Source organism: Lissotriton helveticus, chromosome 4_1 (assembly GCF_964261635.1).
Source record: "Lissotriton helveticus chromosome 4_1, aLisHel1.1, whole genome shotgun sequence".
In the NCBI taxonomy this organism is placed as follows: domain Eukaryota; kingdom Metazoa; phylum Chordata; class Amphibia; order Caudata; family Salamandridae; genus Lissotriton; species Lissotriton helveticus.
In genome coordinates, this window is record NC_136063.1 from 2,122,411,081 (window position 1) to 2,122,555,259 (window position 144,179).

Consider the following 144,179-nt stretch of genomic DNA (forward strand, 5'->3'; position numbering starts at 1 on the left):
AGGTAGGCTCAAGGTAGCCCCGAGGGCATGGTCCAGTCTATTTAAAAGGTAGGACATCTACTGCTGTGTTTTACATGTCCTGGTATAGAAATACTGCACATTTTTCTCTACAGCAAGGCCTATCTCTCCTATAGGTTAGTAATGGAGCTGCCTTGTAACATCTTAAAAGTGTATCTTTCAAATGGGACCTGATAGAAAACTGGAGTTTGGGGTCTCTGGGCTCACAATTTAGATAAACATATTTTAATAAAGTTGTTTTTAGGTCTCGCCCTGCGATTGCAGGCCAAAGGCCTGCTGTCGCAGAGCGAGACTATTGTTATCATTCCGGCTTTCAAGGACTGAAAGGGAGCCGGAGAGGACAACAGACTGTCACGCGCACGCAGCAGCAGCAGCAGCAGCCTGCCGGGATCAGGTCGCGCGCATCAACAGGCTCTTCACAACACATGCACAACACACATACAGCCCCCCCCCCGCATACACACACACATACATACATACAGAACCCCCCCATACACACACACACACACGCACACACACACACACACATACACAGAGAACCCCAGGCGCTTACACGCACATCCCCTACCTCGTCTCGGCGTCTTCGCGCTCCCTTGCCCCCGCTCCTCTGGTGCGCGCGCACCACAGGTTTCGATTCCCGCGTCGGCTCCTCTACAGCCAATCAGGATTCCCGCGTCGGCTCCTCTACAGCCAATCAGGAGGCAGAACTCCTTTTAGAGATGCTCCCTCTCTGGTCCGCTACCATTTTTTTCTTTAGGTCGAGCTCTCTCTCTCGGGCTCTTTCCACGTGTCCTCGCAGCAGGTCCGTCTCGGCAGCAGGCAGACTCGGAGGTCGGCTGTCTTCGGCGATCTTCAGCTTGTGCCGATGCACGGCCCCTCCCTCTCTGCACGGTGGATCCGCAGGGGAACTTGCAGGTTGTTGCTCCCTCCGCAGGGCGGGGTGTACAGGGACAGCGCTCAGGCTGTTGCTCCCGTGCCGCTCGGCCCCTGTGGCGCTGCAGCTCCCCCCACCATGTGAGAGCGCCCTCCTGCCATGGGCAAGGCCCAGCGCAAGAGGAGCCCTGGGGCCCGAACCTCTGGTTCTTCGGGAGGAGAAAGCCAGGTAAGGAGGGGGTGGGGTTGTGAAAGGCTGGTCTCTCCTCTTCGTGCACGTCCTTAAATCCTCGAACAGCACGGCCCATCGCCCCCCACCCCACGGAGAAACTAGCTGCCCCAGACTGCATTCCCACACCTTCAGCATTGAGCCCTACCCTTGTTCTCCAATACACCTGCACCCCTTGGAGATGCGAAGACCCCGGAGCGTAAATAATAGTTAACTTGGAGCAGATCGGTCGGAACTCTCTCCTGCTCTGTGAAGGGTGGGGTTGAGTTTACCCGGCCGACATACAGCACAGGTGGGTGCTCTCTTGCCCTTCTCCATCCTCCCCTCCCCTCCCCCATCCTCCCTTCCCCCCTTGCAGCCGGGGTTGTGGGGTAGTCATTCACCGCTCAAATGCGCAGTAAAGAGTTAATAAGTGATCTTGGAGCTGTGTGACCTTCAGGGAGTCCTGAAACTCCTACAGAAACAGAGCGCTAGGCCCTGTGGAGAGGACGGAGTCTAATAGAGGGGCAGCCAGCGGTCTAAAGCTGACACCTGTACAGGGCAGGGGGCGCCTCGCGCTCTCGGAGATATTGTCCTTGCTGGTGACTGGCTGGCAAAATGTTCATTCTCTCCCAAGGATGTGCTTGGCCCAACATTGGAGCCCCCTCTCATGCGATCTCTGCTATTATCCATGCTATCAAGGCTGCGGGGGCTGACTGGCAGGATTGTGGGTGGCATAAGTAGCGGGCATTTACTCCTCTCATGGAGGCAGGTGCGCAGGCTAACGTTGTCCTTTCTTACACAGAGGAGGGTTGAAGGTGCATTTTGCGTGCACTTTCTAACGGGGCACACATTACAGAAGAATGTGAGGAGAAGAGGAGGGTATCTTTTAATGCAGTACAGATTGCAAAGGTGGCTGCAGAAAGTAGCTTTAGACGTGTAGTGCTAACAGGCTATCTTGCGGTAATGGCACTCACATAGTGTTGACAAACGCATATATGGGGAGGCACTAGTAGTCGCTACGAGGTATAGACAGGGATACATGACTTCAGTATTTAAGTTGTGTAGTGCCTTTTAGTACGATGCAAGAGGCAGCGTCTGTCGGCTCTGCTCGTTCAGGCAGCTGTCTTTGAGTGTCCTGAACTCCACATAGTTTTTTTGGGTCCTTAGGCTGTGGTGCGGCAGTTGTTTAGCCAAGGGCGTCTTACCTGTTATGATCTGTCGGGTACCGTCCTATTTTGATTGGCTGGCTCCTACCGACTTGCCTGACCTGTGAGTGGGGTTCTATGGCTGTGCAGAGCCAGGGAGGGAGGGGCCTTTTACCAGGAGTGACCCAGCTATGTCTTGTCCTGTTGGATGTTTTTTGACGGACTGCTGATTTGACATCCAGATTCCAAGTTTGGTTGCAGCATGGCACAGACTTTTTTGGGGTTGTTTTGGTTTAAGGTTATTTGGCTCCTCTGTGGAAATGCTTTCTGCATATTGTGGATGGTTTTGAACTCGAGGTTTCCCTGCTGGGGGCCAAAGAAGCTAATTCCAGGCTGTTTCCATGTGTTATTGAGGCGAAAGCACTGTCTTGCAGCTCTGATCTGTTCCAAGTATCGTTTATTTATTTGTTCTTGGGATCATTGTTGAGGAGTGGTCCGGCCCTACCTACACTGTGTTGTGTGCACACAGCGCTAAAAAGACAGCTCTTACCTTTTTGGAGCATATCCAGTTGATTGTTCGTTCCCTTTGTTGCTGTATTATGTTGGATTACAAAGAAAAGTGAAATCAAAGATTACCTAGATGTTTCCCACTCTGCAGACAGGTGTTGGTGTTGCCCTTATCCTACAGATTGAGGGTCTAGGTAGGTTCCTTTTGAGATACCTGGCTGTAATTAAAAGGTTTTTGTGCTCCTTGGCGCAGACAAGCTATTTCTTCATGCACTACTTACTGTACGTGGTTTACAGCAGCCTGTGATCTTTGTTTTTGCTCCCGTTGTTTTCTCCATTTGAATTTTGATGTTTGTCATCAGCATGCTATTTGAAATGGACAATGTTGTTGGACTGCAATACACGTAAATATTGAACAGTGGGTGTCAAGGATGTTCTCTTAGTCACTACATTATTCTGGAAAGTGGCTTATATTTTATTTTGACTTCAGAGCTAGCATACTTTTGTTTCAGTGAGACATTTAGTTAGGAAGTTGTAGCAGAAACATGCTGTTATCCGCTAATTCAACAGCTGCCAGAAGTTTTAAATAATGCTGCCAATTTTTTTTCAAGACTTGCATCAATGTGATTTCTTTTATGCCCACCCATAGGCCTTTCTGTCTGTTACTGGAGCAGCAGAGTTTTTCACTTGTGATTTCATTTATATAGTGCTTACTATTCTTTACGAGGTGTTAAAGTGCTTTACACTGGTCAACACACTAGTCCAGACCCAAAATGTAATGATGAATGCAGTGTTTATTATTTGGATTTGTCTTGTGCTCTGAAGGAGACAATTCTGTGTGTTTATTTCAGTGTCTCTGCAGTGGATTAAATTAGTAGCGATTAGGTGTGATCATTAGTGGGGGGGGGGGTATGTGAGGTAATGCAAATGGTTGGTGGGATTAGTAGGTCAGTTAGAAGAAAGTGGGTATTGCTCGATTGCAAGGTTTAACCTTCAAAGAAAGACAGGTTATGATCTTTGAAATGAGATGTTAGAAATTTGCTGAAAATACAATAGCAGAGATTCAGACAGACATGGCCCTAAAGTAGGCTGTTCTCATAGAGAGGAGGCATGCAGAATGAAAAGAAAGCAGAAAAGGCAACAATCAGAAGTTTTGAGTCGTGGTCAAAATTTTCATGCAGAATTTTAGAAACTTAGAGTTGAGATTGCCTCCACTCCTCAGGATGCAAAAATGTAGAAAGAAACTCCATTATTTGCATGAGTGGTACTGCTATATTAATCACCTTTGGTAGGCCCTAAAATCAGACGAACAGCCTGTTCATGGGCCAGGCTATTGCTAGGTCCCTCCTTCAACAAGGGCTGCTGATCAACTCTAAGCTTAAAGTAAGTAATAACGGGCACATATACAGGAAAATATGAAAAGCTTTAGGCTGCGCTTGTACAAAGCAGTGACCTCATGATCAAAGCAAATTGGGAGAATATACTGGGTAAGTAATGCAAACATCATAATGGGTTTTTTTGCAAATGCTGTTGCGTATATCTTTTGATGGTAAAGGTCTTAAAGAACCTTAAAGTATGCCTTTCAGCATTAACGGCAAAGCAAAGTGGGATCCTTTTTTAGGTCGAGCTGAATTGCGTCCAGCTCGACAACTAATGTTGCCCGCCTCCTGGGAATCTGAGACAGGGGTCGGACAAGCGCGGGGATTGGTATCTGTGGACGCGCACGTCCAGGCCAGCGCCGTGCACATCTCCTGCCTCAGATTCCCTGAAGCGCGCAAACACACGCCGGCAGGCACACACACAGGCACACACATGCAGGCACATACAAGCGCACACACACATCCCCCCCCCCCCCCCCACGGGCTCACGCGCGTGCACACACACAGCCACGCACGCACCCCCCACCACTCATGGGCTCACGCGCGCACACACACACACACGCACATACATGCGCACACACACACACACACCTATCCCCCCCCTCCACTCACCGTGTTCTTTTGTCGCGTCGCCTCGCTGCGCTCTACAGGCTCCGCACTCCCCTGGTGTTTTCTCCGCCGCATCACCACATGCGGGGCTTCCCTCATGCTTGGGAGCCCCGCGCCACCGCTGCTCTCCGTGGGCCGGGCTTTCCGCAAAAAGCGGACGTCCCGCCCCACGACGTGACGCTCCGGAACTTCCGTTATTTATACTTTGCCTGATGACGTGCCAGGAGTCCAGCCAGAGACGGCAGGAGGAGCCCTGCCGAAGGGGCCGGCGGGCGCTGGACATTGGATGGGGCCCCGCACTGCTGGCCACCCTCCTGGGGGGTCAATCCAGGTCAGGTGGCCTGTGGCGGCCGCTGAAGCTGCTGGCCTGCGCCGAGCTGCACCCTCTGCTGCGTAAACCCAGCCGCTCGGAGGAGCAAAATGAGTGTGCGATGAGCCACAAGGCGCATCATTTTCAGGTAGGCGCTTTGCACGTTGTCCCAAACCGTCCCGATGGACCATTGATTGCGTGGCACCTCCACTAGACTTGTTACAAAGGCTTTTGAAAGGGGACTTGGCCAGCGTTGCGCGATGGCTTGCGGGGAGGTGTCCAAAACTGTGTTTTATGTCCTGAAAGAACCATTGCAGCCACATCATGAAGGACACGCTGTACATTCGTAGACTGTGATTGTGTCATGTCACAACATAAAACGGACATCTTCTTCCCCTTGCTAAACCTTAAAGGCTCATAACATTTTACGGGTTCTGTTCTTAAGCACAGGCAGAATTGAGTCACAATACAGAATGTCCGGTTCTGGTACACTCCTAAAGCGCCTTAACCGTTTGGTATTGAGCGTTTGAGGTTCTCATGTGGCGTCCCCACTGTGAAATATGTTTTCATTTTTTTGGGTGATGTTCTTGCACAATATTGTACTAGTCGCAGTTAATTTTTGTATCATCGTATTTCATAATGGGTTGGGACTTGTCAGTGAATGGCACATGTTTAAAGCCCTGGAAACTGAACAGTACATATATTTAAAAAAAAACCTGCTTTTGTATAACTCTTCTACATGGGTATTGAAAGACGTCAAGTACATGTACTTCCGATCACTGTGATGGGGTGCTTCTGGTGATGTTCTTGCACAATATATCCAGTTGTCTCTCAGCCAAAGTAACCAAAATGGTTGTATGTCTCATGCGTACACATTTAAATGCCATTTGTATATTACACGATGATTAAGCTGTGTGACTTGCTTAATGTGGAGATTTTTTAATTTTGAGGTGAATGGCGTTCTTGGCAGTGTTCGTGTCTATTAGTTTATTTTGTGGGTTTACGTGAAGGGAGCTAAAATATCCACAGACTTGGGTGAGATGTCTTTAGTGAGTACCATTAAGTAGCAGCAGCTGCGTAATGTGGGTGTAGTTCCTCACCCACCTGCAATGCTGGGAACTGGAGCGGTGCATAAACACGCACTTTGTACGTATAAGCCTTGCTTACGATACGCAAGGCTGTCAGTAACAGAGACTGCCAGCTTTGCTTCTCATAAGAAAGGGCTATAAGTACAAAGTGCTTGTTTACGCACACCTTGTTTGAAGTGCCACAGAACCGGTTTCTAAACCCAAACAACCCTTGACAACAACTGGCAGAGCAACCAGCAGCTCTGTTGTGTAAACACAACTATTGCTGGGTGAAGGGGCCAGTCCCCTCTGAAAATTGGGCACCACCGCATCCACCACCACTGCGTCCACTATGTCCACCACCACCACGTCCACCACCACATCCTCCACCACCACTGCATCCACCACATCCACCACCACGTCCACAAACACCGGATCCACCCCATCCACCACCACCATGTCCACCACCACCATGTCCACCACCACCATGTCCACCACCACCACCACGCCCACCTCCACCACACCCACCTCCACCCCCCCCAACCTCCACCACCCCTACCTCCACCACCCCTACCTCCACCACCCCTACCTCCACCACCCCTACCTCCACCACCCCTACCTCCACCACCCCTACCTCCACCACCACGTCCACCACCACGTCCACCACCACGTCCTCCACCACGTCCTCCACCAACACATCCACCACCACGTCCTCCACCACTACCATGTTCACCACCACCACGTCCACCACGAGGCCACCTCACTCTATCTATCGCCCTCACTCTATCTATCGCCTTCACACTCTCTGTCTATCTATCGCCCTCACTCTATCTATCGCCATCATTCTATCTATCGATCGCCCTCACTCTGTCTATCTTTCTATCGCCGTCACTCTATCGATCACACCACCACAGCATCACTCAGGGGCACCACAGCATCACTCAGGGGCCATTCAGGGGCACCACAGCATCACTCAGGGGCACCACAACATCACTATGCGCTACCACAGTATCACTGAACGCCACAGCATCACTTGTCGCCACCACATCAATCCGCGCCACCACAGCATCAATCTGTGCAACCATTCAACAACAACTGGTTCAAATATGTTCTCTCAATGTTTCAAGCTTTATTACAAATGTCACAAAAAGATGTTAATATTTCACTTCTGTTCTTGGATTTTCGTCACTATAAAATACACTGAACATAATCTTCGCAAAAGTTATTTACAAAAGTTTAAGCTATTGCCATTATTAAATTACAATAACTTTTATTTAAGTATTAATTATAAAAAAATTAACAGCCATTCTTGTTTGTAATATCAATACATCTAAGTCACGTAAATACAAAACATGTTGCATTACAAATGCTATAGGTGTCACATTTGCAAAAGTTAAAAGTATTGACATTGTAAATGACAAAGCTATTAATTTCGCTATTTTCAAAACCAACACATAAATAAAGATGGTGTCATTTACAAGACCAATAGCTCAAACTTTCCAAATGCGAGACCTATTGCATTGCAAATGCTTGTTTAAATTGCAGGTCTGAAAATGTCTCTTTTAGAAAGTTGCCATTTTCTTACTGTAACCATTCTGTGCCTCTGCCTGTTTCTGCTGAATACATGTCTGGGTTAGGATGACAGTTGGGTTGTTTGTGCATTCACTCTAGACCGTCACACAAAGGGATTTGAGGTGTGCTCTGCATATCCTGATGGCCCACTACCAGGGTGAGGAGCCTTCCTGAGCTAGAGTGGTGGGAGGAGTTGTCACTGTAAACTGAATAGGGCTGAGCCTGTCCTTGCACAAAGAAGTCTCCAACCCCTGTAGTGTGTCTGGCGCAAGGTCAGGGAAAAGCAGGGTCTTATGCAATACAAAGGCTTTCCTTTGAAGTTTTCCCACTTCTGGGTTAAGGACATTCTGCCAGAAGAAGAGCTGGTTAGCTGTCAAGAGGGACTGCTACTCTGCTGTGTACTTTGCTGTGTTCCCCTGCTACTTTGCTGTTTCTGTCCTGATAGTGAAAGGATAGGACTTTGCTTTCTGTAATCTTCTTCCAAGATTCTCCAAGGGCTTAAGTTGAGCTTGCATCTGATTAAGAAGTCTCAGGGCCATCAGAGAGAGTTCTGATTTGCCAGGTGGTGCCAAATCCAGTTCCTGGCCCTTGGAAGTGAATTCTGGTGATTTTAAACGAGTCAATCCATGCATCGATTCACAGTGTTATTCCAAACTGAGACATTGCTGCAAACCTAGATGCATCGCTGGTGCCAGCACTGGAGCGTGGTCCCCACTTCACACAACGGCTGCGGCTTACCGGCTTACAGTGGAGGCCCCAGCTTTCTGTCGCAGGGTGTCAGAAGAACTGCTGCTGTGTGAATTTCAAGCACCACATCACCAATGTCCGTGGCACACCACCCAGCGCCTGCTTCATCGCTCCGATGCAGCACCTGCTTCATTGCTGTGGGACCGATGCATCGCAACTGGATTTTCAATGCATCATCCCTGGGTGGCAATATCTTCATCAACACCGCTCAGCAGTAAGGAACCAATGCATCGTGTCCGCAAACAATGCATCACCTCCCCTGCTACAGTAAGGAACTGAAGCATTGCCTCCTCTGCCTAGCAGAAAGGAACTGACACCTCACCTTGCCTGTAGCAGTAAAGAACTGCTGCATCACCTGCTTTTTCGATTCTATCATCTCCTTTGCACCTCATTTTTTGAAGTATCTAAGGTACTTTGTCTTAAACAAGCGAATCCATTGATGTCTATGGACTTAACTTGCTTAATCTTTTCATAATGATATTTTGACTTGTGTATGTTGGATATTTGTCATTTTGGTCTTGTTTTATTCAGAGTAATATTGGCTATTATTCTAAACTGCTGTGGACTCCTTTTGTAGTGTTTTCATTGTGTTATTGCGTGTGTGTCTGTGTGTGTACACATACTTTACACGCTGCCTCTGGAATAAGCCTGACTGCTCTGTGCCAGGCTCCCAGGGGGGTGAGCAGGGCTTATCTTAGTTGTGTAACTCCCTTACCCTGACTAGAGTAAGGGTCCCTACTTGAACAGGGTGCAAGCCACTGCCAACTACAGACCCCATTTCTAACAGTCTATGTGAAGAAGGTAGTGTCTATTTCTGCTTTGTAGCTAAAGAGGCCTAGCAAGCTGATAATGGCAAGCTGACTCCGAAATACCTCCCCATGGCCTTCATGAAGATAGTTTACAGCTTCCACTTGCTTGTTCTGGGAGTCCCCAACAAGCTGAAGATTACGTCTTTGCCTTCTATTTGTCTGCTCCCAGGTGAAATATACTTTTCTCATTATTTTGAAAAGGCCAGGCCTTGAATCGAATGATGTCAAATGCAAGATTAATCTTCTTGCACTTTCATTTAAATCTATAAAGCTTTATAAACCATGTGAATAGATACATGAATTATTGCTGAACCATCAATCTATAATAAAGAAAATGTTACATAGTATCTACGTGCAAACGATGCTAAAGGCAACATGTGTTTATAAATGAGAAAATATGCATTCAAATAACTGAATATATTGAATATATGAAATGGTATATAAGAAGAAATTGCAAAGATTACATCAGCATTTTATTACTGATTCATAGTGATGAAATAGTGTATCAGCTATTGAAGACATCATGCACAATTTGCAAAACGGCTTCAAGTGACGAATATTTACTCCTCTGAGATTCCTCAAACATTTGGAGCTCATTTCCATTTTTTATGAGGCTCTCAAATGATCCCACAGGCAAAAAAGGAAATGTACTACAGTCTTATATTAGACGAGCTCATACAAGTTATGCATGCAAAGTTTCCACCAGGTAGAAAATTCTGCATCTGTATATGTTTCACTATGGCAAATAGGCTTATACACGTTTTTTGTTTCTCGGTGACAAATATGTTTGCCTCATGGATAAACCCCTTCCCTTATTCCCTCATTAAACATCCCCCTTTCAAAAGTAATTGGCTCTGCACTTGACTGGAGTAAATCTCGCATGTTCCCATGGAGGTAAACAAGTATCTTAAATGACTTGGTGAATACCCACAAACTTATGCACTTTTCGTATTCATCTTAATTTACTGTGATCCCTCCAAGGAACTTTAATAAACCCAACTCACACCCTAAATTTGTTAGCACCGAAACATCCAGCCATACTTGTGGAAATTAATAACAAGCGCCATTTGTGAGTACAAAGATCTTTATTCAGTGAATCTGGATTGGGCAGTTAAAGGCAAATTGATTTTTTTGCATCTCATAAGTATTTACAAATCAAGGTTTTTTTACTGGTCCCTTGAAGAGCACTCAACACACTAAACTCTGCAGATCGCTCAGTGATTGCCAAGCTACCAGAGGGTTAAGCACAGCTTAATTTGGAGACTGTTGTGGTTTTATACTAGCCACAAAGAAGCTACAATTTAATCAAAAGGTAAAAATAAGTATTTTGCAGAAGAACAGCATTCTCCTGCTGCGATTTGCACTTGTGGCATATGCTTTACGCAAGCTGTCACTTTCACTACTATTCTGAGTTATTCTTGTTACCAAGGGCCATATGTTGTCAAAGGACCTATTCCAGATGCCTACACTTCCCATCAATGGGAAATGAATCGTCTTTGAGGGAGAAGATTGAAAATACAGGTCTCGTATGCAACACCGGGCTCAGAGAAGGTCGCCACGCTGGTAAACACAACAGCAAGGCTTATTAAATCCAACCATATGCTCTACAAACAGCATAAATAAACGTGTCGCTCCTATCGCATCAGAAGCGAATGTCCTCGCTGATATCAAATTAAACGCCATTCAGTATGGGGAAAATGCAACATGGATTGGACTGCTGAGAGGCCAGCGACAAGTCCGAGAACGACATAGGCAGGCCCAGAGAGAAAGCGAGAGAGATAGAGAGAGTGTGTGTGTGAGAGAGAGAGAGAGAGTGTGTATGTGAGAGAGAGAGAGTAAGAGGGAAGCTGTCACAAGGCATCTAGGAAAACTGCAATCAACTCATTTTGTTTCCCACAGACTTTAAATATTTATTGCAAAAAAATCACATGAACTGGAAAAAATGCGCTGCATATGTATGAAATCATTTTCAAGGTTGCATCCAGCAGGTAAAATATACTTTTTCAAGGATCCATTGTTCTTTTCGTTTGCCATATTTTCATGATCATCTCTTTATTTACTTAGTACGCATCAGTGGACCCCTAGAAACATTTAATGAAATGACGTTAACCATAATTATTATATGTTACGAGGTTACTGCTAGAGCATTCCGGTGCTAGCAATCTCACCATACAATTAAAGTTTTGGAAAAAGTCAGAGTTTTCCTCATATGACAAAGCTGCTGTAAGAAATTGGTCTTGTAGTGTAGTTCCTATCATCCCAATAGGCTCTGCGCATTGGAATAATACCTACAGCAGTAAAGGCCTAGGCCAGACGTTAACTAGGTCTACTACTGTCGATACTAGACTTAAAGTTTTGGGTTTGCCAGCTTAGCTCAGAGTTCACTAGAAACTTTCTCGAATGTTCAAGGAGGACTTAACTTCCCTGATTAGACAAGAAGGGATTTAGTTTCTGACAACCATAGAACATGACAACTTTGCTCTCCCCTAATCAAGAGTAAATCTCGAGAGTCGTGTGAACAAAAGGCAATTTATTTTACTCAGTCAGTACGTGCATTCTTAGTCTCATCAGAATGTAGAGAAAAGGAAGAGACGGGCGTGTTCAATAAAAAGGTGTTATTTATTGATCAGTCTCTTTTCTCATACAAGAGAAATGGATCGATATTATTGCAATACTTATAGCTAAGTAAAGTGCATACATTAAAAGCAATAGTATAAAATACTATGCACGCCTACCCCGTGTACCTGACCTAAGTCTAATACGTGGGCGGGAATAGAAAGTTACAGTTTAAGTTAAGTTTGTTTTTGCCAAGTGAATAACTAAAGAATTCTCTGTGAGGGGTCATTCAGTTCTGTACCTGGAAGTTAGGATGAATGAGGAATGGTATCTCTCTCTCTGGTCTCGATATTCCAGGCTGCCTGCGAGGGCTACCCAGAAACGCCGGTGCTGGATTCTCGGCAGGAGAAAGCAGCGCGTCTCTCAGCGCGTCAGGAAGGCGGGGCTGCTGCCAGCGGGGTCTGCTCTGCTCTTGGCTTCGGCAAGTATGGCTGCTCCGTCTCGTCACCACGCGTGTGTTTGCATAGGGCAAGATCGGTAATATTTATACCTTTAAGGTGCCGAGATTGACGTAAGGATGGACATAGATACGTCAATAAGGATGTCATACGACTTGCTCGTTAGCACATTCTTTTACTGAAGTTCTCTGTGAAATCAAAACAATGGCCGCAGGGTTTTGCCCAGGTTGTCATAGGTTTGATTTGTTATGAGAACTCCGTATGCCTTATCAGGGGCTGGAGGAATATCGCTTGTCTAATTAGATCGCAAGCGTTATGACCTAATCAGATAACACGTTCCTGTGCCGTAGAGTGACTGTGTCAGATAACGGTATCTGCATCATGGGGGTTTTCTGCCTCATGGGCTGACTGCTAGTTAACTTGTTGGTTTGTTTAACTAGAATAGGGTCAGGAATAGGGGGATCGATTCAGAACCTATAGGAATACATGACACCCACTCCACGCTAACTATGGACATATTTACTAATCTAGGCATAGTATAACATAGTACAACATACTATAGAGTAGTGTGTATACCTTACCACCCCAAAATACATAAATGCATTTTGAAATTCTTCAAATATACGGAAAATTTGCAGACATATATATTGTATGCACTCAAGCTATGGAATAATGCTAAAGTAATCACGCATTTGTATACATTATTGCTTATTTGGTATATGAGAATTACACATGAAATGGTTTCTTAAATACAGAAAAAAGTTTCGAGACCATTCCATCACAGAATAAAATATTTGTGAACATACCAGCGGGCAGCTAAAGTCTATAAAGTATCTAAAATTAGAAATCTTAGTTCTTTAGGAATAGTTTCTTACTTTAAGCAGAAGATAAGTGTCCCGAAAAACCGAAAAAATGAATTGGGGCTTCTGAAAGAGTTGCTGTCCGTGGACTGGAGTGAAAAATAGTTCATGTGACTTTATTATTTAAAGTTGAAGGCCGAATTCAGGGAACGCCGTGTGCGAGCTTGCTCAAAAGTCTCTATTTCTGTTCGGGTGAGAACATCATATCATTTAGGCTTTCGAAAAAACTGTCAACAGCTTCCTGGGAAAGTTCCACTAACTCGGAAATAGGTGTAATCATGCATTCTTGTGCATGATTGTCTCCATTGACATTCTGATTCGCATTGCTGACAGAAGGTCGTACCTGTTCGATGCTGCTTTCATCTTGAACTTCACTACCCATCAATCGTAGTGGTGAAGCTTCCACGAATGCCGTCATCAGGATTGGTAGCCTTTGAGGGCAGCACAAAGCATGAACCTTGATCGGGCTCAACAATGTTTCTGCATCCATCGGCGCATCCGATTGTAGCGTCAGACAGGTGTCTAACACGCATTCTTCTCCGCATAGCAGACACCTTAATACAGGTAAAACACATCTTTGCCACATTGGTCGAAATGATAGAAACCAAGTCATGTTCAGGTCTCTAAGCCGGGAGAGTCCCAGGATTTTTGATATCCGGTCCCGGTATCCAATGGCTAGGATTGTTTCTTCCCTTGTCGCAAGAGTTTTGTCTGTGACATGGGTTGCCATAACGAAAAATAAGGACTAAGAATAGGATTCCTGCAATTAGTCCCAAGATCAGGGGAAGTCCGCCAAAAATCGAATGGACGAAATCTGGAAAAATACCCAGTATGGCTTTGAATGGTGTTAATGCCATCGAAAATACTGTCTTAAATACCTTTGAGACCCCATTGGTATCAGAAATATTTAAGATTTCATTCAGGATTTCCGCGAAATGTACGGGGGAATTAGTTGATAATAATGTATGTATCTCTGCAGTCGTCCTTGCGACTTGTAGATCATACGTTTCTTTTGATGACGAGAGCCTGGTAGGCGTCTGAAGAAGCACTGTTTTCATTCTGCTTAAAGTATCTATTCGAACAGAAGAAATTTTCAAATCGGGCCATGCCCTTGCCTCCCTGTCTGGGAAGGAGCTGGGGAACAATGAGCGTCCACAGCACTTGACCTTCGCAGTAGTAGTTACTAGATAAGGAGTCCCGGGCATAAGACTACAACATCTGCGGTCTACAATAAGAATGTAACTCCCATTATAGAGTCATTGAAAGAATGGTTCTATTTCTGTTGCAGGTGCGCCTTGCTGGTGACATGAAAGGTTGTATGAATTCCCTTCACAGGCTCCATGCAAACTAATTCCGTTACACAGAAGTGTGCCACTTAGTGACATCGCACAATTGTTGCCACTAAGAAACACTTTCTGTCCTTTATTACTGACACATGCATGTGAATAGGGCAGGTTCCATGTTGTTTTAAGGTACCCCTTTCCCAATTTCTCGTACATGCCAGCCTGTATATATTTTTGGCAGTATTGAAACCTGAAGGTTGAGATTGGAATATTTATTATCCCATGTATTATCCATTCACTGACAGGTCGTTCTGACATTGTCACTGGTAATCTTTCGAGTTTTTCAATGCTCAAGATTGTATAATCAGCACCCTTTTGTGCCATACTGATTTGTCTATCAGTAAGGTTAAAGATTTGGAATAATGACGTTGTGTTGATTAGACGCCAAGGCACATAGCCTGAACGCAGATTTTGTAACGTCCAGCCAAGCTGTACAATAGAACGCAATTGTGACTGACCGTGTTGTAATAACAGTAAGTCTTGCGATAATATATCGATTGCTGAAGACACAATGCTGTCCAAAGAAAAAATTCTGGAGGACAGAGTCATTAACCCATTGTCCACTACAGAAAGTGATTTTTCCAAATTAATACGGTCAATTTCCCGTATTCTCTCTGCTGTTTCAATTTGAGTAACCTTCCAGGCCTCATTGTATGCTGCATATACAGAGGCTGCTATGAAACGCTTTTGACGCTGTTTGCGTGGTCCCAAAGTGAAATCACGCAAGTCAGCACCATCAGTAAGTAAAGTTAGGTGTTGCTTAATTTCTGCCAGTGTGGAAGTTTGTAGCCACTGAAGGCATAATTTGCCCACACTGTAGGTGGTTATTATCCCTGGGTGATGTCTTTGGGGATATCTAGGGTCTGGCCTGGTCATTTTGAACCCCTGCGTTTTGTTCAGGAATCTGTCTTGACAGTTATTAGTATCTGTGGGCCAGATCAACCACTGTTTTCAATCAGGATGTGTTCTGTTTTGGTTTAATATATGGTTTACGTCTATCTCTTCATCTGTATCAGAGTTATTGCTAAACATTGTTGGCTTTGGAATAGACGGTTTAATTAAATCTTTGATTTTGGCTAAGCCAAGACAGGTGGTCTGTTGAACAGTGTCATTTAAAAATATCATTTGTTCTGGGATCATGCAGGCTCTAAACAAAGCTTCTATACCCTGTACTTGCCATTCTTTTGTACCCCAAACACTTTTCAATTCAACATTTTTGTCCCAATAATCAAATCCAAAGGTATGCATTTTTTCAAAGAATGAGTCTGAATATAACAATTTTGTGTTGGTTATCATGGTCTTGGTCCCTGTCTTATTTGACAATTTAAAATAAAATGCTTCAGCATTACTTGTGTTAAAACCTGAAAAATATGAATATTTGTCGTAAACGGTTCTTGAGCTCCCTTTTGGAGGTGTTGCACAATGTTCCCATTGATTATAATTTAAAACATTTCTAGGTTGTGCAGATCTAGGTTGTGCAGATCTATGTAAAAAATGGTTACCATAGTGGTTATAACAGTACATACTATCATAATTGGTAGAACCCTGCAAATAATCATGTTTGGTAAATTTAGCAGACATTACTAAATCAGACATCATATTATTAATGCTTTCGAAGTCCCAATCATCAGCAAATGAGTTTGGTTTTACAAAGTCACTCAAGGAGATCTTAATTTGGTGTGGATATTTCAGGATCTCGACCGGACCATAAATTTCATAGTCAGTGTTGTCCCAGGCTACCCCACCAGGTATTGGATTGGCTGTGAAGTTGGCTGAAGAAAGTTCTCTTTTCTCGACGTGTGAAGATGTGTGTGGTTTGAGGATCAAGTTGATTTTCTGACTTGCTGTGTCCATTTTAGCATATTTTCCCTCAATGAAGCGTCCCAAAGTAAGTACCATGATGAGCCAAAGTATGAGGATAAATGCACCAAAACCCACCCAAAATTCAATCCATGGAGAAATCAGATATGTTTCTTTCAGTTGTTTCAAAAGTTCTTTAGCTTTATCTTTAAAGGTTTTTGATGATGGCTGTGTCTTTGATTCAGTGAAGCCTTCAGAGGAATCATCGAAGTTTATGAAGTAGCCGGAAGCAGTTCTGTCAATTGTTCCAATTGGTTCATTGGTTGCATTTTCACTTGGTACTTCACTATAGATTGGTGTGTCTCTGCTAAATGTTTTTATTTGGGTTTTCAGAGGTCTGAGTTCTATTGCATTGCTGCATAGTCCTTGTTGTTCTTCTGTAGGCGTTTCGAATGTGATGAGCCTCTTCGTAAGAACCTCTGTACTGGTAGCAAACCTTGGTGTTCTGCTACTTATTGGGAGTCCACTTGGCCTACTGTTTGTTATCGGCCACATGTTGTGGTTTTACCAGGTCGATGGATACAACTCGGTTCTCCTTTTTACCAGCAAGTGGCGGTAGTACAACTGATCTTGTCCCGTTGACAGACAAGACAGGAACTGCTTTTCTGTAAGAAGGCCCAAATTCCTTCTTTACCGCGATCTTTTCCCTGACTAGATCCCCGACTTTAGGAATCCAGACAGGTCTTGCTGGGACAGGTGGTGGTTCTTCAGTGGTTGTTGGCTGTTGTTTCAACTTTATGTTGCTCAGGTCTTTTCTTGTTTTGTTTAAGTCCTGCAAAATAGCCAAACGGTCTTTGATATCAAAGCTTTTTTCTTTCACCACTGAAGTCTGACTATCAATGTCAGAGATCATCATCCTAGTTCCAAATAATAATTCGTACGCACTGAATCCCTTCAGAGAATTTCTTGGCAAGTTATTGAGACTACGTTGGATACTTATTAGATGTTTGACCCACCCAGCTCCCGAACCTAATATCCTTTCCGCTATAGATTGCTTTATGCCTTGGTTTTTTCTTTACACCATCCCGTACCCTCAGGAAGGAAGTGAGAAGATTCCCGCTGGGCTATGCTCATTTGGTCATGTTTCCCCTCAGGCTTGAGGGCTAGAGTGGAGACAATGGTCAAACGTAGCATGCTCTTAGCGTATATGCCATTTAGACTCGCAAATCTTTGTATAACAGTCCGGACGTCAGCCGAGTGCTGGTGATCTACATTATAAGTGGAACTAGCCTGTATATGTTAATCGCAACCCTTCCTTTTTACTCCTGATTTTTCCTGGAGTAAACCGACGAGGTATTAAACTGTTTCTCTCCCCACTGCGATCTCTGTTGCAGTTTGGGCAATTTTTTACAAACATGGTATGACGCAGGCTCATGCCTGGCCACCAGTACCGCGATTGTAATTCTTCCAGAGAATCTTTTAGTTTGAGGTGTCTGAGACCCTCGCCCATATGTGCGTCTGCGATTAACAAGTTTCTCCTGTCCATGTTTGGAATCACTCTATCCCCCACTCCAGGGATTCGAGCAAAAGGGACGGAGTTTGCATCGATTATGTATGTATAATTGAGTGGATAGTTGATCGGTAACGCTGAGCAGTCGCCTTTTGATGACGTTTTCACTGCCAGCACTGTTTCACCGTCAATGTATTTTAATGTACGCTTTTTTCGATCTACGGGAGCCGATTTAGTGGCTGCCGCTGTGGCTGTCTCAGCCAATGAATTCCCTGCAACGTGAACGCCATCACGCTGATGACTCAGTGAGTGTGTCACGTGAGTCTTTGGTAGTTCTTTTTGTAAAAGAGCTATTTGTTCCCAGAGCAGTTTCTGCTTTATTGGTGCATCTGTGTCATCTTTGTAACCGTTTTGAATCCATGTCTGCAAATCCTTGTTATATGATTTGACGCAGTAATATGAATCTGACACTATAAGTGTCGGGAATTCGCGATCCGCATTATCTAGCGCCATTTTCAATGCTATTATTTCAGTTTGTTTTTCTGAATTAGTTTCTACTGAGTGTGATTTTGTTAATAGAGGTTTTAGTTTACCTCCGCGCCACACTTCTTTTGTAATCTCACATGTGGGGTTGTATGCCTGTTCTCCCCAAACGGGGGGTTGAGCATGTCCGTCTGTATAGATTACACAGGCGTAATGTCGTAAAGGCAGAATGTCGATTGGCAGAGGGAATGTTTTTTCATATTCTAAATTTTCCATTTCTTCTAGTTCTTAGAAAATTGTCAGCCAGGCTATACTTGATAATTCATATCCTACGTACAAGACTGTTAGATGGGCAATTCTGGATTTTTTAAAGTTGAATTTGTAACCCTCTGCTGCGAACCCAAGTATTATGGTGTTCACTCTCTTCAAGTGAGTCTCCAAGTCATCATCTGTTAAGTAAATGTCATCGACATAAGATAATGCTTCATCATCATATAGTTGTAGTAATTCTGTTACTCTCGCTGAGAATACCCCCGGGCTGTTCTTGTACCCCTGGGCTAACCGACAGAATTGTTTTTGAGTGCCATTTATTGAGAATGCAGTTAAATATCTGCTCTCTGGTGCTATGTTTTGACAAAAGAATCCATTAGAGATGTCCAAGGTTGTTTTGTATTTTTTGCGCACTATGTTATTCATTAGTGCAGCACTGTGTGAGTTTTGCACTGCAAAAGTTTTGCAACATGTGTTAAGGTGTCGGTAATCCAAAACTAGACGATATGAATTGTCTGGTTTGGAGACCGGAAACAAAGGGTTGTTCATTTGTGAGGTGCAAGTTTCAATCACCCCCTGGTATTCTAGCTGATCTAGTATTTCATTTACCTGTTTTTTAGCTTCTTGCTTAATTGGGTACTGCCTTTGTGCAGTTGGTTGTGATTTTAACTGGATTTTGTGAGGAGGAGAGTCCTCATCCCATCCTACATGATTTTTATATAAGGCAGGCGCTAAAGCTACTGCCCATTTTCTGGCAAGTGTGTATTTTTTATGAATCGGGATATGATTCGAGAAGGCAGGCATAATTATTTCTTCGCCATGAGGGCACTCCCTAACAAACTCTGGTGGCCAGTCTTTTTCAGCTAGAAGGATGTCATAGCCCTCGGATAGGTTATCCCAAATAGTCCCCTTATTTTCCTAGTCTTATCTCCCTCTATACGTAATGTTATCTCGTATATCTTGTGAGGTTTGCTAACTCTGGTGTCCGCAGTTTCCACTTGAAGATATTCATTCGTGTCCACTGTCTCCAGATGATTCATAAGGACTTTGCGAGCTATGCTCACTTCTGCTGCACTGTCTAGCATTGTCTGAGCCCACTCTCCGTTTTTCAGTTGTGTCCTCAGTATTCTCGGCATTGTTAACTACCTTGATACTAGCTACCTTCTTTTTTGGAAATTGTAATTTCTTTTTTAGCTGAGCAGGTTCCTTGTCTTTGGACTTGGTGTGCTCTTCTCTTTGTTCTGATCGTCCTCTTCTTTCCGATTTCTGCGAGGAAGTATGAAAAGATTGAGAGGGACGTGTATCAATGTCTTGATATCTATCAGGCTTTTTTATATTATCCCTATTTCTAAGGTTATATCTTTTCTCAGAAGGGTCACTCTGGGGTGACCTGTGTCTTTGGTTCGGAGATTTCTCTCTTCGCCTAGGAGACCTTCCTCTGGACTGGAATTTCTTTTCTTTAGGATTGGATTGTTTGTTTCCATCCCAGTTCTTTTTTGGTGAATTATTATTAAAAAATATTTTTTCTGGACTTTCAGTCAGTTGTGGTTTTACTGGTATTCCACCTAAACTATCTCTACCTAGTTCCTCATAGGATTTTTCTATGATTCTGGCAATTTCAGCTGGTTGGTCTGCTATATCTGTCTCTTTTAACCTCTGGCGGATCGCCACGTTTGCTGCTTCTCCCTTTATGTTGGCTAATAATATAGCCGAGACCTGCTTGAAGTCTTTTAGTAATTTCATACCAAGAGTTAAAGCGGGTTCAGGACCATATTCATCTTGAATTTGTTTTAGCACATCTGGTATTACCGAAATGGATGGAACACAGTGCATTTTTGTGTAGATGGAAGCAAAGACTGTACCCCAAGTGTCACAGTCCTCTATGTGTGGTGCGATTCCCATTGGGAGACAGATAGTCAGAATCCTGTGCTTTTCTAGCGGGGTGGTGTCAGGAAACACCGCCTCTATTTGGGTAATTTTCTGTGCCAACCAGAATGGTATTTGTTCCCGTTTAGCCGGTACTTTACCTAGGCAGGATTGGATGTTCTGTGGTGTAATTTTATTTGTGTTCCCCTGGTGAGGGGTCAGCTGTGGAAGTTTAATCGCTGGCTGAATTGTTGATGTCCGCATCACATACTGAACTAATTGTCTATGAATTTTTATTAATTGTTTTAGCTGTGTTAACAGCTCTGCTATAGACATCCCATTGATGTCTGGATGTGGTGTGTATCCGGCTAGGACCGGCCACGTTGCTCCTGGTCTACCTAAAGGACCGAGCCTGGTGATGTGATTGTTATGTTTTAGGGCGCCATCAAATAAGAGCAAATGCTCTTGAAATTTGAGTGGTACTTCCACCTCCTCGAAAGGAGTGTACTCATTAGGAGGTTCCTCTATTTTGTAATAGTGGAAGTACTTTGTTACAGCATTTGCTGCTGGAAAATGTATCCATGAATAGTATACCTCTGTTTGCCGATATTCGTGTGCCTCAATTACGAATATGACTGTGCCACCTCTAGGTGTCAGTCCATTTTCTATAAGTTTCAGGGTTATAGATCTCCTTTTGATGACCGGGATGAGTATTATATCCCCGTCCGCATCTAGTGCTGCAGCATCAGCCGCTGCGAGTTCAGCTGCTAATCTAACTGCCTCTCTTTCTTCTTCATTGTCTGACATTTTACTGTCCTGAAGGTTATTTCTTTTGTTTGCAGATCAGGTTTCTTATGGAAACAAAGATTAGATGCACAATATTTTGGAACAGTGTATCCTTCAACGTTGACTATACCAAGAACCATACATAGGAGTTCCCTCCTGCGAGGTCTGGCGGATATAACCTTTCACCCACTCCAGACGTCTTTGGAGTATTTGGGAAAAGGGGTCTGAGTGAGAAAGCACGACTGAGTTACTCTAAATGTCTTACGTTAGTTTTATCGCCCTTTCCAAACGCGTTGGGCGCCATGTAGTGTAGTTCCTATCATCCAAATAGGCTCTGCGCATTGGAATAATACCTACAGCAGTAAAGGCCTAGGCCAGACGTTAACTAGGTCTACTACTGTCGATACTAGACTTAAAGTTTTGGGTTTGCCAGCTTAGCTCAGAGTTCACTAGAAACTTTCTCGAATGTTCAAGGAGGACTTAACTTCCCTGATTAGACAAGAAGGGATTTAGTTTCTGACAACCATAGAACATGACAACTTTGCTCTCCCCTAATCAAGAGTAAATCTCGAGAGTCGTGTGAACAAAAGGCAATTTATTTTACTCAGTCAGTACGTGCATTCTTAGTCTCATCAGAATGTAGAGAAAAGGAAGAGACGGGCGTGTTCAATAAAAAGGTGTTATTTATTGATCAGTCTCTTTTCTCATACAAGAGAAATGGATCGATATTATTGCAATACTTATAGCTAAGTAAAGTGCATACATTAAAAGCAATAGTATAAAATAATACTGTAAAAACATTGATATGGTTTCTAAGCCATAAGATGTTTTAAAATGAATAAAATATATTACATACACATATACATTTGACTAAACGTACTCAACTGGTGTTTCTAGATACGCCTACCCCGTATACCTGACCTAAGTCTAATACGTGGGCGGGAATAAAAAGTTACAGTTTAAGTTAAGTTTGTTTTTGCCAAGTGAATAACTAAAGAATTCTCTGTGAGGGGTCATTCAGTTCTGTACCTGGAAGTTAGGATGAATGAGGAATGGTATCTCTCTCTCTGGTCTCGATATTCCAGGCTGCCTGCGAGGGCTACCCAGAAACGCCGGTGCTGGATTCTCGGCAGGAGAAAGCAGCGCGTCTCTCAGCGCGTCAGGAAGGCGGGGCTGCTGCCAGCGGGGTCTGCTCTGCTCTTGGCTTCGGCAAGTATGGCTGCTCCGTCTCGTCACCACGCGTGTGTTTGCATAGGGCAAGATCGGTAATATTTATACCTTTAAGGTGCCGAGATTGACGTAAGGATGAACATAGATACGTCAATAAGGATGTCATACGACTTGCTCGTTAGCACATTCTTTTACTGAAGTTCTCTGTGAAATCAAAACAATGGCCGCAGGGTTTTGCCCAGGTTGTCATAGGTTTGATTTGTTATGAGAACTCCGTATGCCTTATCAGGGGCTGGAGGAATATCGCTTGTCTAATTAGATCGCAAGCGTTATGACCTAATCAGATAACACGTTCCTGTGCCGTAGTGTGACTGCGTCAGATAACGGTATCTGCATCATGGGGGTTTTCTGCCTCATGGGCTGACTGCTAGTTAACTTGTTGGTTTGTTTAACTAGAATAGGGTCAGGAATAGGGGGATCGATTCAGAACCTATAGGAATACATGACAGTCTATTGGTTAAGGGGGTTGAAGCCCCACTCAGGCAACTTCCACAGTCTTTGTCAGGGTGAACGACAAAAGTGTCTAAATTACCCTGTACTTAACCCTCTGGTAGTTGTGCACAAAGCAGTCTGGCTTAACTTAGAGGCAACGTGTAAGGTATTTATGCAGCACACAAACAGTAATAAAGTGAAAACACAGCACAAGACGAATCCCATACAGTGCACATTTTATTAAATAAAATGATACCTGAGCAAAAAAAATTCCAATCAGTAGAACCGGATATAATACATTTGTAGTAATTACGCTGGTCATAAGATGATTAATGTAGTTTATTAAGGCTACATGGTGAGTGGAGGCGGACAAGACCGACTCCAACAGTAGCTCCAACTCAACTCAATAATTCTACCACAGTTGCTAGGAGAACTATGAACATTCTAAGAACAGTGATCTTTAAAGCAAAACACAACATTAGCAAAACATATACAACATAAGATATTACAATTAATTTTAGTTTTGTTTTTTCAGTGAAAATATCACCTAAATGCATGATGCGCCACTCACAGTTATCTGGTCATGCTAGATCGAGGGAAATTGCAAGTTCAAGCTGACCATGATGAAGCATGGGATGGATACAACTAAAGGCCTGTAGTGTGAGAAGCAGGTCGAGAGTTGTAGATGGTGCTCGCTGTAGTGTGCAGAGCTGGTTGAACATCGTGGATGGTAGCTTTAAGTTGGTAGTCGTCACGGGCTGTCATTGCTGTAGCGAGAAGTGTGTTGTAAAGAAGCAAAAATCCAATTCCAGGGTAACTTAAGATGGTGTTTATTCAGATAGTAGGTTCAAGATAAAAGTTACAGAGAGTCCCACCAGGAGCAGCCTTCCTGCTGCTCAGCCCATCCCCCAACTACCAACTTCACACACCAACATTCCGCAGCATTATCCACATCAACGTTCCACATCACACTCACACTGGCTGAGCAGCAGGTACATCACTTCTCCCTTCCTCATAGTGAACAAAACACAAATGCAATGGTCCAAGGAAAAAGCACACATTGGTAACAATAACATGCACATAAACGTGAAAGGATCCTTTGCAACGACTTGAAGATGGTTAAGGGCAAACCAGATAGGATGAAAAGCAAGAAAAACACCGTACAATGGGCTTGTAAGTTAACATCCAAAAATGCATGAAATCACAAGAGAAAAATGGCAATTTGCATGAATGTCAACATAAGGCAAAGCAACAGTAAAACAACAATGCCCACCCACGTACCTACAAAGAAGAAAATAACAAACTGGAAAGGTAAATCAATCTTTAGGCAGAAAGACAACCTTTACACACATCCACTCCCTTTCCACACAAAACTCCCACCTTACCACACAATACCAAACAAACCTGCAAACGTATGCACCACGCACAACCAACCAACAACTGAGCCACAAACATACCAGCTGGCCAGGCCGAAAAAGAACGTGAACACTGAGGGGAACAAACCACAATGGTGCAGAAGAAAACACACCACAGAACACACATGCTCAACTAGGACAAAAAACCCTTGAGCTTAAAGGGAGGAAGGAAAGAGAAGACAAGCACACAGAAAATGGTCAGCGAAAACACAGCGACAAGGGGATAAAACAGAGTGAAATTGTGCAAAAGTCAACTCACACACATACACTCAGTAGGAGATGAAACTAAGTCTCCCACACCCACACAGGGTGGTAACCAAGAGTGACTTAAAAATAAAAGGCATCACAGACACTGCGCCAAGATCCCCCCCTTCCTTGAAGTTTAAAATATGTTGCAAGAGTTCCCAGGGTGAAATCACACCCAGCACCTGCATTGAAGCGGTTACCAAACAAAATGAAGACAGTGTTGGTTGATGCAACACCTACGATGGTGATCAAATACCGCTGAGAAACAAAGTTGAAACATACTCAAGGCTTGAAAGTCAAGTCAAGTCAAGTCAAGTCAAAAAGGCTTTATTTCGATAAAAACTTATCATAAAAGCTTCACAGTAAAAACACACAATTTCATTTTTTTTAAATAAAAGGAGAATACAGAAATCCGATTACATTTTGCCTTTAAAATCCTAATTTTCAGATAAAAGAAGCATATCATAAATAATTGATTAAAAGAGAATTAAACATTTCCTTTAAGCCTTTTGCTTCTAATGAACCAGGCCCATGATAAGGATTTGGAAAGGGTTCAGACATACAATGGTCGAGAGTCCGACATTAAAATGCGTAGTGCCTCAATGTGATGCCTAGTCCCTAACAAGCGGCACAGTTGCATAAGCCATCTTCTTCTTGGTTGGGCATACTCCTGGCACTCAAAAAGAAAATGTGCCACTGACTCTTGTCTGGATACACAAGTGGGGCAAAACTCTGTAGTCTGTGCAGGCGGTTTCCACCGAGATGTAAAAGCATGCAGAGGGAGGGTCCCAGTCCTGAATTTAAAATAAAGGGTCCTATCAAGTGGTCTCTCAATGATATCTAAGTAGAGTTCCCGAATGGGCAAGTCCTTGAATTTCAAGAAGTTCTCCGTAAGTCTGCCCAATGTACGGTTAGTGCTCCGTTGAGTCAAAATCCAATTCCAGTATAGACTCTTGAGTGTTGCCTTTGGGGGAGAAGACCTATTTGCCAAGGCTCCACTTAGACCCAAGTTACACAGAAGGGCTTTCATGTCTCTCAGCCATTTTATTCTGTGCCACCCCGGTAAAGACATTACTTCAGAGAGCCCTTTAGCATATTTGGCAAGCTCCAGGACTCGCCACAGCCGGGCCCATAAAAGTAAGGGCCGGAACTTTGCCAAATCTCCAATAGGGCGGCAACCTAAATCAAGCATTAATGGAACCATAGGTGTACCCTGGGGAAGTGACATAATGGCCCTACAAAACTTCCTCTCAGATCTTGACAATTCGCTGATGTTACATGAGCCCCATAGCTCTGCCCCATAAAGAGCAGAGCTAACTCTCCTTGCTGCGTAGATTTCAATAACGGGGGCTATAGGTCTAATAGCACAGGAGCGCTGCTCCTTCAGGAGAGCCCCTGTTACCCTCTTGTGGGCTAGCAACATTTTGTCTAAGTGAGGAGCCCACTGCATATTGTGCGACAAATGGATGCCTAGGTAATCAAATACATCCACCCTCCCCAAAGGTACAGCGTTCAACTGTGGGGGACGCACAGATTCTTTAGAGGGATTCATCACAAGATATTTCGTTTTATCGGTATTGATTACCATGCCCCGTTCTGTACAGAAAGACTTGAAATTATTGAGAAGTTTTTGGAGACCCATTGGGGATTTAGATAACAAGAGCGTATCATCCGCAAAGAGAAGGGTGGGGATACGCTCCCCCGCCAGGGAATGTTCATCTGAAGGATCTTTCAACAGACGCTCAACCACACCATTGATATACAAAGAAAAAAGGGTGGGAGCTAAAACACATCCCTGGCGAACCCCTCTCTCTACCGGAATACTGCTGGTTTTCTCTCCCTCTGTACCCCATCTTATCTGGGCAAAGCTATTCTCATGGAGCCTTACAAGTAGCACTAAGATGTAATGTGGAATCCCCATGTCAGTATGGACTCTCCAGAGAGTCTCCCTAGGTACAAGGTCAAAGGCAGTCTTTAAGTCGCTGAAGGCGAGATAAAGACTGCCCTTGCCTATGACCACCACCTTCCAGTATACTAACATCAATCTGAAAGCTTGTTCTATTGTGCCGGTGCCTACTCTAAATCCTGCCTGGTAGTCGGAAAGGATGTTGTTTTCACTGATCCATTGTAATATTCTAACCAACAGCACCTTGCCGACTACCTTTTGGGTTATGTCCAACAAGCTTATGGGTATATAATTCGACGGGTCGTCCCTAGCCCCTTTTTTAAAAATAGGGACAACCTCCGCCCCTTTCCAGGATGTGGGAATCGGTGCACCCCTACAGATGGCAATGAGCAGGCAGTGAATGAATTTCCCCCATTTTGGAATATCTGAATGGAGCAGGTCCCCGGGAATGCCATCTGGTCCGGCCGCCTTTTGGGGCATAAGGGTACTAATGGCATACTCTACTTCTTTTATTGAGAAGTCGGCGTCTGCTAAATCTACCTCCCAGTCCTTTTGAGACACGATAGTGCCAATAGCATAGTCTACTCTTTTTGCTGGAAAGTCGGAGTTTATTAGAGCCACCTCCCAGCCCTGTTCATCCTTGGGTGTATCTATGATGTTATTTTCGGATTGGCGAGTATACAATTTGGAAAAGTGGTTAACCCACACTTGGCTAGTGATGTTGCATGTTATGAGGTCACTATCTGGCCTGTTTCTGGCTCTGATTGTGTCCCAGAAACGCCTTGAATCTTTCCCAGAGCTTGCCTCTTTTAAAGTACGCCAGTACTCTTCTTCCCACTCCTTTTTTGCACTTGCCAATATTTGCTTGTGCTCTTTCCTAGCTCTCTGTATCAGGGCTTGTGATTTGCCTTTAATAGCCTCAATCAAAAGAGATTTTGCATGCCTGCATGCGGATGTGTACCAATCGTGCTTGCCCCTTGGATTCCGGGTTGCCATATTCCTGCCCCACACGTACCTTTTTCAAAAATACGTCCCCTATAGACCTAAGTGTGTTCTCAAAAATAGATGTGACCCTTCCAGTTGTTGACAGGGCCGGATCGATAATATCCAACTCCATTTGTGAGGCCATAAGCATTTCATTAATGATATTAAGTTTAGCTTCATCAGCTGGGATTTTATTCCACTTCAGACGTCTCCCACAAGAGGAAACAGAGATTTTGTGAGCTTGCTTAGGGGACATGTCAACTGTTTTGCTAGGCCAAGGATTTTTAAGAGACTAAGAGAGCGAATTATGATCGCTTTCTACAGTAGGTAAAACTACCATGTCCTCCACTAATCCCCAAAGTGTAAAGTCTAACAGAATGTAATCGATCCCTGAGGTGTGGTTAGGTCTGTTAAATGTGGCAGCACCCATGGGATCTGAAATAGTACGACCATTTGTGGCTCTTAGGCCAAACTCCAACGTTAAAGCATTTAATTGAATCACACTTTGGGACCATCTTTTGATTGGGGGGATAGCTAGGGCTGGAATACCCCTTCTAGTGTCATCCTCAGCCAGATCAAAAATGTCATCTGTTGAGAGTGGCTCGTAGGTGCAGTTAAAGTCTCCCGCAACTAGGACTTGGGCACCAGCAATGTTTTCTCTGAGCTCTGCTTCAAGAGTGGTTACTATCGGGGACATAGACCCATGTTTAGTGCCTCTGACATATATATTAAACAGGTCGAGGGTTAACCCCCTACGGGGACCTCTCAAGGAGATTCCTAGAATATCTGGGCTATTAATCTGCTTTGATATTATACGGCAGTTAAGGGAGATACTTACCCAGATGAGAAGGCCCCCCGAAGGTCGGCCCTTCCCATTTCTGGGATGTACTGCAGGCACAAAATATGTGACATAGCCAACACGATGGAGTGGTTCTAAGCTCCAAGTCTCCTGGAACAAACAAATCTTATGCGCCTCCACCAAAGCATTCCACTCTGGTGAGCCCAATTTCCTGTGGATACCTGCTAGGTTCCAACTAAGAATCTTTAATGAACCCTTGGGATCATAACCATCACTATTTTGAGGACCCAGACATTCAATTGGAGGCATAAGTGCAGTAGAAGGCGTGGACTGAGCAGTACTAGACCCTGGTACAGAAATAGGGTGGGGGCATAGAGCTGAGACCTGTGAAATTTCCATAATCCGCCTAGTTTGATCTACTATTGTCAGTTGATTTATTTGGTCTGACAATTTAGTTTCCCCTTTCTGTTTTTTAGAATTCCTTGTGCTATCCATCCTGCCCCCGCTATCTTTTGTTACAATTGGTATGTAGATTCCTGTCATTGTGAATCCTTCCTCGTCCGATCTCTTGTCAGGTAGTGGGATGCTTATTTCCTCAGGTGCGAGTCAGTCCACCTCGTCCAGTGCACAGAACCTGTTCCAGTGCACGTACTGGAATAGAAAGGGATTGTACTCTGGAGTGCCTTGCCAGGGCGTTTGCCATTGGTGGAATCTGTGCTGGGGTGGTAGCTGGTGAGCCCTACTCATAGGTATCCTATTTCTCTGCATTTGTCTTTGGGGTATGGTTGGGTAGAAATATGAGAGATGTAGAGGGTGGATTTGTGTATTAGTTCCACTAGGGGGTGCATTACATATATAATTCACTGCAGCCGTGTCTCTAAAGTTGATAGTTATAATGTCCCCTGCTATTGTTTTTATACCTCTCCCTATCCATTCCCCTCTTCTAACCGTGAGTATTTCCCCAAAGATATTTGGAGGTAGGGGTCTATTTAACTTTAGCCATTGCACACATTTATTTTTTAGTTCAAGTTGTGTTTCCTTTTTTCCCTCTTTCAGGGGTGGCACTCCTGTCAGTACAACAACAAAGGGCAAAGCTTCCGGCGGAAGATTAATTGTCTGGAAGCGAGCCAATCTTACTTTTTCCGCTTGATTTTTTGATAGGGAAGTATTTGTGCTTATACTTTCTTTAGGTTTTTGGCCCGTTTTATCGTTTGTGACTAGGAGATTTCCCTTTCCTTGCTTCGATTGGACCTGTGGGGTGGTACTGGGTGCACTGGGATTCAGGGATACAGGGGCTTTCTTCACAGTCGGGATATTATTTTGCGTGACTTCCTTTGGTCTATTTGCTGTGGATTGGTTAACTGGTGCTACCTTATCTTTTAGTGTATTGTTAGCGGTTCCCCCTTTTAACCCCTCCTTAGTTAATGTGCCATCGTTTCCCACTTGCCTGGTGGAGCCCATCCCTTTGTTATTTATTAGGGATGTTAGTCTGTCGATTTTTGACATAAGCGGTTTAATGTGGGCAATGATCGTGTCTTCAAGGTCTGCCTTGAGATCGGCTACCATATTTGCCACCCAGCAAGGTATTCCTGATGTAGAATTGGTAATTGGAGCCACTAGGTTATGGTTTAGTGTGTTATTTTGCCCCTTTTTTTTGTATACACGAGCTTCACTAGCTCTTTTTGGCTCTGTATTGCTTGAGTTCACCTTCTCTCTACCCCACACGGTGCTTAGATTGGGCTGGGTATTTTCTATATCCCCTGTTGTCTCAATGGGGGCCTGAGCACACGGGAGCTCAGCGAAAGAGGAGGTAACACCAAGACTTAAGTCTAAATCATCTGTTGCATCTATAGTGACTACTAAGGGATCGTCTACTACATCTTGTGGGTCTTGAGAGATTATCATCGGTGGTAAGGACATCCTCCTTTCTGTATTCGCTATTGCGGTAGATACTGCCCCTATAGTCTGTTTCAACATTATGTCTATCGCTGTGAGTGTGGGAACTGGTTGAGGGGTGTCCACCTTCGGTTTGGTATTAGATCTTAGGGTGGGCATTCTGGTAGTTTTAGTTAACTTTCTCATGTTGCTCAGGTCTAATTATTTTATAATTAACGCTTGATGAATATCTATACTTCAAACTTCAATTACACTGAAGATAAACCACTCAATGTCAATAGGAGGGACCAGATATTCGTGTAATTATGTAAGTACCTTCAACAGTGCAGGAGGGAAGTTAGGGACGTGGCCCAGCCCAGCCTCTTCTGGCCCCGGAGGGCCGTAGAGGGCCCACCCTTAGCCCGGCAAGCCCGCGCGCGTGGACCCGCGACGCGGGTGTGGACGCAATTTTATAGCGCCTCCGGGCGCCAAGGGTGATGTAATCGGCTCCGCAGCAATGCCCCCTGGGATGGCTAGTCCTCCGCTCGGCGGCCGCTAGGATCAACAGTGCAGCGGCGGGAGGACTAGCGCTGGTGCAGGAGTAAGGGCCAACGAAGTTTGCAGGGCAGGTCCAGCCACAGGTAGGGTCAGGATTCAAAATGCAGAACACCCCGCTCTGCCGGTGTGGACGCAAGTTTATAGCGCCTCCGGGCGCCAAGGGTGACGTAATCGGCTACTCAGCAATGCCCCCTGGGAAGGCTAGTCCTCCGCTCGGCGGCCGCTAGGATCAACAGTGCGGCGGCGGGAGGACTAGCGCTGGTGCAGGAGTAAGGGGCCAATGAAGTTTGCAGGGCAGGTCCAGCCACAGGTAGGGTCAGGATTCAAAATGCAGAACACCCCGCTCTGCCGGTGTGGACGCAAGTTTATAGCGCCTCCGGGCGCCAAGGGTGATGTAATCGGCTCCGCAGCAATGCCCCCTGGGAAGGCTAGTACTCCGCTCGGCAGCCGCTAGGATCAACAGTGCGGCGGCGGGAGGACTAGCGCTGGTGCAGGAGTAAGGGGCCAACGAAGTTTGCAGGGCAGGTCCAGCCACAGGTAGGGTCAGGATTCAAAATGCAGGCTAGAAAGTCACAACTGTGCGCACCAGAGTTCCTCGTTGAAGCCCAGACCTCTTAGCTGAACAAAAATGTTGTTTCCAGAACTCCTCAGAGGGGCACACAGAGACGCAAGTCTTGAGAGGTCACTCCAAACGCTGAGGAATGACACCCAACACTCCCCGGCTTCAGCCTTACTACAATCAAGATGGCGGTACGTCCATGCAGCACTGCACGAGGAGGAGACAAGGATCGCGCTCGCACCAGGTATAACGGTTGAAAGCAGGTAAGCCAACGGATCTTTTGTGTAGATGCAAAGGATGCAAGTACGAAACAGTCCTACATAGTGCACCAACCTTGAAAAAACAAAAAGGCGGGAGAGAACACTTGAGGCCACTGACTAGGGGACACCGAGTACTGCTTACATCTGTTCCCGACACGGAGACTAGGGAACGCGAGCCAAGGCGCACCACAATCAGGCAGACTCCAAACCCCTCCCTCGATGCACCACCTGAAGGCAAAAATAAAATGGCTCCTCAGTCCATAAAACAAGGAAAACGAGAACTTCTCTTGCCACTTGACTTTCGTCTCACACTAGACACTCCTCCTTACGGCACGCACAAGGGCCTCCTCGGTCCAACAAAACGAGAAAGCAGCTCCTGTTCCCACACAACGGTTACAGGGGCTTGTAACTTTAAAAAAAAACGTGGCAGTGAGACTTCCGTACGGAGGCTCTGGGACTCAACACACTTCACACTGGCTGCTGCTCTGGTGAACGCCTCTTGATGGAGACACACTCTCCCAAAGTAATAGTACACAGTTCTTGAAGTTATTTGTTAGCTGTTAGACTTGTTGGTCCTCTGGAGAACTCCTCTTGATGGAGTCACTCTCCCAAGACAGCAAGACACAGACACCTCTTCCAAGTTACAGCAGGCAGGAAGAGGGAAAGTCCAACAGAAACTGGCAAACCCACGTTGGGGCCGACCGGTCTACTGGTCACTGGTGGGTCTCAGGGCTGCCAGCTTCCACAAGATTACTTAGTTGAATTCCAGTTACTTTAAACTTGAAAGTTACAGTCCAAACAGGTGACACATGCAGATTCCTTCCAGAAAAGTCGCCACAATGTTGTAAAGAAGCAAAGATCCAATTCCAGGGTAACTTAAGATTGTGTTTATTCAGATAGTAGGTTCAAGATAAAAGGTACAGAGAGCCCCACCAGGAGCAGCCTTCCTGATGTTTTGCCTATCCTCCAACTGCCAACCTCACTCACCCAACATTCCACAGCATCATTCACACCAACATTCCACACCACACTCACACTGGCTGGGCAGCAGGTACAATACTTCTCCCTCCCTCGTAGTGAAAAAAAACACAAATGCAATGGTCCAAGGAAAAAGCACATTTCTGCTGGTGGTCGCTGTCGGCTAAGAGCAGACCTCACCAGAACTTTGTGTTGGCTGTCATCATGAGTGGCAGAATCTTGGTGTGAATGGGACCCATTCCTAGTGTCTGGGACCTAGTGAGGCATCCCTTGAGGGATCAGAATTCACTCTAGCAGAGGCCAGCAGGGCTCAGGCTGGTCCAGTTGCAAAACCAGTTGCAGCAAATCAGCTGGGCAGTTGCAGAGAGGCCTCTGAACCTGTTTGTGTCCCTGCAGCTTACACATGAGGTCTGCCAACTGACCCTTGGAGACACTCTGGTTAGCCTGTGATGATTACAAGCAGGTTGAAGCACAAGCTACTTACCTTCGGTAACGATATATCTGTAGGAAACAGTAGTTAGTATTAGATTCCTTACCTTAGAATATCCCCAGGCGTCAGTCTGGATCCGGAAACCTTTGCGTAGCAGTACCCCTGCATGTTAATGTTAATGTTATGGTGATTTGTATAGCGCGCGGCTGCCCCAGCCAAGGGGCGTCCCGGCGCTGCGAGCAAACAAAATGCAGAGAGTTAGAGGCGTGTCACTAGGCGTTGTCTGCAGCTCCACGTCCGTCGGCGGCGGCGCTGGGATGACATCGCCGGAGTACTTAGACGCCTCCCTCACGCGCTGACGTCAGTTCTTATACACAGTTCTTATACACAGCTTTTAGCGCCAGAAACGCAGAGCTATGATAAAAAACAACACTGGTGCCATAAAACTAGGCCCCTGAAAGGGGATGACCTTAACCCTAGATATCGGTTCGCAGAACGGGGAGGATGGGTGGGGCGGTAAGGAATCTAATACTAACTACTGTTTCTTACAGATATATCGTTACCGAAGGTAAGTAACTTATGCTTCTGAAAGAAACAGGTTAGTATTAGATTCCTTACCTTAGAATAGATACCCCAGCAATACCAACCCCGGTGGTGGGTCTGCGAACCAATAATCACACCCGAAAGTCCTGGAGAACGGAACGGCCGAAAAAGCCATCTCTCCGGACTTGGCTGTCCAGGCAGTAGTGTCTTGCGAACATGTGCAGAGAGGCCCACGTAGTTGCCTGACAGATGTCCTGCAAGGGGACTCCCCGACCCAGGGCAGTAGTAGCCGCCGTAGCCCGAGTGGAATGGGCACGCAGCCCCACAGGAGGCTCCTTTTTAGCCAGTGAATAACAAGCCTTGACGCACAAAATGACCCATCGAGAAATGGTCCGTTTGTGCACCACCCATCCCTTCTTAGCGCCCAGGTAACCAACAAAGAGTTGGTCATCTACCCGGGACTGGCGTGTGCGATCCAGATAGTATGAGAGTGCACATTTTGGGTCCAGACGGTGGAGCCTCTCTTCCTCTTTCGAGGGATGCAGAGGCGGAAAGAAGGTGGGCAAAGTGATGGACTGCCCGATGTGGAAGGCTGTGACGACCTTGTGCAGGAAAGAGGGATGTGTCCATAAAACAACTTTGTCCAGATGGACAGAAAGGAAAGGAGGTTTAGAAGAAAGAGCCTGGAGCTCACTCACCCTCCTGGCAGAGGTGATGGCAACCAGGAATGCAGTCTTAAGAGTGAGAAGACGAAGAGGACAGTTATGAAGTGGCTCGAAGGGAGCGCACATCAAATAAGTCAGAACAAGATTCAAGTCCCACTGAGGCATCACAAAAGGAACAGGGGGGAACATATCAGGCGCAAAGTGATTAGCATACTGCACCGTAGCGAGCGAGCGCAGCGAGCGATCCTGAACCCCAAAAGGGGGGCTTGGGGGGATTACCCCCCAAGAAAATTTTGAAAAAAAAGAAGTAAAATCGTGCATTTTCAAGCAAATTTGAGAAAGCAGGAAGGTTAATAAAGCAATTGTGAAAGTGCAGTTATTACATTAATAGATGGCATAACATAGGTAGCTGCTTATTCAGTATAACCACAGAGCTTCATACATTCCGTCCTATTACGTCCTATTACGCTCAGGTGCTGAATTCAGACTATAAGACTTTCATGAAAATCTCAGCTCAGATTAGAAGAAGTTGCACAGCAGTTGGGAAACAGCCTTCACAAAGCATTGGGAACCACGCACCAACATACAGTTTTACTGCGCACAAACGATAATGTGTGGAAATGTCATCACCTACTGTGATGATGTGTTTTGATCATATTCAAATATTTGTTTTCATCCCAGTTCAGAATTACAAAGAAAATGTGCTTCATTTGTACTTTCCTAATTCCGATATAACATCAGCGAAGATAATTTTTTGTTGGGTGCAAGAAAAAAACAACATCCTACACCCTCTAGTCTCATATGGGCACTGTGCAGGATTGTCACATAAAAACATTTCTATCACTTTGAAGTCAGAGAAAGAAATTAAACACCAAACTCCCTTGGAAGACAGGGAGTGACATTTGAGCTCTGTCTTCAATGCACAGCAAACGTGACGACTTGGAAGGATCCAGTAAACAAGGGATGGGCTTGAATTAGCTAAAAATGTATAATAACATGCAAAGTTGCCCCTAACTCTGATGCACACTGCTAGTTCCGTTGTTTGGCTGATGCTCAATAAAGGGTGATTACCTCCCACCACCTTCCCAATTATAGATTATAGCACGCTGCATACACTTGATTGACTAAGGTTTTGTTGAGTGTGGAGGCTTGAGGTTTCATTCTGTGAACTGCACAAAGTACACTCTGCACTTCCAGATGTGTACAAATGTACAAAAGCAACTAAACTATAACAAACAGGCGCTGAACCCTTCGCTGAACCCTACAATGTACTGCAACTCTCTAGGTGCTGCACCCCTCTGTGCACTGCTTCTCTGCTCTACACGCAGCGGCTGGTGATCTAGGGGCTGCACTGTTGTCTAGGCACTTTACGTACACACCACACATGTTATCACATACAAAGAAACAAGCACGCACATGTTCCATATTTCATAAAACAATTCATAGTGCAATGCGGAGCATGTAAACTCTGTGAACGTGTCCCCTGCCCGAAAACAGGCGCATCTATCTGAAAGTTATCATTTGCGCACTAATGGTGGCAGTTGCAACAAGCTACTACAGCGGTTCACTTAAAAACATGCTAATATGCATCAAAATCCTGCCAGATTAAACAAGAACGTTTTCAGGAAACAATTTAAAGATTATTTGCACAAAATAAATGCAGCTAAGTAGCTATTGTCAATATATGGCGCGTGCCTTTCGCCTCAGACAGCGGGCCTCTTCCAGACATAAGCCGATGTAACATGGTGTGTGTAGGCGGTGTGTTGGGCAGTGACTTTGTGTCAGCAGTGCTGTGCGTAGTCCGGGTCGCAACACCAAAGGAGTGAACAAAATAAAGCATGCACAATTCCTCATCGCCGGTATGTGAGCAGTGTGTGTTTAATACAGATGAACGGCAGGCTTTCACTTTCATTTTTATTGTTCCATTTAGGAAAAGTGAAAGTGTGAATTGCACCAGGCTGGTGACCAGCCAGGATCCGTGCAAAGGGCTGAATTGAAAATGTGTATGCACTATCGTACTTACTAGCCCCGTGTAGATTGTAGTGGACATTGGAAATCACGCATGTTTGCTCCGGGGAAACAGTGAGAATGGTGGGTTTAGGAAAGTAAAGCTGTGACTGCATGGTGATGAGTGAGTGAGTGCTTTGGATTGAAAGGCGCACTCTTACGACACCGGCCTTCGCCTTCGCCATGCGGTGAACCCCTTAAATCGGCGTCTCTACTCTGACTGTCTGCAACTTTCTGACACGAAACAGCCAGGCCACAGCACTGTGCGCAGTTTACAGTTGCATTGATGCGAGCGCCTGACCACTGACCGGTTCAGCACCAGCACAGCAGGTGCGGCGCTTCTGTAGAGAACTGAAGCCCTGCATGGGGCCTGGGTTCCGGAACAGATTCAGAGCACTACGGGTTCAGAGCACCACTATAGGTTCAGCACACCTCCACGGGTTCAGGGCACCGACACCGGCTCAGAGCACCAGCACAGGTTTGGAGCTTCTGTATAGTGTTGGATCTTTGCATGCCTCCTGAGTTCTCGTACAGGTTTAGCGTTCCAGCTTGAGTTTGTAGCTTCTGCAGAGATGTATAGCTTTTGCACAGATTAAGAGCTTCAACTCAGGTTTGGAGTTTCTGAGATTATATTATTCGTGGGTTCTGCAAAGGTTTGGAGCTTTTGTTTAGGGTCGGATCTCCCCCTCCCGAGCAGATCCTCAGCGCAGGTTCACAGCTCCAGCACAGGCGCGGATGTTCTGCACAGGCTCGAAACTTCTGATCAGGTTTGGATCGCAGGTAAAGATTGTGAACGTATGCGCTTAACGTGGGTTCTGGATAGGTTTGAGGCGTATATGATCGGAGTTCCTCCTCCCGTTAATACCTTGTGCACAGATTCGAAGCTCCTGCACAGGTTCAAAGCCCCAGCACAGGTGCGAATCTTATGCACAGGTTCAGAGTCCCAGCACAGGCGCGGATCTTATGCACAGGTTCAGAGCCCCAGCACAGGTGCGGATCTTATGTACAGGTTCAGAGCCCCAGCAGCACAGGTGCGGATCTTACATTTTTGTCTATTCTCGGATCTCCTGCTCAGATTCGGGGCTCTCGCACAGGTTGAAAGCTTGTAATTTCTGCACATGCTCCTCAGAGGGAGGCGAGTAATGAATTAACAGGCGCCTTAGAAGAGTCGTCAAAGAGGTGAAAAAAACAGCGATCAGGAAATTACGTTAAACATTTCGGCACGGCACTGAGGCTGCCACCTACTGATTATGATTAGGGCTCCCGGTTTTATGGTATTTATGTTTTTGCCATTTCCGTCTGTATTTATCCACATTTATTTTGGCCACAAACAAAAGACGACGCTCCAGCTAGTATTTTTCCACATTTATTTAAATTGACAATGCACACATGCGCTCACTTAAACTAGCGATTTGTTGTGGCTTTAGCAGTACTTTAAATGGTCTTGTGCTGAGTAGTTTGAAAAGGAGAGTACATGTGTTTCTCAGTTCTGCTATAAAAACACTTTAGTACCGCGCCATCAGTGCTTAATTTATGCTGGTGCAAGGGTCCAAATCACATTTATTAGAAGAAATAGCAGCAAGGAATAAAAATATCACTGTATGAGAAGGCCTTTTCTAATGTTCCCGTTGCTTTTAACCTTATTGAAGTGAAGAGACGGGCTGATGGGGGTGAGGAGAACCAAAAAAAAAAGAAGAGCTTTTAAAAACGGCACCCACCATCCAGAAAGAAATGGAAACACTTTTTAATTTAAATGGGCGGAAGGAGGTTAGCTAATAGCAGTAAAGTACCTGCACCTATTATTTTACAAATTAAGCACTGCGCGCCGTTCATTGCTATCCCACAATTCTTGGGTTTTGGCGCCTCATGCCCTGCCGCTCCATTCAGAGACTCGTCATTCTCAAAGAAAGTGGTTTGAAAAGCAGAGCTTTCGTTACTCGAGGGTGTAAGCGAATAAAAATATACGTTTCTACTCAGTCCACCTCTAAACACATAAAGCGCACCGTTCTCTTTCTATAAAAAGTGCATTCGGTATTTCTCTTGGAGTGAAACAGCAGCAAAACCGATGGGGGGAGTTTTCTCACTTTTAGGCTCCAGGGAGGAGGTGCCGCTGAAAAAACTATCTTGCAATGGGTGTACAAAGCAAAAACACACATGTGCCAAACTAGCATAATGGGATCAGGCCGAGTTGGGTTTAGCAATGTTCTAAAAAACAGACGTTCAATGTAGTTACCTTTCTTCTGTAACGTGGATTAATGCAAACATGTCTTGTGCAAGCTACACATATTAGACACAGTTTGCATTTTTTGCACAGTAACAGCATGTGCCTGTCTGCTGAGGCTGCCTGTCCCTCGCGCACAGAGAGGGTCAGAAATATGCAGGCAAAAGAGATAGGGGCGCAGCCTCCCTTCCCCCCCCCCCCCCCGCCCTTATTAAGAATCCCTCCCCCCCCCCCCCCCGCCCTTATTAAGAATCCGTCCCAGAAACAATAAAGGTTTGTTACAAGTAAATGGTCTTCAAAATATGTGTGAAGTACTCGGGTGTAGAAGGAAGGGGGCATGGGGAAATAACTCTGGATTCGAGCACGCCAGAGCAGCAACATTTCAGTATTTTGCCGTTTTTCTGTATTTATATGTAAAAATCCGGGAGTCCTAATTATGGTTAATTTTGTATTGGGCAGTGAATGAGAGAAGTGACTCGTGCATTAATGAGTTTGCCACTGTGAAATAACCCGCTGTGTTTGATCGCTGCTTTTAAAGAGAGAATGGATCCCTGTGCAGGGAGTACTTGAACAGTAGAGATCTATACTACACTATACTACTCGAGCAGGGTTTTGCTGTTGTATACTACTAGTGCAGTAGTAAATGAAATGAAAAAAAAATACCTGATCAAGTAAAGTAAGTCTCGAGTCCGAGAAAGGGCACACACAGGCTGGCTCATGCACATGCCGGTCCACACACGAGGCGACTGGTGGCGACTGGCGAGTAGAGAGAGGCAGGCTGGATCTGACGTCAGCAGCGCCGCGCGCCGCAAAATGGCCAATCACTGCATGACTACATGAAGTCACACACAGTGATTGGCCATTATGCAGTGTGTGTGCACCACCCATGCAGGGCATCCAATAATGGATTGCCCTGTCCTGCTGCGCGGTGACCGGCCAATCCTAGCACTGCAAGCAGCACCAGGATTGGCTAGGGGGGCTCATGACTGCTCCCCCTGTGTCGTCTTTGTGAAGCCGGGGGCTGCGGCCCGCTCAAACAAGCACCCCCCTATGGGGGAACACTGATGCGCATGCACGGGCTAGTTTCTGCCCCAAGCATCACTTGCGCACTAGAAGTCAGATACCTTGGTTGGCTGGCTGTCTGCTGCTGCAGCTGAGTGCGTCACGTGGTCGTGGGCTGTCACTCAAGCTGCGCAGCAGTCCAGACCAGCCCCCCTGCACTCCCCACTCCTGGATCACTCGGGTGCTTCCCGATTCCCGGCGGCGCTCGCTCGAACTTTTTCAACAACAGTCACCCAGTTTATTTTATTGCAGCAGCGCGTCCATGGGGCTTGTGGGCCTACGCCCCTACACCCCAATGGACGCACCGCGGCTGGAACATATGAGTGATGCCGTTCAAGAACCTATTTACAACTGGGGACTTGAAAGGAGAGGGCTGATCAGGGAGCATTAAGAAGGCAGAAATGGCAGAGAGGTAGCCCTTAAGAGTGCCCAGAAAAGAGCCCTGCTGGGCAAGAGAAAGAAGAAAGAGGAGAACCTCAGAAATGGGGGCAGAGAGTGGATCCACAGCCTTTGCTGTGCACCATGCCACAAATTTGTTCCACCTGCAGGTGTATACCAATTTTGTGGAGGGACGCCTGACTGCCAGAATCACATTGCAGACTTCAGGAGGCAAGTCAAATGGCCTCAACTCTCGCCGCTCAATCTCCACGCATGGAGGTGGAGGCTGGACAAGTTCGGGTGGAGGAACGTCCCCTGCTGCTGCGACAGAAGGTCCTCCTGAAGAGGCAGATGAATCGGGGGATCGACTGACGTGCTAAGTAGCTCGGGATACCAGTATCTTCGTGCCCAGTCCGGAGCCACAAGGATGACTTGGGCCTGGTCGCGCCTGATCTTCTTTAGCACTCTGGGCAAAAGTGGTATAGGCGGAAAGGCGTACAACAGACCGTAGCTCCACTCGCGACGAAAAGTGTCTCCGAGCGAGTGTCGTCTTGGAAATTCCAACACGCAGAACTGATGACATTGTGCGTTCTCTTCTGTGGCGAATAGATCTAACCAAGGCTCTCCCCACTGCTGAAACAGACCTTGCGCCACGTCTGAGTTCAGACGCCATTTGTGATCCATCATGCACCAATGGCTGAGTTTGTCCCCCCTGGCGTTCAGGGAACCTGCCAGGTGTTGAACCACCAGGGTCACGCCCTGATGTTCCAGCCATTGCCAGAGACGCAGAGCCTCCTGGCATAGGGTCCACGACCCCACCCCGCCCTGTTTGTTGGAGTACCACATGGCGGTGGTGTTGTCCGTGAACACCTGCACTACAGTCCCCCGGACAGAGGGGAGGAATGGTTCCAGTACAAGTCGGATCGCCCGCAGCTCCAGAAAGTTGATATGGAGCCGGGACTCCGCCGGAGGCCAGAGGCCTCTGATCTCCGCCTCTCCCATGTGGCTCCACCAGCCCAGGAGGGACGTGTCCATCACAACTACGTGCTCCGGTTGGAGAAGGGAGAGGGATCTGCCGCTGACCCAATCGTGGTCCGTGAGCCACCAATGCAACTGTCTTCCAGTGCCCTCCGAGATCAAGACATGGTCGGACAAGTTGCCCTGATGCTAGGCCCACTGAAATTTCAGGTCCCACTGCAGAGCCTGCATCTGCCACCTGGCGTGATGCACCAGAAGGATGCAGGAGGCCATCAGCCCCAAAAGCCGCAGCGTCAACCTGACCGAGATTCGGGATAAAGGCTGAAAGATCGGAATCAGAGCCTGAATATCCCAAACCTGCTGTTCGGGTGGATAAACCCGAAACTGCGCCGAGTCGAGAACTGCTCCGATGAAGAGGAGCTTCTGAGAGGGGCACAGGTGTGATTTCGGCACATTGATAGAGAACCCCAGCAGGTGCAGGAGGTCGGCCGTTGTCTGGAGGTGGCTGATAACTGTCTGGGGCGAGCCCGCCTTCAACAACCAGTCGTCAAGATAGGGGAAGACTGACACCCCTAATCTGCGCAGATGAGCTACAACCACGCCATCACTTGCGTGAACACCCGACGGGTGCTGGTAAGGCCGAAGGGGAGCACGGTAAACTGAAAGTGCTCGTGGCCTACCGTGAACCGCAGGTAGCGCCGGTGGGCCGGCTCGACAGGGTTGTGAAAATAAGCATCCTGCAAGTCCAACGCTACCATCCAGTCTCCCGGGTCCAGGGCAGCTAAGATCTGAGCCAGAGTCAGCATCTTGAACTTTTCCTTCCGGAGGAAGCCGTTGAAGTTGCGCAGGTCCAAGATAGGGCGTAGGCCCCCTTTGCCCTTCTTGGGAACCAGAAAGTAGTGGGAATAACAACCACACCCTACTTCTGGCCCAGGAACGCGCTCGATGGCCCCCTTGGCCAAGAGGGCTGTAACTTCCTCTTGCAGAAGTTGCAAGTGATCCACCGACATGCGGTGGTACTGCAGTGGCATGGCTGGAGGGGTCACCTCGAAGGGGAGGGAGTAGCCCCTTCGGACGATTTGCAGCACCCACCTGTCCGATGTGATGTTACGCCAGTGGAGGAGGTGATGGCGAACCCTGCCCCCCACTGGCGTTAAATGGGCCTGAAAGCTCAGACTAGGAGGGCTTTGAGGCGGATGCTGCGGGGGTGGATGTGTACTGGCCTCGCCGTTGTCCCCTGGCACTGCCACGGTGGTTACCACATCCGTCACCACGCTGGATGTTAGTCTGCGGCAGTGGCTGGCAGGACGTGTGGGGGTGCCCCTTCCTTGGTCACGAAAGGAGCGAAAGGCAGCAGTTTGCTAGCGAGGGACCGATAGGCCCAAGGACTTGGCCGTAGCCTTGGAGTCCTTAAAGCGCTCAAACGCCATAGAGGCGACGGCCATCAAACGGCATGTCCATAAGGGTGTTCTGGACATCAGCCAGACGTGGCGGCGAACCGCCATCGTCGTTGCAATTGCCCTGCCTAGTGAGTCCGTGGTATCCAGCCCACATCGAATAGAATCTCGCCCCTCCGCAAGGGCTTGGGTGAGTTTAACCCGGGCCTCCTCCGCGACCGTGTCCCACAGAGAGTGGGTTTAACGGCCCAAAAGGCAAGCGGTGTTGCCCGACCGCAACCCCAAACTAAGTGAGGAGAACATATTTTTTTCGTACTGTTCATACCTTTTGGATTCCCGATCAGGGAGAGCTGTCGGGAATGCGTTCTGGGAATTGGAGGCCTAGATAACCAGGCTCTCGGGGGTGGGATGGGTGGACAGGAAACAAGGTTCGCCCGGGGCCGGTCGGTGGCATCTGGCCATGTTCCTATCTACAGGCGGACCTGTAGCGGGCCTGGACCAAGTGCCCAAAAGAACATCAGTAAAGGCCTCATTGAATGGCAGTTGAGGCTCCGAAGAGCTTTCCTGCGGTTTGAGGACCTCAGTGAGGAGGTTAGTCCTCATGGCCGCGACGGGGAGCTCAAGAGACAAGGCCTTGGTTGCCCTCGTCAACACCACACTATAGGCAGCCCCCTCTTCCGTAGCCACGGTAGGAGGGGAGACAAATCCAGTGTCTGGCGAAGTGTTCAAACCACTGGCCTCCCCTAGTTCACCTGCCCAGTCCTGAAAAGACTGGCACTCCCGTGCCAGACGGTCCTCAGACCCCTCCCAATCCGCCTCGTCCTCCATCTCCTGGTACGCAGGAGAAAATGATGGGGCCGGATCATAGAAGTAGTGTTCCTCTCTCGGCGCCGAATGCGGCGTCGATCAATGCCGCTCCAATGCGGAACCGGATCAAGGGGGGATCGGGGACGACGGCATCCGGGGATGGCGTCCGGGGCAACACCCTAGGTGTCGACACCGGCGAAGGGGTCGTTAGGTCGACCAGCGGCGACCCAGATCCGGCGGATCCGGTGGGGCCTTGCGGCAACGAGACCGAAGTCGCCGACGGCCGAAGTACCCGCCGGCGCCGGGACTGAAGCACCCGGCCCGCTTGGACTCCCAGTCGGGACCGCGGGGCCCAATGGCCCCGCGGAACCCGACGGAGAGTGAGCGGCCTCATGGCCATGAGGAAGGCATCGATCTCCTCCGGCGTCACATTCTGCCCAGGGACCGGCGGATATGGAGCAGGCTGCGATGCCTGCGGCTCCGGCGGAGCCGCTTGGGCGGTGTCACCCGAACACGGGCCGTGACTAATGGGTACCACTTTTTCCGGATTGGCGCTTGCTGGCGCGGAAAAAAGAAGAACTGATGTCAGCGCGCGAGGGCGGGGTCTAAGTACTCCGGCGACGTCAACCTGGCGCCAACGACGCCGACAACTTACGCAGAGCCACAGACAACGCCTAGCGATGCACAGGGGCACTGCTGCGCAAAAGTTTCCGGATCCAGACTGACGCCTGGGGATATTCTAAGGTAAGGAATCTAATACTAACCTGTTTCTTTCAGATTCTTCCTTTTTAGACACCAAGGTAGTCCTTACAGCAGCAGAGCAGTCCTTCATCTTTAACTTGCACAGTTCCAGGAGTGTTCTGATTAGTGGCGGTGGAGGACCAATATTTATACCTGGTGCCAGCATTTATGTGAGTGAACTCTCTGTCCTACTCCCACATCTGGTTCTGGATTGTTCTTCCTCGTTCCTTGTCAAGGCTCCGAACTATTTGGGGTGACAAAAATGCAGGGCAGGCAGTGGGGGTGGGTACAGCCCTCCCCAGTCATCCTTCCAAGATGGCCCATCCTGTCCACACCTACGCCCCCTTTGTGTTACTGTCTGGAAGCAATATTCAAACTTCACAAGCCATTTGCAGTCATGTGACCCAGGACAATGGCAGGAGGCACAAATGGTTGGGGCAAGAAGATGCCAACTTTCTAAAAGTGACATTTTCAGAATTTTTGCTTGATCTCTGGCTTTACCATTAAAGAGGGTTTTAAATCACAATTCATTTGAGTGTAAATAGTATATTTCTATTAGCTCCCTATCTAAAGCTAGCACTTATTAAATGTAATATAGTAACCCATTGTTAGTTAATGGGAGATTTAGGCTTTATCATAGTGAAAAACAACTTTAGGAGTTTTTCACGGCAAGGACATACAAAATACAAAAAGAAAGCAGTCAGGTCTAACAGCTGCCACATGAAAAAGCACCCCACCTTAGTGCCACCCAACAAAACTCAACATTTGCCTGTACCAGCTGAAAAAGAAAGATCCCTTTTTTAATTCACTCATTGCATGGAAGTGCAGTCTTCCAATGCTCAGGGAGGATCCAATAGGATTAACCTTGATCCTGTGAATACGTAACTGGTAAATGGGAAACGAACTGGCCAACAGCTTCCTCCAAAAGTTGTTAAGCCACCCATTACCGTCTAACTATATACTTCTGTGGAGAAGAAAGTTCCATTTCACTATAATGTTCCTGCTCCTTTATCAGGGTCTTCCTGTCTTGGAGATAGGCACTACAGAGATGTGTGTACCCCAACTTTCCTTCTGTTGTCACTTTTTCTCTGTAAACAAAATCTTTGCTAGCAAACAGTGTTGGTAGTGTAGAGTGTTGCCAACCCACTTGTTTCACTGTCTTCCATTCTTTGTGCAGGAGTAGTCTTTTGCATTGGGATTAGAACGCTGCTGCTTCCTGTTTATCCATAAATTGGTGTAATGTATTGTCGCTTTCCAATGCTCCCTCATAATTCAATCAAGAGAAACCCCCTCCTCTGTGATTTTGTCAATTATTTCCTTGAATGGGAGCTTTCTCTGAAGGGTGGGAGAAACTATATGCTGTACACTTGAACATTTATAGTTCTAAAAGGACACAATATCCTCCCTGGTGTGCTTTTAAAACTTCTTCCTTTTTCTTTGAAATAATAAAACTGGGCTAGGACTTTTATTGGCCTTTTGTCATAGACAGGTGCTTTGAGTCTACTCTGTGGCCTCTGTTCAATCTCAATTCTAAGTGATCAATTCCCAGCAGAGACAAGAACATTACTGCAATAAATGCCTCCAAGAATGGGCTATTTGCCCCTTCTTTCAGTCTCTCACCCATTTATTCTCCCTTCTCAGCCTGGTTTCTAATTCCTCATAGTTCTGGAGGGTCTGGTCCAACAGAGTTTAAGGAGTAGATTGTGTGTGTTGTTACTTCTATAGTCTCTTGTTGCTCCAGTAACTGGTTGGTATATTTCTTCAGATCTGCAAGTTTAGTTTCCAGACCAATGCATAGCTCCTGATATTTCTGAATAGTTTGAATGGATGTTATCAAAAAGTTCTTTATTGATGGTGGGAAAGTTGTCTAGTAGGTTAGATTTAGTGAGGGCCATATTTGCTCCAGTCTCTCAAGTTTGTGGCATAATGCTTAGCTAGGCAGTCTGACTATATATTGTAGCTGACACTTTTGTGTATGCTTCTTTTGAGGTTTTCAGTTGTTGTAAAAGTTGTTCCTTTCAAATTCAAGTGAACCTGGGGTGAAAACAGTAAAAGCAGGCCATGAGAGAGGGTGCAGGTATAAGAGGCAGGTTATGCTGCAAGTAGTTTTATTTTGAGCCACTATCCTCCTTAAATTACTGCAATTCTTAAATTGGCAATGGTCCTGATCATGTCCTACATTTTCAGTGTCCTTCTGTCATGGACCAACATGAGTCAGTTCAGCATCCCATATAAGCAGGTGCTATATGTTGGCAAACTTTCTTTGCATACTTCCCATTTTCCACCATTTCCCTCACATCTAGGGAAGTGCGAGAGTAAGCACACCATTTCCTCCTCTCTTTGGCGTCACAAATGTGACATCTCAGTGAGAGATGCCTGATCTTGTCTCTTCGTTGTTCGGGAGATCCCGCATTGCTCTAGCAACCAAATAGGAATCATCTTACAGAGCTATAAAGTCCTGACTTTTCGTCTGCTCCGCTGTGATGTCACATCGACCTCCTTAGGGACCTTGAGAAGAGCATCAAGCAAAGGAAGGCCTGACACCATGGTCTGCAGGCTCACAGCATCCTCCAAGTTTCACAGAGTCTACCGCAAACCAGAACTGGTGTCTCTTTACTTCTCCTTCCACTGCAGTTGCTATCTTGGATTCTCCTGATGAAATCGGGGAAGCACCTCTCTAGATTCTGGGTTCTAGATTCTGGCTGCTTCCATGGAGGCCCAACTGAAATATTGGTTGGGGCTATCAATGGCCCATTGGTTGATCTTTACAGGACAGAAGTCAATGTGTCTTGGTGGTGAGTATCAGCAGAGCCACTCCCTTATTTATTAGGACATCCATAAGCAATTATCCTACCATTTGTCCAACTGCTAAATGCTCTTGCTGTTTACAAGTAAAACCCAGTTCCATTATCTTAACTTTCTTGAAAAGTCAAGAAATGGTGTCAAAATCATTATTAAATCGATGCTTTTTTGACCTTCCTTTTAACTGCCCTCCAGCCCCTTGTCTCCTCTGTCAAAAACCTGGAATCCCTCCACAAGACTTAACTTAACATACCAACGGAAAACTCAACATGTAAATTGCTGACAAATTTTGTGTGGTTTTGTCAAAGAGTTCCAAAGTTTCTATCAACTAAACACTGTTTGCATCCCCTCCCTCCTTTTATACAATGCCCCCCTTGACGACTCTGTAAGAACTCAATATATCAGAAGTAAGTTTAACATTCTAACTGTTTGGCAAATGTCCTGATGTGAAGACTTTTTGACCTCCCATTAACTTTACGCCCATGATTAGATCTTGTTAAACGCCTGCCACTATTGCCCTGGGCTATACTTGATAATAGCCTGAAACATTTCATGCACAAATTCACGCAAATTCAATAAACTGCACCAATGTTATCAGCAATTGAACAGTTGTTTGACTCGCCACCCATTGACGGATGTATATGAAACTCAAAACATTAAGAGTAAGATACTAACAGCCTGATTCATGAAGCTAAATTGCGATCGCAATAGCTGCGAAAAAGCAATTGCGATCGCAATTCCAAAAAAAGGTATTCAAGAAAAAAAATAGCGAATTCACTAACACAAAATAGCGAATCCGCAATAGAATTTGCAGAATCCAGGTAGTAGCCCAATAGTGAGTCATGAAATGCGAGAAACCACGGATTCTGCGAATAAATATGCGAATTAGCTATACAATCGCAATCGGTATTCAACAAAATTCGCAATTTGCGAAAACCCCAAAAAACGCTGTTTGCGAGGCGCAATTTAAGGACAACCCAAAGCAGGTGGGAACCATCAAAGTTAAAATAAAATAAAAAAATAAAATTTGAAAAACCGTTACCCAATCAGCAACATGTGCTGGACTGACCAAACACACTTAAGGAGAAGCAGCTGCAGCATTAGGACTCTCACAATGCCAGGACTGTACATGGTGGTCAGGCGGCGAAGGCTACAGCGAGCTGCACGGAACAGACGCAGGATCCAGGAGAGGATATTCCGCCAGCGGGTCACCCTGCTGGGCCAAACCAGAGAGCAAATATACGCTAAGTACCGCCTGAATGGGCCAATGATCATCAAGCTAATCCAGGACCTGGACCCCCTGATGCAGCACCCAACAAGGCGGACCAATGCCGTACCCACACATGTCCAGGTATTGTGCAGCCTGCACCTTCTGGCCTCTGGAAGCTTCCAGGGGATAGTTGCCGCTGCTGAGGGGATATCCCAGCCCACCATGTCCCGCTGCCTAAGGAGTTTCCTAGATGCAATGCTGACCCAGCTACACCAGCACATAAAATTCCCCACCAGCCAACATGACTTGGATGAGACCAAGCATCAATTCTACAATGTTGCGCAATTTCCACATGTGATAGGATGCATTGACTGTACCCATTTCCACATCTGCCCACCTGCACAAACGGAATACATGTACCGCAACCGCAAGTCCTACCACTCCCTCAATATCCAGATGGTGTGCAACGCAAAGAATTACATCACGGACATAGTGGCACAGTACCCGGGGAGCACACATGACTCATTCATATTCTGGCACTGCGGCCTCCACACACGACTGGCCAGGGGAGACTTTGGTGAAGGACACCTACTTGATAAGTACACTTGCCCCACAATGTTACACTGTGATGAACTAGCTGCGCTGCACAGGCACTCACCCTCTGCTCCTCTCATTCAGGTGACAGTGGCTACGCTCTCTGTGAATACCTCCTCACCCTATACCTCAACCCTGCTACACCATAGCAACGGTGTTACAATGTAGCACACATACGCACAAGGAATTGCATTGAGAGGACATTTGGGCTACTGAAAAGCAGATTCTGCATACTTCACAAGACTGGTGGGGCCATGTACTACAGTCCTGATGTCTGCTGCCGCATTGTGGCTGTGTGTGCAATGCTACACAACATTGCTACCAAGCGCCGGATTCCTGTAGAGATATCTGGCAGTGAGTCGGAAGGGGACGACCGGCCACCTGCACATGCGCGTCATGCACGCGGGGAACATCCAGCTGAAGGACACAGATGGCGCAACCACATCACTATGAACTGTTTCTAGTGCACCCACTCCCCTCACCCAACACTTCACAAATGCATGACAATGGAAATAATGACAGGAGTACGATATTCAATGCTTGAATAAATATTATTGTTGAAAGCACAATAATATGGAACAATTGTTATGATTTACATGTGAGGAGTATTGCGCCATACTGCTCAATGTTATAGACACGACATGCTTATGTCAGCAGCATGTCCCTGCCCATGGATTGAAATGTCATGTGCGACTCCGGCGCGCAGCACCCAGTCGCCTCTCAGGCTCCTCCTCCCGCAGGGCACGTGATCCCACACTGGGCCTGCTGCTGCGGCGTAGGACACCGACCTGTGTTGCAGACAGGCTGCTGACACTCGATGTCCCCTCGCTTGTGTCATCCCCACCAGCATTGGCTGTGCCAGTTGGTTGTAGGGCAGTACAGCAGTGGTCAAATGTTCAAGTACACGTGCAACGTCCTCGCTGCATTGTACCATCTGCAGCTGCATTGCTAGACACCGACGGGACAGCTGGGAGGTGGCATTTCCTATCACGTAGTTGCAACGCATGTACGCCGTGAAACGCGTGAGTAGCTTGCGGTGTCGGCGGCGGGCGATGTTGCGCTGGCTGATGAGGGCCACAGTGTTTGCCTCCATGGCAGTTGTCATCCGGTCAATTCGATCAGACACATTGGCAACATTTCTGCCTATGTTGTAGAGCTGCAGTTGCATGGCACCTTGGCGTCGTGCCTGCAATTGGTGCACGCGCAGCATGCGGCGCTCAATACTGAGCCCTGGCACACGCACAGTCATCGCCCTCCTGCCGGTGTGTGCTGTACTCTGCTGCGGCTCCCTAACATGCCTGCTGTGCTGGCTGCCCACAGTGGGTGTGCGCTGTGTCGCAGGTCTAGCAGCACCTGATGTTGATGGTGCCACTGGGATGGGTCTTGCAGCTGGCACCGGTGCTGTGCCTGATGTAGCTGGCGTTGCTGGTGGGGTCCTGCATGGTGGCACTGGTGCTGTGCCTGATGTAGCTGGCGTTGCTGGTGGGGTTCTGAATGGTGGCACTGGTGCTGTGCCTGATGTAGCTGGCTTTGCTGCTGGTGGTCTGCATGGTGGCACTTGTGCTTGGGCAGATGGAGCTGGTTGTGTGGATGTTTGCTCCTCCTCACCCTCAGGCTCCTCTGGTGCCTCATCTATCTGCAGCCTCTCGCTGTCACTGCTGGTGTTTTCTGCGCCACCTGTGATGGGAAGTGGACGTAGATTAATTGCATGTATCTTTGACATGTGCAGTTGGTACACGCATGCTGGCTACTATTCCCTGGCTGGCTGTTGCATTGCGGACATTGGGACATGTCTGGCTGCAATGGAGTGTTTGTAAGTTGTGGGCAGACTACATGTCCCACAATGCAATAGGGCATGTTCTGATGTGCATGGGCTGCATGACTGGGGTTGATCATGGGAGGCTATAGGGTCATGGCCATTGTCAGAGGACAGGGTCGCAGTCGCATGCCACTTACCTTGGCTGTCTTGGGTGGGTCGGGATGAGTCTAGAGGGATGACCCCAACACATGCCTCAGGCTGCAGTGTGTCCTCCACACGATCCTCCAAGGGGGTGTTGGGAGGGACTGTTGGAACTCCCCCTCCAGTGACAAGGCTCTCACCCAGCCTCTCAGCCACCCTCTCCTTGGCACGACCTCGGAGGTCGTACCACCTCTTTTTGAGGTCGTCTATGGACCTCTGTGTTACTCCCACTGTGTTGACTCTGGCGCGGATGCGCAGCCACAGTCGCCGTTTCTCGGCCTCAGGCACCCTCCTGGAGTCCTTGCCAAAAAGTTTGTTGTGGCCATAGCAGACTCCATCGATTAGATGCTCCAGCTCCTGCTCCGAAAATGTTATCTTGCGCTTGCGCCCGGTGTTTCTGGGCCCTGCTGCTGCATCCTCTGGCATAGCTGCAGTCTGCAATATCCCAAATATCCAAGTCTGGAGGTGTTTTGAGAGGAGCTCTGTGTGGTGCTGCTTCAATCTCTGCCTCAGTGTTCTCAATGGGGGAGGGAACTGCCTGCTTCCTGGTTGTGATGTCATCACTGTGCTCGATATGAGACTTCCCGTTTTTGCGATCTCGCTATTAGCGAGATCGCAATTCCTCGCTAATTGCGAGTTCGCTATTCCTACACGGAAATGGACGGATTTATCGTTTTTTCTGCGATATTTGTAAACTCGCTATCGCCTTTTGCGGGCGGTTGCGATTCGCTTTATTTACTCGCATTTTTTTATGAATCCCAATATGCGATTTCCGAATAGCGATTCGGTATTAATCGCTATTTAGAAATCGCAGATTTGGGTTTTCATGAATCAGGCTGAAAGTGCCTTCTAAGTGCCATTTCGATCTGGAAAATTAAAGTTATTAGTAATTCAATTATCTCTTCCCGTTATTTGTGCCCCCTTTGTCAGAACTGCATAACAGCCGAGATGCTTGCGCTGGGCTTAACTTGTTAAAAGATTGTCTAATTTCATACATATTCATGAAACAACATCAAAGATATTTGTACACGTAAACGCTACGCCCTCCTCCCTTTTAACATTACCCTCTGTGATGGGTCGGTACCCATGTCCAAAGAATATAAAGTATGCCCTATATTGTTTAGTTTCACGTATTTTCATCATGTGGTGCCACCAGTTAAGTAGGACCCACGCCCATGATGGATATACACACATTAAAAATACCATAAGTATGCTAATGCAAATTTTATTTATTTAAATCTGTTAGTGACAAACTTATAGCAAAAAAATAACTTTTCCACTGTCAGGATATCTCTATAATGTAATATTTCAAAACCCAAGGGAACCCTGTTTTCAAATACTATTACCTCAAAAACTACTAAAATCGTTTATACCAAACCAGGCAAAAGCATACTTTTTTTGTTCAATACATTTTATTGATTTTATAATGAAGAGCAGTACAGAGAAAGTGAGGAGAGAGAAGAAAAAGATTCAATCTCCGGCATCTGACAGTTGCCCAAGGTGTGCAATAATGTGGCATTTAAAGACACAGATGATAAAGGCATGAAATAATAATAGACAAGAATCCCATACTTTTGAGTAAAGTGGTAGTTTAATATCAAGTTTTGCATATTTTCGTTCAGTGTTATTTATGTAGCAGAGAGCAAAGTTTCCCATGGGAGTTAACATGGGAAACACTTTTTTTTTTACGACCTAGTTATTCTCATCTGCCTGCGAATCATGACATGTCAAAACAAACCCACTTTAACTGTTTTTTGGAACGTTTTGTGTAGATTAGTCAGTATTTCCTAATTTCCATGTCAATGTTTCCCTAACATTTCCATAGTGGTTGTGAGTCAATCAGAACATTTGTAAAGCGCACTACTTACCCGTGAGGATCTCAAGGCGCTTGGGGTGGGGGGGGCATTACTGTGTGACTGAGTGAACTGCATATGGGCATCATTAAAGTTCAGCACCTGCCACGCCTTCAGAGATGGGGAGACAGACAGTGGAATAACATTAGCCCCCACTGTGCGGCCCTAAACTCCAGGGGGCCCCTCTGGCACTGGTCATGGGCGGTGGGCCCCTGGCCTGAGAGCTCTTGACTAGGTCCGGACCTTGCGGTCCCCTTCCATGTACTTGGCTGAGGGGGGGTCCCTCAAGTTTTGTTATGCCACTGGAGACTGAATCTGTCTCCCTCTACCCATGACTCTGGGGGGCCAATGGACCACCCCCTGTTCAGCCACCTATGTGCAGCAGGACTGGGAGGAGGGTTCAGGGACCACTGATGCCCCCCTGGATAATGGATGAGGGCTAGGGGTTGAGGGTACACAACCTAGCTGTCTTCATTCAGTAAAATTGAAAATGTTTGTGGGCAGATACCACTTTTCCTTACCCCAACACACGTGCATCGCTCTGAAACCTACTTCCTCAACAGCTGAGGCTAAAAGAGGTCTTCTTTTAATTTCAGGACCATAGGATTCCACCCCAAGACCAAGAATCATTTTTTGTTGACCCCCACCTATTATGCTCTCCCATTGGATCACTTAGAAGGACTGCTGTAAGAGCCCAGCAAGGAACAATGACTGTCCCTCCTACCTGTCATCCAGGGGTGTTTAATGCAGCCTTGCAGAAGACACAAGTAAAATAAGGGGACATGAACAATCTTATGATGGTGGGAAAATGTTGAAACTTCTCAGTAACCATTAATTGTATTTATAAATTGTTCATCTAAATTAGAACATACGTGCTTTAATTGATGGTTAGGTTATGTTGAAATGTAAGCGAACCCATAACTGCAACATTTCAAACGCCTAATATGTCACTCAACTGACATTATCTGCTAGTTATTTTGTGTATAATAAGTGTGTTTCCCAAACAGGGCAAGTAGTTTTAAAGAAGAGGCAAGTTCTAATCACTGTGATTTTCAGTGCTGTTTGTGGCATTTGCTTTTGGTAAGCTGTCACTTTCATTTTGTGGCTACTTTTTATTTTCAGATCTACAAACAAGACAAAGTCCAGAGCTGCTTCTTCACTTCCCACGAACAACAAATCCATAATTGTTGAGAAAGTGTGTGTGGACTTGTCTTGCCATCTAGAGCACAATGCACAGAGCTGGATGGGTATGCACTATATATGCAACATATGTGTGTTGCAAACTCCCAGCCAGTTTAAAATGCAAACAGCCTACATCCATGATCTACATACCCTGGTACAGTAGATGGAAATGGAATGCATTAGAAAATATCACACAGTATGTAAACTGTATTCATTTTTTCCTTTAATCCAATGGTGTTAGGCTATAAAAAATTGTGTGATGTGTAAAAGAGTATTTTTGAATGAATTATGAAAGAAAAGGAAACGTCAGTCACAATGAAACGCAGAACGCTAAGGGGGGGATACACAGGGGGATCTTCAGCCCTAAATGTACCCCTTGTAAGTTTGTGAACGCCCGCTAACTCATATGTTTGTGGACGTCCACCAATTCCGATCCACTTCAACACCACTTGGAAATGGTGGGAGATTTACTTCAGTAAATAGCTAGTGTAATTCTTCTGTCGCATGTGAAGGAGAGAGTCCTGCCCAAAAATTGGAAATGTACAGCAAGATGTTTCTGCTTTCCTGATGGAGAAAAGAATCGAACAAAAAAATGCACATTTGCACAAAGAGCTTCATTTTCCCAGTGCCGAAACCCACCCTAGGCAGATTTGGGGTTTGGGAAAATATGAAGGTGGGTGTATAACACAAGCCATTTAGCCTAGCATGTCTGCAACCTGCACATCTTTTCCAGGTGTACTACTGGGAAAGTTGGTGAACCCCAAAAAGTAAAAGAATTGCATCCATTCTTAGGAGATATTTTACAGGTGCAGATGTTGTACTTTCTTTGTGAATTGCCCTCAAAATGTGTATTAAAATTTCCATAAACCCAAAAATAAGAAGCGCTTTTGCTTTTTGCAGCTAATAATATGAGTGTTTTTGTAAGCACACCACAAACTTAATTGGCACTTTAATAACAGGTGGTATCATTCTTAACATTGATGGTTCACATTTCACTGCCTCATGACTAAACTGCTTTTCTAAGTTTGCAGTAAGTTCACCATACCACATTACTTCAAAGCAAGAGTGTAATGCTTCACAGTAAAATGGACCCTTCAAAACGTGAGCCCCCCAAGACTGAAAGATGCTCTCAAGAAGTGAAGGGCATACTTTTAATCAATTCGGACCACATCAGACATAACAGTAGCCACTCCTTGTTTCATCCATTCTAGGCTCAGTCACACTCTTTGCTGGATCCCCTTCCCACTGTGTGTTCCTCCTCAGGAACCATCTTGAAGAGAAACTGCATCAGAAAGTCATAGTGAATCTGTAGACTCTGTGAGGCTTATTGGGATAATATAGAGGGTCCGTTCGACCGAAAGCTGTATTTCCAGTTCAGAACTGGGACTCTTCCTGTAAAAGCTTTCAGCTATAAATGGTCAGCAATCCGGGATGATAAATGTCACAACTGTAAAGATTTGACTGAGAACATAGCCCATATGTTGTTTGTATGTCCCCTTTACACAAGCCCTCGTCATAAGTGGCTAAAACCAACGTGTATCAACTTGGGCACCCGGAGGTATATTGAGGCTCTAAGGATACTAGAGTCAGACTGTTCACGCTGTATAGCGATTGCCGTTGCTAAATTTTTAAGGTGGGCTTGGATCATACGCACTTGCACTTTACAGTCTCTAGAAGTTAGCTAAAGAACTCTAAGACATCTAAAAACGTAAGAATGATCTTCATTTTATGCATAATTTTAGTTGTTTTAAAATACTCTCTTAAAATTTTTAATTCTGTAAATGACAGAAATTAAGATTTAATAACTTTTTAACATTGTATTTTGCTATGTAGTATTTATAATGTTTGTGATGGGATGTATATTTTGCTTTTATGACATGCTGTCGAATAAAGCTTCGAAATTGAATTGAATGACACACCTGCCTACCTAGCTAACAAAGCTTGCATCTCTGAAGTATCCAGAATCTAGAAATACTTGCAGTCACTATATTGGCTACCTGGTGCCAAAGAAACTTTGAAAAAAAGAAAAGAGGAGGAAATATGCCTTCTTAAGTGACACACCCAGGATATTGAACATCAGCCCATCCCTCATTCAGTGAAGAAAGAGCTAAAAACACAATTAAAATAAAACTGTGTATCATTGCAGTAGAAGGACATCTTCCATTGTCAAACTCAGATAACCTCTCTCCTCCACATTGTAAGTGATCACTGGTTGTGCCATTTGCATTTGGCCTTGTACATCACTCCATACACCGTGGCAAGTTTCACTAAGAGGGCCCCACAAACTATAGTGCCTGGTGGAAGGAGGGCAAATTTTCAGTAGCTAGGCAGCTAAAAGTAGCTAGCTAAATGTTATAGTGAACTTCAGGTCACACTAGCAAAATAACATTGCAAACGTTTATATATATAGATATAGAGATAGATAGATAGATAGATAGATAGATAGATAGATAGATAGATAGGTAGATAGATAGATAGATAGATAGATAGATAGATAGATAGATAGACAGACAGACATAGATAGATAGATAGATAGATAGATAGATAGATAGATAGATAGATAGATAGATAGATAGATAGATAGATAGATAGATAGATAGATAGATAGATAGATAGATAGATAGATAGATAGATAGATAGATAGATAGATAGATAGTAGTTATAGTTAGGATGTAGCTTACATAGGAAAAGTGTTTTTTTTACTTGCCTATATCTTTGAAGTCGTTTGACAAATTTACACGAAATGTTTCCAACAAAGTGCTCCGGTGATTTTTGTTGCGCATGGAAAGTTTCGGGGTAATCCATCAAGAAGTGGCCGAGAAAAAGAGGGGTGGGATAAAAAAACATGTGTTTCTCATGTTAATTCCCATAGGAACATTAGACACGGCTACAGCCTGAACAGCTGAATGGAATTACACAAAATGTGGCAGAAAGGTAGCTGGTGGTCCAGAAAGCCCTCTTTTTGTGAATAGGTGTAAATCCATGCAGTAGTTTTGGAACTATTAAGGAAAATCCCAAATGTATATATAGGGATGCAGAGGATCTGCAACCCCTACCGCTGTTGTGCTGAGATCTGATTGGCTGCCAACACTTCAAATCAACATCTTTAAAAAGAAAAGAGGGCAGGGTAGAAATACCCTGACCTCCTAGGCCTCTTTGGGGTTCCCACAGGGCCCAAAAAGCATTTATATTAAAATCAATGTATTGTGAGTCACGCTGGATCTGCGGTTCCTGCCAAAATTTCAAATAGAAGCATGAGCTCCCGCACTTCATTAGTAATCGCCCCTGGGTGGACCAGGTTCTGGGGGCATTTTAACAATAAAGGGGGGGAGCTTATTAATGCCCCAGTGATCAACACCTCCCTGGGGCTTATTTGTTTTTAAATGGGGCCTCTCAGATGCCTCCAGCCTCGCAGACCGCCACCTCCATGGGGGCCTTATCATAAAACAATGCAGGGCCCTGGGAGCACCACCCCCCAGGGCCAGCTCCTGCTATGTCCTGGTGTGTCCACCCCTGGAACATAGCTGTTCAATGTGGCTTGGCGGGAGCTTTACTGCTTCTGCCATACAACAGCAAAAATTCAACTTTCAACAAGCGTGAGCCTTAAAAATGCTCTTGCTTGCTGAAAGCCTCGCAGATTTGCTTTCACACAGAGGGAGCTGCCTTTTCAGCAGCTCCCTCTGTGTAAAAGCAATGCTAGCTCCTGCAGTAGGCAGGGATACGGTGGGGACCGTTGGGGCCTTGAGGTCTCTCCCCACAGTCCCCATCTAAGGTAACTTGGTGCTCTGGGTGGGACCTGGGCACTCATAATAAAGGCTGGGCTGTAGGGAATGGGGACACCGGGGCCAAAATTGGCCCGTAAGGGAGTCCGTGCAGCCTCTCCCCCATATTTTACAATAATAAAAATGGCAGGCCCTGAGGGATGAGGTCCTCGGGCCGAAATTGGTGCAGGGAAGTGTGGTCAAGTGGATCTGACTCTAATAAATAAAAAAAGTAATAAGCCAACCCGGCAAGTCACCGGAGGCCTTTCTCCACCAATCTGAAAATACGCCTCCTGGTTGGGGCATGAAGTCCTCTTGAACGCTGAGGGTCCTTGGAAGTCAACAAGCCCTCTTGTTACCTCTAGTAAGTCCCAAACAGCGGGATTCCTGAGAGTTCGTCAGAGGCCCAACTCCTTTTTCCACCACTCTGCAACTGCACCTCCTGGTACACTACTGGCTGAGGGATGAACAACAAGCCCTCCCATTACTTCCAGTAAGTCCCACACAGTGGGATTGCTGAGGTCTTCAAAGGCTACACCCCCTTTCTCCACTACTCTGCAAACACACCTCCTGGTGCACTGGTTGGTGATCGATGAAGTTCCCTTAGATGGTGAGGGTCCTTGGGGGCCAAGAACCCATCCTGTTACCTCCAGTAAGTCCCACACAGCGGGATTGCTGTGAGCTGGTCAGACACCCCAACCCCTTTCTTCACCATTGTGCAAACACAACTACTAGCAAAAAAAGACATAGAAATTTACCTGAAAAACAAAGGTTACAGGCACGTTTTAGTTAGACTCTGATTCCACTCGTACACACCAGTGAAAATCAACAGTTAAAATTACCTGATCTATCTATAACTTATGCCCCCGCAATGCACTGTTTATGTCCTCACATATTACATCACTCATGACATGGTCAGTGTCATCACTGATGACAAATCAAATGACACCACTGATGATATCATCCACAGAACTACTCACATTCCCACTCACACCCCATACAACCTCTCGTATGTCCCCTCACACCAACACAACCACTCACATACCCATTCACAGATCCATACCATTCCTCACACACCCACTCACTCCTCCATTGAGCCACTCGCAAACCCACTCACTCACTCATACAGTCACTCTCACAACCATTCACTCACACATATAGCCACTCATACAACCAGTCACTCACCCGTACAGCCAATCACATAGCCACACATTTACCCACACTGCTACTCACACACCCATTTATGTACAGTCACTCGCATACCTGTACAGTCTCTCAACACAGCTACTCACTCACCCATACAAGCACTCATACACTCCCTCACACTCCCACACAACCACCTAGTCACCCATTCACATATCAATACAAGCACTCACATATCTGCTCACTTGCCCATACAGCCATTCACAGATACACTCACTCTCTCCAATACAGCCACTCACACACCAGCTCACTTAACCAAACACCTACTCAAACAGCCACTCACTCACCCATACAGTTGCTTTTACACCGAGTCACTCACTCATACTGCCATTTAGACACCCACTCACTCACCCATACAGTCACTACACACTAACCCACCCATACAGCCACTCACACCACCAATCACTTACCCATACAGCCACTGACACACCCACTAACTCACCAATACAGCCACTCACACAGCAACTCATTCACCTACACAGCTACTCACACACCCAGTAAAACACCCAGGATTGCCCCAGGAGGAAGATTTTACCTACTGGCTTCGCCTGTTGAAGGGAAATCAAGAATCATCAGTAGTGTAAGGCAGCAGGCTGTGGCAGAAAGGGGCCCGTGTTGTCTGATAGCTGCTGGACGAGGTCTCAGAGGAGCTGTTGACTTTTAGCTGTATAGCTCTGAGGGTGAAAGATTTGCATTTTTGTACCCAGAGAAGGGCCCTGACTGACTGGATAGTTTTCACAACGTCATTACTTTTTTTGGAGCTTGGATTCTTAACAAAGGGAAGGTTGCAGGCTGTAGCTGAAGAGGGCTCCACGAGGCCAGACACCTTCTCAGTGAAGTCCCGGTAGACTGAATTTGTTGTCTCAGTAAAGAACGTAGTGGGAGAAACCTGAAACTTAGGCCCAGTGGTGATTTGGAATAGTGGATTAGCTTGGTATGTTAGTGACAAACCCTCGTCAATTCTCAGACCAAAATTTTAGCAAACATTTCTAAGTCCCAGGTTTCAGGAAACTATAGCGGGAGTACACTTTGAAATAAACCAAGTGTCCAAGACCTTTGGGACAGCACTTGGGCACAAGACTCACTCTGTCAGAGGCCAACAGAAGGGACGAGGGAAGGTCCATTTGAAACTGGTAAGCTGGGTAGCCACAGGGAAGAGTGTTGTGTCCCTGTAGCTCAAACAGGAGGTCAGCCAACTGACCCTTGTGGGATCACAGGTTCTGCAAGGTTCTAAGAGGAGTACTGGGGATTCCACTTTTATGCCCACTGCCAACCTGTGGGGGGGACGACGACGACTCTTGTCCACTCTCTAACTAATGGAGTAAAGTATCCCTCCCAATGGTAGCCCTACCCATGTTTGTTTTATTTCCTGAGTGTTCTGCTGTAAAATATGCCACAATGCCCATCTCCACTTTAAATCCAACATGGCAGATGCCTCCTACCTCTGGTCAGAGCTCTGTGTACCCAGTCAGAGGTTTTGGCTAGGATAATGAACAAACCATACTTTGTGGTACCTCAAAATGAGTTCTGTGGCAGCTTCCATCCCCCAATGGGTTTGGAGCCAAGCTGACTAGGAAGAAAAAAGGAACCAAGCCTATGGGTGAACTACATGTGGCAGAGACTGGATATGCACCCTTTTAAGCTCAAGGAACATTTCACTTAGGCAGGAAAAAGACAACTTCCTTAACGTTTAATATTTTTAAAAAAGTAATGTAAAATCTGAATTTATTACTACGTTGAATTTTAAATTACTATTAAAATGAGTGTTTGAATCATTTTTCTAACTGCTCCCAAAACTGAATTAAGCATTATAAGTTGTTCCAATGCAACCCAGTGTTTTCCTATGGAAGATCTAGCTTTGTTACAGTGAAAAATGACTTTGGAGGTTTTTCACAGCAAGGGCATGTTCAACTTTAAATATACATGTCCTACTTTTTAAATATCGTGTAACCTACCCTATGGGCATTGAGGCCCTACCTTAGTTTATCTTTTAAGTATTCCAAAGGAAGTGCTAGGGGTGGAAAACGTTTTATTTTGCCATGTAGAAATGGGACCTATTGTTACAACCCATGGCAGGAGTAGTATCTCCACCTTAGAGCATATGCTAGATTGATTTGTAAGAAATAGATTTTGATGTACACTATCTTGCGCAGTGTTCCCTACTGCCATAAAATTGTATATAGCATGTAGAAATGGGAGTTGGAAGCTGCCCACCAATGCAATGGCAGAAATTTAGACATGTTTTATGGTGCATCTTTAGTGGATGACACAGTGAGTGAAGCACTTCACTAGTAGCATTTAATTTACAGTGCCAGGGTATAAGTTGTACCATGTACTTTCAAGTAAATTAAATGTGCCAATTGGAAATATGCCAATGTTATCATGTTTAAAACAGAGAGCAGAAGCAACTTACTACTGGTTATAAGAAGTAAAGTGTGCAGAGTCCTATAGCGAGAGAAATTGTTCTGTCTGTACTAATCGTTGGTGCCTCTGTCATCCAGACGAGGGAGGCTTCATCACTGCATGCCTATGGGGATGTGGGGGCATGTGTGGTAATACACACACAGGTGAAAGAGGCAAACTGTAGAGTGCAATTATCACACAATTAGTCCAGATCAAGGTGTATTGCCATAGTTATTCCATATATCACAAAAAAGAATTGTCCTATGTATTAAGGGTTTCGAACGGTTACCAAGGTAATTCGATAACTGTAACCTGGAACGACGTTTAGTGCAGCAATACATATGACAACCGTGCAGAACGTATTTTGTGCATGTGGGCAACCCTGATGTGGTTGTAGCAGGAATGTTCAATATATCTTCAGGTTGAAGTCCATATGAAAAAAAAAACAGCTACAAGATTTTCCTACACCATTTGTGATCATCAGCTCTCATATCCTCCATGTGACACTGTTATGGCACAGTGCAGACCATTGCTCTTGCATCTACCCTGCAACTGTCCACAGGGCCATCTGAGATGAGAATTGTTAAACTTTCTGTTAATATTAGATACCGGGTGTAACACACGCCTGCTCAATTCGAGCTGCAGCATTGGAAACACAATGCTTTGCAAAATCCAGAATTCTGTGGAGGGTCCATTTGAGACGTGATACAATAACCAGGTACTAAGATGTTATGATGGTCTACTGTCCAAATTACATGTACACTTTTTTTTATTGCATATTTACATGTATTTATAATTTTAGTTAAACGGAGAGATAATGGGTTTGCCAATGTTAACATTGTTTTTGATGTGGGAAAATTATATGGTACAACCAAGATCCCAAGTGTCAACCACTAGACCACTTCTCTTCTGTAAGGGCTGCTTCTTTCAAGTCATATTACATATTATATGGATTTGCCATCCTAGCTTTTGTAGGTTGCCTTTTCCTAGATGGATTATGCCAAAAATATTATTATGTTGTTTCATAATCCAATAGGTCTACTAATGGGTGCTAAATGCTCTTGTTTGGCATAAGCAAACAGTGACTATTGAAGTCAATCATTGTAAAACTACAGTAATGGTGTTTGGGAATAAGCCCTTGAACTACAGGTGGAATTTGTGAGACAATCTACTTGAGTTTAAGAGTTTTGGTTAACTCATAGTAACCTTTGACTTATCTTTTGCATGTAAGGTTCACTTTGATGAAGGCAAATGAGGGCTCTGGAAGAAATGGCTTATTTTTTTATCAGTTCAGTGATATGTTTTTGATTGGAGGGGTGTAGTTAACTATTTAGCTCCAAGTTGATGATTAATACTTTTAGGATAGTTCCTGTTGTTTTATATAGAACTGACATATGGGCTAGAAACCACTAGTGAACTCAACAACTTTGTGGATGCTGTTCCTAGTCTGGCTTGGTAAAGTCTTTTGGAAATGAATCAGTCTCTTACCACAATAATATTTCAGCAGTCTTTTTCCACTTGATTTTCCATAATTAATAGACATATCTCCTTATTAACAGTGGTTAGAGAAGAGAATTATGATACAAATTTGGAGGAGGTGGGAACTTGGTAAGTAGTTACCATGGAACGTCTGGTGCTCACGGCTTGAACGTTAATGACCAAATGCAGTTTTGCTCCAAGGATCGATTAACTTTGTGTCAAAATCTACCAACAGAGGTTTTCTAAAGATGCCGCTGAACATTTTGGGGCTGAAACCTTTAGCAAAATTGTATCTCTTGTACGTTTTACAGTATAGTCATTTGAATTGCTTTTATTTGACACCTGCTCAATGAAGTAGAACTTGTATCAGATTTGTGTGTCCCCTGGTGTTGATGGCTGGGAGGTGTTAGATGCAAGTTCCATAGAATGCAAGATGGTGCCATTAATGTAATTTTAAGATGGAGGTAGGATTGTGTCCTCTGAAACTTTGAGGGCATCCAGTGGTTTAGGGAATATTGTGCTGCTCCTACCTTGGGACAAGATGGTCCATTACCAACTGGTTGACGTCTGCGCAACACCTTTCCTGACAACAGAACTTGCAGAAGTTCAGCTGGCGAGGTAACCACATTTTTCCCACATTAAGGTGAAAGAAGAGCAGAACAGTTAGGATATCTGCTACTTTTTGCTTATGGTCCCAATACTCCTGTCCCTTAAGGCCCTTTCTAAGAGTTTGCTGGACTTTGGTGCCGAAATAACGGCATGCCGGATTCTCTAATTGTAACCAGTGTTCCAACACCAAAAATCAGCATCTATCAATCAATCAATAAGAATTTTTAAAGCGCAGCTAGTCACCCCATAGGGCATCCAGGTGCCCGTGTGTCCCAGAAGGCTAATTCGTACGGCTAGGTACAGCCAGGTCTTGCGGGCCCTTTGGAATTCTGGAAGAGATGTGATGGTCTGGAGCTGTGTGGGGGGGCTGTTCCAGTTCTTTGCGGTGATGTTGGAGAAGGAGCACCCTTCACTTCTGCTTCAGTAGAGGCAGGTAGTATGGGCAAGTGAAAATGAGGTGGTGCATAATCTCGACGGTTGTTGAAAGTTCAGGGGGTGGTAATGTAGGCGGGTCCTTGGTTGTGAAGAGCCTTGTGCCTGTTGATCCGCAGCTTGAATTGCCATCTGTTCTGTATGGGGAGCCAGTGGAGTTGCTTGAGGTGGGGTCATCAGGGAAGGTCAAGAACAAAGGTGTCTCGCCATTAAACTCTCATAGCATCAACCGCTCAAGCGCAGGGAAGGAAGCAATTCCTTTTGTTAAATACCGTGCCCCTGCAAGGCTAAATACATTGGTATGACCGCCAGGAAGGTGAAAGTACGAATAAGCGAACATAGAATCACTATCAGACGAGCAATCGCAGCTACCAAACTCACTGTCCATTATGTTGTGATGGGACATACGGACAATGATCTGGAATGGACCATCATTGAGAAGATAAAGGGAGGTACAAACGTATCAAACGGCTACTGGAGAAGGAACAGCAGCGGGTCTACAGACTACAGACCCACACACAGGGACTTACCGACTCCATCTCTTGGAATTATCTGAACCAGCTGAGGTAGCGGGTTATTGACACTCTATGTCCATGTACACTAACCGACAACCACCCAAGTGACTTGGAATCCCTTCCTTTCTGAATACAAGGGGCCATCAAGACAGAGGAGTAACCTGATATCGTTGCTGAACATCCTTGGCACATCCAACTCTATATGTAAGAGTAGATGTTCTCACTGACCCAATAAGGAAACGTCATGACGGAGTGATGACATCATTTTGTTGGAGAAGCAAATTGGTAGTAGTAATTTTAATGGGGTCTTACTCTACTAAATCACCGCATGTTGATGCAACATTACCAGGATCCTCTGGTGAGATTGCCCCCACTAAGAATACAGGGAACCGTAATTGATGCCACTGGCACAGGACTCCTTTGGAGCGGTTTATGCCACTGGCATAGCACCTCCTTTCCTAGTCTTATCACAGCTCGCTTCTACACCATGAAAAATTCACATAGAATAGAGGGGTTATTCAACAAATGATGTGGCCACTGTTAAAATATACACCTAGGACTTGAATTCCGCACCGGCACCCTTAATTGTTACAAACAAGGATGTAAAACAATAAAGATTGTCATACAAATTGAGGGACCAGCTGTTAGACAGTATCCATGGTTACATAGGGGCATAGACTCCAATCCCCATGAGGTTACTTGGTTCCTGTAGTCCCATCCGGGACACACGGAAATTATGTCATTAAGATGCACTAGGGGCGGGGCTCCGCAACCTGGACATTTGGGAGGTGTGCAGACAAGACTGCTTTATAAGCCGCATCCCCGGCATAGTGCATTGCAAATTCTGGGTGACGCAGAACCCAAGTAGGTGTGACTGAAGAGCAGGACCACTGAAGAAGTATGTAGGGAAGCGAGGGTGACTCTGATCATCTGTGGGGCCATTGAGAACAGCGTACGTGAGGCTATGGTCACATGGTTCAAATGGAGCAAAATCTTTGTTGTTTTGTCTCCCCCTTTTTACTTCGAATCAATCTTTATACATAATCTGAATACAAGGCTACCCATACTAACCCAAGTCCCTCGAGATATATTAGATCCTGCTGAATAGGGTAAGAAGTACGGATACAATGGTTATCACGAATGACAAGAGAGCTACAGGCGGTTCATGCCCGGAAGTATGAGTGTGGAAGTGAAGGTGCAGGATGTATGTGATGTAAAGATGTGGAAAAAACTGTGAACTTTAAGGAAAGAGTGTTCCAGGACATTTATGTACAGATGTTATTCACATTACGACTCGTTAAGTGCGATCAGATGGGACAACACTATCCCCAGAAAGCTTGTTTGATCACAAATCACAATAAGTTTTTTGTATGAAAGCACACTATGGCACCCTGTACGCTGGCATTTCATGGGTGTAATAGGTGCAGCGCAAGGCCAACAAATGTGATTATTCTCACCAATATGTCTTTTACAGGCGGACTTGAAACAAAACAGAACTGTATGGGAGATAAGTATACTATTTACCATTCTACAAGCGTGCAGCTATCTGCACTCCTAATTGAGAAAAAGATAGGGAAATATCCTCATTGAAGAACCATGGCAGGGTCCCCATTTTGCCCTGAAGAAACCACAAGACCCACGGGAGCCAACCAATAGGGCTGAAACATGTTGGCATGTCATTAGGTTCATAGGACCATTATCTCCTGTTGACCCCCCCTTTAATTATTTTTAATATCCCCTGTGACTCCACAAGTAAAGGGATACCTGGAGATGGAGGATGGGTTTTAATCTTTGGACCCCCTTGCCTATCTCTCTTAAGTGCTCCCTGAAATATGGTTGAGCGCACCCTGACCTTTAGGAATCAAGGTGAACCAGAGGATGAAGCATGACACTACTAGAGTGTGTGAGGGTTAATTAACAAAAAGGAATTACTTCCTTCCCCATGCTTGAGCGGTTGACGCCACAAGAGTTTAGTGCCGAGCTTTCATCACATTAGGTGGGATACCTTTGGTGACCAGTATTTGAATCGGGAGGACGTATCCCCCCTGGGATACCTCTCTAACCTTCTGGCTTAGGTGAAGGGCTCTTCTACCTTAGCCTTCGTACAATAGAGGTTGAGGACAAGTCTGGCTACGTGTTTTGTATGATTTGAAGTTTCGATAGGAGGTTGTGTAAATCCCTACGTTGAGAGTGTTGTTATAGTTCAGTCGGCTGGTAGTGAGAACCTGTGTCACGGTTGCGTCTAGTGTGCAGGGGTAACACTTGAAGATCTTACGTGGTGTGCATAGAGTAAGGAAGAAGGTGGAGGAGACGGTTGATCTGTGATTTCATGGTAAGCTTGTTAACAATGGTGATTCTGAGGTTTCTGGCATAGCCGGCAGGTGTGGGTCTTCAGTCTGATGGTCACCTGGAGTCATTCTATGGGTTACTGTTGTTGCAAAAGATCAGTGCATTCTCTCTTTTCTGTGTTCAGCTTCAGGCAGTTGTCCTTCATCCAGTCGGTGATGCTTGTAATGCATCTGTGGAAGTTGGCCCCGGTAGTGGTAGGGCCATGGGTGAGTGGGAGGATGCGTTGGGTGGGTATGAGGTTTTCCCCAGGATAGGACATAACCAGACTGACCTAGGAACATCAGTTCCTTTTCTGCTGGTTTATCTTAGATTCAGGGTAAACATCTAATTGCATCTTCTGCCCAGTTAGTCCAGGTGGAAAATCTCAGCTGGTGAACCAGTCAGGGACCGGAGGTGGGTGTATTAGGCTGGGGGGGTCAATGCAGCCTAGGTTAGAGTTATGCTGAGTGAGTGCTGTATGCTCTCTTCATTGTGGTACTAGAGGAAGTAGGGAGTCAGCTGTGCTGCTCCCCCTACTCCTGTCTTTCTGCAGTTTTTCAAGGTTCATATATGCATGTAACGAAAATGGACCTGATATCATCACTGGCCCCATAATTATTGGGTGTGGAGACACTGTCCTGCTTTGGCTAGGTTGGGTGGAGGGCATCCTCCACCCATCCTAGATTTAACACTCTCTGGAATAGTCCCATTTGCATTGTGGAGTCAGAGCCATTACCTTCACAACTCTCCTAAGTTATGCTTCTTAGAGGGGCAGAGAGAAAATGTGGTAGATTTACTCATTTTTCAACCAGCAAAACCACCAAATTAAGGCCCTGATCTATGCAATGTGGACAAACAGCACAGTGCCATACCTATTAAAAATGACCTGCTGCTCTGTCCCCACCTGTGCTGGTGCTTTAAGCCTTCTGCGGTCAGTGTGTGCTGTCTAGGATAGAATTTGTAGTGAAAGCATATTGTGAAAATCCAGGACACCATCTTAAGAGTTGGAAAGGTTTATTACTCATGATTCATGCTGTACTTCTTTTGCAGCCCTGCCAGTCATATATGTTCCTAAAAGATTTATGATTTAAGCCTTCTCTGAATTTAGGTCTAGGTGAGGTCTAGAAATTAGGGTTGCACTTTGAATACAACTAAAGACCAGATTTAGCTTTGCTAGATAGAGTACCATCTATCTATGTGGCGAAGGACTAAGCGCCCATTACTTTAACAGAATGCAGTTCGTCCCATTTGAGCACCCGCCCAGCTGTCATTTCGTACATTAAAAGGAACCACTGTCACAGCGGTTCCTTTCAAGGTACAAAATGTTTGGCGGTCGTGCGCCATCGTTTTGGTGGCCATCAACCAAACTTTTGCCATTATTATCTTTTTTTTAAAACTAAAACACCCAAAACTGTGAGTTTGTTATTAAAAAACAAAAAACTAATGACCCCAACAAAGGTTCCGGCAACAGAAAGCTTACGGTCCACCAGTCTTTAAATGAGGCAGGCGGACCATCAGTTTTGTGGACAGGATACTCCTTTGTGTTTGGTTGTCCCTAAGTCAGTTTCCGTGTTTTATTCTGCATATTACTGGGAGCTGGTACTTTGCTGCCTGACATTTCTCCATGGTGTGTGTTTTTTTAAGGGAGTGGTTACTGTTAATGGTAAATTAAGTGATTTAGCATCCTTGAAGTGTAGGGAGGTGAATCTGTCAATCTTTATTCCTAAAATTAAATTCTTGTTTTAAGGTTGTGACATAAAATTTGGCATTAGTCAACTGAAGTGGCTTTAAATGTAACAGAATGTCACTTTGAAAGCAGTTAGTAGATTGCTGCTACAGGGGGAACACGGTAACGCTTGTGCTCCTGCATAATTCTTGACATAATTCTTGACATTAGTGGGTGGAGGGCTTACTTGTTTTTAAAAAGCTATCGTCTTGGTTTTATTTCGCCTTGAACACCTACCTGACTGTACTGCCTGCTCTGGTGCCCCGGTCCACCGCAGCCTTGCGGCTGATTGTTGTGGAGGGCTGAAAGAGGAGCGAGGACCGGAAATACTCACTTCAGGTAGCGTGCACTGAAGCGCCATTTTGGTCGGCGGTCTAGTTGTTCGCGCTATTCCGGTACTTAAATCTGTGCTGACTCGCGTTTACATTGTTTGAAAGCAGTTAGTAGATTGCTGCTACAGGGGGAACACAGTAACGCTTGTGCTCCTGCATAATTCTTGACATAATTCTTGACATCAGTGGGTGGAGGGCTTACTTGTTTTTAAAAAGTTATCGTCTTGTTTTTATTTCGCCTTCAACACCTACCTGACTGTACTGCCTGCTCTGGTGCACCGGTCCACCGCAGCCTTGTGACTGATTGTTGTGGAGGGCTGAAAGAGGAGCGAGGACCGGAAAAATACTCACTTCCGGTAGCGCGCTGTTGGACTTGGCCCTTAGGGCAGGTTCACCCCTAAACTTTTTGCTTTTATTTGTGACCCAGTGTTAGTGATTTTTGGGTCTCTGCGCGCTTTTTCCCTGTGTCCCAGGGTAAAGGGCGTGCGTGTAGTATGGCTGGCCTGCCCTCCCATAGGAATGCATGGGGAACGTGTGTGTCCCTGGTAGTTCCTGATGCGTGGGGAGTGCAGGCTCGAGTTTGGTATGTGTGAACTCGTGAGAATGAATGCTGCGCAATGGTATGTGCGGCTTGTATGTGGCTAGTAGGGAAGTACTACTTCTGGATATTGATGTGTGTGTGCAGTGAGGGTGCTGGAGCGTGATTAGCTGGAGCTGGCTGGCATGCCAGGCTCCAGGAAGTCTGGATGGGTCTGCCCGGTGGTGAGTGTGAGATCAGCATGTTGATGGATGGGGAGGGCTGCACCTGGTTCCTTGATGGGCTGGGTTTTTCCCCACACAATGCTGGCTCTGCCCCCCTGTGGTGTGTCTAACGACCCTAGCCTCCCCAGTGAATGAAAGGGGTGGTTGGGCCATCAAGGGTACTCCCAAACCAGCTGCAACTGGTTTCCCCCCACCCTGCACCCTGAAGACAAAGGATTTAGCTGTATAAAAATGGGGCTGTGTCCCCACAGAAACGGTTCTCTGTTCTACTTTGGATCCTGCTAGAGGGGGGCTGCAGCTGCCGTTGGGCCAGAGGACCGCCACTTGGACTGTCTCCCTGCCTGGAGACCCAGTGTGCTGGCTCTGGGCCCAGCCTTACCCCCCTACCTGCCTCCAGACCCTGCTGGAGCTTGATTTTGGGCTTGGGGAGCGCTCTCCCTTGTCCCCAGCGCTGGGAGCGCTTTGTTTCTGCCCTTTAGCGCTGCGAGTGCTTTATCTTTGCTGCTAGCGCTTCGAGCGCTTTATTTGGATTTCCAGCGCTGGGAGCGCTTTTCCCTCTGTTCATAGCGCTTGGGAGCGCTTTGTGCGCAGCCGGTGCCCACCCGGCATTTGCCCGCTTTTATTGCCGATTTTTGGAAGAGCGAGTGCCCACCTCGCTTTATATTTTATTTAAAAGCCGGTGCCCACCCGGCATTGCCCCGTGGTTTCACCGCCACAGCCCGGGACCGAGAGAGTACAGCCTCTGACGTCACCCGGAGAGCCGCGCTGTGATTGGTTACAGCTGCCGGAGGCTCGCCGGGCGACTAGCACTGTGATTGGCTGCCGAGGAGAAGCAGGAAGCAGCCTGCCGAGGCTCCGGAGGGAGAAGGGAAGCCCCGCCGAAGAGAGCCGTCCCGCCAGCGAGGCCCCGAGGAAGAGGAGCCGCCCGCAGCCCCAGGGAGACCGCCGCCTGACAGAGACCCGGTGAGTGCAGGGGCAGGTTCTCCGGGTTCTTCGAGCGGCCCCAGAGGCAGAGGGGGCACCACTTCCTTTCGAGTCCCCCGTGAGGGACTCCAACGTTCCGCATCTCTGTGTTTAGGAGCCCCGAGGCTCCAGCGGGGCAATCTGTATAGTTCGAGCCCAGAGGCTCCCCCCCGCCCGCAGTTGCTTGACGAGCCCGGCGAGGCTCGAGTGCCAGATCCTGTTCTTCGAGCCGGAGAGGCTCTGGCACCCACAGTGATTTTTGTGAGCCCCCAGAAGGCTCGAGGGGGCATTTTATCGTTTGAGAGCGCTGAAGCTCTATAGTGCCAGCATATTGATTTTGCAAGCCCAGAGAGGCTCTTAGGGGACACAAGTGTGGTCAGAGCCCCGAGGCTCCCACGCAGTACTTGCCCTCACATGTGTTCTTGAGCCCACGAGGCTCCAACGGTGGCCATTAGTGATTTACAACTGTCCAGCACTTAGTGGACAGTTGCTACGTTTAGGCTTTGTGTTCTGGCTGCCTGCGCAGCCTCCCCTGACATTGAGACTCAGGGCATTTCAGCCCTTGCGAGGCCAGTTGGCCTGAGGGACAATTCTAGTATTGTGCTACATGCACCCTGCGCAATGTATGATTTCCTTACTTATGTGATTTCTGCGCAAATGTTCTACCTGCACCTCTGAATGTGTTTGATGCCTCATGTGCAATGTTCTTTATGTTTTATCCCCTTTGCTAAAAGTGACCTGCTTAGAGGATTGTTTATGTTATTACCTTTGCTAAAAGTGACCTGCTTAGGTGATTCTTTATGTTTTTATTCCCCTTTGCTAAAAGTGACCTGCTTAGAGGAATGTTTGTTTTACCTTTGCTAAAAGTGACCTGCTTAGGTAATTGTTTATGCTTTTGTTCCCCTTTGCTAAAAGTGACCTGCTTAGAGGAATGTTGATGTTTTATTGCCTTCGCTAAATGTGACTTGCTTAGGTGATTATTTTAGGTTTCCTTCCCTTTGCTAAATGTGACTTGCTTAGGTGATGGTTTCCATCCATAGGTCCTGATGATAAGGTCCTAGTGCCCTGCGTGATTTTCCTACAGTGTTTAGGGTTGCGTAGGAGGTATTTACCCTTTACCAGGAAGTCCTGGTTGTATGCTACATTTACTATTTTTGTGTTACAGTCATTATATGTTTATGTGCTAAGTGTTATACCTACAAGTATAATTTCTAAAAAGTGCATACCCCTGACAGTGGTCCAGGTGGCCCTGTCCTGTACATAATCCCTTGTAAAGTGTGTGTCTTATCTAATGTGTTTTTATTATAATACAAAGGCTATTTTTATATAACCTTGTGTGGAGTTTCCTTTGTGGTGGGCCTAGGGTGTTGTCGCTGGGGTGCGCGCGCAAACGCTTTACACATCGCCTCCGAGATTAGCCTTGCTGCTCGCGTCACGTTACCTAGAGGGTGAGCAGGGGTTATCTTGGTGTGTAACTCCCTTGCCCTGACTTAGAAATGGTGATCCCTGACTGACTTTGGCGTGAGCGTTGGCCGGCCGGGGGTCCCGTTTCTAACATTGGTGGCAGCGGTGGGATTGGACTTGCGTTTGCGCTGTACCACAGTGGCGACAGGCCACACTACAAAACTCTGCAATTTTAGATAACCACATTTTGGGGATTATTGTTTTTTAGGGAAGATCAGTATTGCTTCTCCTGAAAGGTGTCATTTTGTGATTTGTGTCCAGTACCTTGTTCCCCGCCCTACTCCCACATTGGTACCTGTGTCTTTATGGTCAGGTTGAGAAATCAGGGGTGGTAGAAACTGCCTTACCAGGGGGGGTGTGTGTGAATGAGGGTGTGTTACACTGGACAGTGGAGTGCAAGTTCTCTGAGATAGGAACCTTGCTGAATTTTGTAATTGTGTACTCCTGTGTAAGCTCAGACCCCCAGGTTCCCTGTGTCAAACTCTTCTTGAGAACGTCCGCCAAAATGGAGCCTACTTTTGATTTCTGTGATCTGTTTAGATACAGTATGTTGGAGTTGGTCAGATTCTGTGAAGAGAGAGACATAGGGGTGGATGAGTCAGATACTCAGTCCGAACTGAGGAGCAGCCTGATCCTATGGCAAAAGGATCAATGGGATCTTGAGCGCAGTGACAGAGATAGTGAGGACCCCATAGGTAGGGAGTCCCTTGCTGAGCCCAGTGTCGGTCCCAGCGCCCCATCCCTTGTCCTGTCCCCAGAGGAGTGGGAAGATAGGGAGAAAGAAAGGGAGTATCAGCTAGCGATGGAACAGCTCAGGTTAGAGCATGCCCAGGCTATGGCGCAGCTGGGTGTTAAGAAGCAACAGCTAGAGATCAAGAGGGTCTTAGCGCAGCAGAGGATAGAGGAAGAGAGAAGGGCCATCATCCGTGAGAGAGCAGCCCTAGAGGATAGACTATCCCCTGTGCACAGTTTTAATTTTCTGGATTCCCCAGGGAGGGTTGAGTCCAGTGGTGGCAGCTATTTAAGTGTTAGTGTAGACAGTCCCACTCCCAGTTCCCCGAGTACTGTACCTGTTTCCCAAGAGGAGGAGAACAGGTTGAAGTTCAGGAACCTTAGGAAACCACCCCACCAGGGGTGGGGGTATTTTGTGGATGACTGTTCTGATGCAATGTGGGGTTGGCTGATGGCTAACTCGGACAATGAGGTGGACGGTGTGGTGAATATGTTCCTCAAAGAGCAGTTGCTCAGTGTTGTGTGTCCAGAGTTGCGCCAGCACCTGCTGGAGTTGAAATGTTTTTGTCCTTGGGACCTTGTAGAAGAAGCAGAGCGCTGGGACAGTGCGAGAGGTTCTTTAGAGTCACTAGTGAGTGATTCCAACAATAGTGGGTCAGGTGTCCTCCAGCCCAGCGTGGTGGAGGAGGGTGAGAGTAGCCCAGCTAGGTCCCAGGTTAGTGAGGAGGGTGTAGGGGCTGACTGCATGTCTCAGTGGAGCAGGAGTGAGTGTGTGACCGAGAGTCCCCAGACGCCCGAAGCCCTGTCACAGAGCCTGGATGGTTTCCTTAGGGAACACCAGGATGGGAACCTAAGCTTGCCTGTTAGTTCACTTGAGGGAGTGTGTAGAGGACCTGGAGCATCTGTAAGCGGAGCTTCTATGGTTCTAGAGTCTAGCAGTACCGCTCCGGTAGGGAGGGTACAGGAGTCCAGCAAAAGGAGTGATTGGGGGATAGTATGTGAGTCCCCAGAAGTCCTGGAGTGCCTGGCATTGGTTACACCAAAGGGTTTAGACCAGAGGTTGGAAGGCCAGGTTCAGGATCCGCCTGACCTGAAGGGTGGGACTACTGTAATCAGTGTCCTGACCAGTTCTTTTTCCAGAGGTACCGCCCCGGTTGGGAGGGAGCAGGACTCTGGAAGGGGGTGCAGAGGGTGGGAGAGCCCACCTCTGACCCCGGTGCAACCTGAGGGGTTAAACCCTAGGTTGGGAGAATGGCGTTCTAGGTGTACCCCTCGGAGGAGGAGGAACCTGAGAAGAAGAGGTAGGGGGAGGAGAGCCTTCCCTGAGACTCCTGGTCCGCCTGAGGTTGTAGACCCTAGGCTGGAGAACCAGTGGCAGTCTAGCCCTGTCTTGCAGACAGGAAGGGTGGAGAATGGCTATTATGTGCCAGGGGTTACTACCCCCCACTTTGTGAGTAGGCAGGATCCAGTGGCACCTGGGTGTCCTAGGGCCTGGTCCTGGCCGAGGGCAGCTTGAGAGTACCAGTGGGGTACCCCAGTTAGTCCCTACAGTAGTTTTAGAAGGAACCCTAGGGGTTCACCGTGGCGTAAAACAGGAGGGTGCCCCTGCAGTTGCGGGCCCGCGTCCCTGTTTTATCGCCCCAAGCAGGGAAGCCCATCACGGTGGTGATTGGTCTGCCCTGCGTTTTGGCTGGAAGGGGGTTGTGTTGGACTTGGCCCTTAGGGCAGGTTCACCCCTAAACTTTTTGCTTTTATTTGTGGCCCAGTGTTAGTGATTTTTGGGTCTCTGCGCGCTGTTTCCCTGTGTCCCAGGGTAAAGTGCGTGCGCGTAGTATGGCTGGCCTGCCCTCCCATAGGAATGCATGGAGAATGTGTGTGTCCCTGGTAGTTCCTGATGCGTGGGGAGTGCAGGCTCGAGTTTGGTATGTGTGAACTCGTGAGAATGAATGCTGCGCAATGGTATGTGCGGCTTGTATGTGTCTAGTAGGGAAGTACTACTTCTGGACATTGATGTGTGTGTGCAGTGAGGGTGCTGGAGCGTGATTGGCTGGAGCTGCTGGCATGCCAGGCTCCAGGAAGTTTGGATGGGTCTGCCCGGTGGTGAGTGTGAGATCAGCATGTTGATGGATGGAGAGGGCTGCACCTGGTTCCTTGATGGGCTGGGTTTTTCCCCACACAATGCTGGCTCCACCCCCCTGTGGTGTGTCTAACGACCCTAGCCTCCCCAGTGAATGAAAGGGGTGGTTGGGCCATCAAGGGTACTCCCAAACCAGCTGCAACTGGTTTCCCCCACCCTGCACCCTGAAGACAAAGGATTTAGCTGTATAAAAATGGGGCTGTGTCCCCACAGAAACGGTTCTCTGTTCTACTTTGGATCCTGCCAGAGGGGGGCTGCTGCTGCTGTTGGGCCAGAGGACCGCCACTTGGACTGTCTCCCTGCCTGGAGACCCAGTGTGCTGGCTCTGGGCCCAGCCTTACCCCCCTACCTGCCTCCAGACCCTGCTGGAGCTTGATTTTGGGCTTGGGGAGCGCTCTCCCTTGTCCCCAGCGCTGGGAGCGCTTTGTTTCTGCCCTTTAGCGCTGCGAGCGCTTTATCTTTGCTGCTAGCGCTTCGAGCGCTTTATTTGGATTTCCAGCGCTGGGAGCGCTTTTCCCTCTGTTCATAGCGCTTGGGAGCGCTTTGTGCGCAGCCGGTGCCCACCCGGCATTTGCCCGCTTATTTTTGGAAGAGCGAGTGCCCACCTTGCTTTATATTTTATTTAAAAGCCGGTGCCCACCCGGCCTTGCCCCGTGGTTTCACCGCCACAGCCCGGGACCGAGAGAGTACAGCCGCTGACGTCACCCGGAGAGCCGCGCTGTGATTGGTTACAGCTGCCGGAGGCTCGCCGGGCGACTAGCGCTGTGATTGGCTGCCGAGGAGAAGCAGGAAGCAGCCTGCCGAGGCTCCGGAGGGAGAAGGGAAGCCCCGCCGAAGAGAGCCGTCCCGCCAGCGAGGCCCCGAGGAAGAGGAGCCGCCCGCAGCCCCAGGGAGACCGCCGCCTGACAGAGACCCGGTGAGTGCAGGGGCAGGTTCTCCGGGTTCTTCGAGCGGCCCCAGTGGCAGAGGGCTGCTCCCCCGTGTGCGGCATTTCTTTGTTGGAGCCAAGAGGCTCCGGGGGCACCACTTCCTTTCGAATCCCCCGTGAGGGACTCCAACGTTCCGCATCTCTGTGTTTAGGAGCCCCGAGGCTCCAGGGGGGCAATCTGTATAGTTCAAGCCCAGAGGCTCCCCCTCGCCCGCAGTTGCTTGACGAGCCCGGCGAGGCTCGAGTGCCAGATCCTGTTCTTCGAGCCGGAGAGGCTCTGGCACCCACAGTGATTTTTGCGAGCCCCCAGAAGGCTCGAGGGGGCATTTTATCGTTTGAGAGCGCTGAAGCTCTATAGTGCCAGCATATTGATTTTGCAAGCCCAGAGAGGCTCTTAGGGGACACGAGTGTGGTCAGAGCCCCGAGGCTCCCACGCAGTACTTGCCCTCACATGTGTTCTTGAGCCCACGAGGCTCCAACGGTGGCCATTAGTGATTTACAACTGTTCAGCACTTAGTGGACAGTTGCTACGTTTAGGCTTTGTGTTCTGGCTGCCTGCGCAGCCTCCCCTGACATTGAGACTCAGGGCATTTCAGCCCTTGCGAGGCCAGTTGGCCTGAGGGACAATTCTAGTATTGTGCTACATGCACCCTGCGCAATGTATGATTTCCTTACTTATGTGATTTCTGCGCAAATGTTCTACCTGCACCTCTGAATGTGTTTGATGCCTCATGTGCAATGTTCTTTATGTTTTATCCCCTTTGCTAAAAGTGACCTGCTTAGAGGATTGTTTATGTTATTACCTTTGCTAAAAGTGACCTGCTTAGGTGATTCTTTATGTTTTTATTCCCCTTTGCTAAAAGTGACCTGCTTAGAGGAATGTTTGTTTTACCTTTGCTAAAAGTGACCTGCTTAGGTAATTGTTTATGCTTTTGTTCCCCTTTGCTAAAAGTGACCTGCTTAGAGGAATGTTGATGTTTTATTGCCTTCGCTAAATGTGACTTGCTTAGGTGATTATTTTAGGTTTCCTTCCCTTTGCTAAATGTGACTTGCTTAGGTGATGGTTTTCTTTCCATAGGTCCTGATGATAAGGTCCTAGTGCCCTGCGTGATTTTCCTACAGTGTTTAGGGTTGCGTAGGAGGTATTTACCCTTTACCAGGAAGTCCTGGTTGTATGCTACATTTACTATTTTTGTGTTACAGTCATTATATGTTTATGTGCTATGTGTTATACCTACAAGTATTATTTCTAAAAAGTGCATACCCCTGACAGTGGTCCAGGTGGCCCTGTCCTGTACATAATCCCTTGTAAAGTGTGTGTCTTATCTAATATGTTTTTATTATAATACAAAGGCTATTTTTATATAAACTTGTGTGGAGTTTCCTTTGTGGTGGGCCTAGGGTGTTGTCGCTGGGGTGCGCGCGCAAACGCTTTACACATCGCCTCCGAGATTAGCCTTGCTGCTCGCGTCACGTTACCTAGAGGGTGAGCAGGGGTTATCTTGGTGTATAACTCCCTTGCCCTGACTTAGAAATGGTGATCCCTGACTGACTTTGGCGTGAGCGTTGGCCGGCCGGGGGTCCTGTTTCTAACACGTGCACTGACCCGCCATTTTGGTCGGCGGTCTAGTTGTTCTACATCCCCTGACACCTATTTTAAGCAGGCATGGAACGTGAGCACAGTGGACGCACGCAGCGGGTGCGCCGGCGGCGTGCCGAAGGCGCGTCAAAAGTAAGCCTGTCTGCGCCCGTCCGCGCCAGTACGTGGCCTCTCGCCAGAAGTGCTGGCCGATATACCTCAGGAAGACGCACTTAATCGAGAGAAGCTCTGCCAAGTATGCTCCCGGTAGTCCACCTGTGTATGAGCCCCCCACTTCACCCACTGAGTGGTCCTATCAGATGCTCTTGTGGCTTAAAATTCTGCAGTTGAATGTAAGATCCCTAGTCAAGCACCACGCTGAAATATACGACCTTATTACAGTTGAAACCCCAGATATATTTTTTTTGACTGAGACATGGCTTAATGATGAGGTGGTTGCCGAGCCTAATTTGGCTCCCTCCCTGACTACTCTACTTCTATGATGAATCGAGAAACTAGGGGAGGCGGCATCACTGTAATCACCAAATCCTGCTATTCCTATCTCTTCAACAAAATGGTTATAGAGGGTTGCGAAAGCGCTCGCTTTTGCATCTCCGTGAGCTCCCATCTTACTCTTTCTGGGTTACTGATTTACAGACCACCAGGACAGGCTACTGGCTTTAAAAACGCTCTTTTAGAGACAGTTGGCTCACTTGCTATGGGAACTGCCAACTTTAGCATCTTTGGCGATCTAAATCTCCATTCTGATCTTGCTCAGGACCAGACTATCAGCAGCCTGCTTGCTGACCTAGCTGCATTTCAACTCCATCAAATGGTCGCTAGCCCCACTCATGTAGGAGGCCATTTGTTAGATCCCATATTTAAGAACATAGAGACTGCCACGGTAACGACCCCTACCCTGGTGGCTTGGTCTGACCATCTGATGGTAGAACTGACTCTTCCTATTTCAGAACAACTACATAAGATCACCCAACGGGATGTTTTTAAGCGTCCTTGGTGTAAACTCAGACTCGAGGACTTTCACCATCTCCTTAGAGAGGACCCTCCGGGTCCCTTCTATAATGTGGAGGCAGATTACGATACGTTCTGTGCCTGGATCACGCGGGCACTCAATTCCCTCATTCTAGCAACCTGGAGCAAATGCCGCTCCCAGGAATCTAGCCCCTGGTAGAACGATACCTTGACACTATTGAGAAAAGCACGTAAAAGAAACGAAAGGGAATGGAGAAAAGACTATGATCCGGGTAAAAAAAGTGCTGTACCTGGCAGAATTAAAGGCATATCATTGAGCTATCTGCAAGATGCGAGCGGCCTATTATGCCAACGAGATCAGACTTAGTCCTAACCCGGCCAAGTTCATATTTAAAGTCCTGAAAGATCTTAGCGCCAAGAAAGCCCCGGTGCCGCCAACCACTTCTGAATTCCACTGCGAAGAATTAGCCTCCTTTTTCCTGGAGAAAGTACGGGCAATTTATCGATCTTTTCCTCCTGTGACCCCCTCCTGCACATACACTTCCCCCAGACCTAGGCCGGTCTCGTGCCTTGATGTCATTCCAGAGATCTCCCCCGAAGAACTTAGTAAACTGCTCGTGAAAATCAAATCTGGCTCTCCTGCCGATCCACTTAAACCCGCTCAGATCAGAGAATCCTCCTCGCTCTGTCTGATGCCTTTATGCCAGTTAAACAATGCCTCTTTTTCGTCTGCCACTGTACCTGCTAAGTGGAAGCAGACCTGGGTTTCCCCGTCCTTAAAAAACCCACCTTGGACTCAACTAAGCCTGAGAATTACCGACCCATTTCTCTCCTCCCCTGGGTGGCAAAGGCTGCCGAAGCCCATGCTAACAGTATACTCACTAACTTCTTGCACTCTAATAACATCCTAGATGCAACTCAACAAGGCTTCCGCGCCGGCCTTAGCACGGAGACTGCTCTCCTTGCTATCACCTGCGGACCATTCTTGACTCTGGTCAAATGGCAGCACTGATCCTACTGGATCTCAGTGCCGCCTTTGACACGGCCTTTGACACGGTCTCGCATGAGGTCTTGCTTCGCCGCCTTCAAGAGGTAGGGATCTCAGATCTGGCCCTCGAATGGTTTAGATATTTTCTGACAGGCAGATCCTTCCGTGTCTCCACTCCTCCATTTCTATCCCAAGCACATCCGATTGAGCAGGACGTTCCTCAGGGCTCGGCATTGAGCCCCACAATCTCTATGTTCAGCCACTAGCTGCTGTCGCCAGGCAATGGAACCTTACTATGGCCTCATATGCGGACGACACGCAGCTGGTGGTTGCTCTTTCGGGTGGCTCAAGTCTGAACGTCTCCAAGTTTATAAATGAACTTGCTGCCGTGGCAGACTGGATGACGTCTAATTACTTGCAATTGAACGCAAACAAAACCGAAGTCTTGTTAGTCGGTAGAAACACTGATTTATGGGGTGACCAGTGGTGGCCTACTGTCTTACGCAAGACCCCTGTACCCAGGAACGAGGTTAAGAACTTGGGGGTGTGGATAGACTCCTCTCTTAGCTTCTGTTGCCACACAAAAAAAGCTGCTGCCACTTGTTTCGGCATTTTATGAGGTACTAAACCTATCTTAAAATTCTTTGATGCATCCACCAGACAGCTGATAATTCAGTCTACTATCCTCTCCTGTCTAGATTACGCCAGCTCCCTGCTTCTGGGGGCAAATCAAGCGGAAATCACCCGGATGCAGCGTATCCAGAACGCAGCTGCCAGGGCCTTAGTCGGCTTTCCACGGTTCTGCTCTGCCGCCGATACCATCCGGAAGCCCCACTGGCTCCCTATGGCACTAAGGATTCAGTTTAAGACGCTCTGTCTGTCTTTTAAAATTCTGAAACTGGCAACGCCTAAAATACTTGACAACCTGCTGATCCCATAGTCCCCTCTCGTACATTACGCACCATGGGGCAGCTCATGGTTATGGTGCCTCGCATAAAATGCGGCAGAGCGGGAGGTCGCTCCTTCCGCTACCTGGCAGCTAAATTGTGGAACTCACTACCGACCCACATACGAGAACTGGACGACCTACTGACCTTCAGGAAGGCAGTTAAGACCCATCTTTTTCCCCTAAAAAAATTAATTCTTGTGGGAACATGTCTTATTGGTCCACTGTAGTATGCTTTTCCTTTTGCTGCTGTAAGCGCCGGGATGCCCCTTCGCTGGGGCAGCTGAGCGCTATATAAGTAGTTTTAACATAACATAACATAACTTCTCAAATACATTGGTGGTGTGTTGCTTCATGTTTGCAAAACCCCTTTCCCAAGCTATGCAGCTTTTATCTGTGTCCTGTAGGTGTGCCTTTTGCTCTAGGTTGCCCTCTTGGTGACCAAAACGTAACTAGGGTTAATGTCAAAATATCTGCAAATTCAAAGGATTTGCTTATTTATGTTAAACGTGTCTTGTGGCATACTATTTTTTTATATGCTTATTGCAATTTTAAGCAAACAGGTCTACGTAAACAGACGAGATAAAAAGGCAGGTGTATGCGGTCAGGGTAAGAATTGCCGACTTATTTACCAGACACGAATGAAAAACAATAAAAAAAGGACAAACTGATTACATCAAGTGAAGGCTGACGAAACAACTGACAATGTTGCCACCACTTGGGGGCATTATTTTCTCGTGGCAGGACCCTAGGTAGAGCCACAGCGATCCCCTGTTAAACACAACCCACAGACGTCCAGCAAATGAACAACCACCACTCACTCAGCAGGGGCTTAACCCATTTGAACATATGCATCTGGGGTAGGGGGCAGCAGTGTTGTGCCTGTTTTCATTGAGGGCACCGCAGAGACCATTTCCTCAGGTAAAATTCACCTCTGAGCATCTAGTCTTGGAGAGGCCACGAATATCGCATTGAAAGCAGGTAAGATCGGAATCATACAAACTCCCCTACCCTCCTCCCTCCACATTCCCTCCCTCTCAAAATAGGCTCATCTAGCCAACTCCTTTCCCCATCTATCCAGTCCAGGACCAGTGGATGATTTCCAGCTCATCGTCAATTGCCATCGGCAAGCACAAGCGCCAAGTTTTTAAACCTGTCTGTCGCCTTCCATGCCGCACTTTGTGCGCGAAGACCCAATAAACAAAGATGAGGACCAACCTCCTGGGTACTGTCAATAACGAGCAACCACAAGGGGAACTTGCAGGTAAACAGAACCCTGGTAAGTGCCCTCTGTAACGCCTGTGCCTACATATAGCGTACCATTCAAACTAAGACATTCTCCCCCTATACCGTCGAGGTAGGGGTAGGTTGCAGCAGTATCAAATTTAAAAGAGCTCTGGCAGGTGTCCTTTGCTCTCGGAGGCTCACCATGTCCCAAAGTACCGACTGCCACTGAGCCACTGACTGCAATTGAGTGGCCAAATAATAAAGCTCAAAATCTGGGGTGGCCATTTCACCCTCATCCATTAGCAAGTATAATTTCCTCAGGACGATTGTCGGTCGGAGGCTTTCTGACTGACATTGTAATCAGAGCCTAAATCCTGACTCTCGCCATCAGCTGAGTATACTAAAGCTTAGTCCATTTAATGAAACTTCTTCCCTAGTAAGGTAGCATACAAAAACTCTCAGCATAGGAACAAAAACTCCCAGTGCAGGGAATCAAATGCTTTCCGAATATCCACAGATAATGCCAGGGCTTTCGGTGAGAGAGTTTCCTGCATGCCTAGGATGAGAATCAGCTGGTGAACATTAGGCGGAGTACTACGGACAGGAATAAAATCGGTCTGATCAGGATGAATCAAATTGCCCACATGTAGCAAGATCGTGTTCACCAGAATTTTGCTCAGAATTTTATAATCAACATTAAGCATAGAGCGGGGCGTCAGGAGTCTACCAATAATGGATCCTTGTCTTTCTTCAGTAGAGACACAACTGTGGCCTAATGCAGAGAAGGTGGAAGCAGTCCCTGCTGTCGCGCTCTGTTAAAAAACTTTACTAACTTAGGGGATATGGCAGCAGAGTAATTGAAGTAGAATTCTACGGGCAACCTTGCCTGGGCCATCTCCTTGATTGCACCTGAACGTCCTGCACACTAGCATCAGCACCCATCTCATGGCAGGATCCATGACCAGTGGGAAGGAATTCGCAATGTAACATAGTTCGTCCAACTCACTAACCCCCACGCCCACTGGGTACAGTGCATGATAGTTATGCAGGAACACCCCATAAATGTCCTCATGCATGAACACATTTTGCCCTGCAGAGTCTTTAACCTGAAGGTCAGCGTGCCCCTTTGTCTCTTTCCGAAGGATCTATGTTAACATACTCCCCAACCTGTCTCTCTCTGAGAGTGCCCTTGCAATATAAACCCTGTAATCATATTGTCATAGTCGTTTTACCATCGCAAACAATTTCTCTTGTTCAGAATCTCCAACTCCAGGAGAAGCCCAGTGCCGGGTTGCCATCTAATGTCTGAGTACAGCTTGGTGCACACTTCTATTTTATTGGAAATGCAGTAACCGCGCACAGCTATCTTGAAGGCCTCATTCAACACCCATGGATGGTACTGAGCCTGCTTTGTCAAGTCAGAACCCAGTAATCCGCTTACCGAGCACGGTCCAGGATGCCTGATCCTCAAGCAGGGCTGGATATGACCGCCAAGTAGTATTACAAGATCTGCGAGGCAACCACCTGAAAATGCATAGCAGAAAGCAGTGGTCAGAATATGTCCGCACTAGATACTCTGCATCCACCACCCTCTCACATGCCGCACCAGAACATAGCACCCTATCCAACCGTACCTCTAAATCATGCAAGCCAGACCAACAGGAGTAAGCCCGCACCCTGCAGCAATCTACCAGGCCCCAATGCTGCGCACAGACGCAGAAGACTTCCGCTAGTTTATACTCAGGGTCCAAGCACATTGGGGGGATGGAACCTGTCCAGAACTACATCTACCACACAATTGAATTCCCCTCCTACTAAACATGTATAGTGCAGCATTGCTGGAAGAAGGGGTGTCAAGCTATTAAGGAATTAAGGTTGGTTGTTATTTGGGTCATAAACATTAAGCAAGGCAACATCTTTGCTGTAGGAAGGTAGGATCTTTCTGCATGGTTACCCCCACTTTGTGCCTGGTGCTGTGATGCTTTCTGACTAGTCTGACTGGGATCCTGCTAATCAGGATCCCAGTCTCTGTGCTTTCTCCCCTAAATTGGTTTGTTTGAACGGCATGTAATTACTTTACTTTATGTAATGTGTTTCCAAAATTGTTGTTAAATGTATTCTATGTATCTTTTATGGTCTCATAGACCGAAATAAAGAATTTTGGATTGGATTGGATTGGTTTGGTAAGTACTTAGGTACATCCTGTATTGGACACTGGTGCAACCATATCAGTCCCTAGTATATGATGCTAATGTACCTAGGGCATAGGCACAACAGGGGTCCCCCAGGCGCTGAAGCATGTATTATGCCACCCCTAGAAAACCACTTAAATTGTAACTACAGGTCTGCCATTGAGGCAGCACCACTTACAAAAAATATAGTTTTACCTATATCTAAGGTCACTGCACTTAAAACCTATAATTCACCCCTACAGCAGGCCTTACAATCCTGAAGGTAGGGTGCTTGGTTCTAAGTGTGAGGGTGCCCCTGCATGAGATGGACACCCCTTCATCACATGGAGTCTATTCTCCCCTGTTATAAGTGAGACAGCCATTGAACATATAGAGGGGCACCACGTCATTTTGCGGTGACCATCTTGAAATTGGCTGTAACAAACCCTGTCGTGTTTGGTATCAAACATGTTGGAATCATACCTCCCACACCGTAAACCGTGTGGGAGGCATGATTCCAAGCACTGGAAAGGCTCTTTGTTAGGCCCTCAATACTCCCGGTACCAGTCAATTCAATTCAATTCAAGAATCTTTATTCGGTGATTAAAAAAACACCATAAAAGCACACTCAAATATACATAGTAAAAAGTCATTAAACATTTCATGATTCTTTGTACAAAAAATATATACCATAATACAACCAGGTATCCATTATTGGCACTATTAAAAGTTACAGTAAAAACAATTCAATCTTCTCCTCTGGTGAGCCTTAAGCGGAGAGCTACCTTGATAAAATTCAGAATGCTACACAGTGTTAACGGATCCACAGCTGTCTGTAAAAATACTAGTGCCTCCCTCGCGTGGACCAAATTAGCTTTTTTCAGGCGGTTTACAAGGTATCTACGTCTGGGCATTGAATAAAAAGGGCAGAGTAAAACAAAGTGAAGGGAGTCCTGCGGAGACCTATTGTCGCAGCCGCAGGACCCCTTCTCTTCAATTGACGTAGCAAACCCCGCTGGTGATGCCAACATAAATGGGAGTAGGTTCAGTCTGAAACGGCACATCAAGAACCTGTCCTGTGCATTATACATGAGGTACAAGTAAGGCTCCATACCTTCCCTGCTCTTCACCAGGAAATGGGCCCTTACTGTCTTTTTACACCCTTCAGCCTCATCTCTGCGTAGGTTTTTCCGCTCTAGAAAAATTCTCCCTACCTGCAGTTTGTTCTGGGCTACAATAGTTGTGGGGTGCGTAAACAAATTCCCAAAACCTAGCTCCTCCAAGGTATTCTTCACATAAAAGAGCCAGGGGATGCGCATACACTTGTCCCTCTCAAGACAGTCCAATAAAATTTCTCTGCTCAGTGTCGCATCGGGATTAACCCAGATTTTTAGCCAAGCAATAATTGGCCTCAATTTTATCAGATCTTCTATGTAGGGTCTACCTAACTCCCTGTGGGCAATCATACCAGCAGTACTTTGTGGTACCCTTAAGAGAGATTTCAGATATTTATTTTCCTCTCGTTGGATACTAGTGGTATTAACAAAGCCCCATACTTCTGCCCCATAGATTACCTTGGAGCATGATACAGAGCTGTACAGGTTTATCACCTGTTCCGGGGACCATCTTCCTAGCCTCCTGCCATAGCCAGCAATTGCCCCGTTAGAAGCAATCATTTTACCACGTCGTTCCTCGACCAGGGTATCGAACCTCAGGGCACCATCGAATGTTACACCAAGATAGGGGAATGTTTTAACCTTTTCCACAATATGACTTCCTATTGTGTATGTGAATGTAGAGGAGGTTTTCTTTGTTTTCCCCGCCAAAAGCACATATGATTTGCTTAGATTAACAAAAAGGTCCAGGGCGCCCATGAACCTAACAAATCCATCTATCAAGATTTGAAGGCTCCTTGGTGTGCGTGCGATCAGGACCGCGTCATCTGCGTAAAGCAGAACAGGAATATGACGCGACCCAACCTTTGGGCAATCTGCCTTTAGACCTAACAAAAACTGCTCCAAATTATTAATATAAAGGGAAAACAAAAAGGGGGCAAGGATGCAACCTTGCCGGACTCCACTCATGCAGGGAAAGGAGGTAGTCAGTCCCCCCTCCCTGTTAAAACGAACCTTTGCAGTGGTGTCACTGTGCAATTCTCTCAATATATTAATTAAACCCCTCTCTATCCCCATACTAAGCATCATACCCCACAATTTTTCCCTGTTGACGTGATCAAATGCTGCTGCCAGATCCATGAAACCCATGTAGACGGAATCGTCACTAGCCATGGTATACTTGGCAGTCAGCATATAGAGGTTCAGGCACTGGTCGCTAGTCGACCTCCCTGTCCTAAATCCATATTGAGTGTCCGAGAAGATGTTATTTTCCTCGGTCCACTCGGACAGTCTATTAAGAATTGCCCTTCCCAAAAGTTTTGCTGACACATCGATCAGGGAGATCGGACGGTAACACTTCGGGTCATCCCTACTGCCCTTTTTAAAAATTGGCACGATTACCGCCGTGGACCAAGACGGGGGCAGGCCACAGGTAATGGCAGTATTAATAACCCTTGTCATTAAAGGGGCCCAAAGTTCGATATTACTCAGGAACAAGTCTGGGGGGATTCCGTCAGGCCCCGGGGCTTTATTTCTGGTCAGGCCCTCCATCCCTACAGTGATCTCCCTAATGGAAAATTCTACTAATGGAGCCTCGGTTGAAATGGCCAACGGCTCTTCACTAGAGCCAGACTCATAATTATACAGGCTCCTAAAGTGGGTAACCCACTGCTCTGGGAGAACATTAGCCCCTATATCCGGGGCATCTTTTTCCTGAAACGTTGGGTTATTAATTATTTTCCAAAACCCTGCCAAATCCTTTCTTTCCCCTGCTTCCCGTAAATCTGCCCATGCTTCCATCTGCAAAGCAAGTTTCCTCCGTTTGATCTCCTTTTTGTAAGTGTCCCTACACTTCTTAACTGTTTGGGGGACCCTTGGCTTAATTTTAAGGCAGTTTTTCAGCTCCCTCAAAGCTTTAGAACAGTCATTGTCGAACCATCGCGGATTTCCGTGGTTCTTCAGAGGCGCACTGGTCTTTAATAGACCGTCGACCAGTTTAGCAATCTGATCAAAGGCTTCTAATACCCTTGACCCTTGGACCTCAGTGTCCAGACAATCATTAATAGCGAGTTTCCCTGCGTCCACCAGGCCCTTGTAGAACTTTTCCCCGTCTATTTTTGCCCATTTTAATCTCCTGCCCTGGTCTATTGCTCTTTCAGAGAATGTACTTTGGACTCTAGTACTTGGGCCCACCCTGTGCGACAGATCCAGGACAAGAGGATTATGGTCACTGAAACCACTCCATTCGATCCTTACACTGATAATCTTATTAGTTAGGGACCTTGAGACCAGAATGTAATCTATAAAAGAAGAACATCCTCGTCCCTTGAATGTGGGAGGGAGTGTACCATCCAACTGCGTCCCTATCATATTAATAGTATGTTCTAAGTCATACTTAAGCCGTAGCATTCTAAGTGCAGAGCCCAACAGTGTGTGAGAAAAATGCGGGCCCTTCTCCCTGGGGCATCGTGACCAATCAATATTTGTGTGGACCAAAACCGGGCACAGGTGGCAGTTGTAGTCTCCCATGACCACCAGCCCATATGGCTGCCCCTTTTTTTGATTTGAAATAGCCTGGCCCAACCTGTTATCTAATTCCTCAGCCAAAGAGACATTAGATCCTAATGTCTCATCGTTGTAGATATTAACTGCAACGAATCTGAGGCCTTTCCCAGAGAACATCACTGCCTGAATCCTGTGGGAGTTCCAATCCAGACATGTATGACTTCCCGGGAGGCACAGGTCTATATATATAATTAATCCTCCCATTGCCCTCCCTGATCTTGATTTTTGAGCCGGTACAAAGAAACACCTGTACCCTTGCAAATGGTAGTTATTCTCCTGGGCCCATGTTTCCTGCAGGCAGATCACATGAAATTTTTTAATATAATCAAGCCACTCCATGTTATTGAATTTCCCGGCAAGGCTTGCTATGTTCCATGAGATTATCCTTAAAGCCTCACCCCCTTGTGCCCCTCCTCCCAATAGCCCTCCTACTGGATCGCACCCTTGTTTTTCCTTTTCCAACCCCTGTACCCCGCCTATACAGGCAGTATCTATAGGCCTACATTCATCAGGCCGCTGTATCCGGGCAGAGCTTGATGGAATTTGCTCTGCCTCGGAACTGTGCTTCTCCTGATCATCATACAGAGCCCCTCTACCCCCTAGTCCCCGTGTGCCCTCATTTATTTGTCAATCTACCCCCTCAAGGCCATCCAGGCAATGAAACCGATTTGACGTGTGGAAGGGTAACTCTGGGCGGCTAAATAATGGTCTAGGGTTGAACTCATAATGAACACCCCTCTGACCCACTCTTTCCCAGTTGCTATATGGCCGGGTCACATGTGCAGGTACATTGGTGGGAGGAAAGAAAAAGGACACATGCAGGGTTTGGATGGTTGACTCTAGCGATCTGTTCTTTCCCTGGCATATATAAGAAACAGTTCTCGCATCCCTACAGCTGACCAATATGCAGTCCCCTTTTATAGATTTGCGACTTCTCCCCACCCAAGGGACCCTTCTGACCATAATAATTTCGTTATTTAAGTGCTCTGGTAGGGGTCTGTTCAAGTTAAGCCATTTAATTACCCTGCTTTTTAAGATGCAAAAATCCTCTGTTTCACCTTCTTCTAACGGGGGAACACCCGCCATCACTACAGTAAAGTCATTTGACTCTGGGGGTAAATTAGGTCTACGTGGCTTAGGGGGAGGCTTCTTTAGGGGCATTAACACAGCTCTATCCAAAGGCTGTGATTGTGTGGTGGGTTTTACTGGAGGGGTAGGCCCATTAGGGTTGGATATCTCCACTCGGGTCGAGTTGTTACTCTGGGGATATAGGGGTGCGGCCACCATTACTGTCTGCGTTGGTACAGGGTTTGTTCCTTTTTCTGGCAGTTGTTTGCCTGGGGCTATTGGTATGGCGGTGGGCTCTGATACCCTTCCTTGAGATGTAGCTGGAAGTTTTAGGCTATTTAGTGTGGCCTCTAGGATGGTTAATCTAATTTCCACCTTTTTTATGCTTTCACTGATGGGTAGCAATAGTGACCTCAGTAGAAATTCCAAGTTTCCCAACGGAACAACAGAAAGGGGGACATTAACAATATTATTTGCTGTGTTTCCCAACACACCGGTGGGCGCACTAGTCTGCGCAGCAGGTTTTATCTGTGACGCCTCCACTACTGACACAGGTGATGAAATGGGCTTAGATGACTTCCCAAACTCAAAAATAAGGGGTTTAGGTCTATGTTTCCCCTGTGGCCCCTTCGCCTTTCTCCTACGTTTTGATGGGGGCCCAAAGGCTGCGTGTGCAGCTACAAACTTCGGTTTGGCTTTCCTAGGTTGCAAAATCGGGGAACGTTGAGAAATTAAATCAATAGTCACCTTGTTGGAGCATGTACTGCTCGCAGGGGTAGGGCTCGTTGGGGAAGTTACCGGAGTTTTACTACCCTCTCTCAACAGGATGGGAACATCATCTATTGGGGGCAATTCTACATTAGGCGCGGTACGATCATCAGACAAGGGTCTATTTTTCAAGATATCTATTGAACGTCTCCGTTCAACCCTCAGCCGGTTTAAGGTGCCCTCTTTATCCCCATCTCCCACAGCCCGGGGAAAATAATTATCTAAGGTTTTTGGCCCACCCTGTTTCCTAGGAGTGCTTTCCCTAATCGGGGATGGCATGGCGTCTAAGGTGTAGTGAAGTGTATGAAACACTGTGACAGGAGCCAAAATTTAGCGCCTAATAGCACAACCAAGAGGGTGGGCCCAGCCCAGCCTACTCCGGCCTAGGACGGCCGCAGACGGCCCCGCCCTTGTCCCGGGCTTCTCCCGGGACGCTCCCGCGCGCTCCCGCGCAGCGGGCGTGCTAAGGGCTTAAAGTACTAGTTCGCGTTATGGGCGGGGTCGCGGCCGGCAGGGAGAGCAGCCCAGCTGATGGTAATGGGGCTCGCAGGGGCTCCTGGTCCACGGAGTCCCTGCTTCGCTCGCAACCCTGCCGGTCCAAAGAACAGTCCCAAAGTCAGCAGCCCTTTGAAGAATACCCCGCTGCGGGACCCGCGTAGCGGGTCCGGCGAGGTAAAAAGCAGGTCCGGTGTCAGAGGCAGAGACAAGGAGGCTTCAGCAATCCACTGCTGCTTCTCGGTAGGAGCGTCCCGTTTGAACGCGGGAGATCCCGCCTGTTAAAAACACTGTGGGCGGGGTCGCGGCCGGCAGGGAGAGCAGCCCAGCTGATGGTAATGGGGCTCGCAGGGGCTCCTGGTCCACGGAGTCCCTGCTTCGCTCGCAACCCTGCCGGTCCAAAGAACAGTCCCAAAGTCAGCAGCCCTTTGAAGAATACCCCGCTGCGGGACCCGCGTAGCGGGTCCGGCGAGGTAAAAAGCAGGTCCGGTGTCAGAGGCAGAGACAAGGAGGCTTCAGCAATCCACTGCTGCTTCTCGGTAGGAGCGTCCCGTTTGAACGCGGGAGATCCCGCCTGTTAAAAACACTGTGGGCGGGGTCGCGGCCGGCAGGGAGAGCAGCCCAGCTGATGGTAATGGGGCTCGCAGGGGCTCCTGGTCCACGGAGTCCCTGCTTCGCTCGCAACCCTGCCGGTCCAAAGAACAGTCCCAAAGTCAGCAGCCCTTTGAAGAATACCCCGCTGCGGGACCCGCGTAGCGGGTCCGGCGAGGTAAAAAGCAGGTCCGGTGTCAGAGGCAGAGACAAGGAGGCTTCAGCAATCCACTGCTGCTTCTCGGTAGGAGCGTCCCGTTTGAACGCGGGAGATCCCGCCTGTTAAAAACACTGTGGGCGGGGTCGCGGCCGGCAGGGAGAGCAGCCCAGCTGATGGTAATGGGGCTCGCAGGGGCTCCTGGTCCACGGAGTCCCTGCTTCGCTCGCAACCCTGCCGGTCCAAAGAACAGTCCCAAAGTCAGCAGCCCTTTGAAGAATACCCCGCTGCGGGACCCGCGTAGCGGGTCCGGCGAGGTAAAAAGCAGGTCCGGTGTCAGAGGCAGAGACAAGGAGGCTTCAGCAATCCACTGCTGCTTCTCGGTAGGAGCGTCCCGTTTGAACGCGGGAGATCCCGCCTGTTAAAAACACTGTGGGCGGGGTCGCGGCCGGCAGGGAGAGCAGCCCAGCTGATGGTAATGGGGCTCGCAGGGGCTCCTGGTCCACGGAGTCCCTGCTTCGCTCGCAACCCTGCCGGTCCAAAGAACAGTCCCAAAGTCAGCAGCCCTTTGAAGAATACCCCGCTGCGGGACCCGCGTAGCGGGTCCGGCGAGGTAAAAAGCAGGTCCGGTGTCAGAGGCAGAGACAAGGAGGCTTCAGCAATCCACTGCTGCTTCTCGGTAGGAGCGTCCCGTTTGAACGCGGGAGATCCCGCCTGTTAAAAACACTGTGGGCGGGGTCGCGGCCGGCAGGGAGAGCAGCCCAGCTGATGGTAATGGGGCTCGCAGGGGCTCCTGGTCCACGGAGTCCCTGCTTCGCTCGCAACCCTGCCGGTCCAAAGAACAGTCCAAAAGTCAGCAGCCCTTTGAAGAATACCCCGCTGCGGGACCCGCGTAGCGGGTCCGGCGAGGTAAAAAGCAGGTCCGGTGTCAGAGGCAGAGACAAGGAGGCTTCAGCAATCCACTGCTGCTTCTCGGTAGGAGCGTCCCCAGTCTTCCAGACCCAGACAGCAAGCCAGGGCTGCTGCTGGCCCGAGACACATTCCTGCCCTCCTGCTGCTGAGCCAAGCTCGGGTAGGAGAAGGCAGAACAATAGGTATCCTGTCATAGGGAGGTGTGACCACCTCCCAGACAGGATTTAGTGTATTGGGGCAGGGTGGGAGCACTTGCCAGCGCCACATAGACTGCATGCAGGACACACATGATGCCCTCCATGCATAGTCCAGTTCAAACCAGTGTGAAACTCGACAAAGGACAGGGGAGTATCCGTCCCCTTGTCCAACCCCTCCTTTGGGAGGGACCCCTGAATGGTCCCAACCTTTTCCTTAGGGTATTTAAGGGCTCACCTATAGGTGGTTCCCTAGATTCCCCATAGGACAAGATTAATTTCAGACACCACTTCTTCTTCGACAGTCTGGGCACTCTGGACTTCGCTGAACTGCTCTCTGGGAATCAAGGCTGCAACCGGGAAGACTCCTGCTTCTCCTTATCTCCTTGCCCTGCTCGTCCGCTACAACATCCATGCCTGTACACCCTACCGGAACCTTCCAAGGACTGTGGGCATCCAAGACACCTGAAGGAATCCCCCTTGAAGTGAAGGAGTCACATCCCTGCATCTGCTGGCACCGCAACTAAGTTAACCGGTCTGCTGATCCTGAGCTCCCACGGACTCTGAAAGGCTCAGCAACACAGGTGGTGATTCTACATATCCCTCGAGGCCTGACCTGTCCTCTCACCACATTTGAGGCCAGTATCCCTCATCGAAGCCTCAGGAACCAAACCCATGTGTACTGTGTCAACTTGCAGTTACAAAGGCTTGTTGGCTTCCTTCCACCAAGATCTTCAGGCTCCAAGTAGGCCCAACCTCAAGCATCTACAGTGACCAAGATCTCATCCTCACCACATCTCTTGCATCCTGTGTCAAGGCCCGCTCCGCAGGATCCGGCTGATGAAAATATGGGTCCACCTCCTGACGTTACCAACACCCTGAATGTGCAACACAGGGTATTCGAACTATCAGGCGAGGGAAAAAAGGAAGGGGAAGGGTCAGCAGGGACAGAGGACCTGAAATGACAGAAGAACAAAATATATAAACAATGCAAAGGTAACTGCTATTCTTATGAATTCTCACTAAACCCTGAATACCTTATACTAGCTGTAATGATTCTTTCAGCTTTCCCAAGTGTATAAGAGCTGTCATACTCTCCTGAAAACAAACAGACAATAAGGTTACCACTGATTCAGACACGTCACACATAAATAGAAATGCTGCCTATCTTGTACCCACACACCATTCATCTGCAGAGAAGACAGCCTCAAGTCCTTTCTCAATAGCACCCTCTGATTTCCAAAGCTTCCTCAAAAGAATAGTCTTTGGCAAAGTTAATGGACAACATTTCCGGAGCACTCCACCAAGAATGCAAGGTTCATATAAAGCCATACATAGTCAAAGTAATTGTAGAATGAAAGAAAAGAAAAGAAAGAATCACGAGACCACTCACGGTGACGTGTAGTTGCGACCACCACTAACGCCCCGCTACTATAAGATTAATGTCTCTCTAGTCTCAGTAACGGCAGCATGTGGTTGCGACCACCACTATGCTCCGCTTGCCAATCAAATACATGAAAACAATAGATACCGGGAACGGGTGGTTGCGACCGCCACTGCCGCTCCGGTATTAGATGATTTCATAAGTATGCAACCTAGAGCAGACGGAAGCATGAAGAAACCACCACAACGCTCCTCTGCTCTTTAAGTTCAATAAATCCCAACAAACAAAGTAGAAAATAGACGGCAACGCTTGATAACTTCCTCCGCGTTCCGTCAGCTTCTGGGCTCAACAGTAACTCAGGTACAGAAGCGCGAGTTGAGCAACATTCGTCGCCCAGTTCTCCTCCGTAAATGACAATACCTTGTGGTTACGTGTCCGCCACCACTGGATATTCCAGATCCCTTCACCGAACTGTCGGACCAGGAACTCGACCGAAGACACCATAAGAACCACCTCCGACGGCGGCGCCTTTGACCGCTCTGTCAATCACAACTAAGCTTGAAACAGGAACCCGAATTACGCGCTCCGTCCAATAGCGCCAATCGGCAATATACTCCCCTGAGTGAAGGATCAAGGGAACTGTAGTTTTCTAAATGTGAGGCAGGCGCAACCAGGCACATCCTGACATTGTGGGCTCGCGTCTTTGGTGAGCTGCTCGAGGTCCTCTTGCGACTCCAGTGCCTCAGGCCTGTGGATCTTCTTGAGGGTCATCTTCGTATTTCCTGGCCTTCCCTGATTGCTCAGGGCCTGCCCTGACTCCCCTCCTTGTGGTGAGTCACCTGGACCTTGCAGGTCCAGACGTTGCACCATCTTCGCTTACCCCGTTTTTGCAGTTGCCAAGGATAATTGGTGCTCCTGACAGACACCGACACCTCAACTCTCAACATCCAACGTGGGACAGCTCACAGCATCGCCTGGTCCTCACAGCTGCAGCTCCAAGGTCACTGTCAACTCTCCTGCAGCGCCCGACATTACTGGGCATTCATCCTCCATGCCTCCTGGTCACTTCCAAGTGGCATAGACTCTGTCCCCTCTGCTTTCAGGTACTAGTCTACTTGAATCCACCATTGGGATCCCCTTGTTATTTTCTCGTTCTCCAGCAGCTGCATCTTCCCGAAGTCCTCCATTGGGTTCCATGGCAGTTTCCAATGCCACTTCAAACCTATGCACCTAGCTCCCCTGGGGCAGTCATCCTGGTTCCAAAGGTATCCACGGGTGGGGTGGCTCTCCAACCTTCTGTCTTCCACTGGGTTTCTTCAGGGTCCACTGGGAAGGGTCGTTCTTCTTTAAAATTGCAACCCCTACTTACCCATTGACTTGCATTGATCCCACTGTCGTGTTTCCACTCTGCACACGGCCTCTGTGGGGCTCCTGGTTACTTACCTTGGGTGGTTCCTTAGGTCTCCGGCAATTCTATGTCTTCGGGGTATAGTCTTGACTTGAGTCGTGGTTCACATGCCACTAATGTAGTAGATGGTTTGGTCCCTTCCCGGTGACCACTGTGTATTATGTGCTACTTACCTGTTTCTATTGAAAAGTATTGTGTATCTCTGGCTAGGAGATACCTCTATGTGCTAGTGAGTGTTATATAATAAATACATGTTTTTATAAATGCACTGTGTTGTTCTTTTTCACTTAATCTATATCAATAAGATTATGTGCTGGTAAAACAAGCTGCTTTACACTTCTTCTGGACTAAGCCTGAAGGCTGCTCTCCACAGCTACCACTTAGAGAGCTTTCTAGGGTTGTCTGAGACCACTAACATCACCATAAGGGTTATCTGGATTGGTGCAGGGGGCCCACTTACATAAGTGTATGTCATATACCAAACCAGGTTCTCACGTTTGCCATCCAATCGTCCTAGCACTAGCACATACCTGCCTTCAGGGTCAATAACTGCCTTATGTAATTGGAATGGTACCCTGGGTCTGATCCAAATAAGGTCCCTGTTAGAAATTGGATTTCTGGCTAGCTCAGGCTTGCGCTAAAGTCAGGCAGAAACCACCACTCTAGTCAGAGCAAGGGAGTAACACGCCAAGATAACCCCTGCTCACCCCCATGATATCTTGGCACGAGCAGACAGGCTTATCCCGGAGGCAATGTGTAAAGCGTTTGCGCGCGCACCCAGCAACAACACCTAAGGCCCACCACAAAAGAAACTCCACACAAGGGTTTATATAAAAAAATAATCTTTGTATTATACCACAAACGTTAGATAATAAACATATACTTTACAAGGTGCCATGGGCACAGGCAGAATTTACAGGGGATAGGTGTACAGGACAGGGCCACATGGACCACTGTCACGAATAATCACTTTTAGAATTAGCACGTAGAACATATAATAACTGCAAACAAAATTAGCAAATGTAGCACACAACCAGTACTCACTGGTAAGAGGTAAACACCACCTACGTAATACTACAACACCTTTGGTAAATATCACGCAGGGCACCATGACCTCACTAGCGTCACTCTTCTAGGGCAAACAACCTCCTAGTTATAAAACACATAGAGGCATGGGCAAAAGCAGTGCATCAATCACATTAGGCAGGAAATCACATCTGCGCAAAACACACAGGGCCAAACATGTACCCCACGCAAGGGCGCAATACAAGAACTGTCCCCTAGGCCAACTGGCCTCTCTGGGGCTGAAATGCCCTGTGTCCAGAACAGTCCGGGCAGGCTGCGCAGGCAGCCAAAAGAGATTGCGCCACAGAACCAGGCCTAAACGTAGCAGCTGCCCACTAAGTGCTGGGCAGCTGTAGGACTGTGTATGGGCACCAGCGTGCCTTCTGAGCCTCCTCTGTGGGCTCCCAAATGACAGTAGGGCCCCAAGAACAACGTGGGAGCCTTCTGGGCTCTGGCACAGCTGTGCCCCAACCACGAGAGAGCCTCGCAGGCTCAGGAAAGGAAATGCCCCCTGGGAGCCTCGGGGGCTCTGAACAATTAGCGGTGTCCTCAGGAGCCTCGTGGGCTCTGTGCACAAAATGCCCGGTGGGGCCTTGTGGGCTCAAAATCAACTGTGCCCCTGGTTGGAGTCCCCCCTCTGGGGACTCGAAATACAAAAATGCCCCAAACCTCGTGGGCTCTTAAACCAAGCAGATGCCTGCGTTGGACTCCCTCAGCTGGGGTCTCGAAATGAATAAAATTCCCCCGGGGCCCTAGTGGGCTAAATTCAGATGGCCCCCTTCGTGGGAGTCCCTCTCGGGGGACTCGACACAGACAAATGCCCCCGGAGCTCTCCTGGGCTCTAAATACCAATGCCAGGCAATGGTGGAGTCCCGCTCGGGGGACTCGGACTGGAACTATTGCCCCACTACCATCGGAGCGGCCCGCTGTCAACCGGGGCCGCTCTAAGTGAGAAGAAACTGCCCCCGCACTCACCGGGTTCTCGCTGGGGCGGGAAATACTGCCGGTCTCCTTCCTCAAGCAGCGCGGGGCTCTTCTTCACCACCGGAGCCCCGCCTGCACTTCCAGCCGCTCTCCTCTCGTGTCGGGGCTCTCCTCTCAGGGCGAGACGCTGGCTTCCCTCGGGCAGTGCGGTAGGGTCCCGCCGCTTTCTGCCTCTTTTTTGACCACGGCAGTCCTCTCCTCACAGGAGCGCGGGGTGGGCTCCCGTCCGCTTCCTGTTTTCTGCCTCACTACTTCCGGGTCGCCGCGGGCAGCGCAGCAGCCCTCCAGGCACTCAAAAATCGGCGATACGGCAGACCGATGGTTAAGCTCCCTCGGGAGGCGCACAACCCCGGCCAAATCGCGGGTCCAATGCAGGGTGGGCACCTGCTTCTTGAATGGGCAAGAGGCCCTTAACACAGTGCTCCTCTAGGGCACAAAGCGCGTAAAACAAATAAAAGCGAAAGCGCTCCCAGGCGCTTTAGAGGTAAGGTCCCAGGTCCTAGGGCACCTTGCTGTAGGCAGGGGGGGGAAAGTGGAGTGGTGTGGCTCACTGTTTAGAGGCGGCAGACTCGTAAGCAGAGAACGGCCTGAGACCAGGGTTCAATTCCCGACACGGCAGGGTCGTGGACCAGGGTCGAAACGGACTCAATAATTCTCGCCTCGGTGCCTACTCTAACCAGGGAACACCCTCGGCAACTCTGTGCATTAAGCTTGCCTCATCTCTAGAACGGCCCCCCACAGACGCCGGGGATGCCTGGTTTCACCTTGGAGATACACAGAAAGGGACCATCTCACAGGGAAAACTAGGACGGGTTCCCCAGCGGTCTTCAGCGCCAGGATACTCCTTGGAGTCGCAGTGCGCTTTACAAGTACACCCACATTTACATTTACAAGGACTGGGCCCAGGGGCCAGCTCACGGGCCCTCCAGGCAGGGAGGCAGCACCCAGTGGCGGTTCCTCCTGGTGCCCAGGAGCAGCAGTCTCTCCTCTAGAGTTAGGATCAGGAATCAGAACCTTTTGCAAGGGGACACAGCCCCTTTTTATACAGTAAATCCCTTTGTCTGGCTTCAGGGTGAGGGGAAAAACCAGTCGCAGCTGGTTTTGGACCGCTCTGTTGTGCTCTGCCACTCTTCCTATTCACTAGTCAGGCTAGGGTCATCAAGCGCACCACCGGGTGTGGAGCCAGCATTGTGTGGGGAAAGCCCAGCCCTATTCAGGTCCCAGGTGCCCTCCTCCCCAGCCATCAGCATGCTAATCTCAACACTCACCACCGGGGCAGACCCATCCTGACTCCGGGAGCCAGGCTCACCAGCCAGCTCCAGCCAATTACACGCCAGACACAAATTACACAAACATGCCAACTTCTAGAAGTGGCACTTCCACACTAGACACAATCACGCCGCATACATCATTACGCAGCATTTAATCACATGAGTCCACCCATACCAAACTCGCACCTGCACTCCCCACACATCAGGAACTAACATGGTCACACACATTCCCCATGCATTCCTATGGGAGGGCAGGCCAGCCTCACTACATGCACGCACTTTACCCTGGGACACAGGAAAAAAGTGCGCAGAAACCAAAAATCACTATCACCAGGTCACAATTAAAAGCAAAAAGTTTAGGGGTAAACCTGCCAGAAGGGCCAAGTCCAACACAACCCCCTTCCAGCCAAAACGCAGGGTAGACCAATCACCACCGTGATGGGATTCCCTGCTTTGGGCGATAGAACATGGACGCGGGCCCGCCACTGCCGTGACACCCTCCTGTTCTACGCCACGGTGAACCCATGGGATTCCTTCTAAAATCACCGTCTGGAACAACTGGGCTACCCCACTGGTACTCCCAAGCTGTCTGCGGCCAGGACCAGGCCTTGGGCCACCCAGGTGCCACCGGTCCTTGCCTATTCACAGAGTGGGGGGTAGTAACCCCTGGTACATAGTAGTCACTCTCCACTCGTCCTGTCTGCAGGACAGGGCTAGACTGCCACTGGTTCTCCAGCCTAGGGTCTACACCCTCAGGCGGACCAGGAGTCTACCTCTCTTTCTAGGGTCCCTCCTCCTCCTGCGAGGGGTACCCTTAGAACCCCACTCTCCCAACCTAGGGTTTAACCCCTCAGGTCGCACTGGGGTCAGAGGCGGGCTCTCCCACCCTCTGTACCCCCTTCCAGAGTTCTGCACCCTCCAAATTGGAGCGGTACCCCTGGAAGATGAACCGGTCAGGATGCTGGCTACAGACGTCCTACCCTTCAGGTCAGGCGGATCCTGAACCTGGCATCCCAACTTCTGGTCTAAAACCTCTCGTGGAATAATTGCCTGGCACTCCAGGACTTCTGGGGACACCGTCCCCCTGAGGCTAACACATGACTCATGTGTTGTGTGACTGTCTGTCTGGCGCAGATCTCCCGTCTCCTGTCCACCTGACAGTGCGGGGAGATTCCCCAGAACAGAAGTGGTGTCACCATGGTCACTACACGGGAACTTAGCCCAATGGATAGTCCCTGACCCACTCGTTCTTCCACTGGGGAACACATCCCCCATTCACTCCTCACTTCGGACTTCTGTGCCCTCCCAACTGGAGTGACACTGCTGGACACTAGAACCACTGGAGCTCTATTTACAGACGCTCCAGGTTCTCTAGACACTAGGAGATCCCCCTCAAGGGGTCTAACAGGACAGCCTAGGTCCCCAACCAGGTGTTCCCTCAAGAAACCATCCAGGTTCTGAGACTGGGTTTCGGGCACCTGGGAACACTCAGTCCCCCACTCACTCCTACTCCACTGAGACAAGACGTGAGCCCCTTTACCGCTCTCGCTATACTGGGACCTAGCTGGGCTACTCTGAGCCTCTTCCACCGCGCTGGGCTGGAAGATACCTGAACCACTACTTTCGGGTTCACTCACCAATGACATGTCAGAACCTGTGGCACATTCCCAGCGGTCTGCTTCCTTTGCAATGTCCCAAGGACAAACGTAGTCACCCCTCGATAGGTGTTGGCGCAACTCTGGCACAAAACAATTGATGAGGTGCTCTCTGAACACCAGGTTGAGCAGTCCATCAAAATCAGATTCCTCGTGAACCTCTAACCAATCAAGCAGTGCCTCACGACAATCATCCGCAAAATCCTCCCAATCCTGGTGAGGCAGTCTCCGACTGCCCCTGAACTTCAATCTGTACGTGTCCTCTCGGAAACAAGACACTATTCTTTGGAAACGGGGAATGGCACTTCCCGCCCCGAACTCTCTATTGCTGCCACCACTGGATCCAACCCTCCCTGGGGAATCCAGAAAACTATAACTGTGGGCAGGGGATAACCTACCCTCTAGGGATATCTTCTCCCTGGCCAAGGCCCTCTCAGCCTCTGCAATCCTCCCCTGCACACCCAGCTGTGCTATCTACTTGGCATGCTCTAACCTGAGCTTCTCCAAAGCCAACTAGTGCTCCCTCTCTTCCCTCCTATCTACCCACTCCTCTGGGGACAGGGACCGGGAAAGGGATGAGGCGCTGCCTCCTACACTGGACCCAGCAAGGGACTCCCTATCTATGGGATCCTCACTATCTGCTGGTGCCCATTCACTGTCATCTTCATCCTCCTCTTCAGACTCTTCAGGGCTCCCCTCAGACCCACCACCCTCATGGCGTGCGGCCCGGACCCTATCTTCCTCACTGCGCTCACGTTCCCATTCATCCTTCTGCCACAAGATCAGGTTGTCCCTCAATTTGGATGGGGTGTCTGACTGATTCACTGCTATGTCTCTTTCTTCACAAAACTCCACCAACTCACACATACTGTATATCAACATCCCACAGAAATTAAAAGCAGACTCCATCTTGGCAGGATGCTCGGGGACACGTGCAACACTGGGGACCTAACACTAAGAACTGAGCAAGAGTACACAATCTGAAAATGACACTCTCAGGAGAGGGAATAATGGAACTTCACAAAAAACAATAATCCCCAACATGTGATTATCTAAAATGCAGAGTTTTGTGGTGCAGCCAGTTGCCGCTGCGGTACAGCGGAAACGCAAGTCCTTATCCCACCGCTGCCACCAATGTTAAAAATTGGATTTCTGGCTGGCTCAGGCTTGCGCCAAAGTTAGGCAGAAACCACCACTCTAGTCAGGGCAAGGGAGTCACACGCCAAGATAACCCCTGCTCACCCCCTTGGTAGCTTGGCACGAGCAGACGGGCTTATCCCGGAGGCAATGAGTAAAGCGTTTGCACGCGCACCCAGCAACAACACCCAAGGCCCCCCACAAAAGAAACTCCACACAAGGGTATATATAAAAAAATTATCTTTGTATTACACCACAAACGTTAGATAATAAACATATACTTTACAAGGTGCCATGGGCACGGGCAGAATTTACAGGGGATAGGTGTACAGGACAGGGCCACATGGACCACTGTCAGGAATAATCATTTTTAGAATTAGCACGTAGAACATATAATAACTGTAGTACCAAAAATAGCACATGTAGCACACAACCAGTACTCACTGGTAACAGGTAAACACCACCTACGTAATCCTAAAACACCTTAGGTAAATATCACTCAGGGCACCATGACCTCACTAGCATCACTCTTCTAGGGTTAACAACCTCCTAGGCATAAAAACACATAGGGGTATGGGCAAAAGCATTGCATCAACCACATTAGGCAGGAAATCACATCTGCGCAAAACACATAGGGCCAAACATGTACCCCACGCAAGGGCACAATACAAGAACTGTCCTCCAGGCCAACTGGCCTCTCTGGGGCTGAAATGCCCTGTGTCCAGAACAGTCCGGGCAGGCTGCGCAGCCAAAAGATATTTCGCCGCAGAACCGGGCCTAAACGTAGCAGCTGCCCACTAAGTGCTGGGCAGCTGTAGGACTGCGTATGGGCACCAGCGTAACTTCTGAGCCTCCTCTGTGGGCTCCCAGATGACAGTAGGGCCCCAAACACAATGTGGGAGCCTCCTGGGCTCTGGCACAGCTGTGCCCCAACCACGTGGGAGCCTCGCACGCTCGGGAAAGAAAATGCCCCCTGGGAGCCTCGGGGGCTCTGAACAATTAGCGGTGTCCTCAGGAGCCTCTTGGGCTCTGTGCACAAAATGCCCTGTTGGTGCCTCGTGGGCTCAAATCAACTGTGCTCCGGGTTGGAGTCCCCCCTCTGGGGACTCGAAATACAAAAATGCCCCCTGAGCATCGTGGGCTCTTAACCAAGCTGGTGCCTGCGTTGGAGTCCCTCCTCTGAGGACTCAAAATTAATAAAATGCTCCTGGGGCTCTCGTGGGCTAAATCCAGATGGCCCCTTTCGTGGGAGTCCCTCTCGGGGGACTCAACACAGACAAATACCCCTGGAGTCCACGCGAGCTCTAAATACCAATGCCAGGCAACGGTGGAATCCCGCTCGGGGGACTCGGACTCGGACTGGAACTATTGCCCCACTACCATCGGATCGGCCTGCTGTCAACCGGGGCCACTCTAAGTGAGAAGAAACTGCCCCCGCACTCACCGGGACCTCGCTAGGGTGGGAAACACTGTCGATCTCCTTCCTCAAGCAGTGCGGGGCTCTTCTTCACCACCGGAGCCCCGCCTGCACTTCCAGCTGCTCTCCTCTCGCGTTGGGGGGGCTCTCCTCTCAGGGAGAGACGCAGGCTTCCCTCGGGCAGTGCGGGTAGGCTCCCGTCCGCTTCCTGTTTTCCGCCTCACTACTTCCGAGTCACCGGGGGCAGCGCGGCGGCCCTCCAGGCACTCAAAAATCTGCGATATAGCAGACCGAGGGGTAGGCTCCCTCGGGAGGCACACAACGCTGGCCAAATCGTGGGTCCAATGCAGGATGGACACCTGCTTCTTGAATGGGCAAGAGGCCCTTAACACAGAGCTCCTCTAGGGCACAAAGCGCGTAAAACAAATAAAAGCGAAAGCGCTCCCAGGCGCTTTAGAGGTAAGGTCCCAGGTCCTAGGGCCCCTGGTTGTAGGCAGGGGGGGCAAGGACTGGGCCCAGGGACCAGCTCACGGGCCCTCTAGGCAGGGAGGCAGCACCCAGTGGCGGTTCCTCCTGGCGCCCAGCAGCAGCAGTCCCTCCTCTAGAGTTAGCATGAGAGCATGAGGAATCAGAACCTTTTGCAAGGGGACACAGACCCTTTTTATAGAGTAAATCCCTTTGTCTGGCTTCAGGGTGAGGGGAAAAACCAGCCGCAGCTGGTTTTGGAGCAATCTGTTGTGCTCTGCCACTCTTCCTATTCACTAGTCAGGCTAGGGTCATCAGTCGCACCACAGGGGTTGGAGCCAGCATTGTGTGGGGAAAGCCCAGCCCTATTCAGGTCCCAGGTGCACTCCTCCCCAGCCATCAGCATGCTAATCTCAACACTCACCACCGGGGCAGACCCATCCTGACTCCGGGAGCCAGGCTCACCAGCCAGCTCCAACCAATCACACGCCAGACACAAATTACACAAACATGCCAACTTCTAGAAGTGGCACTTCCACACTAGACACAATCACGACGAATACATAATTGCGCAGCATTTAATCACACGAGTCCGCCCATACCAAACTCGCACCTTCACTCCCCACGCATCAGGAACTAACATCGTCACACACATTCCCCATGCATTCCTAAGAGAGGGCAGGCCAGCCTCACTACACGCACGCACTTTACCCTGGGACACAGGAAAAAAGTACGCAGAAACCAAAAATCACTATCACCAGGTCACAATTAAAAGCAAAAAGTTTAGGGGTGAACCTGCCAGAAGGGCCAAGTCCAACAGTCCCCCCTTGCAAATGTGGAGTAAGGAGTGCAGTAAAGTTGCCATCTTTTGTGGAGCACTCCACCCTCAGAGTCTGACAGATGTTTCTCTTGCAGCAATGCAACCTGCACCCTCTGCTTTAAATAGGCCAGAACGTTGTTGCACTTAGAGGGCGTGGATAGACCCCGCACATTTCAGGTAGTCAGACAGAGTCAGTCAGTCATTCAAGTTTTCCACGAAGGTTCCTTGCCGCAGTAGGATCCTGAAAAAAGTGAGTCTTGTCCTCCACCTGTACCCTCAAGTGAGCCGAAAAAAGCAGGGAATAGGGCAAACTCAGTTCAGAAAGTCTCCTCTTAACTGTGGTGAAGGAAGTGCGCTGAGTTTGAACCTGGAGGGTGAAGTCAGGATAGAGTGAGACCATACCATTCTTCACCACAAAGGGGCCATGGTTACAGGCTTGCTGAAGGAGGAAGACTCTATCATAGAAATGGAGGAAATGGGCCACCACTGAACGGAGTGGGGACCCTGGATAAGGAGGGAAAGCAGGAACTCTGGGTGCCCGGTCCAGGACATAGAACTTAGACAGACCCTCGAGGGCCACAACCTCCTGGAGCCTGTCCTCAGAAAACTACCCACTCTCCTGTAGCCCAACGATCCTGATGTTGTTAGTGCTGACCCTCCCTTCCTGGTCATCCAGCCTAGCACCTAATCACTGAGTATGCACCTCTAACTCTGCGAGATGGTGTTCTGTGGTTTGAGCCTCAAGCACTAGGGCCTAAATTGATGCCTCCTAGGCAGACACACTCCCCTCCACTTTTTTAGAGTCCTCGCAAATTAGTCCTAGCTCAATCACAATTGAGTTAATCTTGCCCTTCAGGTGCTACCCTGTAGCATCGATCGGGGCCAGTAACTTATGCAATTTGTTGTCCATGTGGGAGGTGTCCCCGTCCCCCTCTTGGGGGGCACTCACCGGGGTATCATCCTTGGATCTCTGAGTGTGACCCACGCGGGGAAGATAAGGGAGACAAGGCCCCCCCCCAAGTCTAGTATATAAAGTCAGCAGCAACAATGCCAGGAGGCACGGCACTGTCTGTCACAACAGTGGCAGGGTTGATATAGGGTGAATGAAAACAAGGGGGGATCCATCACCCTATCAATTAACAAATATTACAGCAGTACTGATTGGCTTCCACTGGCAACCGGGGCGAGCCCCAGACAACTAGGTCCCCCAGCTCCAACCCTGATGTTGCAGAAACATCCGATGGCCAAAGTAGTGGGGCTGGTGGCGGAACACCAACAGCCGGGCCCATCCAGGGTAGTAAGTCAAAGAAAGGCTGGTAGTAGGGCCCCTCTCATGGGGGAAATGATTGGTCTCTTCAGGGGTACCTATCCTCCACGGCAGCAACTAGACCAGGGCTGTACAAAGCACAGGGGGATCCCAGGTGACCCGGCCACTCCCTCCAGAGACCAGCAGCAGGGGAAAGAAGATTACTCACAAGGACCAGGGGCTGATGTCCCCAGTGATCCCACCTTCCCCACAACCGGCCATCCAGGTGTTTGTAGGCTTGAGAGGTCACCCCAGCCAGCTGCTGCACTCCTCACCTTGCAGCCTGGGGTGTGATTCACACAGCCCAAATTGTATGATGGTGCTCCTATGCCCATGCAGGTTCCTGCTTAGAGGAAGCTATCAAGGATGCCCTGCCTGCAGGGTCAGAGGGTCGCAAAGAGCAGTGCAGGCCCCCGCCTCCAGTCAAATCCCTAAGACACAATGAGGGAAAGAAACCTCCCCGCTGAAAACACCACATGAGTGCCATGACTGATCCTGCCATGCTATCGCTGCCTGACACAACCATAGCACAAGTGAGCTTTGCACTCTCCTCTCAACTATGGAGCCGCCACTCAATATGTGAGGAGGAGGGACTCCATTCGGCCTTCCTGGGTCTCTGTCGATGAGGAACACCTTGCGTCTGTGCTTGCTGCCTCCACTGCAGCATCTGAAGTTCAGAGACGCACAGAGCGTCATCCAGCTCTGTTTTGGGCAGTCAGAAAGGGCCAGGGTTTTGCTGGTTTTTCAACTTGTTGGCACGTGGGGCCTGCTGGTGCCATTGAGGTCAGTTATGCCCATGTAAAGTCTCCTCTTGTCTCGCGAACCTCACACGGTAGCATAGTAACAATCTGCCTGCCATGGGCGTTGTTGTGCCATGCGCTGTAACGATGCTGCCTCGGACTGTGACGCTGCTCAGGAAGTGACATCATCACATGGGGTCACACAGCGTGACTTCATAAGCGGCCTAAACAGGACAGGGAAGTAGTCCTTGAGTGAAGTGTGGGCACTGGACAAGTCCATACACTATGAGTACCCAAAATTATTTCAGTTCACCTCAGGCATTTTGAGGAGCAGGCCCAGAACCTTCTATTAAATGGCTCAAATGGAGGGCATATTTTATTAAATACATTGATGCAGTGGATGAGGCTGGAAAAATAGCGGGAGCTCAGAAAAAAAGATCACTTTTGCATTTGTTAGGGCCAGCAGGATATAAAGTTTATGATCAAATGACTAAAACTTTGGTTACTGGTTGCATAAATGTATATGATCTTGCCTTGTTACACTTGGATAATTATTTTGCACCCAAGGTATGTATTGGTATAATCAGGTTCACATTTTCCCAAAGGAAACAAGGTAAATCTGAGATAACTATGTTTCAGAACTTAAAAAGTTAGCATTAGATTGACAACCTAATTAAAGATAAGGTTGTGATGCAGGCACATAACCCCGCAATTCAAGAGAGGCTTTGGGTTAACAGCGATGCCCCTTTTGAAGAAGTTCTAGCTAAAGGTCGCAAAGCAGAAATGCCTAGTAGATGTGTGGTGATTTTGAAAGAGGATGTACAAGATTGCATGTTAGTTGGTAGGGTGAACCTTAGTAGGGACAGACTGGACAGACCAGGAGCGTTAAGATATGATTATGGTAAACCTAGAACTAAGGAACAAGTGAGGTGTTATAGATGTGATAGTTTAGACCACTTAGCATACAGTAAAAATTGTTCTGCAGCTAAACAAAAGTACAGCAACTGTTTTATTTTTGGTCACTATACTAAGGTGTTCAGGAGAAAAAACACTTAAATCAAATTCATAAATGAATTGGAAGAGGATCCTGGTACATCAGGTAATTTAAAAGAAGACGCACCTGTCAATAGACTTGTTATGAATGCTAGAGACAATCTTGTTTTAAACATTAATGATGTCATATGTGGGAAAAAGCCAGAAAGTTGGATGGGGATTGGTGGAGTTAAGCAAAAAATATTTGCTGACTCTGGCTCACCCTATACGATTATCAATGAAGAGTTATGGAAAACATCATTTATACATAAAGTGGAGAAACACTTATTGGAGCCTGATATACATACTGAAGGTTACAGTGGGGAGAAGATTGGTTTGATTGGCATCAGGTGGCTCACATTCCGGTTCAAAAATAAACAAAATCGTGGGAAACTTTATGCCACAAAAACTGGTCTACCTGTTTTGGGTTGGTTTGACCAGAAAATGTTACACATTATATTGGATCCCAATAGTAAGGAACACGTATTAGTTGTTGATGAGGGCAGTACATTAGGAAAAATAATGCAGGAACAATTTTCCACTGTCTTTAGTTGAAAATTGGGGATCCTTCTGAGTTTTGAGCATCTAATTCGTCTCAAGGAGGATGCTGTTCCCAAAGCACACAAATGTCGCAATGTACCCTTGTTGATGAGAGGTGAAGTTGCAAAAGAACTTGAGAAATTGATTGTTTCTGATGTAATTGAACCTATTGAAGCTTCGGATTGGATCTCTCCGGTGGTTTGTGCTGGACGGGGCAATAGCAAAATCAGACTTTGTGCGGACTTGCGCCACTTGAACAACAACATAGTGATTGATAGGTTTCCACTACCCAAAATCAATTAAATGGTTTAATGCCTAAAAGGGGCTAAATGGTTCTCTACCATAGCCCTTTCATCAGTGTACCACCAAATTTCTTTGCCACCTAAATCTAGGAAATATACATAATTCATAATTTTTTTGGGCTGCTATCAGTTTAAGCGCATGCCTTTTTTAGCCTCAGCGGCAGCTGTATTCAGCGCTGTATGTTTCAAATGTTCATTGGAGAAGAAGGGGGTTACCTTCTTCCAAGACGATATCCTGGTGTTTGTTGCAAATGTTAAGGAGCATGAAGCTAGACTTCTAAATGTTTTAAGAATTTTAGGAAAAAAAGGCCTCACTGTAGAGTACTCGAAATTTAATCTTGCCAGCAAAAGTGTTACCTATTTGGGTCATGTGATAGATGAGCTTGGGGTAAAACCAAAAGCCACATTGGTGCCAACCTTCTAGCAAGGATGATGTAAGATCCTTTTTAGGTATGGCAGAATTCTGTGCAAAATATATTCCTATTTTTGCTGAGAAAACATACAACATTCGCCAGTTACCCAAGTAAGACTGCCATTTTTATTGTTCTCCTGAGTTTTAGAATGATTTCAAAATTATCAAATCAGCAATTGTTAAAGCTATGGCCTTAAGCAGTTCTGAACCTCTTGACAACAGCATAATCACTACGGATGCAAGTAAATAAAGTTTTGGGGTGGTTCTGTTCCAGTTAGATGACAAAGTAAAAGATCGAGTAATAGCTTACGTTTCTAGATCTAGACGTCGGAGCCGCGTTGAGGGGAAGGCAGCCCACCAGGTCTTGCAGAATCCGTTGCCACATTGAGCGGGAAGAAAGAACCCCCAATACTACGCTGTGGCTCATGAGGCCAGCTAGCCTTTGTCCATAAGTTCTGTACTATTAACGCCAATTGGGCGCAACAGACTTTATTCGCAATAACACTAATAGGTACATTCACCTTTTTATTTTTTGTAGAGTACACTTTTACATCTACATCCCATGTGAGTAAGGTGAGGATAGTTGTGCATATCCTCGTCCTGAAGAAGGAGATCCTACACTCCGAAACATGTCGACGCACTTTTGAGGTTGACGTACCCTAATATGTAACAGACAACCTCACCCTGCACCCTTTTAATGATACCAGCCGAGGGCCTAATAAAAACTTTTTATTTTTTCTCCTACGAGCCAGGTATCTTTTAACCATCACTTTCCACCACCTCACCACTCACATTCTTTTCTTCTCACACACACCAACACATAGTTCACTTTCAGTGCTCCTACGTAGTCGTGAGTCGCAGCACGCCGCATCCCGTAGAGGGGTGCGAAGACCCCAATGGTGAAGCATGACACCAAGGGGCCTGTTGGTGTGTAAGGGGTATTCAAAACAACACTGTGTGCTCCCCACTATTGTAGGGATCACTACCACTACCAGAGTGGATTCCATTTTGTTTATGTAAATTGCCTGGGGAGACCGAATCCACTTCCTCCTCTCCCTCCCTCCTCTTGTTATATTCTTCTTCCTCTCTAGAATGCCTGTAATGTTAGAAGAGTGTGAGGATGACAAGTGGAATGATTTTCAAGTGGCTTTGATTCCTGATAAGGGGCGTTCAGGAATAAATAAGACTGAGTGGGAATTGGAGTTCCAAAGGGATTCAGTTCTACAAGAAGTTGTTCCATGCATAATGAATGGCTGACCTAAGAAGGAATCACTCAGTGAAGCTGCAAAACCCTTCTGGGAAATCAAATCAGAACTGACCATGGATGAGGCTCTTTTTTTGATAGGTGTGAGAATCATTCCCCCTGAGAGTGTATGTGCTGGGATTGTTGAATTATGCCATGAAGCGCATTCGTGGATTACCAGAACTAAGGCTATTTTGGGAGCTCGTTAATCATACCTGCATGGTTGGTGCCTCCACCACTGCCAGAGTCATTGCGGCCTTTCCGGTGTGGGGAGACAACAGGGAACCACTGGACCACTTGTCCCAGCAGCCCCTGCCACTGAAATAGAGCTAACGGACAGCCGGTCGTCATTGGGACTTACAACCTTTCGGATTGTTCCCCCTAGTCCTCCTAATGCAGTCAGTGCCCACTTCAGCCCATCCACGTCAATGAATATGCCATCAGTTTTTAATGGAGATTCACTAATTATGGAACCTGGCGATATTAACGAAATTAGTGGGAACAGTGAGGCCACTGGAACTGTCACCACGGGGGGCCGCACAGGAGGGATATACAATAATGCCACTATACCAAGCATGAATGCCTCCCCAGACTCAGCAGGTACTGGGGCTAATAGAAAAAGGAAGGCAACTAAACCAGTGAGCTGCGATAGAAAACAACCACCTCGCTTAAATAAACAGCGTACTGCCTTGAGCTCATGGATGCAAGGCACTGTGCCCCCTGTGGCCCAGAGCTCAACTAACGTTAATGCTACTGTTGATTTGAATACCTCTGTTACATTAAACCGGTCCACTCACACCCAGACTGAGGCAACGACAGGCCTCTCATCTTGTTTCCAACTTGGTGACCTGCAATCGACATAATAGCAGACTCTGTGTATGAGAATATCAAAAAACTTGTGGATAAGAACTTTACAGCCCTATGGAAACGTTTAGATCACCTGGAGTCACTGATGAGCAATTCAGGCTCTCAATAACAATACTCACAAGCAGGCCTCACAACAGGAGGAGACTCTTAAGCCCTAGGCTTCTTGCACTCTCAGCATAATTAGGTATAATAATCAGCATCAAAGCTCGACTTCAGAACACCCATCACCTAATAGTACCTCATTTACAGTTAGCGTACCTAATTCTAATAATCAACAGCCAAATCTGACTTCCAATCACTCACCATTTACTAGCACCTCTAATGCTTGTGCAACTTGCTGTAATATAGGGGAATGTCTTGCACCTATACCTACCTTTGCAGTGAACGACCCACTATTGGCTGAATTCTCTAACAACACAGATCAACAAGCCCGATTGTCCACCCAGGCTGCCACCACAAATCACGTAGCTAATACCACTCTAGCTCATAACATCCAGTGCTTGATACCTACAATTGTGAACAATACTAGGAGTTTGTGATGGCTTACAAAGAGAAACTTAACCTACCCCCTGATGCCTCTCCCTATGTCTTAGTTTTAGCAGGTGTTCCCCCACTAAGGAAAAACCAAACCGAGACATGCGAACAATTGCGCAACAAAAGTGTCGACTGGCTTACTAAGCATAAAGGTTTTAGGATGGCAAATATCAGTGATATTATAATGGTGCGCAGGGTAGGGTGGGTTGGCTCTTCGGTAAAGAATATAGAGGGGGATTGCATTGTTCTTAATTTTCTCTGCCCAGCTCTAGTGAGATCAATTTTTATGTCACAGGAAGTCAACAGCACTATCACCACCCTCATTTGGTCATTACCCCTGGGATTCTTCGACAAACCGCCCCCGGGGCCATTTACGCCTGCCACTTATATACCCACAGAGTTTAACAGGTTTTCCGTTCTGTCTGGCTTGGACAGCTTGGATTGACTGTCATCCACTCAAACACCACCAGAACATATCCTCCCGAGACCCACGCCCAATCCTTTAGTGCTTGACTACTCTGAAACACATGACCCAAAACCTAACCTGTTCTCGCGATGGCATGTTGTCAAAGTAGTGGACAATGCGGATACTGATGCGGAGTTACAGTTTTTGGACAAAACCTTTACGTCTGAAGGTAATCCAGCATGTAATAAAAGTGATAATGGAGTTCAATTTTTATATAACAAGGCCAGAATGTATTTTGAAAGATTGGGTATTAGACACATGACCACCTCTTTATATAATCCCAGTGGGTCAGGAATGGAGGAGAGATTTTACAGTGTGTTGAAGGGCATCATCCAATTAGACATGAATGGAGGTGAAGATTTGATTACGCAAGTAGGGAAGATGGTCTGGGCATATGGCGTCACTTGTATGGATGCCACAGGATTACCGCCATTTGTAATACTGCGAGGATGCAAACTTAGGTCCAAGTGTAATTCGGCTTGATTGTGTTCGTCAGGAGTAGAATCTTGGTCAAAGGAGGAAGTACGAAGCAGAATGGAGCGAATGCATGACAGAAGTAAACAATAATATGATATCAAACGTGGTGTAAGATCCACCAAGATTGAAGTGGTTGACTAGGTATGTTAAGAAACCTGGGATAATTGGTAAAGGAGAGAGTTGTTTTTTTGAAGCAGAAGAGGTTGTGGACGTACTGCAAAATGCTATGAGACTTAGGAATGGTAAAGTTTGGACTCTCAAAAGGGTGGCTAAAAGAAGGAGGATGGATGAGAGTGATGAACGAGGTGGTGTAACCAACTGGGATTGGCTGGTGGATGGTGGTGAATTTAATTTGTTTTCGGAAGAATGTGTACACTCTTCACAGAATGTTAGTATACATAATTAAATTCTGGATGAGGGAGCTGGATCCGCAATGTCAGTGTAACAGGAGGGTGTAAGCACTCGTTGTGTCACCCATGATGTCACGGTGGGTGATGAAGACACTTCTATTAACCGGAAGGTTGAACAAAAGTTGGTAAGGGAAAGAAAGGTTCCTGTTTGGTTGAAGGATTATGTTGTAAACAATGTGCAGTTCATACCCAAACAATCTAACAATCAAATTATTGTGCAACTGTTGTAAATTAATTGTGTGTATGAAGTAATGTAGGATGGTTTTATCAGTTATATTGTTTTTTTCCTATAGTGTTCTCTTGTCTCATATTCCATCTTTTTTGGTCTCCCTGTTATCTTTTATTTCCTTTATTTTGTGTTCCCCCTTCTTAGTCTTCTAAAGTTGTTCTTTTGTTCTGGAAAAGAGGGAGGAGTGTTGTGTTGCTTAGATACCAGGAATGCTTGACCAGCAAGCATTCCTGGAATGGTTGTGATCAACCTTCATGTAAGGGTTGAACATTCGAAGGAAGGACACTAGGAGTGATCGACGTGTCCTTCTGTGCTCTTCAGGTAATAACGCTATTAATCAATCAAGGACTCTGCAGAGTCCTTTGTAACAGCACATCAGCTGTTTTTTCAAATTTTGAATGTCTTTGCTGTCAGAAATAACTTTTCTCAATCATTGTTTAATGTTAAAATGTGATTCTGTTTAGTGAAGCAATTTTTGTATGCTGTTCAATAATAATGGTGTGTTGTTATTTATTGGAGAGTTACTCTTTAGGATGGACATTGATTCGTGTACTTTAAAACAAACAGATAATGCTGATGATCAAAAGAACAATAAGAGTTGAATTTCATCACTTTGAGGTTATTTCTCGTAATTAAGTGAAGAGTCTGTTAGTTCAATTAATTCATTATTTAATTTACTCCTATCTTTTAATTTGATTAAAACGTTTTCGTATCCTCATAGTAGAAGAAAAGAAAGGAGGTGATCTGAAAAAGAAAGATAGAGGGAAAGAGAGAGTGAGAGAGAGAAAGACTCAGAGACAGAGAGGGAGAGAGAGAGAAAGGGAGAGAGTGAGAGAGAGAAGAGAGACAGAGAGAGAGAAAGTAAGAGAAAGTAAGAGAGAGAGAGATAGAGAGAAAGACTGAGGGAAAGAGAGAGAGGAGGGGGAGAGAGAGAGGGGGAGAGAGCGAGAGAGAAAGGGGGAGAGAGAAAGACTGAGAGAGAGAACGAGAGAGAGGAGGGAGAGATAGAGAGAGAGAGAGAGAGAGAGAGAAAGGGAGAGAGAGAAAGAGTGAGAGAGAGAGAGAGAGAGAGAGAGAGAGAGAGAGAGAGAGAGAGAGAGAGAGAGAGAGAGAGAGAGAGAGAAAGAGAGAGGGAGAGAGAGAGAGAGAGAGAGAGGAGAGCCAGAGAGAGTAAGAGAGAGCGAGAGAGAGAGAGAGAGAGAGAGAGAGAGAGAGAGAAAGAGAGAGAGAGAAGCAGAGAGAGAGGAAATAGACAGAGAGAGACAGAGAGATAGAAAGAGAGAAAGAGTGAGTGAGAGAGAGAAAGACTCAGAGAGAGAGAGGAGAGAGAGAGAGAGAGAGAGAGAGAGAGAGAGAGATGGAAAGAGAGAAAGAGTGAGTGAGAGAGAGAAAGACTCAGAGAGAGGGAGAGGAGAGACAGAGGGAGAGACAGAGAGAGAGAGAGAGAGAGAGAGAGAGAGAGATAGATAGATATGCTATGGAAGCAAGCCCTGGACAGACAATTATCAGGCTGTACACTGAGCCCAGGATCCCTGCTTATCATCTCCTTCTAATCGCCTCCTCTTAATCACCTCCCCAGGCGTCAGCGCTGAGTGTTGCTTCGGAGATATGCTTCATCTCTAGGCCCAGCGTGGGACTCTCCGGCCCATCACAGGGAGGTTTCCAGAATGCTGGTGGCATCTCAATGCACTGCAGTGTTACTGGGGAGAAAAATCCCAGCTGCTGGCAGCTGGACACGTTGTTTTAGAATTTCACAGCACAGAGTGTGATGCAATTCAGCAAACACTGCTGTAAATCCCTTTCTGGTGTATGCTTTTGATCGCCTGTTGTTTTACGTGGGGGTGTTGTTTTTAATGCTTTATCACTGGTGGATGCTGTTGTTAAACCACCGATAAATGCAGACATCACTCTACTTTGATAGCCCTGGGCTACGTGGAGGTGTCTTCGATGATAATGTTGAGTGGTGTTGCACTGCAGCAAAGACTTTTTGGGCGCTTTATATGTAAAATGGGGATGTTTTAATTTTGCAGATATAAACATTTTGGAGCTACAAAAAGATGGCATTGAAATGTAACCCAGGAGGAAGGAGTGGGGAGACTTAACGATGACTCTAATTTAAAACACAGTTTTATTGACTCATGTACTTGTTATTTCTATAATTGATGTTCAATTTAAACTAAATTAAGGTTAGTGCCTGTGATCTTATCTTGTAATGATATATTGTGATTTTACCCATAAATTATCGTTATCTAAGACATTGTAATAGCATTCGAAAGTCATGTGTGTGCCCCTAAAAGTTCAAGCTTTTGCATCTGGATAAATAATCCAATTGATCCCAACTACATGGAGGGCAAGCAGGTTTTTATGGAAGCATACAACTTCTGCCCAATGAAAACATGTACTCCTGGCTCCCAGCATGTAGGTGGAGTTAAAGTCCCTCTATAGTGATGCTCTCATGATTATCTGATAAGTCAGTTTATAAAAGGAAGGTTTAGGCCTAACTAAAGGTTTCTTTTTCCCGGTCGAATTTGCAGATTTGAAACTGCACACTCAGGCTGCAGGGGCAGACCTGAAGACATGCTTTAGATTGTCATTTTAGTAGTGGCAGAGTATGTGTTGCAGTCGACTGGTAAAAATGTACTTACCTGCACTAGGTACTATATACCAGGGACTTATAGGCAAGTTAAATGTGCCAACTAGGATCTTTAACCAATTCACAATTGGTTAGGTGTCAGGGTACATACACTGGGGCCTGGTTAGAAGGGTCTCTGAGTACAGACTCCAAAAACCAACTGCATCAGTTAAAAAAAATGGTGGTGGTCGTGCAAAAAGAGGCAGTTTTTACACTCTGAATTTACATCTTGCAAGTTAACCACTACCCCACACTAGTTTCCTTTTCACACTACGAGGATTATTAATAAATTCAAACACAAGTTGCTATTTCATTTCATAGAGCTTTATTCGGAACATAAAAGACATGTCCATAAAAGCACAAACAGTTAAATGGCAAACATTTCATTATTAAAAGATACAGAACAAAAAAACAAAAAATACATATAATACAATAATTATCCAGTGCGGGATGGAATAAATATTTTAAAACAGGATCTTAAAAACACATACTTTTCCTAACACCAATAGCCTTGAGTAGGAAAGTAGCTGTAAAAAAGCAAATGTCCGGATGATGCATATTAAAAAGCAATTTCATAGATTCTGTAATTGTTCTTACTCCAAATCTTTTCAAAATGGGTTTTAAATAAATTTTCCGTAATTCACTGTACAAGGAGCAAGAAAAAAGAAAGTGCATAGTACTCTGTTCAGTCTTGCTGTCACATGGACAGGGTCCCACCGGGCGTGTTTTTACATCAGGGCACGCAACCAGATGATGAGCCGTTCCCATCCTCATTCTAGTGAGAACAAACTGGTGTGAGACTCTAGACACCTGAGTCAAATAAGGGTGAAATCCACTAAACTCATTCAAGCCATTGTACAATTTACAGGTAGAGAGTTTTGAATCTTCCAAGGCGCGCCTCTCTTTACAGAAATTCAGAAACATAATTTTCATATTTGATTTGGAGTTATCAGATGCACAAAACCGATCATTAATCACATTGTATCCGAAAACATTTTGAAAATTTTCGATATTATATTTAATCCAGGGGATTTTTAAGTGCTGGTCCAAGGTGAGGCAATCCTCAATGATAGCTCTGTTTAGTGAGGTGCTTTCATTCAACCCAACAGTTCGCCACAATAATAAGGGTCTTAACATGATTAAATCGTTCAAGAAGTGGGACCCCGTTTCCTTGTGGACCAGGGTATTGGAGGTAGATTTGGGTAAGCAAAGGAGCCTTTTCAAGAAGTTATTCTCCTCTATCTGTAGGCCCTCAGCAGATGTCACACCCCAAACTCCTGCCCCGTAAAGGGCCGCAGATAAGCATTTAGATTGGTAAATTTTTAGCATATCTGCTATGCGTCTGTTTCCCAGTTTCTTTGCGAAAACAAAGACCCCATTGGCACTTCTAATCATCTTAGTTTTAACCGCTCTGTGTTCAATGTCCCAGCTACCATTTTTTGAAAAATTAATTCCCAAATAGCAAAAATTGTCTACTTTTAAAACCTGTTCACCTTCTATAAAATAATGGGAGTTGACTTTCGTTTTATTCTTAGCTCGTCCTGAACATTCCATCACATAGGTTTTAGACCTATTGATCACCAGTTTCCTGTTTTTGATGAACAGGACAAACCTGTCCATCAACCGTTGAAGACCCAGGGGAGTCCTGGACAACAGTACTGCGTCGTCCGCATAGAGTAACACAGGGATGTTAAGGCCGTTAACTCTTGGGGCGTCAGCCGATACTGTTTGCAGGACAGCATCCACCTCATTAATAAAGAGAGTGAACAGTAGGGGTGCTAAAACACACCCCTGCCTGATTCCTCTCCCTATCCTAAACTTACTTGTGCATTCCCCGTTTGGCCCATATCGGACACTGGAACTAAGTTTTTCATACAGGCGAGCTAGAAAATACACTATACTGTCTGGAGCTCCCATGTCAATCAATTTAGCCCAGAGTAGGGCGTGGTCGACCATATCAAAGGCACTGCTTAAGTCGGCGAAACATAAATACAAGGACCCTTTTTTGGCCTGGGTATATTTCCCGACCAAAAGTTGTAAATTTAAGCACTGCTCTATAGTTCCACGCCCCTTTCTGAAGCCAAACTGGCTGTTAGTTAAAATCTCATTCGACTCTGCCCATTCCTCTAATCTGACTAATAGAACACGACTCATAATTTTTACTGATGAGTCCAGTAGGGATATTGGTCGGTAATTTTTTGCTTCGCCCCGGTCTCCCTTCTTATATATAGGGATTATAATAGATTCTGCCCAAGTAGATGGTATTTTTGAGCAGACTGCTGCATTAAAGATCTTAGCCAATAGGGGGCCCCAAATCTCCGGGGCGGTCTTATAAACATCTATAGGAACCCCATCAGGTCCTTGGGCCTTACCTCCCTTACTAGCTCTTATACTAACCATAACTTCCTCTACTGTTATATCTAGTGCAGCTATAGGCCACCCTTTTCCTACAGGAGCTATACTATTGCCAGAATCAAATATGGTAGAAAAATGTTGGATCCATGAGTCTATGCTCACATTAGATGTGAGCACTGGAGCCTCCTCATCTTTGAGGAAGGGACTATTTACGGTAGACCAAAACAAGTTACAGTTCCTTTGTTCTGCTGCTTGGCTTAGATTGTCCCACGCTTCCTGCTGCAACTCAGACTTTCTGCGTTTAAGGACCAGTTTAAAATCCTGCCTTAGTTGGATCACTAAACACTTGTCTCTTGGTTTGGCTGATAATGCTTTTTTGAGATCTCTCCGGGCATTCGAACATGCATGGTCAAACCAGCCCCTATTTTGTCTATTTACGTGCCCCACCTCTTTAGTAAACTTCTTCCTGATAATAAAATTAATTCTGTCAAAGTGGTCGATACTGGCAATATCTGTATCCCCCTGTTCGAGAATTGCCGAGATTTCCGTCATACTGCTATTGATGATGGAATCAGATGTTTCATCGGCTTTTTCTCCCTTCCACCTCAACCTAACTCCATTAATTCTATGTGGTTCAATATTAACAATTGTACCCGAGTTGGGGGTGGCGGTAGAATGCCAGAACTTAACTTCAGTGGTTAGACAGTTATGATCACTCAGCATTACATCGACCACCTTGACCTCAGAGCACATATAGGTTAGGTTGGTAGACATGCATATAAAATCGATTACTGTATTAGCCCCCCTCCCTTTGAACGTTGGGACACTTTCTCCCAGATCATTCTTTAAATTTTCCATGATTTCCATGTCATAATCTATCAAAAAGTTATTCAGGGTTTCACCATACAAATGATGAGGAAAATGAACTTCAGCTTCCCCTGAATGATTATAGACACCACATAGATTCTGGGATGATAAGGGGCAAATGGAAACATTAAAATCCCCCACAAAAATAAGTTCATAAACACCATTAAAATTCTCTACAAAATTACACACTGCTTTATGTAATTCATTTATAACTGTGTGCCTAGTACCATCAAATATATTATTGTAGAAATTAATCAACAGAACATTTCTACATTCACCTTGCGCAAGCCAAAGGATTTGGGAATGAACCCCCACTTTTACATACTTTTTTACTAATACAGGCAACTTCACTGAAATCATAACTAGCAGACCTCCTCTAGATCTCCCGTGTGGAGAGGCCAATGCGGGAAGCTCATAGGAAACAAAGCCATCACTCCCCTTATATTCTCTACACCATGTTTCCTGTAGACAAATAATATCAAATAAGCCAATGAAATCCTTCCAACCCAGCATATCCTCTTTGGCCATCAAACCAGCAATGTTCCAGCTAGCAATATGACACGTTGCCATAACCCTTGCTAGGCTGACGTTTGGCATATCATCAATAGATACGGACATGGTATTATTTACATTAAAATGCTCTATATTAAACTCTAAATGCTCCTCATCGCCCCCATTAGACGTACAATCAATATTCACAATATTAATCTTTTCAGTTAAGGACTTTTTTAACTCTCCAGCATTGTCTCTCACCCGGACTAAGTTACTCTTATGTCAATCATTTTGGTCCAGGAAACTCAATGACTGGAACCTGTTCTGTGTTGGGACTTGGTAAAACATCCCATTAACAGGTGACATTAAACTATCGCTTACTGGTGGGAAATTAGACGCATGTGTTATAAATCTATTCCCGCCATGGGCCAGGTTCATCATATGCATTGGCGTAACAAAGGGACCATCCTGGGGGGAAAAACAGAGGGTATGTGGCCCTGGCCTATTTACCTTAGGGTGATAGTTATTATTATTCGAAGAACCTTCCCAACTGTTAGCTGAATGTAACCTGTTTAAATGGTTGTAGAAATATCCCAATGGCCTTGCAACGACATCTGTCTCTGACTGCGTGATTGAGGCCGCTCTAAGGAGGACCGTCGCAACGTGTTGCGGATGTTTAAAATTAATAATCACGCAGTCATCCCCACATGTTTTTCTGGTGTTACCTATCCAATTGACTCTTCTGATAGAAATAATCTGGTCAGAGTAGCCAACTGGATAACCACAGTGTCGACTAAGCCAAGAGATAGCTTTGTTTTTAAGTGAATCTGCCGACTCTTGGGTATTAAGGGCCTGTGTGATAGGTGGGACATTCGTTAAGACTACAACAAATGGTACACATTCGGGTGGGAGGTCAGCAGGGCGCTTACTTGCTCTAACTGTACCCCTACTTGTTCCCCCTGTGGCAGCTGCTGTCGCTGTAATAGCTGACACAGCTGGTACATGACCAGACCGCTCCCCATTTAGCGATGGTGTTGGTCTTGCATCCTGACTTGGGATAACCTGTCCTAAACTTGATGACCCTGCTCTCTGCTGGTGAGACGGTCTGCCCTTATCCTGCACAGCAGAAGTTGTCGACACAGGTCGTTCTTTGGATGGTTGTTTCCCAGTATTAACTAAAGCAGGGGAGCTATTTATGTTTCCTGGTTGGGCCCTTTCCTGAGTTGAAACCAAGGTTGGTGAAGTTATATCTTTAGATGTTAGTACCGTTTTATCCAGGGTAACAGTATGTTGATCAACCGCGTCCCTTAATCTTAAAACTTCCCCGCACAGGCCCTCTATTTTAGCAAGCAGTGGATCGATAATCATTTTGAGTTTCTTGTCAATAGAGCTCATCAGCAAATCTAATTGGTCAGGATCGATAGAGACACAACTATCTTTAATTAGTGTCCCTATATCTTCTGAGTTATCCTTATGGGTTAAATCCTTTTTATGTTTTCCGCCTGAGTGAAAATGTCCCCTTTTAGGTACTGTTTTCCTACAAGCTCTCATTAATCTTGTGGCCCTCAATGACTGTTGGGGAGTACCTTCACAAGTGTCACACATATCGTTTTCCGCTATGGTCCCATGATTAATAACCTCATTGGTATCTACAGCGGTACTGTTCTTGTCCATAGTAGATGTAGCATGTTCACTGGGTGTATTGGTGTCCACAATATTAAGGTTCGGTGACTCAATTAAAGGGGAGATTTCCATATTGCTTTTCCCAAGAGATTTCCTCCTGTCCGTATTTATTCTGTTTACTACCTTCAACAGATAGTTATCAGGTAAGGTGGATTGTATAGACATGGTGGCGGTAAGTCAGGAGACAGTCAATGAATATTTTAAAAAAATAAAAATCGATGAAAGTGTCACTATATACCGCTTGAATGTACTCACGGCACAAGGATAAGGGGGGTGGCCCATCCCGTCCCTGGTCGTTCCCGGACGGCCACAGACGGCCCGCCCTCTGCCCGGGCACAGCCCGGCGCCGCCCGCGCGCGTCCCGCGACGCGGAGGGAGCCTCCTGTTAAGTAGCGCCTCCAGGCGCGCAGCGGCAGGAAGTGGCTGGAAGGGGTCGCACTGCCCTCTGGGAGCTGTAGTCTCCAGCCGCCACCAGCCGCGAGATGTAGGAACGCGGCAGCGGCGAGCGGCGAGACCTACAGCGTCAGGGCCCCAGGGGCAGGAAGACGTCCAGCAGGTAGGTGCCCCACAGCGTTGTGGCAGAAATTCCCCCGCTCCACCGAGGGAGCGTCCTGTTAAGTAGCGCCTCCGGGCGTGCAGCGGCAGGAAGTGGCCGGAAGGGGTCGCACTGCCCTCTGGGAGCTGTAGTCTCCAGCCGCCACCAGCCGCGAGATGTAGGAACGCGGCAGCGGCGAGTGGCGAGACCTACAGCGTCAGGGCCCCAGGGGCAGGAAGACGTCCAGCAGGTAGGTGCCCCACAGCGTTGTGGCAGAAATTCCCCAAGTTGCTATTAATTTTAAAAGTTTTTTAATAATAAAAAGATAATATTAATGCTCACAGTTCCTCCCTATGTCATCTTTGTCTGCAGGTACTGCTTCAATTCGTTCATACAGAGGCTTTCAGAGGGTGTTCTACCACAATACTGAAGTTTTAATATCGACCTTCACTAATATCGACTTCATATTATCCACTACCAACAAATTGCCAAAGTATGCAGGTGTGGAGTTAGAATAGTAAATATATACTAACCCACATATGCTTAGCTTGATGATCTGCTGGAATTCGGTACACAATGGTGCTGGGAGTTTTGAGAATGGGGTGCTGGGCAGCAACATGAACCCACTACACACATACGGTTGTGAGAAATCCGAATGCTACTTAGAGAGCAAGTGCATTTAATGAGGGTTTTCCGTTTAGTGCGAGGGAGAATATCGTGAGATCTGGTACTGTATTTTGAAGCAAATGTTAATACATATACGGATACTCTGCGCAGTGTATGTTATTGTCCTGAAAATTAACTCTGGGACCGGAATTACAACTTGTGCCAAAATTCTGCTCTTTCTCCCCAGCACAAAGTTTGTCTGGTACTATCTGGCTGTATTTCTACAGGGAAATACTGCAGTATTCCGAGTTTTGCGCTAGGAACAGGCTAAACCTATTAATACCATGCTGTCCTTCTTTCAAGTATGCGGACCTCTGAATTGGTAGGTAATCCTAAACATGGTAAATACCACACCACAGCTGTATTTACTTAGTGCCCATACCGTCATTCGCTCCCCCTTGCATATATACACTTGTCCATAATGATCACACGGGACACAAGGTTATGGGTAAAGAATTGCTGCAGGTTTATTTTCATACAACAAAAGTATGACGTATTAGTGGGTTATCTTACGGGCTATCCAGGGCAGGCAGCCCCTCGCTGCCCCGCCCGCCTTATGAGCGATCGGGCACGGTGGGTCGACACCCGGACAGTGCAGCCTTTGCTGATCCCCTTCGGATCACGTGATCATGACTTCTGCTCCCGCCCCTTTCAGGGCGGAGCGTGGTATCGCACACCCCCGGTTGGTCAGGCCCCCAACCGCCCGAAGGACTAACGGGGCGCCGTCGCGGTTTACCCGGAACCTCCCTGCGTCTCCAGGTCTTTGGCTCAGGCACCCTTACTGTGCCAGGCAGAGGTACCCTTACTGTACCGATCTGCCGCAGAGGTACCCTTACTGTACCCGTCTGCCTCCAGATCGCCCTGTAACTCCGCCTGCAACACAAAAGAAAACATTAGAATGTTCAATCCGCATGCCACCTGCCCAGCTGCTGGGTACGAGGAAGGGTGGGTACAGCGAGGCAGGCAGGCGCGATAGCTGGCACAGAGGCCGGAAAAAGGCAGCCGGGAAGGCAGAAACGGCAAAGAGGTCGCAACATGGCAACAGGGGCCTAAGTACACGGCCCACCCCCAACGCGCCCTCCCCCGGATCCACGTCACCGGCGCACCTGGCCAGAGGAGTGGCTGGGGAACTGCTGGAGCCTCCCCCTCTCCGGGAACCGGAGGAGAGGGGGGGTGGGGTGCTCGACTAATGTGCACTAAGGGAGCTGCCCGCTGATGTCCCCCTGTGGGGGACGCGAGCAGCGGCAGAGTGCTGTATTATCTCATCACACTCAAAAAGAGCCCCACCATGTCGTAAGGTCGCTGATCTTTTTTGAAACTCTAGAAAAGTTCAGTTTGTAAAACCATCCGATTTTTTTTTTAACAGTTCCAACTACTTTATTTTCCAGCAGAACATGTAATGTGGGGGTTGCGCCAGGAACAGCAATCAGATTTTTAAAATGTGCATGCGTGTTCTAGATGATAACATAATGCAGCCTTTTCCTTTCACCATGTCCTGTACACACTGGCGTAACGCAAAATGGTGCCCCCTCACCTCTGCAGATTGTGATGAGGCCCCCGGGTCTCCCACAGCTCTTAGATTGATATACATTGATCTTTGCATGAATGTGGGCCCCTAGAAGGCATTGATGGCCCCTGAGGGTTGGGGGTGAGGGATGGCCTTCATTACAGGGGCCAGCATTACGCTCCTAACCTAGAGTGCACCAAGGTCAAGTTACACAACGCATTCCCTAGTGAGTGTGAGAAAGGAAAGGTAAATACTATGCTTAAAGAATTATCAGCAGTAGGTCAGTAGAAGCCATTTGACATTTTAAAAAACATTACATTATGCAAGATTATCAGCCTGTGGCCTATCTACTGCGATATGTTGCTAAATGGCATACAGGTGCAAATGACCTCTCCCCAGACCACATGCCATCCAATGACAGAAAGGAGTTAACACTCCCACATTACTTTCCTATTAAGGGTGTAGAAAAGCGGGTCTCAAGCGTGGTTCTTGATGGCCGCACTCGGCTGGGTGGCAGGAGAAGCACTGGATATGTAAACGAGTTCCATTTAGGCTCATTGTTTATAAATTTACCTCAAATAGAGATTGACACACCAGAAATGGGGCACTTGGTGAATACATTTCCTCACAGAGGCAGGTGGTCAGTGCTGAAATGTATCCCAGAACACACATTTCGGTGCCTTTGTATAACATTGCATAATCGTCGTTGGCTCCATCTGTTGCTGGCCTCGATCGGTCGAAATGAATTAATTTTTGTTCTTGCCTGATTTGCGGCTGAATGCACCAACCTCCCCCGCTCTGCGGCGCAGTGGTACCGTCCAGCTCTGCTCCTCCAGTCACCTCGCGAGTAAGAGCGCCTGCCCTGAATACTGAGCGCCTGCCTCTCCCTGCGTGAGGTAGCATCAGCGGCCTAGAAATAGAAGGCACTAAAACGACGCAGCTTCGTAAATAGACACCTGCGCGTGCAGAGACGAGATTGGATCAGAGAGATGCGCTTTTAATTCTGACTCCTTCTCACTGAAGAGCTCGCCAGGCAGAATAATTAAAACCGAATGCCTGCCTAGGAAATGAATGTGAGCAGGCACTAAACAGCAGAGAGGGTCTAATGGCGCCTGCAAGCTCTTTCCGCCTGAATTGTTTCTGCATTACCCTTCGTGCTAGGCTCGCAGAATAAAACACAAGACTGCAGTGGGCGTTTTTAACGGGGCGCATTCTCACTCCCTTCTATGCTGAGAAATATAACATAACATTTGCAAAGCGCAGGTCACCCATGGGAATTTTGGCGCTAAATGACAGTACTCATTTTATCGACCTCGGACGGATGAAAGGCTGAGAGGACCCTCCGGGATTTGAGCATGTGACTTTGAGGTGGAACACAGGCCCCTGGAGTGGACGCATTAGTCCCCTAAGCCACCAGACCCCGTTGTCTGAGTTCACTGATAGCGAAGAAGACAGAGTAATCCCTCAGTTTATAATGAAACCACAGGTGAACACACACGCCCTCCTCTCCATGCACACCCTTCATGTTCCTTCTGATGAGCAGCTGTGTTCGGGCCCCTCGGGGGCAGCCGGCAGATCCAGGGAAGCCGTGTGTGCGCGAGCCTTGCATTCCATCCTGCAGAGACACCTGGGAATGCTGTGCACGCTGAAGCGGAAGTGACAGCCAGGATGTGAGCCGTCTCCGTGTGTTTGTGTCTCGGCTGCATTGGTGTCTCTATGGGGTAGGTGAGAAGCGCGTTGGATGGAGTAGCAGTTTTTTGGTCATGGCTTGAAAGGGCTGCTGCACAACTATGAAAAGCATTTACCCGGGCTAAAGGTGTGCCGTATTATAATTCTTAACAAATCACTTGATCTCCCCATGCCCTTGGACAGCGCCTGGATGCCCTTACGGGGATAAGCCGCGCTATAAAAATATAGAAACTTTATAGATTTAAGAATGACCATCAATCTGGCAATGCCAGAGTTGCGCCTTTGAAGGGTTCTAAGATGTCCAAAATATGCCAATGAAAGCCAACAGTATGGCAAAACTATTGTGCTGAAGATACCCACAATCAACAAACGGGTAGTTAGACCTTACCAAGAGAAATGCTGAACAGATTTGCTGAATACCTGCATTCAAAACCCTGTCATCTTGGAATATTCCGGCTGTGCCTATGTGTGCAAAAAAAACAATAAAAAATCACCCATGGCAAAAATAAATTAAGCAGAGATTTGCCCAATTTGACTGAAGATGACAATGGGTTAGGGGGAACTGGGTTCGAGTCTCGGTAACGATGCTAGACATCCTGTGATTCTGGGCAAATCACTTAATCTCCCCATGCCTAACAAAAATGTATGTGTGTCCTCATGTAACGTAACTTATGCTATGTAAAGCGCTCTGATACCCGATTCGGTTGCGGGTCAAGTTTGCGCTATATAAAACTCTGCAAAAAAAGACTTCTGGCCACTGGCATCCTTCCACAATGCAGGTAGATGGTGTGGATGGAGCAGTGACAGGAAAGGTGTGTATGGGATGAGGTGAAAATGGGAACTCATCAAATTGTACCTGTTGGAAAGTCGACTATTAGTAGGGATAAGTATTTGCCTACCACTAGCAATAAGGCCTCCAACGCAATATAAGGTCCAGACAAGTTCTCAATAAATTATTCCCTTGGCCAATCCTTGGTAGCTTGCAACGAGCAGACAGGCTTAACTTAGAAGACCAGTGTATGATGCATTTAAAACAACAATATATTAAATAAGTAAGACACAACATATAATAAAAGTCGCCAACCAGTTTATGAAAATTGGAAATATTTGTTTTATTAAAATGATACCAAAACTTCAATATAGGGAACCAGAGATATTAATTTTTAAAGATGACACACTTGTTTAAACTTAAAAACATATAGCGCCACCTGAGGGCATCTGGTTGCACTTGACCGGGACAATGTCAAATTTTGAGGCAAACTGCAATGCAGCCCTGGTCGGATACCCTAAGCGGGAGGCCCCAGTTGAAGTTTTACCTTCGCACTTAGAAACTTTTCTGGAGCATTTCCTCTGGTCGTCGAGCGAGGCTCCTCTTCACACCAGAATTCAGGTTGACGACGGTGGCTTTGTTCAATGAAATTCTGGAAGTCCTGGGCTCCCGAGCTTTCAGCGAGACGCACCTGAAATCCAGGCCGTGTCGCGGTCCGACGTTAGCGACCTGACTCTGATTTATGGGTCAGTCACCTTATGGAGCTTTGTCCAAAAGTTGCTCCAAACTTCTGGAACTTCTTCCTGAAGTTTATCTTGAGGGTTAAAAGTGTCCTAAACATAAATCCAAGGGTCTAGAGGCTCTGAGATGGTCCTAGGAAGTTTGGGACTACAATTCCCACAGTGCACCTGACCAAATCCTTAAAAGTCCACTGAATGCACTCCAGGCTGGGGACTGCTTTGGGAGATGGTGTGGGTGAGCTCTGTTAACCTGTTGCTTTTAGGGAGTCCCCTCCCTAATCCTTTCTGAAGCAAGGCAAAGTCCTCAGGACTGTAGTTCCAAGTGTGCAGCAGGTGCAGTCCTTCATAGTGCCATCCTTTGGGATGCAGACCCAGGTTGCAGCAGGGCAGTCCTTCTTCTCCTTGTAATTTCAGGCAACAGACCAGAGTGGATACGCAGCTCTTACATATTTATCCAATGTTCTGTGGTGACAAGTAAGGGGGCCTCAGTGACCAATGGGATACAGGGTGCCGCCAAGAAGCATGAAAGCTTCCTCTAAAGTGTAGCATATTCTTGTTCCACAAAACACTGCACTTTAAAATCAAAAATCAAAATGGAGATTTCACCTCCTGGAGAGTAAGACCTGGCTAAGTCAGCCCACTGGTGTGGCTCATTTACCTGAACACTCCCCATCCAGACTTTCTGCAGAATCCATTCCTGTGGATCCAATCTGGCTGGTGTGTACAGGAAAAGGGGGTAGGCCCAGCTGGCATTCATTACTGTCCTGGTCTCTTTGAAGCAAAGTTTGATTTTCCCAGCCCCCTTCCTGGCCTGTTCGCTGCAGCTGCAGAGCTCCCTGTCAGATTACCTCTATCTCTATGCAGTCCACTTATCACCTCATCAGAGCAGTTTGGCTAAGCCTGTGAAGGCTGGCCAATCAGGAGAGGCTGCTAGGGCGGGATCTTGGCTCACAGAAAATAAAGTTTTATAACTTCCCTTCTATATTTTTTGTGATAAATTCAACAGTGGCAAGTTGTTGAATTTATCACTACCAATCTTTTAAGTCCTTGAAATATTATTTTAGCTCACTCCTCTCAATAGTTGCACTGTATTACAATATCCCCATGTTAGCCTACAGAGCCAAAAAGCTACATTGGGTGAAAATGAAAGTGGTAGATTATCTCTCACCAGGGCATTTAAAACCTCTTTCAGAATGTCCAGGCCCATTTTTACCGGGCACCCTACCCAGGGCACCCAGGGAAGACCTTAGGCGATATATAATTTTAAAATTAAGGTGGTTTAATACTTTGGAAGTACTTTTACAACCAGAGCTGAATTTCCATATCATTTCAGTTTAAAAGCAGCTTGCAAAGCAGTGCTGACTTTTAAAATGACAGCAGGCAACACAGCAGTGCACACCTAACAGCCTCAAAGCTGCTGGGCTTCTACACCTACATGCACTACCATTTACTAGGGACTTACAGGTAGGTTGTCAGTGCCAATTGTAAAAACACCTCATTACCATATACCTTTTTAATTAGAGCACAAACCTTGGCCTGGTTAGTAGAGTCAGTCCGAGTCAGAGTCAGTTACCACCAATAACATCAAACATGGGGGTGATCAGGTCAAAAAGGTTGACTTTCTCACAGTACAACTGTGTCTTCCAGCCCAGAAACTGGCATTCTGATTGTTTCATCCTGAGCCTTGGTGTTGCCATTACCAAAACCTCACCCTTCAAAGCTGAGCCTCAGCAATGCTTTACTGACAGTCACTCAGATCTCAGGGTTGGAAGGTTCTGTTCTTTTTCATTTTTCATCTAGGTGGATGGGTTTGTGTTCTCCATAACTAGACTTAAGTTTTGGCTTTTTTGACGATGTCTACCTCTGTCTGTTGGAAAAATGAACAACAAACATTGGTAATTTATCTCAGCATGTACATCAAAGTTGCGTGCCAGGTTTCAATTCAGGATAAATCCTATAATAGTCACAATACAAACACATACCAGGCTTCACCACTGGTGCTCGTTCAAAAGGCAACACTATTGTGGTGTGCTTGACAGCACAACACTACAAAATTAATGTGTCTGTGGGAAAAATTAGGTTGCTCGTTGAGAGGGCTGAAGCACTACTCAAGCAACAACCACAATTCTATTCAGGATGAAACACAAGCAAACCACACATTATCTTGTGCTTAACCCTCTGGTAACATGGCACAAAACTAGTCGGACAACTTAGAGGCAATATGTATAGTATTAAAATGTTCAAAAGTGAAAACACAACACAAATGAAATACCACACAAATTTCGAAAAATAAAGTACATTTCAATAAACTATTTGACACTAAGATGACAAAAATTCAATCACTAGAACTGGAGATATATACAAGGTTTTGGAGAAATCAAGCGCGAAGAAGTAAAAAGCACCAACTGCAGTTATCTGGTCATGATGCATCTAGTCTGAGTCACAAATTCAGGCTTACCACAATGGAACGTGGGCTGGATACAGGACTGAGTTCAGTCTGCTGTCAAAGTACGTTGGAGCCTGGGTGTTGAGATGCAGAGCCTTTGCGTCAATCTGCGCGGACCAGCGTCGAGGAGTCGATGAGGAGCTGTGATGCAAGGTCCAGCGCTGAGATGTGTTGCGCAGCAGCAGAGTCAATAAAACATCAATGGAAGTTTTATATGTATCTTTATCAAATTCTCTTTATACAATGTTTGGAACTAACAGGTATGCACCTTATTTCTGTTATCACCTTCAGTCAGATCAAACACTGTTTGTTTCTCGGTTGGCTTACTGACATCTGAAGATATGCTTTGAAAGAAAGTAGCTGTTGGAAAATGGCCCTCTCTGAAGGGTCACCCCAAACGTTTTACCTTCCTCCCTCTTTTTCTGACACTTCTTTTTTTGGCCTTAGGACTCTGAGCACTTTACCACTGATGACCAGTGCTAACGTGCATGTGTTTCTCCCCTAAACATGGTAACAATGGTGTATGCACACAGGGCCTGTGACTTAAATGCTACTAGAGGGTTGCAGCACTGATTGTACCACCCACACAAGTAGCCTTTGAAGGGCCATTGCAGGGCCTGTGTGTGCAGTTTACTGCCACTTTGACTTGGCATTTAAAACTACTTGAAAAAACAACAAATAACTGTGGGTCTCAAATGAAACTATGTGTGTGAAAACTAGCCGTCTCTCTGCTACAAGAAGGCAGACTACTGGACAGGAAACCACTGTGAAAAATGTCCATCAGTTACACGATACGTACCGCCCAGTACATCATTTGGTCTACTTCACAGTAGGTAGTCCAATGTCTATCTCCAAATATAGTTAAAGGAGACAAATGACTGGTGGGTGTTGTTATTGTTGTAACTGTAAGCAGTGCATAAGTGATTTAGTGAAAAATAGTGAAAAAGTGTTCAGAGTAAAATTGGATAGGGCATGCAATGTAAACTTTATTCTGGAGCCATGCCCTTCCAAATATAAAACCAATAAGGTGCAATGTAGTCAGATGTTTCAAACAAATACCTTCTGACTGGGTTATCTGGTCGACATGTTTCTGCGGACTTACACGGTCAATGATAGTACCTGCCGCTTCCTCAGGACCCATAGACTAAATTGCTACTGCTTATGTGTAAAAGAAATAAATGTGAAATGAAAATTAAATTATCAATAGGACATCCGTGAACAATAATGCTAAAAGTCACTTGTTCACTTACAGTTTTCCTCCTTTGGTATAGAAGTCCATTAATAAATTCGCCAGGATATCCACACATAGATAAAAATAAACAAAATGCAATAACACAATCGTTAGTAAAGGTTATGATTTAGACATTGCTATCATGTAAATATTCGCATAAAAGGTATATTGACCTAAGTATGCCCTCCAATGTTCATACATAACATAGGACTCACCTCAATTTATGAGGGGAAAGGCCTCGCCTCACCTGGCAAACAGCTCAGGGACATGAAGCACCGCTCTGCGTTGTAGAAAATATATTTTAGAGTTTAGGAAGAACACACGTGACTATTCAAAGGCGCACAACTCACTCTCAATAGAATGTATATTACTTGTTTTTATTCTATGTATCCAAGTTGTGCCATTGCTCATTTGCTTAATTTGCTATCATTACAAAGCGTTCCGTTAGCTGACCACATCGGCGCATTAGTCGAACAGGTCTATAAAGAGTAACACTCGTAACTTGATCTTTTAAATCAGTGCTTCCTCTCGTTTAGCAGACCTACCCTGTTTCATCCCGGACATGGTTACGCCCCGGTTACACAATACGAGCGGCATATTTAGCACGACCGCCTTTCATGTACTTGTATCACGCTTGCATTTTTTAGGGGGGTAAAATAAGTATATCTTATCGCCACACACCCTTACCTGTCCGTCGTACTTCTAACAGCCAGCCGTGCTGTTCGGGGAGGTACCGCGGATCAGGTCGGGTGCTTCCTTATTGTTTTGCATGCTGTCCCGATTGGTCCCCTGCGCTGTTATCGAACTACCCAGAAACCTGGGAAATGTAGTTCCCTTATCGAGCATCTCACTGTTATGCGAAGCGCAACGATGAATACGCTCCCCACCCTGCCTATTCATACGAAAGAGTCATGGGTAATATAATTTAGAGATAAACGTATCCTCTAATAATACGGTCTCATCACTATAAGGGCATTTGTGATGTAAGGTGAAATTTATCTCTCTGCTCGAACGCTCATTTCTCCCTGAGCACATCAAGAGCAAACCTCCCATTACCAATTATAGTACGTGAGATTTAAAAAACCGCAGTCTAAATGGATGTTTTCTCCCCCCATGTATCTAAAAATTCCAAAAAACAGCATTATGTGATTACATTAATAATCAACATGATTGTATTATGGAGAAGCAGGTTAACAATGGAGGCTTAGATCTATTGATTTTATCGTGTTTTCATAGACAAACTGATGTATTATGGGATATGTAGTCCTACCATGTATTCTACCTGTTAATTAAGTCCCAAATACATTCATTACTTTTAATAGGACTCAAAGTCGCTCATTACTTTTAATAGGACTCAAAGTCACTACCTTCTACGTGACTACCTTAGATGTCATGTTGGTGGATGGCCATAAGATCCCCCCGTCACTTATGTACACTCTGCACTCTTCATTGTATGTATCCTTCATAGCTCCAGAAGATCCTACGGATAGCTACATGGTCTAAAGTGTCATCCACGGGATGTCTTCATTCAATCCGGCCTTGTCACAGTTAAGTCTGTACACCCATTTTTGTTCTATCTTGAAAAGGTGTCTTGACACATCTGTAATGTGTGCTGGTATTTTGGGCTGCTCCAACACTGTTCATTCAAAGTCTGTGGGTTTATGGCCCACTTGGATGTAGTGATTTGTTAAGCGAGTCGCTTGTTTTTTGCACCTGATTGTGCTCTTATGCTCCGAGATCCTTAATTTAATTTTTCTAGTTGTCATGCCGACATACCTAAGTTTGCACGGACACGTAATGAGGTAGATCAGATTGCTACTATTGCAATTTGTGAACTGTGTCTGTTCCCAGTTACGACTTGTCCCTATATCTATGGACATTGTATGTTTAGTCTGGGGACACGCGGCACAATTTCCACACGGATGGTGCCCTGTTACAGGTGGCATGTCCCATAGTGTGCCTACTTGGTGTGGCTCTCTGGCTGTCGGTCTAGTATGAATCAATTGATCTCGCAGGTTAGTCGCTCTCTTGAACGCAAAAAGTGGCTGTTCCAAGGTATCTTTGCCAGTGTTCAAAATCTTCCAGTGCTTGCGTACTATGCGTTGGATAGCATTGGACCTAGTGCTGAAAGTATTGACGCATGTAAGTCTGTCATTCTTCTCTTTGAGTACTGGTGGATCTAGTAGGGCTTCCCGGTTATTGTTTGCTGCCCTCTTCTTTGAGCGTTTTATCAGTTTCTTAGGGTAGCTCCTATCGCCCAGTTGTTGGGCTAGATCTTCAGAGTGTTTTTCGAAGTCTTCTTTGGATGAGCAGTTCCGATGTACTCGTAAGAACTGTCCATACGGTAGGTTGTCAGGCAAGGACTTCGGATGGCAACTGGTGTATTCTAACAAAGAGTTCCGAGCCATGGGCTTCTTATATAGCTCTGATTTAAGACCTTGTGGTGTTGGTGTTATCAGAAGATCTAGGAAAGCCAAAGAGTGATTCCTACTTTCCAATGTGAAGCGTAAAAAGTTATTACGGTTATTCAACCAGCTGTGAAAGGCCTGAAGGGAGATGTCATCACCACGCCAGATCACAAGGATGTCATCGATGTATCTTTTCCACATTCGTATTGATGTCATATACGGATTGTCATTGTTGAGGATGTAGTCCTGTTCGAATTTGTGCATGTATAAATTCGCCAGGCTAGGAGCAAAAACGCTGCCCATGCTCGTCCCAGATGTTTGTAGGTAGCACTGGCCTTCAAACTGGAAAAAATTTCTTTCATGGCTATTGTAGCCAGATTCATAATCAAAGAGACGGGGGTTATCGAATCCAGGTCTCGATCACTCAACAAGGTTTCTATCGCTTCTAAGGTTTCATTTTGAGGGATAGAGGAATACAATGACTCGACGTCAAAGGATACCAAAAGGTCCGTTGTGGGATCGAATTCCATGTCAGGCAAGAGTCTCAGTAGATCTTTTGTATCCTGCAAATAGGTAGGCATTAGTTTAACCATAGGTCTTAGAAAAAAATCAACAAATGTTGATAAAGGTTCTAATAATGATCCAATGCCCGAAATGATCGGACGGCCAGGTGGAGGTCTCTGTACCTTATGGATCTTTGGTAAGATATAGAAGTATGGTCTCACAGGATGTGAAGTTGTCAAGTAAGCTGCTTCTTTACTCGTTATCCACACTTCCGCCAGTGCCTCCTCTACGATGTGTCCAATGGTTATGGATAATCTTGGGGTTGGGTCTTCTGTCAATAATTTGTATGAGCAGGTATCTCTTAGTCGGCGTAAGCATTCTTCTCTATATGTGGTTGTATCCATCACCACAGTCGCCCCGCCTTTGTCCGCTGGTTTGATCGTTATTGACTGATCTTTCATAAGTTCTTTCACAGCTTTCTGCTCTGATTTTGGAATATTCATGAAAGGTTTGTGTATCTGGTGGAATAGCGCCTGTACATCATGTTGTACTGCCTCTTCGAAAGTAAGAACCTTAGCAGGCACCGTGCTTGCTAATGGACTAAAAGTGGATGGTTTTTTCAGTCCAGTATTTACAAAATTGGTGTCAATTTGGTCTTTCTTATCGAAGAAAAAACGGAGTCTCACTTTTCTGAAAAATTTCGACAGCTCGATCTGTGTTTGGAACGGATCACCAACATTAGTCCCTACGAAACCGAGGCCTCTGTTCAGTACTTTCTCTTCTAGAGGTGTCAGGGTTCGTGAACTAAGATTCACTATGAGGCTGGTCCCACACTTGTTCCTGCTTGTTCCTGAGGGATCTGTTTGCCACTCCGGAGTCCCATTCCTTGTTGGGGAACATTCCATTGTACTTGTCCCTACGCCAACTAAGAGATACCCGCTCATACAAATTATTGACAGAAGACCCAACCCCAAGATTATCCATAACCATTGGACACATCGTAGAGGAGGCACTGGCGGAAGGGTGGATAACGAGTAAAGAAGCAGCTTACTTGACAACTTCACATCCTGTGAGACCATACTTCTATATCTTACCAAAGATCCATAAGGTACAGAGACCTCCACCTGGCTGTCCGATCATTTCGGGCATTGGATCATTATTAGAACCTTTATCAACATTTGTTGATTTTTTTCTAAGACCTATGGTTAAACTAATGCCTACCTATTTGCAGGATACAAAAGATCTACTGAGACTCTTGCCTGACATGGAATTCGATCCCACAACGGACCTTTTGGTATCCTTTGACGTCGAGTCATTGTATACCTCTATCCCTCAAAATGAAACCTTAGAAGCGATAGAAACCTTGTTGAGTGATCGAGACCTGGATTCGATAACCCCCGTCTCTTTGATTATGAATCTGGCTACAATAGCCATGAAAGAAAATGTTTTCGAGTTTGAAGGCCAGTGCTACCTACAAACATCTGGGACGAGCATGGGCAGCGTTTTTGCTCCTAGCCTGGCGAATTTATACATGCACAAATTCGAACAGGACTACGTCCTCAACAATGACAATCCGTATATGACATCAATACGAATGTGGAAAAGATACATCGATGACATCCTTGTGATCTGGCGTGGTGATGACATCTCCCTTCAGGCCTTTCACAGCTGGTTGAATAACCGTAATAACTTTTTACGCTTCACATTGGAAAGTAGCAATCACTCTTTGGCTTTCCTAGATCTTCTGATAACACCAACACCACAAGGTCTTAAATCAGAGCTATATAAGAAGCCCATGGCTCGGAACTCTTTGTTAGAATACACCAGTTGCCATCCGAAGTCCTTGCGTGACAACCTACCGTATGGACAGTTCTTACGAGTACATCGGAACTGCTCATCCAAAGAAGACTTCGAAAAACACTCTGAAGATCTAGCCCAACAACTGGGCGATAGGAGCTACCCTAAGAAACTGATAAAACGCTCAAAGAAGAGGGCAGCAAACAATAACCGGGAAGCCCTACTAGATCCACCAGTACTCAAAGAGAAGAATGACAGACTTACATGCGTCAATACTTTCAGCACTAGGTCCAATGCTATCCAACGCATAGTACGCAAGCACTGGAAGATTTTGAACACTGGCAAAGATACCTTGGAACAGCCACTTTTTGCATTCAAGAGAGCGACTAACCTGCGAGATCAATTGATTCATACTAGACCGACAGCCAGAGAGCCACACCAAGTAGGCACACTATGGGACATGCCACCTGTAACAGGGCACCATCCGTGTGGAAACTGTGCCGCATGTCCCCAGACTAAACATACAATGTCCATAGATATAGGGACAAGTCGTAACTGGGAACAGACACGGTTCACAAATTGCAATAGTAGCAATCTGATCTACCTCATTACGTGTCCGTGCAAACTTAGGTATGTCGGCATGACAACTAGAAAAATTAAATTAAGGATCTCGGAGCATAAGAGCACAATCAGGTGCAAAAAACAAGCGACTCGCTTAACAAATCACTACATCCAAGTGGGCCATAAACCCACAGACTTTGAATGAACAGTGTTGGAGCAGCCCAAAATACCAGCACACATTACAGATGTGTCAAGACACCTTTTCAAGATAGAACAAAAATGGGTGTACAGACTTAACTGTGACAAGGCCGGATTGAATGAAGACATCCCGTGGATGACACTTTAGACCATGTAGCTATCCGTAGGATCTTCTGGAGCTATGAAGGATACATACATTGAAGAGTGCAGAGTGTACATAAGTGACGGGGGGATCTTATGGCCATCCACCAACATGACATCTAAGGTAGTCACGTAGAAGGTAGTGACTTTGAGTCCTATTAAAAGTAATGAGCTACTTTGAGTCCTATTAAAAGTAATGAATGTATTTGGGACTTAATTAACAGGTAGAATACATGGTAGGACTACATATCCCATAATACATCAGTTTGTCTATGAAAACACGATAAAATCAATAGATCTAAGCCTCCATTGTTAACCTGCTTCTCCATAATACAATCATGTTGATTATTAATTTAATCACATAATGCTGTTTTTTGGAATTTTTAGATACATGGGGGGAGAAAACATCCATTTAGACTGCGTTTTTTAAAATCTCACGTACTATAATTGGTAATGGGAGGTATGCTCTTGATGTGCTCAGGGAGAAATGAGCGTTCGAGCAGAGAGATAAATTTCACCTTACATCACAAATGCCCTTATAATGATGAGACCGTATTATTAGAGGATACGTTTATCTCTAAATTATATTACCCATGACTCTTTCGTATGAATAGGCAGGGTGGGGAGCGTATTCATCGTTGCGCTTAGCATAACAGTGAGATGCTCGATAAGGGAACTACATTTCCCAGGTTTCTGGGTAGTTCGATAACAGCGCAGGGGACCAATCGGGACAGCATGCAAAACAATAAGGAAGCACCCGACCTGATCCGCGGTACCTCCCCGAACAGCGCGGCTGGCTGTTAGAAGTACCGACGGACAGGTAAGGGTGTGTGGCGATAAGATATACTTATTTTACCCCCCTAAAAAATGCAAGCGTGATACAAGTACATGAAAGGCGGTCGTGCTAAATATGCCGCTCGTATTGTGTAACCGGGGCGTAACCATGTCCCGGATGAGACAGGGTAGGTCTGCTAAACGAGAGGAAGCACTGATTTAAAAGATCAAGTTACGAGTGTTACTCTTTATAGACCTGTTCGACTAATGCGCCGATGTGGTCAGCTAACGGAACGCTTTGTAATGATAGCAACTTAAGCAAATGAGCAATGGCACAACTTGGATACATAGAATAAAAACAAGTAATATACATTCTATTGAGAGTGAGTTGTGCGCCTTTGAATAGTCACGTGTGTTCTTCCTAAACTCTAAAATATATTTTCTACAACGCAGAGCGGTGCTTCATGTCCCTGAGCTGTTTGCCAGGTGAGGCGAGGCCTTTCCCCTCATAAATTGAGGTGAGTCCTATGTTATGTATGAACATTGGAGGGCATACTTAGGTCAATATACCTTTTATGCGAATATTTACATGATAGCAATGTCTAAATCATAACCTTTACTAACGATTGTGTTATTGGATTTTGTTTATTTTTATCTATGTGTGGATATCCTGGCGAATTTATTAATGGACTTCTATACCAAAGGAGGAAAACTGTAAGTGAACAAGTGACTTTTAGCATTATTGTTCACGGATGTCCTATTGATAATTTAATTTTCATTTCACATTGATTTCTTTTACACATAAGCAGTAGCAATTTAGTCTATGGGTCCTGAGGAAGCGGCAGGTACTATCATTGACCGTGTAAGTCCGCAGAAACATGTCGACCAGATAACCCAGTCAGAAGGTATTTGTTTGAAACATCTGACTACATTGCACCTTATTGGTTTTATATTTGGAAGGGCATGGCTCCAGAATAAAGTTTACATTGCATGCCCTATCCAATTTTACTCTGAACACTTTTTCACTATTTTTCACTAAATCACTTATGCACTGCTTACAGTTACAACAATAACAACATCCACCAGTCATTTGTCTCCTTTAACTATATTTGGAGATAGACATTGGGCTACCTACTGTGAAGTAGACCAAATGATGTACTGGGCGGTACGTATCGTGTAACTGATGGACATTTTTCACAGTGGTTTCCTGTCCAGTACTCTGCCTTCTTGTAGCAGAGAGACGGCTAGTTTTCACACACATAGTTTCATTTGAGACCCACAGTTATTTGTTGTTTTTTCATAAGCTTTTAGGGGGATAATTACTGTGCTTGGTCGTTAAAATTGCCCCTTGAACCCTCTTCAAATTGTATGTATGTATGATTTAAAACTACTTGCCAAACCTTAAACTCTCCTTTAATTCCACATAAGTCACCTATAAGGTAGTCCTAAGAGCAGGGTGCTGTGTAACTAAAATGTAGGACACATGCTTTTGTGTTTTACATGTCCTGGTAGTGACAAACACTTACATTTGTTTTTCACTACCGTAAGGCCTACTCCTCTCATAGGCTAGCACTGGGAATTCCTTCATACACTTTAAACCCCTTGTGTGCTCAGGACGGCCCCAGCCATCCTACGTCACAGTGGGCGTGTGCTCAGTACGGCCGATGGCCGTCCGAACGCCACCGATTCTCCAGCATGGCGCAAATTCCCTGCCTGTGCGGGAGAATTAATGAGTGGGCGGAGTTCGGACGGCCCCTGCTCGTCCTCTGCACACACCTACCATGACGTTGGACGGCCGAGGGCCGTCCTGAGCATGGAAGGGGTTACACCCCGTATTTAAATCTCTGCACCGCGGCGGAATTCGCGCCGCAGGGAAGGGGTTAAGCTGTAATTCCTGGACAGGAGGAAGTAGTTGCATTATGTTTTATATCTGTGGGATAAAGTTGGATTTAACATAACTATTTTAGAAATACCACATTTAGAATGTAGATATTTCTCTGCTCTTACTGCTTTTTAGGGCTCGGCTTACGTCACCACTCCGTCAGAAGTGGGGCGGAGCTCCGAGCCGTTTTGTTACGGGGCTCAGAATAGTTTAGTAAAAATTCCTCAGTGTGCGAGATTTTTCGGTAGTTTTTTTTGCCATCAGCATGGTAATTGGTCCTCGCGGTTCTGTGTTTGTAGTAGCCTTCATGCAATAGGCCATATGGATTTCAGTTTCGGCACTTCCTGCATATTCTGTGCGGTTATGCGCAGGGGAGTGTAATAAATGTTCAATTACGAGCTGTCAGGGTGCCGCGGTAATAGAATCCAGATGGTCGGGGTGCGTTCACCAGTCTGCAGTGAGTTTGGTGGGCGCGCGTTCGTCTGCATCCTTTCATGTGTAATTGTTGGCCTTTGAAGAGCTGGTTTATGAGTGGAACATTCTTGTTTGTACTGGAGCCTTGAGTAACGTTACAGACCATTAGTGGATCGGCCTAGATTTGCAAGATTAATTGTCCAGATGTTTCCCAATGTCTTGTCCTTTCTTTCCCACATAATAAAAATCTCTCAGCACGTTTCACCCCCAGCACCCGTCCCTTGCTTAGTTAAACCACAGTATATCGTTTGTATGCTGCATGTCACTCCCGTCTCTCAAGATGTGGCGTGGTGCAGCTTTGCTTCTGCAAGATTAAAAGAACTCCCACAGGCAATGACTCGTAAAGTTTTTTCCGAAATGAACTTAACAAAATATATCTCGGACACTAGATTTAAAACACGGCTTCATGCAAGTATTTATTTATTTGATCGTTTTTTATTGCGCAAACTTGACGGGTATCAGAGCGCTTTATAAATTTGCAGAGAGCAGCACAGTGATAACAATAAAGACATTAATGAAGAAGAAAAATACAGGACATAGTAGCACCCAGAGTAGAGAGGGTACAATTTACAATGTTCACGAGCAGAGGGGATAACTCAATAAGATCCAAAAAAACGTGTGTCTGAAAAATGTGTGTCTGGTCACAGAAAGCAAGCTAGACGCAGATGAGACTTTTAACTGCCGAAATTTTTATTTTTTGTTGGGACTGTAGTTCCAGCAAGAGACTTACACTGACAGTCAAAATGTTATTGTTTATATACTTGCAATAAATAGTTTATTTTGGTGTAGCGCCTCATCCCACACACATGCTGCTTCTAACCACAGTTATTGTATTTATTATCCAGTGTTATGGCACTCACTTTGCCAACCCTCAAAAGCTCGGAAGATTTACACTGCAGAGTGTGAGTGAGTGCGTGCAGAGTGCGTGCAGAGTGCATGCAGAGTGCGTGCAGTGCGTGCAGAGTGAGTGCAGAGTGCTGCTGAGAGCAGAGTGCTGTGTGCTGTTGAGAGCAGAGTGCTGTGTGCTGTTGAGTGCAGAGTGCTGTGTGCTGTTGAGTTCAGAGTGCTGTGTGCTGTTGAGTGCAGAGTGCTGTGTGCTGTTGAGTGCAGAGTGCTGTATGCTGTTGAGTGCTGTGTGCTGTTGAGTGCAGAGTGCTGTTGAGTGCAGAGTGCTGTGTGCTGTTGAGTGCAGAGTGCTGTGTGATGTTGAGTGCAGAGTGCTGTGTGATGTTGAGTGCAGAGTGCTGTGTGATGTTGAGTGCAGAGTGCTGTGTGCTGTTGAGTGCTGTGTGCTGTTGAGTGCTGTGTGCTGTTGAGTGCAGAGTGCTGTTGAGTGCAGAGTGCTGTGTGCTGTTGAGTGTAGCGTTCTGTGTGCTGTTGAGTGCATAGTGCTGTGTGCTGTTGAGTGCAGAGTGCTGTGTGCTGTTGAGTGCAGAGTGCTGTGTGCTGTTGAGTGCAGAGTGCTGTGTGCTGTTGAGTGCAGAGTGCTGTTGAGGGCAGAGTGCTGTTGAGGGCAGAGTGCTGTTGAGGGCAGAGTGCTGTTGAGTGCAGAGTGCTGTGTGCTGTTGAGTGCAGAGTGCTGTGTGCTGTTGAGTGCAGAGTGCTGTGTGCTGTTGAGTGCAGAGTGTTGTGTGCTGTTGAGGGCAGATTGCTGTGTGCTGTTCAGTGCAGAGTGCTGTGTGCTGTTGAGTGCAGAGTGCTGTGTGCTGTTGAGTGCTGTGTGCTGTTGAGGGCAGAGTGCTGTTGAGGGCAGAGTGCAGAGTGCTGTTGAGGGCTGAGTGCTGGTGAGGGCAGAGTGCTGTTGAGGGCAGAGTGCTGTGTGCTGTTGAGTGCAGAGTGTTGTGTGCTGTTGAGGGCAGAGTGCTGTGTGCTGTTGAGTGCAGAGTGCTGTGTGCTGTTGAGTGCAGAGTGCTGTGTGCTGTTGAGTGCTGTGTGCTGTTGAGGGCAGAGTGCTGTTGAGGGCAGAGTGCAGAGTGCTGTTGAGGGCTGAGTGCTGGTGAGGGCAGAGTGCTGTTGAGGGCAGAGTGCTGGTGAGGGCAGAGTGCTGTTGAGGGCAGAGTGCTGTGTGCTGTTGAGTGCAGAGTGCTGTGTGCTGTTGAGTGCAGAGTGCTGTGTGCTGTTGAGTGCAGAGTGCTGTGTGCTGTTGAGGGCAGAGTGCTGTGTGCTGTTGAGGGCAGAGTGCTGTTGAGGGCAGAGTGCAGAGTGCTGTTGAGGGCAGAGTGCTGTTGAGTGCAGAGTGCTGTGTGCTGTTGAGTGCAGAGTGTTGTGTGCTGTTGAGTGCAGAGTGTTGTGTGCTGTTGAGTGCAGAGTGCTGTGTGCTATTGAGTGCAGAGTGCTGTGTACTGCTGAGTGCAGAGTGCTGTGTGCTGTTGAGTGCAGAGTGCTGTATGCTGTTGAGTGCTGTGTGCTGTTGAGTCAGAGTGCTGTTGAGTGCAGAGTGCTGTGTGCTGTTGAGTGCAGAGTGCTGTGTGATGTTGAGTGCAGAGTGCTGTGTGATGTTGAGTGCAGAGTGCTGTGTGATGTTGAGTGCAGAGTGCTGTGTGCTGTTGAGTGCTGTGTGCTGTTGAGTACAGAGTGCTGTTGAGTGCTGTGTGCTGTTGAGTGCAGAGTGCTGTGTGCTGTTGAGTGCAGAGTGCTGTGGGCTGTTGAGTGCAGAGTGCTGTTGAGGGCAGAGTGCTGTTGAGGGCAGAGTGCTGTTGAGGGCAGAGTGCTGTGTGCTGTTGAGTGCAGAGTGCTGTGTGCTGTTGAGTGCTGTGTGCTGTTGAGGGCAGAGTGCTGTTGAGGGCAGAGTGCTGTTGAGGGCAGAGTGCTGTTGAGTGCAGAGTGCTGTGTGCTGTTGAGTGCAGAGTGCTGTGTGCTGTTGAGTGCAGAGTGCTGTGTGCTGTTGAGTGCAGAGTGCTGTGTGCTGTTGAGGGCAGAGTGCTGTTGAGGGCAGAGTGCAGAGTGCTGTTGAGGGCAGAGTGCTGTTGAGGGCAGAGTGCTGTTGAGTGCAGAGTGCTGTTGTGTGCAGAGTGCTGTTGAGTGCAGAGTGCTGTTGAGTGCAGACTGAGTGCTGTTGAGTGCAGAGTGCTGTGTGCTGTTGAGGGCAGAGTGCTGTGTGCTGTTGAGGGCAGAGTGCTGTGTGCTGTTGAGGGCAGAGAGCTGTGTGCTGCAGTTGAGGGCAGAGTGCAGAGTGCTGTTGAGTGCAGAGTGAGTGCAGAGTGAGTGCAGGTGCACAGTGAGTGAGTGCAGAGTGAGTGCAGGTGCAGAGTGCAGAGAGAGTGAGTGCAGAGAGAGTGAGTGCAGAGTACAGAGTGAGTGCAAAGAGAGCGAGTGCAGAGTACAGAGTGAGTGCAGAGTGAGTGCAGAGAGAGTGAGTGCAGAGTACAGAGTGAGTGCAGAGTGAGTGCAGAGAGAGTGAGTGGAGAGTACAGAGTTAGTGCAGAGTGAGTGCAGCGAGAGTGAGTGCAGGTGCAGAGTGAGTGCAGAGAGAGTGAGACCAGGTGCAGAGTGAGTGCAGAGTGAGTGCAGGTGCAGAGTGAGTTCAGAGTGAGTGCAGAGTGAGTGTGAGTGCAGAGTGAGTGCAGGTGCAGAGTGAGTGCAGAGTGAGTGCGAGTGCAGAGTGAGTGCAGAGTGAGTGTGACTGCAGAGTGAGTGTGACTGCAAAGTGAGTGTGACTGCAGAGTGACTGCAGAGTGAGTGTGACTGCAGAGTGACTGCAGAGTGAGTGTGACTGCAGAGTGAGTGTGACTGCAGAGTGAGTGTGACTGCAGAGTGTCTGCAGAGTGAGTGTGACTGCAGAGTGAGTGTGACTGCAGAGTTAGTGTGACTGCAGAGTGACTGCAGAGTGAGTGTGACTGCAGAGTGAGTGTGACTTCAGAGTGACCGCAGAGTGAGTGTGACTGCAGAGTGAATTCAGAGTGAGTGTGACTGCAGAGTGAATGCAGAGTGAGTGTGACTGCAGAGTGACTGCAGAGTGAGTGTGACTGGAGAGTGACTGCAGAGTTAGTGTGACTGCAGAGTGACTGCAGAGTGAGTGTGACTGCAGAGTGAGTGTGACTTCAGAGTGACCGCAGAGTGAGTGTGACTGCAGAGTGAATTCAGAGTGAGTGTGACTGCAGAGTGAATGCAGAGTGAGTGTGACTGCAGAGTGACTGCAGAGTGAGTGTGACTGGAGAGTGACTGCAGAGTGAGTGTGACTGCAGAGGGACTGCAGAGTGAGTGTGGCTGCAGAGTGACTGCAGAGTGACTGCAGAGTGACAGTGACTGCAGAGTGACTGCAGAGTGAGTGTGACTGTAGAGTGAACAGTGTGTGAGTGTGCAGGGTAACCAGTGTGTGAGTGTGCAGGGTGAACAGTGTGTGAGTGTGCAGGGTGAACAGTGTGTGAGTGTGCTGGGTGAACAGTGTGTGAGTGTGCAGGGTGAACAGTGTGAGTGTGCAGGGTGAGCAGTGTGTGAGTGTGCAGGATACGAAGACTCGAACTAAGTCCACCACACACACATACATAAGACCACACACATAAGACCACACACACACCACACACACACACCACACACACACACACACCACACACACACAACACACACACACTCTCACCACCACAGTCTCACCACCACTCACCACCACACACTCACCACCACACACTCACCACCACACACTCACCACCACACACACAACCACACACCACCAGCCATCAGACATCAAAGACTTTCTTGAACTCTGCAACAGCATTTGGACTCTGTTAGACCTGCCCTGCCAAGTGGTTCCAAGCCAGTCCTGGGCCCTTAAAATAAATGGGATTCCTGCTGTCCAGAACAATCAAAATCGACACAGTAATGACTTTGCACTGATCGAAAATGACTCATTGCCTTCGATGCAGGAGCCGATCAATGACATTGCTCCGATGGACTGCATGGCTCAATGATGAGGGACAGTGCGGCTTGACAACGACGTAGTGCCTGTATCGTAAAGGGGTTAGTCAACGAAGTCTTCATTGCCTGCGCGGATGAGAACCGAGGCATCAAGTCGCCGAAGTCTATGATTCCTCTATCCAAAGTACTTTTTCAGCAGGACCAGCGTGAGTCCTGTAGCCGGCCTGCCCTCCATCGTGGTTGGCCTGAAATTTGGATTTACCCGGTCCAGCGCAATCTCAAGTAAACCATATGTGCTATTTCCTTCTGAGCTATATTTTTTATTTATTCTTAAAAAGTTCATGGCTCCAGCTCTACTTATTAGATTTTTGACATTTTGGTCTTATTTCACTCGTAAAAATATAATCTACCTTTTCTAACCCTACGTGGGGTATTTTTGTGGTTTGTTCATTGTATTAATGTTTATGTGTGTTGCACAAATACATTACACATTGCCTCTTTTGATAAGCCTGACTGCTTTGTGCCAAGCTACCAGAGAGTAATCACAGGTTATCTTTTAGAGTGTATCTAGTTTGCTGAGTGAGTATAGAGTGGTGGTTTCTGCTTGGGCAGGGTGCCTACCTCTGCCAATCAGAAACCTCAGTTCTAACAGTAACTTTAAGTAAGAAGTTTCCTAAAAGTGGCATTACTCATGTTAGGTGCATAAGCAAAGATTTCATGCCATCAAGGTCAGCCTGTCACCCTAATTAACAGTGTGCAACTTCACACTGAACCCACTGGATCTGGGGCCAATGGATTTTCTATTTTTAGGGTATATGAGTATCACAGTCTAATCCAGGGATGTAAAGCAGGCCCCTGCAACTCTAGGGGTGCAGGAGGGCTGCTGACCCTTCAGGGGCAGATGCCCCCAACCCAATGACTAGCTATGAAATATGGGATACTCAGGGGCCCACTTCACATGCTGTAGGGGGTCCCTATTAGTTTTCGCTATGCCACTGGTCTAATCACTTCTTGTTAAATCATTTTTATTAATAAAAAAGTGAACACAAAGAGAAAACAGTACATAACTCAGAGGATATATAGCAGGAGATAAACAGAGGGTAATCCAACCTATTTGAACAAGAATAATAGAAAAAGTACATAATGCAAGAGTTATAATAAGACACAATAATATGAGAAGAGAAAAGTAATTAGTGTAATAAAACATAACATCGTAATACAATAATGTGTTAAAGAAGAAGAAAGGAGTATGTTATATGTATTTCTATAGAAAAGAGAGAAAGGAAAGAAAAGAGAGAAGAGAAGGGGAGAAAGAGGAGAAGAAGAGAGATAGAGAAAGAAGGAAAACATTGAATAGAAAATGGGTGTTATAGGAAAGATGAGTGTGAGGATAGAAATGTAGTAAAAGGTAGCCATAATAAATCCAACTTAATCTTTAGATAAATAGAAGAGTAAGAGACAGAGGCAATTCTATGTTCATCACAAATTAAATTCCACCAAAGCAAAAAGGATAATTTAGAATTGTCTTTCCCACATGTTAATATGATTTTAAAAGCAACAGCAATAAAAAGGTCAAACAAAATAGTTTTTGAGGGGAATTGGTCAAAATCAGGAGATGAAGTACCTAAAAATATATTGTGAATAGCAAAGGGAACATTACAAGAAAAAATCAATATACATTTCGACCAATTCGTTTTCCAAAAGTTATTAACCTTGGGACAATAGTAAAGTAAATGTAACAGTGTGCCGTCAGAGGAAAGACAGGACCAACATAATGGTGAAATAGAATGGTTAATTTTGTGTAGAAAGAGAGGAGTAATGACAACTCTGTTATATATCAAATATAATGATTGTGTAATATTGGCAGCTTTAGAAGATTTGAAAATCTTTTGCCACAATCAATCCCATTGGGAATAGAAAGCAATTGAGATAAATCCTGTTCCCAAGATAAATCAATAGGAGATTAACTTTGGGTGGTAAGAGGTAATAATAGGGTTTTATATATAAAAGAGGCACTGG